General features: G+C 42.7%; 1 protein-coding gene and 1 long non-coding RNA gene across 2 annotated transcripts; both read left to right on the top strand.

The window, feature by feature from the left end:
- The first annotated feature begins 23,308 nt into the window (after nt 1-23,308).
- LOC127542358 (uncharacterized) lies at nt 23,309-27,931 on the top strand. Its single transcript, XR_007948639.1, has 2 exons — nt 23,309-23,573; nt 24,285-27,931. It is a non-coding gene; the product is annotated as an uncharacterized LOC127542358 (long non-coding RNA).
- Nucleotides 27,932-31,909: 3,978 nt separating this feature from the next.
- Nucleotides 31,910-120,935, top strand: LOC127542410 (transmembrane 9 superfamily member 2-like). Its single transcript, XM_051967978.1, has 17 exons — nt 31,910-32,326; nt 43,020-43,087; nt 44,548-44,641; nt 45,977-46,104; nt 46,307-46,436; nt 82,225-82,352; nt 84,776-84,887; nt 85,738-85,817; nt 88,227-88,335; nt 89,583-89,715; nt 91,253-91,372; nt 91,585-91,642; nt 103,861-104,020; nt 106,371-106,522; nt 112,593-112,704; nt 114,366-114,537; nt 120,322-120,935. The coding sequence occupies exons 1-17, from the start codon at nt 32,201-32,203 to the stop codon at nt 120,387-120,389; spliced, it is 1,950 nt and encodes a 649-aa protein (XP_051823938.1). The 5' UTR covers nt 31,910-32,200; the 3' UTR covers nt 120,390-120,935.
- Nucleotides 120,936-121,896: the final 961 nt, after the last annotated feature.

Below are 121,896 nucleotides of genomic sequence, written 5' to 3'. Positions count from 1 at the left end.
TTGACTTAGTTTTAAAAACTAATCTTTTATTATATTTATTATATTCTTATTCAGTTTTGTAAATCTGAATTTTGGCCTTTCCACTTCCAAGAGCTAGCAGTATGGCACGATGGACAAGGCACTGGACTTGGAATCGGGAAGATCCAGGTTAAATTCTGCCCCATTTATTAGTTCTGGGATTCTAGGCAAATTGCTAAAATCTCTCTCCCCGAGGGAGATATCAAAGACAGCATGGGACAAGAAGGGCAAACCATCCTCATTATCACTCTAGAGAAGTCAGGCCCATTTATTCAAGAACTCCATGCACAGCTTTGTACCCCAGACCATCAGGGTTCCAGTTACTTGCCCCAGGCCTCAATTTCTTCATCTGTCAAATAAAGGGATTGATTTTGGGGCCTCTGTGGTCCCTTCCACCTCTAGAGCTAGGGTCCTATAATCCTATACTTTCACTAAACTGTGTAAAGTTCTCATTGTGAAAACACTAGCTCAGCTGGTCCTTAGGAAAGAGACATCGTCTATCTCTGGGATTGGACGAGAAGCCTTTCTACCTACACATCGATTTCACATCCATTCATTAACATTTACTGAGAGTGTTTATAAATTTATAATGGAAAATTTTAGGGGAACAAATAGTATTTTATTTTTTCCAAATTCATGTAAAGATGATGACAGGAAAAGATAATGATAAATGTCCGAGGGGATGTGGGAAAACTGGGACAGTAATGCATTGTTGGTGGAATTGTGAAATAATCCAACCATTCTGGAGAGCAAAGAGCTATAAAACTGTGCATACCCTTTGATCCATCAGTGCCATTACTGGGTCTGTATCCCAAGGAAATCATAAAGGAGGGAAAAGGACCCACATGTGCAAATATGCTTGTAGCAGCTCTTTTTGTGGTAGCAAAGAATTGGAAAACGAGGAGATACTCATCAATTGGGGAATGGCTGAACAAGCTGTGATATATGAAGATGATGGAATATTATTGCTCTATAAAAATCATGAACAAGCTGATTTTAGAAAGACCTGGAAAGATTTATATGAACTTATGCTGAGTGAAATGAACAGAACCAGGAAAACATTGTACACAATAACAGCAAGAATGTGCGATGATCAACTGTGAAAGACTTGCTTCTTCTCAGTGGTTCAGTGAACCAAAGCGATCCCAATAGACTGTGGGCAGAAAATGCCATCTGCATCCAGAAAAAGATCTAAGGAGACTGGATGTAAATCAACACATGCTATGTTCACTTCTTTTTTGGTTTTTTATCTCTTCCATGGTTTTTCCCTTTTGCTCTGATTTTTCTCTCCCAACGTGTTTCACAAAGTAATCTGTATTAAAAATAAATAAATTTACTAGGAAAAAAAATCATGTAAAGATAATCTTGGTAACCAGACCACTCTCTTAACACTTGAAGTTGGAGAATAGGAGTTGATGTATATCTATAGAGAGAGTTTGTTATCAGGAGCTTAAATGAAATGATAGGCCCAATACCATCTCCATCCCTTCTCCCCCAACTCCAAAAATTGCTCCTACTAAGCAAATCTGAAGTTGGCTTGCAAGTTGACAGAATGTGTATTATTAGGGGACAAAGAGAGAAAAAGCACTGAGCAAAATAACCATAAACCAAAAGGCATCATAGGAAAGATGCTTGTAGTCCTCCAACTAGGAGGACGCCTTGATTTGCTGTGATACGCTCATTTGGACTTTTTGATGACCAGAGGCATTCCAACATTCTGGTTTGGAAACACTGATGTCAGTGGAACAAGATTTCAGAAATAGCATTGTACTAACCATTTCTGAGTGAGAAATGGAGCTTTGCTAGCTAGAAAGGAAGGGGAAATCTGTCATTTGCTTTTAAAACAAACAGAAAACCAACAATTCAAAGATGGTCTTTGAATCAAATCTCTCTTATTACTGTTCTTCAATGTGATCCTGATGCGTTTCCTGCTTTTGTAAGGAAATGTCCTTGTAAAACAATTTTCCTTTCCTCTTACATAATTGTAGTCTATGTCACATGTCTGAGAAATAGGACCAAATAATACCGTCTGTTTGGGTTTTACAAATATCCTCCGTTTAGACCTGCATTTTTACCAACTTCTTCCTAATATATTTGGGGATAATGATGATGTAGCTGGAATTTAACAGCTCCTAGAAATTCTATACCATAAAGGTTCCTCTCCTTTATTCCCAAATCACAGTTGTTCTAAGCAACATTTTCCAATAAAGTCATTAATACAGTGTGTTCACTGTAACAATATGGTAGCATCCCACCAAGCCTACAGTCATTAGAGACCTCAGTTGCCTCTACCCCATCTCCCCACATCCCACTCAGTGGTTTTGCCCTGTGCTAGCATTCCCTGTGCCCTGTTCCTCTGGCTACTGAGAGTTCCCGGCCTTCCCTGTCTTAAAAGCTTTTTCAGCCCTATGAAAAGAAAAGCATGATCTGAATTTTCTCTTAAATTCTCAGCACCTCACATACCCTGCGACCAGTAGCTGCTGAATGCCCGAGTCAAGGGACAAAGCTTTATCATAGTAACACTTTAACAAGTGGATAAAGTTTCTAATGAATTCAGAATTAACAATGGGAGAGTTAGGACCTTTTATGGAAAAGAACCCCAAGCAAGGGGTGCCATTTATGCTAATTGTGTGCCTCAGTAAATCCACTGGTGGGCCTGGTTGTCCTGTTTATGCAATTAACCTCCAAGACTGTATAAGGTAACAGTACAGGGTAGCTATCTGTACAAGATAACTCCACAGGATCCAGCCTGTTCCTCACAGGGGCCCATTCAGATACTAGCTTGTTGCCAGGGATGTGATTTTTTTGCTAGAGTCCATTCACCCCATCAGAAGGATCACCCGGCCTCTTGGATGCTCTTAAATTTCCAAGATTTCCTGGCAGTCAGTCTGTGTACCCCTGCAACCTAGGTTCCTGTAGCTCTTACAGCATGCACATGAAAGATATACTAAAGCCATTGTGACAATCTCGAGTGTTGGCTTTGAATACTGAAGTCCTTGATGGATATCCGGGAATGGTAAAGACTGGAGGAGCATAAAATATAATGGTTCTCTAGAAGCAGGTTTCTTGGGGGGCTTCTGGAAGCAGCCTTCCTTTCAGTTCAAAGTAATAATCACCTCAAATGCAGCTAGGAGTTAAAGTCCAAATGCTTTATTGTTTTCTTCAAAATAGCCCCATTAGCTTTCTTAGAGGCCTGTGTCTCTCCTTGGTTCCGAGAGCTCTTGTTGCTAGTCCGTTGTCTCTTCCAGCTTCAGCCCCTAGCTCCCTCCGAATCTCAAGCCAGAACAAAGGTGGAAAATGGAATGAATTGACTCCACCTCCGAGAGAGTGGGCTTGTGGGCTTCTGACTTGTGGATCTCCCGAAGTCAATTCTAGTTGAGGCTCTCTAAAGGTGTGAACTCTCTTAAAGGTGTGAACTCTAAAAGTGTGAACTAAGTACATAAGCATTGTCTCTATCAATTCCAGTGACTTAGCACCTTGTTTTAAGTTCTGGCCCGTAACAGAGCAGCTTTCACAAGGCCATTGATAGAACTTTTCTGAAGACTGAACTCTTTATTTCTTGAGAGGAACAACTTGTTGACCACAGGGTTAAAAGTTAGACCCCTTGGGTAGCATGAAGACATATGGGATGAACTGTCAATTTTGGGATAAGATACTACTTAAGATCAAAGCAGTATTGAAAGAAACTAGATCCAGCAAAAAATCAGGAAAGGCAGTCTCTTATTCCCAGAGTAGTATAAGCAGCTTGAGGGATGGGGGTGAAAAGAGTGTCAGGATAGAATCAATCATTGTACTCCCACTTAAAGTGACTGCCCCTAGGTGAGATGAAAGCAAATCTATTGAATCGATTGATCAAAGATATTTTAACTATGTGTTAAGAGATATCTTCAGAATATGGGGTTCATCTAAAACCAACAACCTAATTAACTTCTTTGTCTGGCTATACAGGGTTGGAAGCTGCCCCAGTCAAATCTCAAAGGGAAGTGCTGCAGGGTTGGGAGGATAGTACCTTTTTCTCCCCCTCCTTGATCTGAGGATGACCTTGTGAACTTTGGACAGTCATATGACTAGAACTTGGGACTTCTCACCTTGTCCTGTGGTAGGCCATCTTTTGACTCAACTCTTAGCTAGCCCTTAGACATTGAGTGGGTGTTGTCTCAGACACACTGAGACCTGGGAAAGACCTTAAAAAGATCAGAGTCACTCACTGCATCCCTAGCCATGGCCAGTTGTCTCAACTTTTGCCTTACCACTGGACTTTGATGACTCTGGAGGAGAGAGTAAAAGGCTGATGATTTGTACAGCTTTGCTCTACTTAGATCCAGTCTATACACAAGACAAGACCTCATACCATGATGTCACTGGTCCTCTTTGAGACCAAAGGATGAAAAGCAGCAGCAGCAGTGTCCTTGGAACAGCAATGACTTGGTGGCAATATCTTATTGGGAGCCAAATTAGAAACTGAGAAAAGGCAGTAGTTCCAATGATCTTGTGATGAAGAGAGTCATATATATCCAGAGAGAAGACTGTGGGAGCTGAGTATGATTCACAACATAGCATTTTCATTCTTTTTGTTGTTGTTTGCTTGCATTTAATTTTCTTTCTATCTTTTTCCTTTTTGATTTTTCTTGGTACAAGCAAGATAATTGTGTAAATATGCATGCATATATTGAATTTAACATATATTTTTACCATGTTTAACATATATTGGATTACTTGATATCTAGGGGAGGGGTGGGGGGAAAATTGAAACACAAGGTTTTGCAAGGGCCAATGTTAAAAAAAATTATCCATGCCTATGTTTTGAAAATTAAAAAGCTTTAATAAAAAAGAAAGAAAGAGCAAGAGATGGGGAGAAAAAGCAGCTTCAGGTCTCTCTATAGAAGGATCTCAGCAGAAAGTTACACTATACCTAAAGGTAGAAGACCTCTTGAGGACTCTAGCAAAAGAACTTCCATGAGCTGTATGTTAACAGCCTCTGGGCCACACGTGCTTTCAGCTTGAGCTCACTTCCCCTGGACTCTGTATGTACTGGTAGAGGATTTAAGGGGAGACTCAGCAGTCAATTGTGCTGTCTCTCTCTGTCTCTGTCTGTCTGTCTGTCTGTCTCTCCCTTTGTAATGCCAGAGAAACTGAGGCAAGAAAGAAATTAGAGAGTATTTAATAATTTAATTTCTATTACATATAAATTACATATAAAAATATATATAAATAATTTGATAAATCATTTAAAAGGGAGAGATGTACTGGTAGAGGATTTAAGGGGGTAACTTGTTTGTTACAAGTGTTCTTACTATATCACTTTAGTAAAAGACCCTTTAAGTGAGCTAATTAGGGCCGGCCAACTCATTGCTTATCAACTAAAAGACATGAGAGGAACCAGACTGCTGGGGACTTGTGAACTATTGGCAAACAGTTAAGGGAGTCAGGAAGTAGGTGAAAGCAGATTTGAACTCAGAAGGACGAGTCTTCCTGATTCTCAGGCCATGGATTTCTCCACTGCGCCACCTAGTTGTGCCAACTGAAAAGGCACCTCACCATCAGTCCCACGGTCTCCTAGAACCACAAGGGGAGAAGCAGGAGCAGCCTTCTGGGGATCTAGCCTCCCAGCGAGAGTAGGATCTCAGAGAATTAAGTCCAGAGCTTGTGGGGCACCAGATTCTGGCAGAACATCATGAACAAAAATATCTCTACAAGTGAAATCTTTCTTTCCCCCCAGCAGGAACTTATGACCCTTGAAAAAAAGATACTTAAAAAAAGAAAAAGAAAGACTACTGAATTCTTATGTTGTTAGTTCATGTGCACGAGTAAAAAGGACACGAATGCTTGCAAGGTTAGCCAAAATTGGAGTGGAGATAGGATGGCATAAAGTACTCTTCCAGTATGTTCTTACTGTGACACAGTAGGAGGTGCCAATATGTTTTACAGCTTGAAGAATACATGTAATGGAAGAGGAAGGTTTGGTTCTCTGGCCTCTTTTTTGCTGGCAGGAACTGGGTTTTCTTTTTGTGGGGTAGAAATGAGCTCAGCAGTCAATTGTGCTGTCTCTCTCTGTCTCTGTCTGTCTGTCTGTCTGTCTCTCCCTTTGTAATGCCAGAGAAACTGAGGCAAGAAAGAAATTAGAGAGTATTTAATAATTTAATTTCTATTACATATAAATTACATATATAAATATATATAAATAATTTGATAAATCATTTAAAAGGGAGAGATGTACTGGGACTAAATGGATCCACGGTTTGGTCCTAGGGCTGAATGAGACTATCATCTCCAAGAATCCAGCCAACAAAGTGAGTTCTCAATGACCTATATACACATGGCTCAGACTCAGCAGGTAGACTGAGGCAGAGGTGGAGTCAGGGTGCTGAGAGCAGGAACAGGACTCTGACAGGGTGGGGTGAGCCTCCGGAGAGGGGCATGACATAATCAGGGGGAGGCACCCAGAGATGGAGAGAGGCATCTTGATAAGACCGTATCTGATATTCTGATAACTTGAGATGGGGAGAGGCATTCTGATATTCTAAAACATAAGATCTTTTACCCTTATCAAGTATTCTGATTAAGAGGGAGGGGTGGTTTTGCAGGACTGAGAAGACAATTATAAACTGAAGCAGAACAATTAGGGAAATTGAGTCAGGACTGGGTCAGGATAATTAGGGAAACTGAGTCAGGACAATAAAAGAGAATTGTGGCATAACAGCTCTTTCTCTCTCTTCCTAAAGACCTTAGAAGGTAGACATGGGAGGGCTCCCACCCTCTGCCCTCCTCTTGAAGAACACATATTCTCTCTTTGAGTTCTCCCAGGGCTGAGAGGATCTGAAACTTTCTTGCTTTCTGTCAAAGTAGCAAAAACATGGAGGTGGAAGCCTGGAATAGGTATGCTGGTCAGGTCATGTCTCTGATAAATCCTTTTCCCTACTGATTGCAGCTTTCACTTCCATCCCTACTATTCACTACGCCTATATCCTATCTCGCTCAATACCCTTAGTCCAGTTCTTCTTTCTTCCACATGTATTTTTCTCTGATTTTGAAGAATTGTCATATGCTGGTAGAACTTACTTCCTTGTACAAAGTCATTATTTGAGCAAAATCCCATTTGAATGAATAAGTTTGCATACTTGTCTTTGAACTGAAATGTCCCTGATATAATCAACTTCTAATTTCCTCATGCATGTTTATTATATCCATGCTGTTATTTTCTTTTTTTAAATTTTTAATCATTTAATTTGTTCTTTTTTAAAATTTTTAATAGCTTTTTATTTACAAGTTATATGCGTGGATAATTTTTTAGCATTGACGACTGCCAAACCTTTTGTTCCAATTTTTCCCCTCCTTGCCCCCATCCCCTCCCCCAGATGGCAGGCTGACCAATACATGTTAAATCTATTAAAATATAAATTAAATACAAAATAAGGATACATGTCCAAACCATTATTTTGCTGTACAAAAAGAATCGGACTCTGAAATAGTATACAATTAGCCTGTGAAGGAAATCCAAAATGCAGGCAGGCAAAAATAGAGGGATTGGGAATTTGGTGTAATGGTTCTTAGTCATCTCCCAGAGTTCTTTCGCTGGGTGTACATGCTGTTATTTTCAAAGACAGGCCTGTGAGGTGTGGGTCTGGTACAATGTCAAGATGTACTCTTGGCAAAGTGAAAGGCTCTTAGTTCATTAGATTCTTGGAACACCTATCTATGGGAAAAGTACCTCTTCTAGTCTAGTAGAGAGCAATAGTGTCCTACTTAAAAAGAGGTGCTACATACATTTTGCCCCAATTTACCTTAGGCCCCAGTCCCAGATCCCTAGTACTACAGTACTCCACAGCTCTGTGCTTTCCTGGCTTGCTTTCTACATCTCTGATGGCTCCTTTTTTAAACTCCTTTTGCCTCTAGCTGTTCCCATTTCTCTTTTTCTCCAGTCTCTTGTCTTTCCTCTTGACCCATCTCAGTTGTCAATCTGATCTACACCCAGTACTCCACTTCTTTTTAAAAAAATATTATTAAAGCTTTTTAATTTTCAAAACACATGCATAGTTTTCAACATTCACTCTTTCAAAAACTTGTGTTCTGAGTTTTTTTTTCCATCCCTCTCCTCTCCCTCCTCCCCCAGATGGCCCAGTAATCCAATATATGTTAATCATATGCAGTTCTTCTATACATATTTCCACAATTATCCTGCTGCACAAGAAAAATCAGATCAATTGTACACAGCAACAACAAGATTATTCGATGATGGATTATGATGGATGTGGTTCCTTTCAACAGTGAGGTGTTCCAATGATCTTGTGATGGAAAGAGCCATCTACACCCAGGGAGAGGACTGTGGGAACTGAGTGTGGATCACAACATAACATTTTCAGTTTTTTTTGTTGTTGTTGTTCTTTCCTTGCATTTTATTTTCTTTTTCCCATTTGATTTGATTTTTCTTGTGCAAGATAATTGTGTAAATATGTATGCATATATTGGATTTAATATATTTCTACCATGTTTAACATATATTGGATCACTTGCCATCTAGGGGAGGGGCTAGGGGAAGGGGGCAAAAATCAGAACACAAAGTTTTGCAAGGGTTAATGTTGAAAAATTATCCATGCATATGTTTTGAAAACAAAAAGCTTTCATTTAAAAAAAAAAAAGGAAAATTCAGATCAAAAAGAAAAAAAAAAGAAAAAGAAAATGTAAGCATACAAGAACAACAGTGAAAAGACTATGTTGTGATCCACATTCAGTCCCCACAGTCCTCTCCCTGGGTGTAGATGGCTCTCTCCATCACAAGACCATCGGAACACCTCACTGTTGAAAGGAACCACATAAGGAACCACATCCATCATAATCCATCATTGAATAATCTTGTTGCTGTGTAGGGCTCTACTTCTCATCTCTATGCAGATGATTCTGGAACTGGTGTTCTCTTTGAGATCCAACCCCCTCATTTTCAACTGCCTACTGAAGGTTTCATCTCAAATTGATTTAATATGTTCCTCTGCAAACCTGTTCCTCCTTCAAATTTCCCTTTCCTCCTCTTTGAGTAAAACTTAAGATTTTATTGTGGTTGCATCAATCAATGAAGCTTCAATGATCATTGACCAACCAAAGATTTCATGAAAAAGCATATCTGTCCAAAAACAGATTGTAATGGCAGGGGAAGAAAGGAGGAATGAGACAAGGCCTCTTGAAGAAGGTATGGCTTGAGCCTGAGTTTTTAAAGGAGCTGGAAGTTCCAACAGGAAGGATAGCATTTTGTGAAGCAGTCTGTAGAAAGGCATAACGTGCATCTGAGGAATAGCAAGAAGTTCAGGTTTCTGTACGTGAGAGTTGTAGAGGGTTTAATCAATCCATAAACCAGGTTGCAGCCAGATTGGATTAGAGTTTTCAATGGTAAACTCCCTTCACTGTCATTCACTCCATAGATCCCGTGTGGTGCTAATTATTACCTCTCATCTGGTCTATTGCAATAGCCTGGTTTGATTCCTTGTCCCAGATTTTTCCCTCCTCCAATCCATCTTTCAGTAAGGGGCCAAGATGAGGCGGACTAAAAGCATAGATGTGACCATATTCCCACCCTCCCCTCACTTCAGCCAACTCCAGTGGCTATTTCCTCCAAGATCAAAAATATAGTCCTCTATTTGTCCCCTTCCTGCCTTCCCAGTCATTCTTACACTTTCCTCCCCTTTCCATGCTTTCCATGATCCAGCCACAGTGGCCAACTTCTTATTCCTTGCACATATCACCTTTTCTCTAGTCTGGGGGCCTTTCTTTGCATTAGCTGTCTTTCATGCCTGGAATGAGCTCCCTCCTTACTTCAGCCTCTTAGTTTTCCCGGCTTCCTCTTCTTCTTAATTGATATCACACATTGCTTGCCTTCTCAATGGGTAGAGGATGGGATGGATGGGTGGGAAGATAGGAGATAGAGAATTTAGAACTCAGCTTTTTAAATGAATGTCAAAAATAAAAGACATCCCAATTTCCCAAGCTGTTAGTGTATTCTCATTTGAGATTACCTTCCAGTTACTGTATCCATATCTTATATGTATCAAGTTATTTTTATGTTTCTCTCTTCCTTTAGAACAGGAGTTCCCGGAAGGCCTTACTTTGTATTCAAAGTAACTTTGCACATTGCACAGTAAATATCTAACAAATTCTTGTTGACTCATCAAATGCAAATCTGTATAAAGTGAACTTTTTTGAAAAGCCTAGGAAAAAGACATTTCTGGGTTTTTTCCTTAGTTCTAGGTGCTGAACTCCATACTATTAGCTGTGAAATTGCAGAATTATATTCCTTCCTTCTCTCCCAAAGTATTTAGGCTTAAATTGATATAAAGAAAAAATAGGCCAATTTGAGAAAGATCCCTCCTCTGCAGCATTAGTAGTTACTCTGCAGCTATAAAAGCTACTAACTTCTAACTTAAAAAAAATTCTCCTAGTCATCCAGACTTATAAATTCAGAGTGAAATGATAAAATAGACACAAGAACTGGTTTTGGGAGAGCCTAATTGTAAAAGAATATGATATAGGGGCAGCTAGAAGTCACTGTGGATTGAGGACTGGCCCTGGAGTCAAAAGGAACTGAGTTCAAATCAAGCCTCACACACTAATACTTACTAGTTGTATGACCCTGGGCAAATCATTTAACCCCAACTGCTTCATCTTCCCCCTCCCCCTCCCAAAACCAGAATATTAAATAAAAATAACATAATAGAGATTTAGTTCTTGGTATAAATAATTATGTCATTAGACATTCATCACAGGTTACAAGGGTTTTGCTATTTTATTATGTGAATAGCTCACAGGAATTATCAAGGAAAGGGTTAACAATTAACAAGAGGAAAGACAAGTTTCCTAGTAGAACTCACATTTAACTAGGAGGAAGAAGCCAATCATGGGAAGACACTATCAGGTAGGAGTAGGTTGGTGCTGGGCTAAATCCCATAGAGAAGTTTAGCAAACTAACCCCAAAAGGGGTTGATAGGGGAAGGGGATTCACCCACTGGCTGTTGGGCTAACTCTTAAATGGATTTAGCATCCTAAAAAAGTTAGCTATAACAAGGAAAAGTTATGAAGTTAGTTATAACAAGGAAAAAGACACCATGAGGCAGGAATATCCCATGATGGGCCAGCTCATGATTAACCAGAAGGAAGGATCCATGAAAGCGAAGAAGCTATAAGGTAGGAGAAGGTGGGAGAGAGTACCCCATAGTGGGCTATTCCTGAAAAGGAGTTAGCTAAGATCTACACCTGAGGGGGCAAGGGATTGACATCATAACTTGGCTTTCTGATTGGGTGAGTAAAGGTGGGGTTTCTAGAGAGCCCCACTTGGAATGGGACTGGAATAAAGGCTCACTTAAGACTGAGATGCTTCCATCTGTACTCTTCCCCGCTTGCCTGTGGAATAGAAAATTCTATTCTCAGTGTTTCAGTCTTTCTCTATTAATACTCACCTAATCCATCTGCAGAAGGGACCCCAAAACTCTAAAACTCCTTGAAGGAGAAATTTTCCTTGGACTCTGCCTCAGTGAGGGACCCCAGCTTCATTCTGTTATCTATGTGGGATTGGTTCAGTCCGGAGCTAAAAGAATTCCAACCCTATTCAATTAAAGATCTTCTATTCAATTCAACTCCACCCACCCGCTTCATTGGGAAGGGGAGCAGGCCTCGACTACAGCCAAAGACCTCCTTATAAACATGGCAATTAAAAACTCCTTTCCTTGCAGAGTTTCTAAACATGCCATGCTATGCCAAGGAAGCCTCTGCCCGCTGGAATAATATTCTTTTCCAGTGCCACACTTTCTTTATCCTCACCTATTTCCCTAACCAGACTTTATGCCTCTCTGTCAGGATTTCTATCCTTACTTCCCAATCCCTATAATTAAACCTCTTGTATCAATCTAGGGTTTCGAGTTTGTAAATTCCTTTACAGAGAATCTCTGCACCGCCAGAAGGGGGTTCCCCAAAACTCCCTACCCTTGCGCCAAATTGCAAGGGGGTGCAGGGGAGCCAAACCTCTCCATTTGGTTCCCTGAACCAGCCACTAGACCTTATCATTTAACTCCCTGACCACCAGAAACCCTAATCTCATTTTGGTTCCCTAAATCTAGACCTTATCATTTGGTTCCCTACTAAAGGGAACCCCCAAACCTAAACCTCATATTTTTGGCTCCCATACTGAGAGCCCTGAAAAACTAGACTTCACCCCCTCACATAGGTCCTCATCAAGAGCACTGTTTTAATCTCCCTTTTCCCTCAGTCCCCCGATCGAATCAGTTGCCATATTCTGTTGATTTTGTTCCTACAATATCTTCCTCACTGGAATTTTTCTTCCCACTCTCCCTATCATGATCCTAAGTCAGATTTCCATGGACTCTGGCCATGGAATATAATATATAATTGGAATATAATAGAGGCCTAATAGGTCTCCCTGCCTCCAGTCTCTCCCTTCCTTCAACCATCCTTCACACCAATGCCAGGGTGATTTTACTAGTGAATTCACTGGCCTAATTAACAAGATGATCCTCTCAGAAACTTTGAAGAGATTCCTCATTATTCATCAAATAAAAGAATTCAGTTAAAGAAACAAGAAGTCTGACTCTGTTCAAGGCATTCTAATAGACCCTAGAACAAAAGCCTGGGATTTAAGGTTCTTCTACAATCTTCTTCTAACCTAATTTTCCAGATTTATAGCATACTACCCCCTTCTTGTACTTTGCTTTCTGTACAAAGCAGAGTACTTGCTGTTCCCTTTCCTTATCCTGCCTTTTCCCTTAAAAAAAAAAAAAAGTATAGTCAGGAATGGTGGCAAATATCTGCAATCCCAGCTAAAAGGGATGGTTGATCTCTTAAGTTTAGAAGTTCTAAGCTGTAATGAGCTAAGTCAATTCAGTTTCTGTAGTGCCTGATATCAAAATGGTGAGCCCTCAGGAAAGGAAGAGGACCCAGGCTTAGCCCAGATAGATTCTGGGGACTAAACAGGTTGCCTAAGGAGTCCAGCTCAGAAACAGAAGTCAAAACACCTGTGCCAATCACTCTTTGACTTCCACCCTGGCAAAATGCAGAGGCCTAGTTTTTAAAAAGTTTGCTTTCTTGGTATTATATGATGCACAATTTCCATCAAAAAAAAATCAAACCTACAAAATAATGGGTAAAATCTTACATGAAACTTCTAAGATTTAATAAGATAGAATTAATGAAGTGAGTAAAAAAAAAATCTTCTTCTGAATGTCCTTTCAGATTTGTCAGAAGTCCCAGTGTCTCTGGCTTTGTTTTCTGTGTTTACATGTACGTATGAATATATACATCCATGTGGAGGACTTTTGACTTATTCAATCTAGTTATTCCACTTAAACTAGGTGTTAAAATGCTTACTCTATCAAATTCAATCACAGGCTTTAGATTCAATGTACAAAGTAGGGGAACTTGCACTGAAAGTACTTGTTTGTTGTACTATTGTTTATGGAAAGAAGGGGCCAAAGAAAATTTAATTATCAAGCTAGTTGAGAACCTGAGCCATTCCAGAAGTGGTCTAAGCAAGGAGACACTGTATGAGGTGGAAAAAGGGGCCTAGACTTTGGCTCTAGATTTTCTTGTCTCACTTCCTTTTGGGCAAAGGAGGATCTTATGAGGTTCAGAGCTTTTGGCCGATTTGGATCTTTCCATTTGTGTTCCCAGATGAGCTGATAGCAATGGCAATGGGAACTAATGTCAGATTATACTGGCTTCACAAGGAACCTAGCAAGGAAATGACACCATGCCTGGGTAGAACTTCCTGAATACCCCACAAATAAGAGGAATGGATTTCCAATAAGTTTATGAACTTGGAAAAGAATTTATGAAGAAGCATATTACAGACTTTTAGGGGATATATATCATAGACTTTTGGGGGATGTTTGTATCAATTGTTCTTATTATATCTTCTTAACAAATTTTTTTTGGGAGGCAATTGAGATTAAATTACTTGCCCATGATTAAACAGCTAATAAATATTAAGTGTCTGAGGACAGATTTGAATTCACGTCCTCCTGATTCTAGGCCCGGTGCTCTATTCACCATAATACCATCTGCTGCCCCCAAAATAGTCTTTCTAAAAGCTATTTAACACTAGATGACTAAAATTATTCTTAACTGATCATTTTAAGGGGGAAGCACACCAGTGGGGGCTCTAGCTAAGGCAGTAAAGAATCACCTCCAGGACAGTGCCGCTTGTCTTGTGATGGAGAGAGCCATCTGTATCCAGAGAGAGGACTGTGGGGACTGAGTGTGAATCTCAACATAGTATTTTCACCTTTTTTGTTGTTGTTTGCTTGCTTTTTGTTTTCTTTCTCATTTTTTTCTCTTTCTGATGTGATTTTCCTTGTGCAGCATGATTGTGGAAATATGTATAGAAGAATTGCACCCCTTCTAAGAGAGGAGGTGGAGGGAAGGGAAGGAGAAGAACATTTGGAATACAAAGTTTGGCAAGGGTGAATGTTGAAAACTATCTATGCTTTTTGTTTTCCTTCTCAGGTTTTTTTTTTTTTAAACCTTCTTTCTAGGTCTGATCTTTCTTGTGCAGCAAGATAACTGTATAAATATGTATGCATATATTGGATTTAACATATACTTTATTTTTTTATTATAGCTTTTTATATACAAAACAGATGCATGGGTCATTTTCCAACATTGACCCTTGCAAAAACTTCTGTTTCAACTTTTCCCCTCCTTCCCTCTGTCCCCTCCCCTAGCTGGCAGGTAGTCCAATACATGTTAAATATGACATATATTAAATATTATTAAATTAATAAATATTATTATATTATTAAATACATTTAATACAATCAATAGTATGTAATATATATAAAATGTAATATATTTAAGATGTTCCACAGAGCTCCTGTGGATGACAACAGTTGTAGCCAATGTGCATAAGATATCACTTTGTATCCCTTCCAGGAAGTCAATTTAGGCAAGCATTAATATCAGATACTTTATTAAGTATCTGATATGTAACAAGCCCTCTGTTGACCTTAGAGATCCTGGTCCTCACAAGGAGCTTCATTTTCCCCAATGAAAGAACACAAAAAGATAGCTGAAACTATCCCGCGATTCTGTGGGAGAGGGAGGGAGACAGAATCATGTGAAACTTAGGAGAGGCCTCTTGTAGCAAGTGGCATTTGACTGACCTAAGCCTTGATGGGAGGTGAGGGGGTAGCATATCTCCCTCCTGAGGGACAGTCTGTACAAGGACATGGAGGGAAGGAGATGGAAAATCACCTACAAACAACAGCCAGGAAGCCGGTTTGGCCGGAATTAAGAGTATACAGAGGGGAGTAACAGAGATAAGGCCCAGAAAGATCGATGGATACCAAAGTTGCAATGCTGGAGGAATTACATTTTATCCTGGAGGAGAGAAGGAGGCACTAGGGCTTTTTGAGAAGAGTAATGACACGATTAGCTCTCTTCTTGAGGAATCTGGGTTAGGGTTAAGCACAGCAACCATGGGAAGAATGGATTGCAGAAAGGAATAAAAGCAGGAGAGAAAAGAAGGATAATGGGAACAGAGAAAGGGAAATCTTGTTCTGATTTTTAAAAAAATGGAAAGAACAAAAGCTACACACTACACTAAAACTTCAGTTCTTAGGACCATTCTAGAACAGCTCAAAGAGACAGCGCCAAGAAACCAATGACTCAAGAACCGGTATGATTGTCTCAAGAACAGATCGTGCCTGAAATGCACTTTGATCTAAAGATCCCACTGCTAGGTTCCTACCCCAAGGAGATCCAATACAGTAAGAAAGATCCCATGCTTAACTTTCACAGCAGAATATTAAGAGCAGCCCTTCTTGTAGTAGCAGAGAACCAGAAACGATAGATTTGCCATTGATTATGGAATAGCTGAAGAAATTGTGGTACGTGAATATAATGGAACATTATTTATTGCACTGTATGAAATGATGAATGTGAAGAATTCAGAGAAGCCTAAGATGGCTTATGTAAACTTATAGAGTTATAGAAGGAGAGCCAGAAAAACAACACGCACAATGTAAATAAACAGTACAGAGCACCTCAGAATTAAGGCTATTGGATTATAATTACCAAGCATGAGTGCAGGAGGGATGAGAAAATGTATCTCCATCTTTTTTTTTTTTGTTGAGTTGGAAGAGAAGGGGATGGAACATTGCATATATACTGTCAGAGAGCTGATATGTTGGTTAGTTTTGCTGAATTGCTTTTTTCCCTCCTTTTATTATTTGTTACAAGGGACAGCTTGTTGGATAGGGGATGAATCTCTCTCTCTTTCTCCCTCTCCCTTTCCCTCTCTCTCTCCCTCTCTCCCTCTTCCTCTTCTTCTCTCTTTGTCTGTATATGAATAATCTATCTCTATATAAACGAAGGTGATATAAAAGCAAAAGATAGCACTAAACATTCAACGATCCAACACAAAAGGGGGCAGATGCCAGACTAACATTAATTCCTTTTTTGACAATGTTAGTGAACCAGGAGAGCAAGGGAAAGTTGTAGATGTGTGCTTCAATTTTTAGCAAAGCATCTGATAAATCCATCCCTTTCTCTTCAGTCACACAGCTACCACCTTAGTTTGAGAAAATATCTCATATATATTCTTATAGAAAAGATGAAAAGATATGGATGAAATCAGGGCTTCTTACAATTTTTCCAACCGTGACCCCTTTTTGCCCTAGAAATTTTTATATGACCCTGGGTATATAGGTACATAAAATAGAAACACAAATCAAACATTTACTGATAATAAATCACAATTTCACAGTCCTCACACTCAGTTATGTGGTTATGAACTACAGTTTAAGAAACTGGGGCCTAGATAGTATAATTAGATGGATTTAGAATTGGATGAAGAGGCCAAACCCAAAGATTAGTGATTAATGGTTAAAAGTTTGCTTGGTGAGAAGTCTCTGGTGGAGAATCTCAGGGATCCGTGCCAGACCATGTGCTGTTTAACACTTTCCATTTTGGGATAAACGTGAAGTCTTACTCGGCTTCAAAAACTCAACTTCACAAGTACAGGATATGGGAGGCATGATTACAGCAGTTTGGTTGAAAACAGTGTGGGAGTTATAAAGGGCTGCAATAGTTCCCAAAACAAATGCAGCCTTGTGTTCAGAGAAGCACTGTTTCTAGAAATGAAGAAGTAATGGTTCCTCTCTCCTTTGCCCTGGTCAGATCACGTCTGGATTACTGTTGTCAGTTTGAGGTCGATACGCTGGAAAGCATTTTTTAAAGGAGGGCAATAAGGTTCATCAAAGGCCTTGACTTCATATCATATAAGGACTGGTTGGAGGAAATGGCTATATTAGGTTGGAGAAGACTCAGGAGAGGTATGTATTGGAAGGAAGAGCCCTCCAGTGGTGCAGAAGAATTAGATTCATTCTGCTTTAACCCCAGAAGGGCAAAACAGAAATAACAAGAGGAAGTTCCAGAGGGGTAGATTTAAGTTTAACAGAGCTGACTTGGGAGGTGGTGGGCTTCCCCGTGTTGGAGGGAGAAGCTTCAAGAAGAAACTCTTTTCAGGTATTTCCCTTGGATGAGGTCCTGGGTAACTAGGTGGGGCTGGCAGAGAAGGCCTTGGAGTACTGATAAGATTATAATACTCCTGAGGCAAGCAGGGAAGGGCACTGATCAACTTAATTTTACAATTCCACCTCGTAAAGATCTTGGGAAATCCCACCTTACTGTATCCAACCAGAGAGCCAAGTTAGGACACTTTAAACCTCATGAGATTAAATTTCCCCTATAAATCTGGCCGTGGCCTATGCCATCTTTGCTAAGTCCTTATTAGAGCTAAGCTGCCATGTTGTTTTGCCTGGTGATGTTTTTCTCTTCCCCTCTCCCCCATGATGTCTTTCTTCTTATTATAGCTAACTAACTCTTTTAGGGTGCTAAACTCCTCTCTGGGTTTAGCCTGCCAGTTAATGGCATCCTCCCACCTCATGGAATATTTCCTTTCTCTCGTTGCCTTTTCCATTGTTAATTGCTAAAACCCTTTTCCTTGTTAACTATATGCTCCCCAAGATCTTTCTTATTTACCACTTTTGGTGTCTATTTTACCTCTTTATTTTATCTGTAACCTCTTTTTATAAAATAAAAATACCTTTTGAGAAAGCCATTGGGAAATTATTCACATGTGAATTACTGCCGAACCCCATGTAGTGCTTGTTCCTAACTTCATCACATTCTCAATCTGACATCCTTATGATTCAATGAGACAAACTTGAGGACTATTTAAGGCCATAGTTCAGGTGAAAGGTGAAGAGGACCTGAACTGAAGTGCTAACTGTGTGACTGAAGAGAAAGAGAAAGGGATGCATATTGGGAAGGGAAATTCAACAAGGCTTAGTGTGTGTGTGTGTGTGTGTGTGTGTGTGTGTGTGTAAATTTGGGAGCAGAGGGACAAACTGAGGATGACTCTGAAGTGAATTGATGTGATAAGATCAGTATCTGAGAAAAAAATAGAGAAGGTAAGTAGAAGAATGGCTTTTGGGGAAAAGAGAAACCCTTTCTAGGTGTTCTTGCATAGTTCATTGCAGGGATTGTTTTTGGATAGTACCTCAACATATCATTATACTTCACTTTGCTAAAAGGTACTACTACATTCTCCAATTGTTGGACATACATAGGTAGTTTCCAAATTTTTACTGTTAGAAGCTGTGTATATTCTTGTATAACTAGGTCCTCTTTCCTTTTTCATGTTTTTGGGATCAAAATTCAAGTCAGGAAAACATGGAATTAAAAAGTACAAGAAATTTTGTGACTCCTGTCCTACTGTTGAGTTGCTCCTGATTTGTGAGTTTCCTGTACAGTATCTAAGAGGGCCTGTTTCTCTGTACCTTTTATCAATACTGGATTTGCAAAAAATATATTTTTTTGCTATTTTTAGGGGGGGGCAGTTTCTTTTGTTTTCCTAGTAAATTTATTTACTTTTAATACACATTATTTTATGAATCATGTTGGGAGAGAAAAATCAAAGCAAAAGGGAAAAACCACAGGAGAGATCAAAATAAAAACCAGGAAAATAAAGTGAACATAGCATGTGTTAATTTATATTCAGTCTTTTTAGTTCTTTTTCTGGATGCAGATGGCATTTTCTATCCAAAGTCTATTGGGATCACCATGGATCACTGAGCCACTAAGAACCAAGTCTCTCATAGTTGATAATTACGCATTTTTGTTGTTACTGTGTGCAATGTGTTCCTGGTTCTGCTCGTTTCACTCAGTATCAGTTCATATAAACTGGCCTTTCTCAGATCAGCTTGTTCATTGTTTTTTATGGAACAATAATAGTTCATTATCTTCATATACCATCACTTGTTCAGCCATTCCCCAACTGATGGGCATCTACTCATTTTCCAATTCTTTTTTGCTACCACAAAAAGAGCTGCTATTGGGGGGGGGGCATTTTCAATGGTATTTTAAAACTGCTCTTTTGATGATGCTTTTTGTTTAAAAGAGGCTAGAAGATGTTAAGAGCCTTAATTTTCTTCCAGTCCCTGATAAATTCCAAATGCTGAATTTGTTTCGAACTCTATCTCAGGTATTTCTCTGGCTTTACATATTCTGTTTCCCAGGTCTGGAATGGTTTTCCTTACATCTCTGCCAGCTGAATTGATCAATATTTAGGAAGTACCTACAATGTGACCAAGGCACCAAGCAGTATTTTCAAGATACAAATAAAAGTGAAGACCCAGTACTTGTCTTCAAGGAGTTCCTACAGTTTTCATTGGAGAGAATGCAATGCGGACATGCGGACAGGTATAGACAAACAAAATGGATTCTTGATGAATTGGAGATAACCTTAGGGAAGGCACCTAGATATAGGAGGATCAAATGAGCCTGAGCCTTCTAGCCAAAGGTGAGATTCAAGCTGAGACTGGAAGGAAACTTTAGGTAGTTGGGAGTCAGAGGGGAGGAGAAAGAGCATTCCAGGCACGAGGGACAGCCAGTGAAAACACACCTAGGTGGTAAATTGAACAATGTTGTGTTCAAAGAATAGCAGGCAGCCCTGAGTCATCGATTCATAGAATGCATAGAAGGGAATAAGATATAAAAAGACTGGAATAGTAAGAAGGGGTCAGGATGTGAAGGGAGTTTTATTTTTTTTTTTTATTTTTTTATTTTATTTTTTTTTTTTTAAATTTTTTTTTAAATTTTTTATTTAATAATTACATTATATTGACACTCATTTCTGTTCCGATTTTTTTTCCCCTCCCTCCCTCCACCCCCTCCCCTAGATGGCAAGCAGTCCTTTATATGTTGGATATGTTGCAGTATATCCTAGATACAATATATGTTTGCAGAACCGAACAGTTCTCTTGTTGCGTAGGGAGAATTGGATTCAGAAGGTATAAATAATCCGGGAAGAAAAACAAAAATGCAGATAGTTCACATTCGTTTCCCAGTGTTCTTTCTTTGGGTGTAGCTGCTTTTGTCCGTCATTTATCAATTGAAACTCAGGTCTCTTTGTCAAAGAAATCCACTTCCATCAAAATATGTCGTGAAGGGAGTTTTAAAAGCCAAATAGGATTTTTCAATTTTGATCCTTGAAGTAATAGGGAGCCATTGGAGTTCATTGAAAGTGGGGATGGAGTGATATGGTCTGACCTGTGGTTTAGGAAGATCACATTGTGGCAAAGGAACTGGAAACAGAGTGGATGCCCATTAGTTGAGGAATGGCTGAATAAGTTATGGTATATGAAAATAATGAAATATTACTGTTCCATAAGAAATGATCAGCAAGATGATTTCAGAGAGACCTGGAGAGACTTACATAAACTGATGCTGCGTGAAGTGAGGAGAACCAAGAGAACATTATACACAGCTATAGCAAGATTATACGATGATCGATTCTGATGGACGTGGCTCTTTTCAACGATGAGGTAATTCATGTCAGTTTTGATGGTCTTGTGGTGAAGAGGGCCATCTGTACCCAGAGAGAGGACTGTGGGGACTGAGTGTGGATCACAACATAGTCTTTTCACTTTTATTGTTGTGGTTTGCTTGCATTTTGTTTTCTTTCTCTCTCTTTTTTTTTTTGGATCTGATTTTTCTTGTGCAGCATGCTCATTATGGAAATAGGTATAGAAGAATTGCATATGGTTAACATATATTGGATCACTTGCCATCTGGGGAAGTGGGGGGGGGGAGGAAGGACGGGGAAAAAATTTAGAACACAAGGTTTTGCAAGAATAAATGTTGAAAATTATCTGGGCATACATTTTGAAAATAAAAAGCTTTAATAAAAAAGGGAAAGGAAAGAAAATGAGCAAGAAAAAAAAAAGAATGATCACTTTAATAGTTGAATGCTTGCAACCTATCTAGGGGTCATCATCAACTACTAACCTCCTTGCCTCATCCTTCCATCTGTTGCCAAGGCCTGTTGATTTTACCTTCAGAACATCTCTTATATAGTGAAGTGATTATTAATAATTAGATTTTTTCCAATTTTTAAATATTTTCCTTTAAAGTTTTAAGTTCCAAATTCCATCCCTCCTCCCCTCTCCCTTTCCTAAGATGGTAAGCCATCAGATATAGGCTATACATGTGCAATTATGTAAAACATTTCCTCATTTTGTACAACACAACTAGAATAAAATAAAAGAATGGAAGAAAGGAAGTAGAAAATAGCATGCTTCAGTCTGTATTCAATTGATATTAGTTTTTTCTTTGGAGGCACATACTATACTTGAACATGGGTACTTTGGAATTGTCTTAGATTTTGTATTGCTGAGAACAGTTAATTCATTCACAATTCTTCATTGAACATTGCTGTTACTATGTACGACATTCTCCTTTCTCTGCTCATTTCATTATGCATCAGTTCATGTGAATTTTTTCCAGGTTTTTCTGAAATATTCCTTTGTGTCATTTCTTATACTACAATAATATTCCATTTTATAAAGTAAAATTTAAAAAAACTTTCCTTCTCATTGACCATCATTGGAGGAAACAAAACAAAACAAAACTCTTAAAAATACATAGCTAAGCATATCTCACCCTGCCATATCTGGAAAAACATGTCTTATTAATCTCAAATTGTCTATGTCTGAAAAAATGTCTTATTCTGCTCCTTGAATCCACTGTTTCATCATCAGTATGTGGTTAGCATGATTCATTGGTGGTGTTCTGGAACTGTGGTTTGTCTTTCTGTTGATTAGTTACTAAGTCTTTTAAAATTATTTGTCTCTACAATGTTATTGTTGTAAGCTAATAAATTATTCCCTTGGTTCTGTTAAAAAATAATAATATTCTATTTTAGTCATATACCACAGCTTGTTTAGCTATTCCCCAATTGATGGACAACCCTTTGATTTTCAATTACTTGCCACCACAAAAAGAGCTGCTGTAAATATTTTTGTACAAATAGGTTCTTTCCCTTTTTTCCCAATGTCTTTGGGATAGAGATCCAGCAGTGTTATTGCTGGATGAAAGGGTATTCACAGTATTATAGCCATTTTGGCAAAGTTCTAAATTTCTTTCCTGAATAATAATCAATGATTTGGGAGGATCTAGAGTTTCCCTTTTTCTTTTTCTTTTTTCTTTTCCTATTTTCTTTTTTCCCAATTACATATAAAAACGTTTTTAACATTTGTTTTTAAAATTTTTAACTTTTTAAAAGTTCCAAATTCTCTCCCTCCCTCCCTCCCTCCTTTCCTTCCCCTCTTCTTGACAAGGCAAGTAATTTGATATAGATTATACATGTTCAGTCATGCAAAACATATTTCCACATTACTCATGTTGTGAAAGAAAACAGAACAATAACAAAAAAGAATCCTAAAATATCAGCAAACCCCAAACTAAAACCAAATAAGAAAAATAAAGTTTAAAAAGTCTGCTTTAATCTGCATTCACACTCTGCCGGTTCTTTCTCTGGTAGCAGATAGCATTTTTTTTCATCCTAAATCCTCTGGACTTGTCTTGGATCTTTGTGCTGCTGATTTTAACTAGGTCATTCACAATTGATCTTTGTTACAATGTTGGTATTATTGTATACTCTGTTCTCCTGTCTCTACTCACTTTGTATCAGTTCATGCAAACTTTTCTAGGCTTTTCTGAAACCAGGCTCCTTGTCATTTTTTTTTTTTAGTGCAATAACATTCCATTACGATCATATACCACAACTTGTTCAGTCATTTCCCATTTATGGGCACTCCCTCAGTTTCCTTCAAAATCCTCTCAATTCTTTGCCACCACAAAAAGAACTACTGTAAATACTTGTCTATGTCCTTTTCCTTCTCTCTCTCTGTTTCTCTGACTTTCTCTCTCTCTCTCTCTCTCTCTTTAGAGAAAAGCAGATCAAAAAGGAAAAAAAAATGAGAAAAAAGCAAGCAAACAACAACAAAAAGAGTAAAAATGTTTTATTGTGATTCACAGTCAGTCCCCATAGTTCTCTTTCTGGATGTGGATGGCTCTCTCCATCACAAGTCTATTGAAATTGGATTGAATCGTCTCATGGTTGAAAAGAGCCAAGTTCATTAGAGTTGAGCATCACAATCTTGTTGTTGCTGTGTACAATGTTCTCTTGGTTCTACTCACTTCACTTAGCATCAGTTCATGTGAGTCTCTCCAGGCCTCTCTGAAATCATCCTCCAGTAAAGCTTTTTCAATAGCTCAGGGATGAGGAGATAGAAGTCTGCACCAGAGTGGTAGCAGTGGCAGTGGAGACAAGAGGGTGCATAGGAGAGATGTTGGGAAGGTAGAATTGGCAGGATTCAATAATGTGAGGAATTGAGGGTGATACTTGGGTCATGAGATTAGGGACTGAGAAAATGGTGACACCCTCAATAGGGATAATAAACTAGGCAGATGGCAGGGTTTGGGCAGAAAGATAATGGATTCAATTTTGGACATGTTGAGTCTTTTTTAAAAAAATATATATCTTTTTATTTACAAGATATATGCATGGGTAATTTTTCAGCATTGACCCTTGTAAAACCTTCTGTTCTAACTTTTCTCCTCTTTCCCCCCACCCCCTCCCCCAGATAGCAGGTAGTCCAATACATGTTAAATATGTTAAAGTATATGTTAAATACAATATATGTGTGCATACCCATAAAATTATTTTGCTGCACAAGAAAAATCAGACTTTGAAATAAGGTAAAATTAACCTGAGAAGGAAATAAAAAAATGCAAGTGGATAAAAACAGAGGGGTTGGAAATGCTATGTAGTAGTTCACACTCATTTCCTAGAGTTCTTTTGCTGAGTATAGCTGGTTCTATTCATTATTGAACAAATGGAACTGATTTGGTTCATCTCATTGCTGTAGAAAGCCACGTCCATCAGAATGGATCATCATACAGTATTGTTGTTGAAGTATATAATGATCTTCTGCTCCTGCTCATTTCATTCAGCATCAGTTCATGTAAGTTTCTCCAGGTCTTTCTGAAATCTTCCTGTTGGTCATTTCTTTCTTCCTTCCTTTCTTTCTTTCTTTCTTTCTTTCTTTCTTTCTTTCTTTCTTTCTTTCTTTCTTTCTTTCTTTCTTTCTTTCTTTCTTTCTTTCTTTCTTTCTTTCTTTCTTTCTTTCTTCTTTTTTATTATATAGCTTTTAATTTACAAGATATATGCATGGGTAATTTAACAGCATTGACAATTGCAAAACCTTTTGTTCCAACTTTTCCCCTCCTTCCCCCCACCCCCTCCTCTAGATGGCAGGTTGACCAATACATGTTAAATATGTTAAAGTAGAAGTTAAATACAATATATGTATACATGTCCATATAGTTATTTTGCTGTACAAAAAGAACCGGACTTTGAAATAGTGTACAATTAGCCCGTGAAGGAAATAAAACATGCAGGCGGACAAAAATAGTGGGATTGGGAATTCTATGTAGTGGTTCTTAGTTATCTCCCAGAGTTCTTTCGCTGAGTGTAACTGGTTCAGTTCATTACTGCTCTATTGGAACTGATTTGGTTCATCTCATTGTTGAAGAGGGCCAGGTCCATCAGAATTGATCATCATATAGTATTGTTGTTGAAGTATATAATGATGCTCTGGTCCTGTTCATTTCACTCAGCATCAGTTCATGTAAGTCATTCCAGGCCTCTCTGAAATCATCCTGCTGGTCATTTCTTACAGAACAATCATATTCTATAATATTTGTATGCCACAACTTATTCAGCCATTCTCCAATGGATGGGCATCCACTCATTTTCCAGTTTCTGGCCACTACAAAGAGGGCTGCCACAAAAATTCTTGCACATACAGGTCCCTTTCCCTTCTTTAAGATCTCTTTGGGATATAAGCCCAGTAGTAACACTGCTGGGTCAAAGAGTATGCATAGTTTGATAGCTTTTTGAGCAGAGTTCCAAATTGCTTTCCAGAATGGCTGGATGTGTTCACAATTCCACCAACAATGTATCGATGTCCCAGTTTTCCCACATCCCCTCCAACATTTGTCATTATTTTTTCCTGTCATCTTAGCCAATCTGACAGGTGTGTAGTGGTATCTCAGAGTTGTCTTAATTTGCATTTCTCTGATTAATAATGACTTGGAGCATCTTTTCATATGGCTAGAAATAGTTTCAATTTCTTCATCTGAGAATTGTCTGTTCATATCCTTTGACCATTTATCAATTGAAGAATGGGTTGATTTCTTATAAATTAGAGTTAATTCTCTATATATTTTGGAAATGAGGCCTTTATCAGAACCTTTGATTGTAAAAATGTTTTCCCAGTTTATTGTTTCCCTTCTAATGTAGATGTGTTGAGTTTTAAGAGGTTTCAGAACATTCACTTTAAGAAGGTCAACAGGCAAAGATGAACTCAAAGTAGAAAAAAGTTTAGGATTAGATAAAGAGATCTGAGAATCATCTGTAGAGAGATGACAATTGAATCTGTGGAAGCTGATCGCCAAACACAAAGAGTATGAAGGGAGAAGAGGAGGTCACAGAATATAATCCTGCGTAATACTTAGAGTTGGCAGATATCACTTGGATGAAGATCTATCAACAGATCATGAAAAGGAGCCATCAGACAGGTAGGAGGAAAACTTGGAGAGAACAATGTCTAGTAAACCAAGAGAGAGAAGCCTATTCAAGAGAAGAGAAGGATTAATAGTATCAAAAGCTGCAGAGAGATCAGGAAGAATGAGGCTTAAGAAAAGACCATTGAATCTCACCATTAGATCGTTGGTAACTTTGAAAAGAGAAATTTAAGTTGAATGATTAAGTCAGAAACTAGATTATAGACATTTTAAAAGGGGGAGGGGAAAGAAAATATGGGTACTGACTGTAGATGACCTCAAGGAATTGGCCTTGAAAGGGAAAAGATATAGAGGGTAGCTAGTGGGGATGGAAGGATCCAGTGAGGATTTATTTTTTACTCTTTTTTTTACCTCCTCTTAATAATATTTATTTTTCAATTACATGCAAAGACAGCCTTCGACCTTCATTTTAGTAAGATTTTGAGTTCCAAATTTTATTCCCTCCCTTGCTCTTCCCTCCCAAGACAGCAAGCAATCGGACATAGGTTATGTATATACAATCATGTCAAATACATCTCCACATTAGTCATCCTGAAAACGAATTTTTTAAAAAGTGAAAATAATATGCCTCCATCCCCACCCAGTTTCCATAGTTCTTTCTCTGGATGTCAATGGCATTTCCCCTAACAAGTCTTTTGGAATTTGAAGAGTCCTGAATGGTATGTTGGACAGAGAGAAACTGAAGAATCCATCCCTGAGGCAAGCAGGGAGAAGGCACTGATAATGAATAGTTTAGCTCCTTGGTTTCACCTACCCAAGTTATGTCAAACCTCTGAGGTCCATCCTCTATAGGGGTCTCAAGCAGCTTCACCTTGTCATGTCCTGTCAGAAATCCCAGTCATGTCCTTGAGGTTAAATTTTCCCTCTAAAATCTATTTAAAGCCATGCCATACTCACTGCCCTCCTTTGGGTCAGGCTGCCATAGCACTCTGCCTCGTGGTGTCTTTCTCCTTACCCCCATGCCATATGATCGCTCCTAACCCCACTGCTCCTCCTTATAGCTAACTAACTCTTTTGGGATACTACATCCCTTTCAGGATTTAGCCTGCCAGCTAAGGGCATGCCCCAATCTCATGGTGGGGGGTGTTCTCCTGGTCAATGGTAAGTCCTACTTGGGAACCTGTCCTTTCTACCATTAATTATTAAAACCCCTTCCTATGCTCTCCCAACTCTATTTCATATTTACCGCTCCCGGTTGTTGGAATCTTTACAAACTGCTAACTAATTAGAGTTGATCTAATCTTACAAGAAGATGTTTTGGGCAGAACCTGAAACAAGGTACTAAGTAGAACTGATTAGTACAATGCTTGTGTTTGCACCTTTACTCATTGGAGTTCACAAGTATGCCAGCTTCACAAAGTAAACTTTGTAACTTTGGGAGTTCACACCTCCCTTGAAGCTCTTTGGGCCAGAGAGCACTATGGGAGAAAACCCATAATCCCTCTCTCTCGTATCCCACAATTCCTCCCTCTTGTATAAAAGAAACAGACAGAGGCTCTCGGTGAGATTTCAGTGGAATTATGCCAGAAGTCCTCTCTCCGAGGAAAGGCAAGAGAGAATATATTCCACTTGGTTGGCTGGTCGCAGAAGAGAGTTCAGCTGGACTGGAGAGGAGCACTCTGGTGCAGACAGAGAGCACTTTGATAGATTTCACCGGAATGACATGAAGAGTGGAGCTGGCTGGAGGCTGAAGAAATCAGAGGCAGAGGCTGAAGGACAAAACCTTTGGATTTGGTGACATTCGGAGGGAGCTCTTGGAACCAAGCAGAAAGATAGGCCTCTAAGCTAACCGGGCTATATTGGAGATAATAAAAGATCTGAACTTTTATCACCTGGCTGTGTTTTGAGAAGAAAAAGCTCACCACACCCGGTATCTATTGTATCCCATCTATTCCTCTAACTAAATCTACCCTTTGCCCCAGAGAAAGGCCTTTGTGCATTCTTCACATGAACAAACTCCCAACTTTCGGGGTCTGCTATCATCTGGTGTCTACATCAGCCACATTGGAATTGTCTTGGATCACTGTATTGCTGAGGAGCCAAATCTATCATAGTTGACCATCACACAATGTTGCTGCATTGTGAGACGTTTGGGTTCTGCCCGGTGAGGATTTTTTGAGGGTGGGAGTGGCAAGGGAGGGAAGCGGTCAGTAGATGGGTAGATTAAATCTTAGTGAGAGAATGGGGATAATAGTGGGGGCAATCTGTTGGAAAAGACAGGATGGAATCGAGGTAGCAATTCCTAATTGGAAAAAGTGACAAATTCACAATGGCCATTCTCTTTGCCAAAAGGAAGATTTATTTAGGGGACTAATTTACAGACAAAATAACCGATAAAATAGGTACAATGAGTGACAAATATGAAAGTTGAGAGAGTGTACAGTTAGCAAGGGAAAAGATATATTTCCTAGGGGAACTTATAATTAACCACAAGAAAGGAAATGCTCGGTTAGGTGGGAGTAAGCCATGGACTGGCAGGTTAGACTAGCCAGAGTGAGTGAGAGCAAGGAGAAAGGCACTATTAAAGGGAAAGTACAATGAGGGAGAGAGAGAGAAGCAGATCTTTTTATGGGGGAAATGTAGCTTTGGGGGTTTGTCAGGGAGACCAGAGAGGTAAAGGTGGGAGATCGGAGGGAGGGTCAAAGAGAGAGGAAGGGCCAGGGAGCTCAAAAGTGGGGGAATCAAAGAGCCAGGTTGAATGTACCTGGCAGATCAGGTCCCCTGATATGCTAATCAGATTTGATGTGTTAATCAATATCTCAAAGGCTGTTTAAAGAGGCACTGAGATTGGAGGGATGGACAAAAGAGTTCCATCTTCACAATCACTCTATACCAACAGGATAGGCCTGAGAATTGGTTATATCTGATAACTTCTTCCTGACGGGGAAGAAAGTCAGTTCACATCAGTTCACGTCAGGATCATTTGTGCATGCGGATAGGTAAGGAGAAGGGCCAGGTCTTCATATGACCTTCATATGATCCAGGTGCTACCTCTTCTGATGTTTTATATGTGGAGCTCTTTTTCATATAGCCCATAGCTTTGTGATCTCCACAGTCTTCCCTTTCCCCTATGCTTACAGCTGCCCTGCTTCTCCCAGGCATTCACCCATGCTGGTCCCCGGGAACGTCCCATTTATCGCCTTCATCTTATGGCATTAGCTGCCTGCCCCTTGCAGTGTATCGCTGTGTTCTTCTGGAACCACTCAAAGATGATTAGTTGAGGATATATCTGAATCATTATCTCTAGCTATATGAGTCAGTCCATACTTTGGGTTCAAATGCCTTTATGGTATAATACTTGTTCATTGTGTTCTGGATTTTCTATAGTTTTTTGCTCCTTCTCCCTCCATCTATATGATCTTGTGGTTGGTTTATTTATCTGAGCTAAGCTTTTATTTCCCTTTGACCTTTTTGTCTTTCTCTGGAATTCCCAGTTGTTTGTCTGCTTCCCCTCCCTTCTCCCCTGGCCAGTGGAATTTCCCTTCCTTGATTTCCTACTTTATTTTGGCACTTTCCTTCCATCCACTTCGGTATAGACTCTCAAGGCTCCTCCTGTGAGGATGATTTTTACTGGAGTCTCTGGCCAGAGTAAACTTTCCTGGAGGGGAGGAAATGAACTGGGCTGAGTTTCCATCCTTTCTCTTGGGTAAGGAAATTCATTCTTCTAAACAATTCTATACTGCCTACATCTTCTGAATTCTCTCTTCCATTTGCATCCCTTTCCTTTCCAGTGGCTGAGCTGAATCAGTGTCTGATGACTCTTCTAGGAGGGCATAGGGTAGATGGGGGATGCTTTGTGTATTTTTAAATTATTTCTATTTTTATATATTTCTCAAGACAATAGTATCCCATCAAACCGTGACATGTGGCCCTGACAATTTTTTTTTTTAACAAGTGTCCTTTAAGCCTCTGATATCTTTTTCCTTTCTTAACTCTTCCCTCTCCCTGCTGGCTAGATCAGACACTCCTCCCTCTGGATTCCTCTACTGTTTCTGCAGTCTCAACGACATAAATCCTGAAATCAGCTTATTCTTTCCCCTTTTCAGGAAATGCTAGAATGCTTACCCTGGGAATTTAGTTTTCCAGACTTATTACCATAGTTAAGGCAACCATGATGTGGCTGGACCGTCTTCATTAAGATACCTAAGATGGGAACCCAGGCTTCTCCAGATTGCCTTTTGTTAATATCTTCAAGACAGTCTCAATATCTCAATATACATCTTTGTTATTTTTTTTTAAATTTCTTTTTTTAATTAAAGCTTTTTATTTACAAAACATATACATGGGTAATTTTTCCACATTGACCCTTGCAAAATCTTCTGTTTGACATTTTCCCCTCCTTCCCCCTAACTCCCTCTCCTAGCTGGCAGGTAATCCAATACATGTTAAATAGGTTAAAATATACGTTAAATCCAATATATGTATACATATTTATACAATTATCTTGCTGCGCAAGAAAAATCAGTACATCCTCGTTCTTGCCTTTATTTCCCCTCTTCTCTCCAGAAACTCCCAAGGTGATATTTCCCCTATAAAAGATGTCTGTGTGATGAAGATCTTTGCTAAGTGCTTTTCAGAACTAAGTCCTCTATGAGATACTCTCCCTCCTCATAGCATCTTCCCTTTAATGGCCTCTTTCTCGTATAGCTAACTTCGGGCAGTCTGCTAACCTCCCCTATGGATTTAACCTGCCAGTCAATGGTGTGTACTCAGGCCTCACGGCATATTCCTTCAACCACTCCTTCCCAACTCCTTTCCTTGGGAAAGCGATTGCTCTCGCCAATCTATTTCATCTCTACCACTCGGGCTCCCTCTTTTAGCTCATTTTGTCCATAACCTCTCCTCCTAAATCTATGTCCCTTTTGGCAAAGAGAATGGCATTTTGTATGTGTATTTGTAAACTGTGTATTTTGAGCCCTCCTCATCAGGGCTCCCGCCTCAGTTTGGTCCCCGAGGTCTGTCACGAGCTAACAAGCCTTTGTTCTTGTTTTAAGTGAGCCTGTCAAGCTAGGAGAAAGCTGCAGTAATCCCCCGGCCCCACCCCAGGGGCTGCTGCCCAGTCTTAAAGCACATCTGCTCACCTCTGTCCTTTCCTCTCCCAACTCCACCTGCTTTCGTTGTAACTTTCTCAAGTTTGCTCTCAAATGCAGTACACGTAGGGTATACCTGACGGGGGAGGCCGAAAGCACTCTAATGAACCTAATTGGCTTTTCTTACAATGGAGAGGACTAGTGCGGGAATACCCCCTCCCCTCCCCATCTCGGCCATCACCCTGGCTAGAACTCCCTACCTGGATGTTCTGGCCCGAGACCCACCCCCACCCCCACCCCCACACGTAGGTTTGTTCTATGGGAGACTATTATTGGCAAAAAGAGACCTTAAAACTGGGTCGGGGGTTATAGAGGCGGTGTGGATCCCCCTCCCTGAGGTCCCGGAGGGGTAAGAGAGAACTTAGTGGAAAGGAAAGGGCAGCGGGGGCAGAGAGGGGGGGGGGAAGGAAAGAAGTGGAAGGGATCCTTTGTGCCCCCTTCCCTCCTCTTTCTCCTCCCCAGTCGGCTATCACCCCTTCTCCGGTGCCCGAAATAAAGATGGCGCCACGTGCCAGGCGGAGGGCACGCTCAGGAGCGCGCGGGCCATTGTCATGTCGGGGCCCCGCCCCTCTTCTGACCTTCTGGGTTTCAGGGAGCTCCGAGGCGCGCGCCGGGGAGGCTCGAGCTCGCGGGCTCACGGGCGCGCGAGCACGCTCACTCTCTCGCATACCCGTCCCTCGGCACGCCCCCTCTCACCCCGCCCCGCCCCTCCGCGGGCACACATTCCATCCTTCTCCCTCTCTCTCCCTCTCTCTCCCTCTCACCCCCCCTTTCACCCCCCCCCCCCGCTTGTACACTTATACACACTTACACACGCACGCACCGTGCGCACCCGCCCCGCCTCTTTCCCCGGGCTCTCTTCAGCAGCCGGGGACCCATCCTTCCTCCCGCCTCCGGCTCCCCCAAAGCTGCCGCTTCCTCCTCCTATTAGTCCTCCTCGCCGGCCTCCTCCTATTTCCCGCGCGGTCCCAGCCCTCTGGCCCTCCCCCTCCGTCCCCCCAGCCCGTGATTATCTGGCGCTTCGCAGTTGCTGTAGCAGAGCCCCAACCCTGAATACGCTCGCTACCCACGGGCGCTTCCTCCGCCGCGTTTCCTCCGAGCTCGGGATGGGGTGCTTGCTGCTGCTGCTGCTGCTCGCCGGGGCGGCCCCCGGGGGCTCCTGGGCCTTCTACCTGCCCGGCTTGGCTCCGGTCAGCTTCTGCGAGGTGGGCAGAGAGATCTCCAACTGCAAGGTGAGCGCGACGGCTGCAGCCCAGACGGCAGAGAGGGCACGGGTGGGGAGCACACGGAACTGGACGGCCCCGCGCGGGATGGGATCGTAGGGGACGGGACGGGATGGCATGGGACGGGACCTCTCCACCCTGGACGGCGCTGCTGGTGATGGGATGGGACGGGATGTGAAGAGGTGTGACTGGACGGCAGCGTTATAGCTGAGCCCGGGACGGATGGGACCGCACTTCACGCAATGGGTGGGCCAAGATGAACAGGCACCGCGCGGGATGGGACCCGACGGGGCTGACCGGGACAGGGGCTCAGCGTCTGGCGATCCCGGCCCGGGAAAACCCGTCCCCTTGAACCTGTTGGGAGAAATCCCGAGGTGTACTTGGCCTCCCCAGTCTAGACCTTGGAGCGTATTCAGTGCTCATCCCTTCATCCTCCTTTTCTCGCCAGAGCCCTCTCCCTGTGCAAACACGCTGTGCCGCCCATGCCTGCCCCTCCTCCATCTGTCCCTCCCGGAATTGCCTGTGCAAACAGTGGCACTTCCCCCTGAGCCTCAGCTAGGAGATTTGTCCACCCAATTCCCTTTTTCTTGCGCCCCCCTCCCAGTAACTCTCCTGAACCCTCCGCTCTTCCCAGTGCTACTGCAGCCTAGTTCCCGGGACCACTCCAGCCTCTCCTAGACGACAGAGTGATCTCTCTTCGTTAGTCCCTTTGCAAACGAGAAAACAATGATGGAAACTCCGAGCTGGCTCTCTGTGTACTTCTAGAAGCATCGTCGATTATTTTTTGAGGGAATATCCCGAGGGGCCCATAGAGATAGCATGAAGGGACGGCTGAAATCAGGAGCGATTTTTCCCTTCGGTTTCATTATTCCTAACATCAAAGAAACCTCTCTATTTGGGAAACCAGCTTTTTGAGCCATCCCGCTGTGGTATCACAAGGGGCACCGCGGAGAAAGTTGACATCCCGAGACCTCCTAGTTACATGTGGGCACCCCCCTGACTGCTTACCCCTTTCCTCCCCCCCCCCCTTTTTTAGGCTTCAACCTGTAACCTTGGGAATCCTCTCCTGCCTGGAGACTGCTTAATGCAAGCTTGAGTTGTGATTGCTTTGGGCACCTGACTGCTAATTTCTCTGGCTAGATGGGCCACATTTAAATTCGAGTGCCCTCAGGAGGCAGTGCTGATTTCAGGTGGCCCATGTGGCAGAAGTCTGAAATTGTAGTCGAGAGGACTAGGCTTCCAGTGTCATTTCTGCCACTTACTGTTTGACTGACGTGGGCCAAATCCTTTACCTCCGGGCTTCAGATTGATGGAGTGAGGGCCATGTGGCAGGCACAGTCCTAGGCACTGGGGTTACAAAGACAGGTGGCAGGCTCTGCCACCAAGGAATTGACATTATATGTTGGAAAGGAGGGGGAGAGGTGGCTGTTTCAATATTTGTTGTCTCCTGAAGATACCTAGCACATACTCAGGTACGCAATCTAAATATACACATGCGTGTGTTTGTACTGGAGCACATGCACACACACACTGGAGAGGCAAAGACAATACTGAAACACCGTGGAGGGGTGATGTGTGTGTGTGTGTGTGTGTGTGTGTGTGTGTGTGTATGTGTGTGTGTGTGTATGTGTGTGTGAGTGAGTGACTTGGTTCTAGGAAATACTTTTTCTGGTTTCATCCTCCTGCCCCATTGGTGCTGGCCGGTGTCTAGATAGCTCCTACCACTTCCAGGGTTCTAATCAGGAGTAAGGCTGTGGATGGCTATCCTCTTAATATTAACTCACGGGTCCCTTAAAAATCACTTCTTAAATCACTTCAAAATCATTTCTTTAGGATTTAATCAGCTGTGGGAGGAAAGGGCAGCTAGGCAGTAAAATGGATAGAGGGCCTGGAGTTAGGAAAACCTGAGCTGAAGAAATCCAGCCCTAGACATTTACTAGCTGTGTGATCTGGGCAGCTCACCTCCCCCAGTTTGCCTCAGTGTTCTCCTCTGTAAAATGAGCTGGAGAAGAAAATGGCAAACCACTCCAGTTTCTCTGCCAAGAAAATTGCAAATGGAGTCCTCTTCACACTTGAACAGATAGCACAGCGAGAGCAACAGTTATACTCCTACAGCATGGAGTGAGGGGAAGGAAAGGAGACACTCAAGTCAACATTTATTAAGCACTTAGTTATGTGGGCACTATATTAAGCACTGGGAGGACAAATATAGGCAGAAAGGCTATGTTTGCCCGGAAGGAGGTTATATTGTGATGGGGGAAGACCACAGATGAAAGAGACCTGAAAAGCAGTTTTGGGGGTGTGTGTGTGTGGAGAAGTTGGGGAAGTTGAGTCCAGGGAAGAGGGAATGAATAAGCATTTAGTAAGGACCGAGTTGTGGGAGAAGCCCACCAGTTGGAATTGAGAGGGCCACCGGTGCTGGGAAATCTTCCCCAAGTGGGAGGGCCCTATGGCACATCCCCAACGCTGTGGAGGTGTGGGAGAGGGGGCCACCAGAGTGCTGGTGAAGCTGGGAGAGAAGTGAAGGAAATTAGCAGTATTAAAGAGGCATATGGGTAGGGAAACCATATGGCTGAGGCAGCTGCAGGGCTTCAGTGTCTCTTTTTTTCTCCAGAGAGTCCTTAAAAATTTTGTAGCATGGCGTGGGTGATGGCAGGCCACTCTGCTGTGGAGCTGGGCTAGCTCCTCATACAGCAGGGCTCTTATCTCAGTGGGTCATTCCACAGCCAGGCTGGGGCAGTGCTGGATGCTGCTGGTGGCCACCAACATCCCTGGGCTTCCTCTCTAATGAGCTATACTGGCTCTGCACTGGGAACATGAGAGTACTCCTGTGCTTTAATTTTTTTTTTGTTTATAATGTACATTAATTTTTAAAATTCCTTTTAAAAATTGTTTTCTTTTTTTCTGGTTATACTTGTACATTGTTTTTTTATTATTATTTTTTGAAATTTGGTTTTTTTCTGGTATACATGTACATTGATTTTTTTTTTATTTCTTTAAAAAAATTTTTTTTCTGGTTATACATTATATTAATTTTTTATTCTTTTTTCTGGTTATACATGTACATCCATTTAAAAATTCCTTTTTAAAAGCTGTTTTCTTTTTTCTGGTTATACATGGACATCCATTTTTAAAAATTCCTTTTTAAAAGCTGTTTTCTTTTTTTCTGGTTATACAGAAAATTTTTTCTACTCCTTTTTCAAAATTTTTTTTTCTGTTACATGGATATTAATTTTTTTATTCTTTTTTAAAATTAGTTTTCTTTTTTTTTCTGGTTATACATGTACATTGATTTTTTTAAATTCCTTTTTAAAAGCTGTTTTCTTTTTTCTGATTATACATGTACATTAATTTTTTCCTCCTTTTTCAAATTCTTGTTTTTTCTGTTACATGTACATTAACCTTTTATTTTTTAAAATTTGTTTTCTTTTTTCTGGTTATAAATGTACATTCTTTTTTTATTCCTTTTTAAAAATTGTTTTCTTTTTTCTGGTTAAACATGTACATTAAATTTTTTTTATTCCTTTTTCAAATTGTTTTCTTTTTTCCTGGTTATACATGTGCATTCATTTTTTTTTTTAAATACAGATTTCTTTATGAATCGTGTTGGGAGAGACTCCTTTGCTTTCTAAGTAAGATCCATGATCCTTTTCCTCAATTTAGGAGAAAACTTTATTCTTTGACCCCCTTCAAGGCTGGAGGTAGAAGGTGTCTAGCTCCTCCTGTTCCTCTATTTTTTTCCTAAATCCGAGCTAGATTCCTCGTTCAGGGGCTTCCCCTTGGCTTAATTTGCTCAATCCTGATGGAGTCAGTGAGATTTCTCTCGGGCTGCTTTTTGGATCCCGAGACAAAGGTAGCGATGAAGTCTGTACCTTAGAGGCAAGTTCATTGTCTTGCTGGCCACTTGTCTTTGATGGAGCTATTCGCGCCTCTGGGCCCTTTGTTAGCTGTGGAATACTTCCTTTGCTCTGGAAGCCCTTCCCCTTTATCTTACTATAGACTACCTCTCCCATACTCAAATTGGGCCCAAATCCGAATTGGGGTACAGCTTTGCATATAGAAAGAAACTTCTTGGGGTGTGGGGGGAGAGGGCTAGGAGGCAGTTTTGGGGACTAAGCCCAAAGATGGAGAGGTGATCCCCTTTCCTACTCATCAGCCAACATTTAGTGGATGCTTTCTAAAGGTTGCAGACATTATCTCCACGCTGATAAAAGTTGAAAGCAAAAGCCAGAGCTCTACTAGTGTGTCCTCTATCTCCTTACCTTTATTGGGAGCTGTCCCCGTGCCAGAAATGCACTCCACCCTCACCTCGGATTTAGAATCTTTCCACTGGGGTTGAGTGAAACATGTGAATTATAGTTGCCCGGATCTCAGATGAAAAGTAAGTGCTGGGAGTTCAGAAGCCGCCGGCGTCCCTCTCACCTCCTCCCAGATGCCGAGTACATTCCTCTGGGCCTGGAGAGTTTGTTTCTTGGCCAGAAATCAAAATAAAGCAGTTGTTGAATGATGGGGAAAAGACCACCTGGGGGGCGGCCATCAGAAAAAGCAATATTCGAGCCGAGCTTGGAAGGAAGCTAGGGATTCTGAGTTGGAGTGAAGAGGGAGGGCATTCTGGGCAAAGGGACGGTTTTGTTCAAAAGTAGAGAAATAAAGGGGGGATGTCATGTGAGGGACAGCAAGTAGGTTTGGATCCTAGAGTGCATGAAGGGAAGTAACATCTAATGAGTCTGAGGACAATAGGCTGGAGCCAGATTGTGAAGAGCTTTGGAGTTTGGCTCGGAGACTAAGCAATAGGGAGCCGAGGGAGATGTGTTAGTGGCCCACTTGGGACATTATAAGGGGATCAGACTTTTGAATGTTCTGCTTGTGAAAAGGTAAAAAAAAAAAGATTATCTGAGACCCTTTTGTTCACCCACTCCCAGGGCTCACAGGGGAGCCTGGCACAGAGTCCGGTGAGAAGATGAGAGTTTTGTCTGAAGCTAAAATCCAGGTTGGGGCGTTAAGATTCCCACTGGTCCTCCGTGTGGGCTCTTGGCCCTTTCTGAAAATGCACAGTCATTCCCTAGGTCAGGATGATGTTGTTATTGTTCAGCCATCCAGTAGGGTCCGTCTTGTCGTGGGTTATTTGGAAAAAGATACTGATTTGCCATTTCCTTCTGCAGTTCATTTTACAGATGAAGAAACTGAGGCAGGGCAGCTAAATGGCACCAGCCCCGAAGCCAGGAGGAACCGAATTCAAATTTGATCTCAGACACTTTACGTGTCCTAGCTGTGGGACCCCGGGCAAGTCACTTAACCCCAATTTCCTCACAAATCCCCAAAACATAACAGGAAATTGAGGCAAATATAAAGTGACTTGCTTGGGGTCCCAGAGTTCGTAATACCTGAGGTGGCATTTCAGTTCAGTTCTTCCTGATTCCAGGCCCGCACCTGGAGCAGCGACATGGGGGCAGCTATGTGGCCCCCACGGAGCCACTCCAGGCTAGAATGTAGCTGAGCCAGGGCCCCCATGGAGCTGCCCCAGGCCAGAATGTAACTAAGTTGGGGGGAAGCTGAGGAGGTACTGTGCCAGTTGAACAAACCCAGAGAACATAGTGTAGCAGCTTTCCCAGCAGGGAGCAGTGCATCTCAAGAAGCTCTGGTGAGGGGAATCGCCTTGGCCACATGTTCTTTGTGTGTGTGTTGGGGGGGGCATCTTTCAACGTTCGTTCTTCCCACTGTTTTTACTTATTTATTTTATTAATAATTTTTAATTTTCAAAATCTATGCAAAGGTAGTTTTTAACATTCACCCTTGCAAAACCTCCCACCGGGTTTTTGTAGCAGAATGGATTCTAGATTTATGGAGAGGACGGCTCGTCACTGCTATTAATGCCGTGCCATTTTAATAAATGCCTTTGCTTTGAGCTGAGTCAAACAGGTGCTTATTAAAAGTGAATCAACTGCTAGGGGCTCAGTGGCTATAGTTTGAGCACTAAGACCCCCCAGAGTCCTTGTGATTGAGTTTCAAAGTACTTCAGAAGGGACATTCCCCAAAGTTTTATCAGACTGAATGTTATCCAATATTTACCTCTTTTTTTTTTTTTTTTTTTTTGCTGAGGCAATGGGGGTTAAGTGACTTGCCCAGGATGACACAGCCAGGAAGTGTTAAGTATCTGAGGTCCAATTTGAACTCAGGTCCTCATGATTCAGGGCTGGTGTTCTATCCACTGCGCTACCTAGCTGCCCCCAATATTTACCTCTTTTCAGTCTGGCATATTTTTATATAAAACTCTGCTCGTGAGGATGTGCCATAGACTCCGACGTGGGCTACTGTGGCCTCCCATAGAACCCAACCATCACAGGCAGGCTGCAAAGTCTAACGAAGGAGGAACTTCCAGGAACAGCAGTTAAAGGTGCGGGGGAAAGGAGTGCAAAGAAGAGGCGGTAGGCTGATCTCAGGGGGACAGATGAGGATGGAGCTGGCCAGCCTCTCAGCGCCAAGAGAAAGGGAGAAAAGCCCCTAGAGTACTGAGTGGACCCTCTTGAGTAAGTCTGTGGGAGAATAGCGTGAGAGAAGCTGAGGCTGGGCAGCCATCCCCCCCCCCCCCCCATAGGTGTTTTATCTTTGTCATTACAGTATAGATGGGTTTTGTTCTGTTATCACAAGCTGCTCCCGGGCCATTTTCTTCATTTGTCACCTCCACGATACCTGTTACGAGACTGAGCGCCGGACTGCCACCGTGCAGTAACTCGCGGGAAGCCGGTGCCGAAGGGCAGCCCCTGCCTGCTCTCTGCCACCTAGCTGGGTACTGAAGAGAAGCTCTCCTCGGTTTACCTTTTTGGTTATATCATAGCTTGTTCAGCTCTAAAAAGAGTGATTTAGTCTAAATGGTCACCAGGATTCCTACTAGCTCTGCCATGTAGTGACTCTATATTGATGAAATGGAGAGGGAGCTGAGTGATATGCTGGGTACAGTGCTGGGCTTGGAGTCTCGCAGATATTTACTGGCTGTTTTAAACTGGGCAAGTCATTTTGCCTCTAGCTACCTTAGTTTCCTCATTTGTAAAATGGGGAAAATAATAGCACCTCCCTCCCAGAGTTTTTGTGAGGATCAGATGAGATCATTTTGAAGCCCTGAGCCCAGTGTCTGGCACATAGTAAGCCCTGCATACATGTTAGCCATTACCTATTATTATTATTATTATTATCATTATTAAATTCTTCCTCAGACACGCACTAGCTGTTTAATCCTGGGCAGGGCACTTGGCCTTTCTGAGACTGGGCTTCTTCGTCTGTAAGACGAGGGGGCCAGAGCACACGGCTCCGCATGTATGAGGCTGCAGTGTTCTGTGGTTCTTGGTAGCATACTCACGTACGTGAAGCCAGTGGGCCGGAGCCCCTCGCACGGTGACATTGCTTTGTTTTTGCCTCTCTCTCCCCTCGTCCCCGGTCGTACGTTAGATTGTGACTGCCCTCTTAGCTCGTGAGCCAGGTGAGTCCGGCCTGACCCCCTCCGTATGATATACCCCGAAGACTGGATTTTCAGTCTTTTTAGATTGTGGAGCAAGGAGGAGAAGGCTGCGAGGCAACCATTTCAGTGCTAACCAGAGGGATGCATCTGCTGTCTCTGCCGTTTATAAATCAGAGTTTGGCCGATTGCAATTCACAACGAAGTCCCTCATTGCTCATCTTTCCCTAAACTGTGTTTGATGGCTATAGCATGCTGTTTCTAATTTAATAAATCAATACATTTATTGTATTTTTTCTTTTTGAAAAATTTATTTTTTTTTATGAATCACATTGAGAGAGAAAAATCAGAGTAAAAGGGAGAAAACACGGGAGAGGAAAAACAACAGGGAAAAAAGAAGTGATCATAGCATGTGTTGATTTCCATTTCGACTGTATTTTTATTTAAAGACCCATAGCTCTTTTGCCTTCCTGTGGTATCCACGAGAAGGTTTCTCTGCAGTGAGTGAAGGTTTGTCTTGTTATTTTATCAGCGCAGATGTGTGCTGGGCTTTCCTTTCCGAAAGGCGTGTGCCACTGTGCAGATGCGTAAAGCCGGTGACTTAAGGGGCCATTTCTTTGGGTCAGAAGAAGCGCCCCGCTTTACAAAATAATTTCTCGCCACGTTCTTTTGCAAGTAGACAGCTTTCCAGGTGCGTGAAAAATAGAACGCCTTCTGCTTCAGTTTTGTAAGGGAAAGAGAGATCTGCTTTTTAGTCACCGTGCCCCTTCCCTCTTCACTTAGCCAAACATAGCTACCTGTTCCTTCGGTGCAGGGCTCTGAGAGGTTTTATGTTAAAATGATAGAAAGATTGTGGGGCAAGGGGAGGAGTGATGGGAGGCAGCCATTTCAGTGGTAACTAGGGGGATGCATCTGCTGTCTCTGCTGCTTATAAATTATAAATTAGTTTATAAATTAGCTTCTACTAGGCGAGGAGAGCATTTCTGTTATTTCACAGAATGAGCCGATCCCTCTGTTCTCTACCTTTCTGATGCTCTGTTCTGTAGGCTAAGAGCCTCCCCTAGTGCCTCATTGAGATGCGGAGGTGATCCGACTTCCTCGGCTCTTCCAACGGGGAGGATGAGATGTGGCCACGAGGGTCTCTGATACGATCAGAGTGCCCGGGTCTGGACCCCCGTACGGTTGGCGGCTGAGAACGAGGACGGCCGAGGACGGGAGCCCGTGGCTGGCGTGGCCGTAGCCGTTCTAGGAGACAGTCTGAAATTGTTCGGGAGCTCGTGTTCTGTGGTCAGGGAGGGAATCTATTCCCTTGCTCGGGAATCTATTGATTTTTACTTTAGACAGAGGCAAATTTATTTTTACTTTACTCAAGACCTCCAGAGCCATGGAATCTAATCCTCATCTGAATAGGATAATAATAATAATAATAATAATAATAATAATAATAATAATAATAATAATAATAATAGTATTTCTGTAGCAACTTAAGATTTAAAGTACAACGCTGTGGGATAGGTGCCTGTGTTATCCCCATTTTACAGATGGGGAAACTGAGGCTCAAGGACTAAGGGATTTGCCCAGTGTCACACAACTAATAAATGTTTGAATGGGGCTTAGAACGTGGGTCTCTCTGACCCTTAAGTCCAGCACTCTCTCCACTAGACCAGAGGGATCAGATCTCTGACCCTGGGGTCACATGCAGGTATGACGTTACCAAATCTGCCTTGGATGATGTGACGGGGAAATATTGAACAAAATAAAGAAAAAATATAGGAAGACATAGCTAATGTTACTTTTAAAAACTAAATCAGTATGCAGCCTATGGGGGATCCTTAGAACTTGTATATATACAGTTGTTGGGGTTTTTTGGGGGCATGGAGTGACTTGCCCAGGGTCACACTGCAAGTGTTGAGTGTCTCAGACCAGATTTGAACTTGGCTCTTCCTGACTCCAGGGCCAGTGCTCTAGCCATTCTTCCACCTCCCTGTCCCCTTCGGTACAGTTTAATAGCCTCCACTTGTGTTTGCCGTGGCCTCCACTTGTGTTTGCCGTGGACTCCATTGTTCTAAGCCATCCTGCCTCAGCAGAGCCCACCCTCCAACATCCCGGATGGGGCCTTCAGTTAGTCTCTGCTCAAAGACCCTTTGGGACAGTTTGAATCGGCAGAAAGTTTTCCTCATATCGGACTGAAATTCACCTCTTTGAAAACCTCTGCTTCCTGGTTTTGCCCTTACGAGCCAATGAATGCCTCTTCCCTGGGGCTGCCCTGCCAACACTTGAAGACAGCTTTTCTGTTCTTCCCTCCCCCCACCCCTCAAGCCTCAACATCCTCATCTGTAAAATGAGCCGGAGAGATTAGGACTTGACTGACATCACATGTAAATCGTGGTGTTGAGTGTCTAGCTCCTGGTTTTTTCTGGTGCACCGGCATCGTAGTCCTCAGTCACCATCCCGAGAGGCTTGGCTGGCTGGCTTCTTAACCCCCAGAGTAGGTTAGAAGGCACATAGGGAGTGGAAGGGGTAGGGTAGGGAGGGCAGGGGAAGGCTGGAATCAGTCACCATGACAGCAGCATGAAATTATGGCCAGCAGCAAGAGCAACTTGATAAGTGGCCATAGCTTACAGAAGGTATGGCTCTCAGGGGCTATTTAACGTAAGAACAAATAAGCCCACGGATCACACTGGCTTATGAAACAAACGTGTGTGTGCACACACAAGCCTTACTCCATGCTAATTGGGCTTCAGCAGGTTAATTTTGAGTCACAACGAAACTTCCAGGTTTTTTGTTCTGAAATAAATGCCAAGCAGAGGTGAAAGTGGAAAGATAGCCGTCTGAGAAAGGTAATGTGGACCGGTGGCTCACTAAGCAGAGAGGACAGAGATTTCAACCTGCACTCCTCCATCCTCCTGTCACTTAGCCTCCGAGGGTTCTTGGCGACTCTTTGTAAGATTTGGATGTTGCAGAGACATCCGATGATCTCCTTCGGTAGGGGAAGCTTCCTCATCCGGAGGACCCTTTATCAGTGAAATGCCAGGTCCGTTCCCGGCCCTACGAGTCCAGATGACTAAAATTGGGCCATGGTCTGTTGCTCCTTAAAGCCATACGCTGCAGTTCCCGGAGACGTTTACTTATCTCGAATACCTCTTTCCCCACAATGATGGATAAATGGTAGCAATAGGTCTGATTGTCCTGAAGTTAATTCAGGCTATTTTTCTACTTTCCATTATCAATAAACATCTTTTCATTTTTCAGCATTTAATAGAGCTCTTTGTGAACAGACTGGATTCGGTGGAATCAGTTTTGCCTTATGAATATGATGCGTAAGTATGGCGTAAATAATCAGTGTGGTACAGCTCAGCATGTGAAAATGTGCCTTATCTCTTATCGGGGCATCCAAATGACAGTGTTTCTTCATCTGAATGTAATGGTAACCTTGGAACAAAGGAAGTCGTGAGGGCAATCTCAAGAGCCTGTGCAAACACAAATGCTTGGCCGGGATTTCTAGAAAGTGACTCTCTGTATTTGCCCTTTCTCCAGAAGGTTAATTATAAAGTGATTTATAAACATTAGTCCAAGTTCTAAACAATTCTGGAAAATGTTGGGTTTCTTTCCAAAATGTCATCATTATCCTTAAACCTTTTTTAAAAGAGCACTTTCTCCCCTAGCACCTGATATGGGAGTATATTCAAAATACTTAGACTGTTGGTTATCAGCTTCGATTATATGTGATCAGGCATTTAAGAGTAGTAGCTGTTCACGTGAGCTATTCAGAATGCCGTAGTTGCATTTCATGGCACGTGGGTATGTCTGATTTACATTTTTCTTGGCTTTTTTGTGGTCTCTTTGGTAAGCTGGTTGATTGGAGGAGTGGGGAGCAGGGGGGACTTTGGAGTTCTTTTCCCTTATCGATGGGGACTGATAGTTATCTTTTCTAAGTTTCATCCCTAGAAATTAGTGTACATTTAAAACTTTCTTGGGATTTGTCATTTGGGTACTGATTTTCAAGCTTATCTTGGAAAAGAAAGAGGCCACCTGGAATTCTAGAGCCAGACCAGCTCAGTCTTGGTGTTAAAGAAATTTGGGTTCTAGTCCCACCCCTGGCACAACCCTGCTGTGTGACTCTGGACGATAGATACCCTTGATGTCTCGGTGCTCTGGGCAACTCGGAGAAGTTGGTGATCTGCACTGGTAAAAGGAATTTCCTCATGTTTTTCCCCAGTGAGATCACAGATCTAGACCAAAAAAGGGGGAAAAGTATTTAAATGTTTATTGTTTTATTAACTGGGAATAGGATGCTCATACTGCTGCTCCAGTGCCTTTAGATGACAGTGCAGTGTTTTTTTTTCTGCTCCAAAATACAGTTCATCCTGAAAAATAGGAACCCGTGCAGTTGTTCTAAAACTAGGTTTTAATCTTGTACCACATTTGTGGAGTTGTCAAACTCAGACATCAAGGATAAAGACCTACCTATTATATTAATGAGATCTTTATAGATCTTTGAAATTGGCAAACTGGTTTCTGCAGTCGTTTTAAATGAATGCTGTTATCCGGACTCTTAAAAGTCAATTTTATTATTGTCACAGAGTGCTTTGGTGTTTCTATATAAGATCATATTTTGGAGACTGGAGAAACAATCAATCAAGAGTCTTTAGGGTAGAAATTTCGAGTTAGTAAAGCAACTACTAAGTCTATTGGAGGGAATCTAGGTGAATTGAAAGTCTATGTATCTTAAAGATTTTCTTTCTTGATTTTATATCTTAGTGGAATTTCTCTTTTCCAGCTTTGACTTTTGCAAAGATTCAGAAGAAAAAAGGCCTTCGGAAAATCTTGGCCAAGTGCTGTTTGGAGAGAGAATAGCGTCATCGCCATACAAGGTTATCTACCCCATCCTTTGAATCTTTTTTGAAAGATGAAGCCTCTCAAAGCCTCCTGCTCCTGCCCGACAGCACAAAGTCTCTGTTCACTTTCAAAGGAGCTAGAAACCAATGTCGTTAATGTCATTTAAAGAAAGCCATTGAATTATTGGCCGGCCGCTTCTCCCCAGTACCATTAGCGATACAGCAATGCTGTTTTCTTTCTGAACTTTTAATCTTGTCGTGGGAGGGTTCTGCCTTGTACCTTTCTTCGACAAAACAGTACAGGAGAGCACGATTCGGTCCCTGCCTCCTTGCAAATGAGATGGGGAGGGAGATGGGTGCTGAATGGGTGTTTCCCTGGTCCCTTAGGGTTACTGCATGGTGGGAGGGAGGGGCTACTCTGTGACCTTGAAAGGCCCTTCAGATGCTGACATCCTTCAGTTTTAAAACTGTACAATCAGAGATGGTCAGATGATAACATCGTGCCAACGGCCAAGCGGGCCGTCCTCTCGGGGGCCCGGGGTTTGGTAGGACCGCTCAGCCGAGCCGTGCAAGAGAGCCAGTCCGAGGTAGCTGGACCGCAACCATCTCACACAAAGAGGATCTTTCTCGTTGTTGCAGTTGGTGCAATTTCAGAATGCAGGCCGCCTCTACCTAATGTGGTTCATTAGTTCCACGAGAATGCCATTTATGTCTGTGCAGTAAACAATATGGCACCAATAACCAAAGTGATGCTTGGCTCTCTTGCCGCTCTGGGGTCCAAGTACCCTCTCGGAGCGCTGCCACTTACTCACTTTGCAGCTGGGTAGCCGAGCAGGAACAGCATCGGGGCCGGCTTGTCGTGTGCTCACGCTCTTGCCAGGAGGTGAAGTTGATTGAGGCAACGTTTGGGGTGGCAGAAAAAGAGAGCGAAAAGCCCTACTGTACCGTCCCTTTAGCCTTGTTTGGCGTTCAGGTGGTTAAGACCCTGAGTTGGCTCTATGCCCCCAAAGTGCCACCCTTATCATCTCTCTTAGGTAGCCATATTCTACCCAGTTCTCCCCATGTTCTCCCCAAGGTCAGCATTATAAATGGCCTCAAGTGACTTTTGGAAAACTCACATAATTAAAGAACGTGAATTATTTGGTTTACTTCCTAGACCACGAGAGAGACTTAATGCATTTGATAAATATGGAGCAGATACGTCTCCATTTAGATTCTGCATTAAAATGGAAAGGAGAAATAGTTTGCTGGAAAATTGTCCCCCCTCCATAACAGAGTGTTTATTGTTTGATCTTTAGTTTATAAAATGTAAGAGGAAGATTTGATAAATCTCTCATACCTTTTCTTTTCTTTTCTTTTTTGGGGGAGAAGTTTACTTTTAACCATGAAGAAAAATGTGTGAAAGTGTGTGTAAAATCTTACGATCCCAAAAACGAGAGTGAAAAGAAGAAGCTGGCCTTTTTGAAGAAAGGAATACAGCTGAACTACCAGCACCACTGGTGGGTTGGCACCTAGGGGAAGGTGACGATGTTGCCCGGCTCCTTGGGCTTAAGGGTGCTTTTACAGATGACCTAATTTGGGAGATTGTGGCTATTTCTACAACTTTGATTTTCACGAGAGAAAATGAGAAATCCTTTCATTTCAGAGATATGCTTCAAAATGTTTGTTAACATTTTTTATTCCTTTCTTTCTTGCCCTCAGGATCATCGATAATATGCCAGTAACGTGGTGCTATGATGTGGAGGATGGACAAAAGTACTGTAATCCGGGATTTCCGATAGGATGCTTTGTCACCCCGAGCGGTAGAGTGAAAGATGCTTGTAACATTAACGTAAGTGTAGCAGGCGAGCTTCCTGCGAGGTTGAGGCCTCTCGCCCACTCAGCGCCGTTCCCGATAACAACCGACACTTTTTGAGCATTATATCTTTTAAACAAACTACTTAATAATTCCTTTTAAATAAGACTGAGATAGGAGCTGTGAGTGATGAGTAGGCCAAGAATTGTGAGTAATAACCGAATTAAAGGCAGAAACCCGGTTATCATCCCCTTCTCTCTTGGCAAGGTTATAATATTTTGTTCTGAAGATATTTCTTTGAGTTTAGCAACAAAATGTTATTAAGAACATTGTAGCAGGAGTCAGGAGACCTGGATTCTCATCCATTCAGTGCCCTGCCACTAAATTACCGTGTGCCCTTGGGGTGAATCACTTTGATGTATCTCTTTTCAAAAATTGTTATCCCTGTCCAAGGGCAGCGGATGTCTTATGCTTGATATTCACTCATTCATTCATTCAACAAAAGCTTAGTAGGCAGCTAGGTGGAACAGTGAGACGGCGGGATGGACTCGGGAGTCTGGGAGACCAGAATTTGAATCTCAGCTCCCATACTTATTATCTGTCAGCTTCCACACTCATTATCTCTGTGATCCCGGACAAGTCACTTTGACTCTTTTCAGCGGCAGGTTTCTCATTTGTAAAATGGAGCTGACGATAACCATCTGTGTTAACGTATGAGGGTCAAATGAAATAATCGGTGTGGCCTGTTTTGCAAACCTTTGTAGTGAGTGGCCCAGTGACTGCCATGTGAAAGGCATTATTTGAATGAGTGTAGTATGTCAAGCCAGGGTTAAGGGCTGGAATTATGACTTCATCTGAAAAAGAAACTCCCTTTACCAGTGCTGGGGAGTGCCTTCTCTGCAACTCAAAGCACTTGTCCAGGTTCATTATAGCCAGGATGTGTCGGCAGCGGGACTCGCACCTGGGTCTTACTGGTGCTTTTTGCAACACCATGCTTCAACTAGGCAGTTGGATGGTACGGTGAATAGAGCACTGGGCCTGGGGTCAGGAACATCTAAATTCAGATCCAATTTCACACGGGTATTAGCCGTGTGACCCTGGGTGGGTCGCCTAACCTCTCTGCCTCAGTTTCCTCATCTATAAAATGGAGATAATAACAGTGTCTATCTTGCAGGATTGTTGTGAGGATCAAATGAAACTACTTCTAAGGTGCTTAGCACAATGCCTGGCACGTAGTAGGCACTCTAGAAATGCTTATCCACTCTTTCCCTCCCTCTCATTTAATGCTAGCTTAAAGAAATTAAGCGAATAATCAGTTGCAGAGAACATAGTGGGAAAACAACAGTGAGGGGTATTAGAAGGCTTAGAAGGGGGCTCCTTCCCCCGAAGTCTGTGAACTGGTTTGCAAACCCTTTGGAAGGATGTTCTTGTCATCTGATGGGCTTCCTTGGGAATCCTCGGGATCTTGCCTTCTGCCTTCAAGATTCTGGTTCTCAGCAGGGGTCCAGAGGTGTCCCATGACACTAAGAAGATTCCGCATTCCTATGGTAGAGGAATTAAGGAAGTAATCGGGTCCACAGCTAGAGCTCAGTGTCTGGGGGCCATGGAGCTTTTAACTTTCTGCGGCACAAAGGAGAGTCCCTGTTTCACGGGGACGAGCTAGCTGCCGGTTTTTGTTCCGTTCCCTGGGTTCAGTGCCAGGTGTAGAGTTAGGGAAGACCCGAGTTTGAATCCTGACTCTGAAACTTTGTGGTCGGATGGCAAGTCACGTCACCTCTCAGAACCTTTGCCCACTTGGGGACAGTGAGACCTGTGTCACCTTCCAAGCCCTAGAGAAATGAGAGTTTGATTTGGGTGACTTTTGTCTGCCCCGCTCTGCTCTCTGCGCTGATATCCGTCACATGCAAAAACCTTATTGATTCTTCCTTCCTTGTTTTTGTTCTTTCTTGGCAGACCGTGAAGGCAAACATGAAAGGCTTCAGAGGGCAGTGTGGCAACTTAGGGCACAGGGCTTATTTTCTTCAATAAAAATATTACATTCTGTTGAATGTGTTCTGCACCTTGGCTCTTAATAAGGTTAAAGCTGGAAGTGATTTTAGACATAATTTAATTTATCTGCATGGTTTCTTCCCTCCCCCTTCTTCTTCTTCTTCTTCTTCTTCTTCTTCTTCTTCTTCTTCTTCTTCTTCTTTTTTTTTTTTTAATTTTTAGCAGACTCTATATCCATGGAATAGGCAATTCGAATAATTTGCCCTTGCTAACCAGTAGGGAACCCGAGGGGAGCTTAGGGCCATAGCCAGAAAGCTGTAAACTATGACCTCTGCCCCAGCCATTGAAACCAATGAAAGCCTGGGACAAATCCTTGAACAGAATGTCCCCAGGCCTGGAATGCCCCCCCCCCTCATTTCTGCCTCCTGGGCTGCCTTCTAGGCTCAGCTTACATGTGAGGAAGCCTTTCTTGGTCCCTCTACTGATCCACTCTCTCTTTTCTCTCTTTAAATTAACTTCTTTTTCTATCCCCTACTACAGTCCTTCTGAAGGGATGGGCCACTGACTCAGGGGGTCTGTGACATCAGAACTAGTCATCCTAAGATTTGCGATATTTTTGTTTTTTCACATGATCATTATCAATAGATATAATCCATGTAAACAAAAATTGCTGGGGGGCATCCTCAGTAATTTTTAAGACTATTCCGGGGGTCCTGAGACTAAAAAGCTTAAGCTTTGGGCTGCTAGGTGGCACTGTAGTGGATAGCTTGCTAGGTCTGCATTCGGGAAGACTTATTCATCTTTCTGAGGTCAAATCTGACTTCAGATAATTATTGGCTGGGTGACCCTGGTCAAGTCACTTCACCCTGTTTGACTCAGTTTCCTCATCCGTAAAGCGAGCTAGGAAATAGCAAACATTCCAATATCTCTGCCAAGAAAACCCTAAGCTAGAGAGTCAGACATGACGGAAAATGACTAAATCGTGAGGTTATTCAAGAAGAATGGAACCTCCTTGAAGGCGGCAGGATCTGGGTTTTTTTTTTTATTAGAATAGTGCCATTCACATAATAAGTGAGTAATATTCATTGATTTTTAGTTTCAGATAAAAGGGTCAGTTTGGTGACTTTGAAAATTTCAGCTCACTTTCTGTTGCTCTTGGCAACACATAAACCCCCTTGGGGGAAATAATGGGGAAGAAAAAGTAAGATGTGTTTCAGAGCAAGGGAAAATGAGCAAATGGAGAAAATTCATGAATAAATAAAATAAAATCCTTCCAAAATAAATAAAAATTCACAAAGCTTTATTAAGCACCTTTTGTGTGGGAGGCACCATGAGGGATGGTGGAGAGTACAAAGGCAAGACAAAATGAATCCCTGCCCTTAAGGATCTTGTGTTTCCCTGAAGAAGAACAACTTAGAAATAGGTAAACAGAAGAGCCCCAATTTGAGGAGGCGGGAGAGAATGGTTAGGCATAAGAGGGTCAGGAAAGATTTCCAAATAGGAAATTGCACATTAACTGAGGCTTTAAAGGGAACTTGAGATCCCAAATAGTAGAGATGAGAAGCAAAGGCACTACAGGACCAGGAGACAAAGGTGTGGTGATGGGAGATGGAATGCTAAGTTCAGGGAACGGCAGTGAAGCTAGTGTGGTTGGAGCATTGACATTCTGAATAATGTACACGGTAAGACCAGAGAGAGGTAACCTGGAACTCAATTATAAGGGGCTTTCAATGCTAGGGCAGCTGGTTGTATTTTCTTCTAGAGGGCATAGAGAGCCTCTGAAGGTCCTAGAATTGGAGAGGAGCATGGTCAGTCTTTTTTTAAAATTTAATTTATTTTAATATACATTGCTTTATGAATCATGTGGGGAGAGAAAAATCAGAACAAAAGGGAAAAACCACGGGAGAGAGAAAAAACAAAAAAGTGAAAATAGAGTGTGTTGATTTACATTCAATCTCCTCAGTTCTTTTTCTGGTTGCAGATGGCATTTTCTATCCAAAGTCTATTGGGATCACCATGGATCACTGAGCCACTGAAAAGAACCAAGTCTTTCATAGTCTGTCATTGGCAACATTCTTACTGTCATTGTGTACAATGTATTCCTGGTTCTGCTTGTTTCTTTCAGCAACAGTTTGTGTAAATCTTCCCAGGCCTTTCTATAATCAGCTTGTTCATCATTTTTAGAGAATAGTAGTATTCCATTACCTTCATGTACCACAATTTATTCAGCCATTCCCCAACTGGGGCATCTACTCAGTCTCTAGTTCCTTGTACAAACGAGCCGCTACAAACATTTTTGCACGTGTGGGTCCTTTTCCCTCCTTTATGATTTCCTTGGGATACAGATCCAATAATGGTACTGCTGGGTCAGAAGGTCTGCACAGTTTGATAGTCCTTTGGGCAGAGTTCCAAGTTGCTCTCCAGAATGGTTGGATCTGTTCACAGTTCCACCGACAATGTAGCAGTGTCCCAGTTTTCCCGCATCCCCTCCAACATTCGTCATTTCCTTTTCCTGTCATCTTAGCCAATCTGAGAAGTATAAAGTCATACCTCAGACTTTTTTTTACATTTGTATTTCTCTAATCAATAATGATTTAGAGCATTTTTATATGACTATAGATGACTTTCATGTCTTCATCTGAAAATTGTCTATTGATATCCTCATGGTCAGTCTTATGTTAATGGAAGATTGCCTTGGTGACTGGAAGGATGGTGGACAGAGAAGGGAGAAGCTAGAGGCCAGAAATCCCATTTGGAGAGTGTCACAAGACTCCAGGCAAGAGGGGATGAGTGGAGAGGAGGAGAGATTGTGGAAGGTAGCAAGACTTGGTGTCTGATGGGATATGTGGGAGTTGAGCATAATCATCCCTGTTAGAAACCTGAGTGACTGGAAGGGTGATGATGTGCCCAATGGAGCTAAGACTGTTTGGAGGAAGGGGTGGATGGGAAGTCCTGAGTTCTGCTTCAGACATTCTCAGCTTGACATGCCTTTGGGACATCTATGTGGAAATATCCAACGGATAGTTGGTGATGTGGGACAAGAGCTCGGGGAAGACACTAGATAGATATATAAGTCAGAGACTCATCTGCATAGAGGTAATAAAATGAGTTCTTGGCAGCTAATACAATGTCATTGCTGAGAGTGAGAGAAAAGCAGAGGGCCTAGCACAAATCCCTGCGTGAGAAGCACAGTTCTGGTCAAAGGAATGGGTAATGACCTAGCAAAGAAGACTTGGCAGTGGTAAAATAGAAAGGGAGGAGAGGAATAGAGGGAGGAGAAGGTGCTCAATAGCATTGAATGCCATAGAGAGGTCTGGAAAGCTGAATGGAGACTAGGAAGATATGATTGGATTTGGCCTCCCTGGAGAGAGCCGTTTCAGTAGGAGTGGGGAGGCTAGAAGCTAGGTTGCTAGGGGCTGAGAAGTGGGTGGAAGCCGAGAAAGTAGAGGCAATGGGTACATGGGGCCTTTTCTAAGAACCTGAACTGTCTGAAATGGGGCTTTCTGGTGCCGCAATAGGTGTTTGGAAGACTAAATCCAAGAAGGACAAACTCGGGGGGTGGCTCAGAGGTAAGAGTGCTACTCAATAGCTTTATTAAATGATTTCCTTACTTCAAAAGACCCCATAATTTCCTTGGTACAGGTATTCCCTACCTCAAACCCTGATGTTACCCTTCTTGATTTAGACATTCTTTGTTAGCTGTGGCCAGCCTTCTGGTAATGAGACTCCCATGCCTTGGCTGGTCCTTGGATGGGTGGGATGAGTTAGGACAGGACACGGTGCAGTCCCAGGAGTCTCTTTCGCTGGGGCGACTGTCTTGCAGAGTTTGTTTTTGTGTTGGCAGGTAGCCTTTAAGAGCCCAGGGTCACCTCTACGCTACATTGACACTTTAGAGTGGGACTCTGGTGGAGGAGCTGTAAATTGCTGACATGAAATGGCCATCATTAAAACCAGCCACGATTGGCAATTATCACCTCCTTCAAATGTCCATTGCTCACTTGTCCTCTCCCACAGGGAAAGGAGAGAGGGAGGAGATGAACAATATATCTGCTTAAATGAAAATGAAGGTTTGGGTTGGTTTTTTTTTTTTTTTTTTGGTCCAAGGCTGCTCATTTCTGTGAATTTGTTTTTAGTAGGAAAACCAGCACAATTTCGGCATAATGTCGGGATTTGCCCAGAGGCAAATCAGTGGTCGAATCGGAGAAGGCTTGTCATTGGGGAGACAGCCAGGTTTGGTCATGGTCCCTCACACACTGTATGAGTACATATAGGAGAAAGTGTTTAATATAGTAATTTAAGCTAAATTAAAATCTCTCTTTATACATCTGTCTTGTTTATGAGTCAATACCATTTCAAAGTTACAGCAATTTTCTTTCATGCACTTGTGGCTTTAATGTATTCCTATTGGCGCCTGCACGTTGTGTTGGCGCAGTAAGGAAGCCACGGTGGCAGAACTGTGGGGTCCATGAGCGATAGCTCTGAGGATCACATCAGCCCGCCTCACTCGGAACCCGCCTAGAGGCGGCGGATGAAAGCGGGCAGGGGGAGACCAACCCCTTGGGCAGGTGTTCTCGGCTGTCTCATCATCCCCTCGTTTCAGAGTCATCAAGTGAGACGTCTTTCAGACTGAGTGACGTAGTGGCAGAATGGTCCTTGTTTGTCTGGGTCCTATGTTGTACATTTGCCCATATCACCAAAATCTTGTGTCCAGGGACCACTGAAGGACTTGGGTGGTTATAACTGTCACTAACTCAGCATGTTGTGAACCCTGCCCCGCCCCCCCCCCCCCCGAACTTCCCTCTCCCCTTTCCATGTTCTCTTTGAAAGCTCTGTACCTGAGGTCGTAGGTCACAGCCTGGTCACTCTTTTTCAGAAATCAGTGGCCAGGAGATAGTTCCATGAGCAAAACTTGCATTGCTCCCTCCTTTACGGTTCTAAATGGCACTGCATTCCTTCATCCCTCCTCCTGTGCAGTTTAAAAATTACTTCTGTCTCTAGGGTAAAGGAACATATTTGCCTATAGCAAATATATGTTATTCCTCTGCAAACTGATTCTAATGAAAACCAAAAAAGGGAGAAGAAGGAAGGAAGCTGGGGGAAGATGTGGAGTTTCTCTTGATTGCTATATCAGTGAGGTTCCTCTATGTAATTTCTGAGCTGGTGCATAGGAGCTAACGCTTGATTTTTAGCTGCCCACCGTGGCCCAAGTTTACAAAGCCTGTAAATTAGAGCGTGTGCTGGGACAATAAGGGCGCGAGTCAGCAGGAGGAATAGGTATCTGCTAAAGTCTCAGATTTATCTGCCTCTCCTGGGAAGTCCTCACTTAAGGAAACACAATTTGGACTATACTGCCAAGGTGATTGACTTAGAGTGATTATTTATGATTTAGAAAAGGGCTTTAGGAAGCAGTGGAGAGGATTCCTTTGGGCTCTTGTGGTCCAAAAGATCAGTAAAATCTTACATGGCTAGATTTTGTTCTGGAGGGGACTCTAACCCTGGGGCGAGAGTGTAGAATCTGGGATTCCAAGCTAGGAAGGACCTTTGAGGCCCACCTTCCTGTTTGAACAGCTGAGGAAACTGTAGCACCCGAGGGTTCAATAATTCTCTTGGGGCCAACACATCGTAAGTATCTGAGAACCCAGGTTCTCTTGCCTCCTCCAAGTCTAGGGCTTTACCCACTACTATGCCAAACTAGGCCTCTGCTTCATCCCATTATTTATTTCTTTATTTTGATAATAGCCTTTTATTTTTCAAAATCCATGTAAAGATAGTTTTCAACCTTCACCCTTGCAAAACCTGGTATTCCAAACTTTTCTCCCTTCTCCCTCCCATCTTCCCCTAGACAGCAAGTAATCTAACACAGGTTAAACACGGGCAATTCTTCTAACCGTGTTTCCATATTTATCGTGCTGCACAAAAGGGGAAAAAATGAGAAAGAAAAAAACAAGCAATCTGCTTCATTCTTAAATGAAACCATACTTTGATCCACGGTGGAAATACTGCCCCTCAGAGGCCGAAGAAGGTCCACAGAGGACCTAAAAGTCACAAAATCTCAGAATGGGAACGGGCCTCAGAGGCCATTTAGCTCAGCCAGTCCCTGACAAGAATAGAATCCCCTCTGTAACAGACCCCCCAGGGGGGCGACGTGGGACTGCTGCTTGAAGATGCTGGGTCTCTGGGGCCAAGCAGAATAAGGCCAGACCCTCTTCCGCAGATTTGTGGTCACTAAGTCTTATTATTATATTTAATCCCTGATAATTGTCGTCTTCTTTTTGGCTTATTTTTTCTACCATGTCAAGATCTTTTTGAATCCTAACTGTGTCATTCTGGGAATCCTTAGGCCAAGCTTGGTGTCTTGTGCAAATTTCAGCTGTATGTTTTCTCTGCTTTTATCCGAGTTTGTTAATAAGGACATAGGAACAAGGACAGATCCCTGGGCGCTCCAGCAGCGATCTCTTTTCAAGCGGACATTAACTTAGTAATGGCTACTCCCTGGGTCTGGTCATTTAACCAGTTCTCGATCGTCTATTGTCTTTTCCACGTTTCTGTGCTATCGGGACTCCTCTCTTTCCCTTACCCCATATATTCGGTCAATTGCCAAATCTTGCTGTGCGTGTCTCAGTTGTGTCCGACTCTTTGTGGATTTTCTTGGTGGAGCTACTGGAACGGTTTGTCATTTCCTCCAGTTCATTTGACAGAGGAGGAGACTGAGGCAACCTGTGACTTATCCAGGGTTGCACAGCTACTAAGTGTCTGCAGCTAAATTGGAATTCAAGTCTTCCTGATGTCAAGCCTGGTACTCTATCAGCTGCAGCGCCACCTAGTGGTCCTTGCCATGTTTGCCGCCACAATATCTCTCCTGTCCAGCCCCTTCTCATTCTTTACATAGCCCACGTCTTAAGTCAGGCCCGTGGCCTTTCTTGCTTAGACTGTTGTGATAACCTTTTATTTGGTTCTTCTCCACATCATCTTCCACGCAGTCGCAGAAGTGATTCCCTTCAGCACGTGTCTGACTATGTCACTCCTTTACTAACAAAACCCCAGAGGTTCTGGGTCACCTCTGGAGCAATATGGAGGCTCCTTTTTTAGCTTTCAGGACTCTTTTCATTCTAGTCCCAAATGAGCTTTATGAACCTCTCTCTTATTTTCATCCCTCCACTCTGTGGCCCAGCCAACCTGACCTTCCTGCTCTTCCTAAACCTTGGTGCTTCCGAAACCTTGGGCACTGACTGCGCCCCATACCTGCAACTTGCTTGTTCCTTACTTCTGGCCTGAGCCCCCTCCTTGTCTCCTCTTAGGGATTTCATCAGTTCCTGTGGGCTCATTTCTCATCTCTGTGTGTGTGTGATTCCTCCATCTACGTGTCCATCTTTTTTTTCCCCTGAGGCGATTGGTGTTAAGTGATGTGCTTAGGGTCCCGCAGCTAGGAAGTGTTAAGTGACTGAGACCAGATTCGAACTCAGGTGCTCCTGACTTCAGGGCCGGTGCTCTCTCCACTGCGCCACCTAGCTCCCCTATGTGTCCATCTTAACCTCTCTCCTGAACTTGAGTTCTGCCTTCTGAACATCTTGAACTGGGTGTCTAAGAGGCATCTCAAATTCTACACGTCCAGAACAGAATTCATTATCCTTCCTCCCAAACCTTTCCCCCCTTCCACATTTCCTTATTATTGTCAAAAGTACTCCCATCCTTCAAGTCTCTCAGACTTGAAGGTCATCTGGTCTTCTCATTCTCTCTCACCTCCTCATATCCAGTCTGTTGCCACGGCCTGAACATTTGACCTCAAAATCTCTCTATTACGCCCCCTTCCCTTCTCTGACTCTGCCATCACCCAGGTGCATTCCCTCATCACCTGGAATATTCCAGTAGCCGCTGGTGGATCTGCCTGAATCAAGTCTTTCTCCATTCCCTTCCCCACTAAAGTGATTTTTCCTAAAGAGCTGTTCTCATCCTATCATCTCCCAACTCAATAAACTCCAGTGGCTCCCTACTGCCTCCGAGAGCAAACACAGAATGCTCTGTTTGGTGGGCCAAGCCCTTTCCCAACTCCCTGCTCTATATCCTAAAATCTGGTGGGACTGGCTTTCTTGGCTGTTTCCCCATCCAAGATATTCTATCTCCCGACTCCATAATTTCACCAGCTGTTGTCCGTGGCTGCAGAGTTCTCCCTCCTCTCCTCCTCCCCCTGCACCTTGTATTGCTGTGCCTTCTCTTGGCCATTACCTTCCATTTCCACAATATGTATCTTTAAGTACTCTTTTTTTGTGTGTCGTCTCCTCCATTAGATTGGAAGCTCCCTGAAGCCAGGAACCTGATTTTTACCTTTCTTTGTACCCTCAGTGTCTAGGACGGTGCATGGTACGTAGTGAGTGCCTGATGATCTTCCAGCTACTGGCATCCTCCCTTCCTAGCAACCTTGCTTCTATTCTCTCTATCTACATATGCCTGTGGAGAGGGAGTAAGACGGTCTCTCGGGTCTCTTCCAGAGAAGCCATCCTTGTTGGCCCAAACTATAGAATAGAAACTTCTCGATGGCGGAGACTGGTCTTGCCTTTGCCTCCCCCACGGCACCCAGCTTAGGTCCTGGCACACAGAAGACACTTAAGAAGAGCTTGCTGATTGCTCTCTGTGTTAGCCACAAAAATAACAGAAGAGAGAAGACTAGCTTTGGTCACAACAGTAGTGAGGAGGGGAAGTGCTCTCATTATCCCAGTTCTGCAGTTCCCCTCGCTTGGAAGCTCTTCTCTCTACCGTGCTAACCTTCTGGCAGAAGGCCTCCCTAGTTCTGTTCCCTTGCGACCTTGTCTCCGGCCAGAAGTCAGAGAACGGGGTTATCCCAGCAGACCCTGGACCGCAGCTTTCCTCCAGCCGCTCTTCCTAGTCCAGGCTGGATCCCCTTGGTGAAAGACTTCCTTCTATCTCATGGTGGCTACCCAGAAGTGGTCACCCGGGCAGGCGGGGTCATATGTCATCAGGCTGCGACCATTTGCCTAACAGTCTCCAAAGTGCTCAGGAATTCGGGCTCCCTCGGCTTCTTCCAGTTCAGTCTGACCTGGCAAATGGATGAGTGGGAAGTGTTCACAAGGCATTCTGAGCCGGGGGGCAAGGTTATGTTTGGGGCTCATCTTTCCTGGCTTTTCCATTTGCAGATGATGCACTCAAAGTTTCAGATTCATGATGGGGCCAGAAATGGTGCATGGAAAGTCTGGAAAGGGGAACGGTGCTTACTAGGGACAAATGTGACCATTGCAGATCTGACTGAGGGAGCATCCTTCCATAACCTTGTTTTTCTTACCTGCCCCTAACGTTCTGCAAATTTGTCTGCATCTGAAAGGGGCCCACCTTTGCATCCTCTCCTCACTTAGCAATTTGCATTCTCTGCAAATCACTGAAGGGACACTAGGATGTCTGTGGGTGTGCAAAACAACATACCGATATTAGCATTTCTCCTAGTTACACAGCCCAGTTAATCCAGATGTTGTCAAGTGCTTTGCTAAAATCTTTGTAGACTATTTCTACGTTCTCTCCCCCCAATCCATTAGTCTCATTACCTTGTCAAAAAAGGAAAATTATCCAGGAGGAATTTATGATGCACCTATTATGTGGTAGGCCCCGCGCTTACGTGCGGAGACTACACAAACAAAAAGAATTGTGGTATTCTCTGTGAATAGAGAAGTTAAGAATTGAAAGGCAAACATTTCAGGAGAAAGATAAAAGTTCTGTTTTGCATAAGTTGAATCGGAGATGTCTATACAGCAGGCTGCAGTGGCTGATACAGGGCTGGAGTTTACAAAAGAGCTTAGGACTGGATCTGTAGATCTGAGCCTTATCCATGTAGAGGGGAGAGCTAAATCGTTGGCCACTGATGAGATCTCCAAGAGATTGAATGGAGAGCGAAGAGAAAAGGGCCCAGGACGGAGCCACCCCTAAAGGTGGGGGTGGGTTAGGGATTGGGAGCCAGCAAAGGAGGCTGGGAAGTGGCCCTCAGACAGGGAGAGAACCACAGCAGGAAAAGGAGGCACAAGAAGTCAGTGGGGTCAAGCCCTGCAGAGGGTCGCAAAAGCGTGTGGCCTGAGAAACAGTCATCAGATTTGTCACTTTATTATATAAGTTTGGCGAGAACAATTTCAGCCAACAGATGCCAGATAGCTTTTCTCCCCCTAGGAGTTTGGGTCAGGATTTAATAGAACAATAATTTGAAGGGATGGGGCAGTCTGATTTAAGGATGAAGGCCATTTGGTCATCGGTGAATAAACCAGCAGATAGAGTTTTCAGATGATTCAAATGAAGTCAGACTGGTAAAACTTCTCAATGAAGCCATATTGGCTTTTTAGCTTCACTGCTTCTCTTTCTGAGTTCCCAGAATCCAGCCCCTTAATGATGTGGTTTTGTATCTTGTCAGGCATCAAAGTCAAGCTCACTGGTCTCCTTCAAGAGTTTTCTGAGAGATCTCTGATGGCTGCCCAGCATTGCCATCTGCCAGATCTTTCCATACTGGAGGATAGAGTTTTTCTGGCTCTCTCGATGTGAACTCATTGACAGGAGCTATTAGCTGTTGCCCACCCACCCTCCTCATTTCTCCTGGAATTCTTTTTGCCCCTAGCTATTTTTGTTTTATCCCTCTCCATCCACAACTCTTTCTCTTTGAAATAGAGAACAGACGCAGGATGTGTTGGTTAGTAATCCCTGCTCACCGTCAGCCACCGTCGTCATTCCGTCCCCCATGAGCAGTAGTGCCTTTGATTCTCCTCTTGCCTTCAAACTAGCTTTTAAAAGGCCCCCTTTTGGAGTGTGCTTAGCATTTGTCACCAGTATCAGCTCCTCCTTAGCTGTAGCACTTCTGCCATTCTTATACAGGAGCAAGCTACTCCAGTTGAACTTTTATCTTCTGTGTGTATGTGGGCGCGTTTCAGTGTGAGATTGTTATAACGCATTTCCTGTGCATCAGCATCGGTCACTTTGGTCTCCCCTTTTTCTCTTCCTCATTGCAATCATTTCTGCCTTTGTGGTCAGAATTCAATTCTAAAAGCATTTTCCACGCTTTTAAGTCTCATTTGCCTCCTAACTTGTCCTTTCCCTGAACCCTCGACATTCTGGGATGTGCATTTGAGGGTGCTTGATTTGCCATTTTGTCTCTAGCACAAATTCTAGGGGTCGCTTCCTTTCGAGGTTCTCAAGACTTCCATTTCGGCCCATAGTTCCATCTTGTTGACCGGAAACCTGTCCAGAATAGTGGTCCCTCTTGTTGCTTTCTCCACCTTTGAAAGGGTGAGATTATCATTAAGGCGAGTCAGAAACGTATCATCTGCCCTGCCTTTGGCAGAGTGAGCAAGCCAACAGATGCCTGGAGAGTTGAAGGTCCCCCCCATCATTACCACATTGTGTTTCTGTGCCAGATTTTTTAATTTATTTGCTAAGTGCCTCATCTAATTCCTTGTTTCATCCAGGTGGTCCATAGCGTGCACCTTGGAGAATGTTGTTTCCGATTCACCCCCAATCCTCAGCCAGATGTGCGCTGTCCTGTTGCTCTTCACAGGTTCCCGGGCTTCCTCGTGTGACGGTGTGTGTTCACGATACGCCCCGCTATGCTACTCCTGCTTTTTGAAGTCATTAAAGTCTGGTCATTATGGAGAAGCTGTGCCCTTTCTGAACAACATTCTCGCCCTGCATTCCGTCCCCCCGAGTCTCAGGGAATACTACTTGTGAGATTCGGTTTGTCTCAATGTGAAAATCTTTCTATCGCTCTTTTTAACCCCTAATTTGTCCATTTTCCAATACACACAGCCATGGGTTTTATTACTTGTTCTCTCCTTGGAGAAGGAGCCATTGCTCCGTCTTCTGCTATTCTTCTTCCTTTGTTTTTTCCAGGACACGCTGTGCTACTAGATTTGTCGGATCTGTGTGGGCACTTTTCTCCCTTCCTCCTCAACTATCTTGGTTTAAAGCTCTTTTGATCAGACTAACAAGACTGGGGAAAATGGATTCTGATACAGAGCTTCCAAAAGAGTCATCTCTGCCAGTTCACTTCCCAAACCCACCATTCTCTCTTCAGTGCTAATGGAGGTGGAAGGTTTTTGTCCAGTACTTCCTAATCCTTAGCATGATCTTTTTTTTTTTTTTAAGATTCCTTCTTGTGCTATACTCTGCCCCCACATGTATCTCCAGGGGTTGTCAGGTTTTAGAAGACTCCCTTTCCCATCCAGGATTCATGCCTTGATGTGTTTTTATATTTTTCCATTGTCCTCTTCTCCAGCCTTGTGGTAACCCATCCCCCCATCACACCGGACCGCTCTCTTTGTTTCCAGTTGATAAATGGCTGCCTCAGAACCTTGTCAGCAGAGTGTGCCCACTACGCTCCTCTTCATCCTACCCTTTGGCTGTTACTGGAGAAATGTGTACCCGAGGTCACCTATGCACTTGTGACATCATTTCCTCCAGAGAGGGGCCGGTGCCCTCCTCCACAGATAGAGCCTCCTCTTGAGGTTTGATAGTCTTTCTCCTTCTTCCTGTTTCTTGTTTGAAGTCTGTCTTGTCTATTTTTCAGGGGAGATTGCTTTCTCCCCGATAACCTGGAGAGTAGGAGCACATTCCTCCAGCCCTTAGATTTTTTTCTCTGGGACAGAGGCCCACTTTTGCTTTGTCATTCCTAGGCCTTATATAGTACTGATACAAACATGGTGCCTTCTGAAAGGTCACAGGGACAATTCTCCTTGCCCTTCAGCCTTGCTTAAAGAAAGTTGCACAGTACTGACTTCAGTTTGGCAGCTCTGTTGGCTAACTCTCAAAGCCATTACCAGCTTGGGACAAATAGGGTTTTGCCCCAGAGGGCAGGATATCCTTCCTCTCTCATCTCGACCCCTTGTTTCGAGGTCCCTCAGCAGTGCTGTAGGGCAGACTTCCTGCCTACCATGTCTGGGCTGATCTTTCACTTGAGTGAAAGGACTTCTGTCCTATCTCCCCACCCATGCCCTCCCCCCACCAAGCTGGCCCTAGACACAGTGATGGCTGCTTAGAGCTTATACCAACCCTTGTGGCCCACTACTCCGGGAGACTCTTTGTGAGACTTCTCATAAGGAGATTATATAAAGCAATTTGTAAACTTTCAAGCAATATTTGTAGCAGTATTATCTGTGTGTCTATAGCAAGTGCTATGTCAAAGTTATAATGATGGCGATCTGTGTATATTCACATATACATGTATATAATACGAATGTGCCAGCTGGATGGTACAGCGCATAGAGCACCAGGCTTGAAGTCAAGCAGACTTCCCTTCCTGTGCTCAATTCTGGCTTCAGATACTTACTAGTTCTGTGACTCTGGGCAAGGCGCCTTAATCCTATCTGCCTCAGTTCCCAAAAGGTAAAATGATCTGGGAAAGGAAATGGCAAACCACTCTAGTATCTTTGGCAAGAAAACCCCAAGTGGGGTCACCAAGAGTTCAGCTTGACTGAAAAACAACCAAATACACATATATGTGTATGAGATTATATATTATAAACTTTAAAGTGATCTATAAAGCTATTTTGATGTATTTGAAATATAAAACTGTACATACATCTATTGGGGTTTCTAAATCACTTTTCACAATTTCATATCATAGATATGTGTCCCACATGTACATAGATGTGTATTTATACATACATCTCTATCTTTCATCATCATAGCATATATTTAGCACTTAAAATGTGCCAGGCACTGTGCTAGGTGCTTTAAAATTATTTTTACAGGCTTTAAAAAATAATAGCTTTTTATTTTGCCAAATATATATATACAAAGACAGTTTTCAACATCCACATTTGCAATACCTTGTGTTCTAAATTTTTCCCTTCCATTTCCTCCTTCCCCCTTTTCCTAGAGAGCAAGCAATTTACTTTAGGGTTAAACATGTACAATTCTTATAAACATATTTCCATATTCATCATGCTGTGCAAGTAAAGTCAGATCAAAAGGAAAAAAAGAAAACACGAGAGAAAAAAATGAGCAAACAAACAACAAAAAAGATGAAAATGCTATCTATGCCTAGATCCACATTCAGTTTCTATAGTTCTCTCTCTGGATGCACATGGCTCGTTCCATTGCAAGACTATGGGAACTGTCATGAATCACCACATTGTTGAAAAGGGCCAAGTCCATCACAGTTGATCATCACATAATCTTGTTATTGCTGTGTACAATATTCTCTTGGTTCTGCTCATTTCTCTTAGCATCAGTTCGTGTAAATCTCTTCAGGCCTCTCTGAAATCATCCTGCTGGTTGTTTCTTACAGAACAATACTATTTCATAACATTAATATACCATAACTTATTCAGCCATTCTCCAATTGATGAGCACCCATTCCATTTTCAGTTTCTTGCCACTATAAAGAGGGCTGTCACAAACACTTTTGCACATGTGGGTCCCTTTCCCTCCTTTAAGACCTCTGGGATATAAGTCCAGTACAACAAACACTGCTGGGTCAAAGGGTATGCACTGTTTGATAACTTTTTGGGCATAGTTCCAAATAGCTCTCTAGAATGTTTGTATCTGTTCACAGTTCCACCAACAATGTATCAGTGTTCCAATTTTCCCACCTCCCCTCCAACATTTTATCTTTTCCTGTCATCTTAGCCAATCTGACTGGTGTGTAGCGGTATCTCAGAGTTATCTTAATTTCTCTGATCAATAGTGATTTGGAGCACCTTTTCATATGACTAGAAATAGTTTCAATTTCTTCATCTGGAAATTGTTCATATCCTTTGACCATTTATTAATTGGAAAATGGCTTGATTTCTTATACATTTGAGGTAATTCTCTATTTTAGAAATGAAGCCTTTATCAGATCCTTTGGATGTAAAAATGTTTTTCCAGTTTATTGCTTCCCTTGTAATCTCGTCTGCATTAGTTTTGTTGGTGCAAAAAGTTTTTAACTTGATATAATCAAAATTATCTATTTTATAATCAATAATGATCTCTAGTTCTTCTTTGGTCACAAATTCCTTCCTCCTCCACAGATCTGAGAGGTAAACTATACTATGTTCTTCTAATTTGTTTATAACATCATTCTTTATTTCTAGATCATGAACCCATTTTGACCTTATCTTGGTATAGTGTTAGGTGTGGGTCAATACCTTGTTTCTGCTATACTAGTTTCCAGTTTTCCTAGCAGTTTTTGTCAAATAGTGAGTTCTTATCCCCAAAACTGGGGTCTTTGGGTTTGTCAAACCCTAGATTACTTAGTCATCGACTGTTTTGTCCTGTGAACTTAACCGATTCCACTGATCTGTTTTTTAGCCCGTACCAAATGGTTTTGATGACTGCTGTTTTATAATATAGTTTTACATCTGGTACATCTAGGCCACCTTCATTTGCTTTTTGTTTTCATTGATTCCCTTGAAATTCTTGACCTTTTGTTCTTCCAGATGAATTTTGTTTTTATTTTTTCTAGGTTAGTTAAAGATAGTTTCTTGGGAGTTTGGTTGGTATAGCACTAAATAAATAGATTAGGGAATATTGTCATCTTTATTATATTTGTTTAACCTATGCAAGAACACTTGATATTTTTCCAATTGTTTATATCTGACTTTATTTGGGTGGAATGTGTTTTGTCATTTTGCTCATATAGTTCCTGACTTTCCCTTGGCAGATAGAGTCCCAAATAGTTTATACTATCAACAGCTATTTTAAATGGAATTTCTCTTTGTGTCTCTTGCTGTTGGATTTTGTTGGTGAGGTATAAAAATGCTGAAGATTTATGTGGATTTGTTTTGTGTCCTGCGACTTTGCTAAAGTTGTGGATTATTTCAAATAGTTTTTTGGTTGATTCTGTGAAGGTTCTCTAAGTATATCATCATATCATCTGCAAAGAGTGATCATTTGGTTTTCTCATTACCTACTCTAATTCCTTTAATCTCTTTTTCTTCTCTTATTGCCGAAGCTAGCATTTCTAACACAATATTGAATAGTAATTGTGATAGTGGGCAACTTTGTTTCACCCCTGATCTAATTGGGAAGAGTTCCAGTTTATCCCCATTACATATGATGTTTGCTGATGGTTTTAAATAGATGCAACTAACTATTTTAAGGAAAAGTCCGTTTATTCCTATACTCTCTGGTGTTTTTAATAGGAATGGATGTTGGATTTTATCAAATGCTTTTTCTGCATCTATTGAATCATGTTTTATGTTAATTTGGTTATTGATATAGTCAATTATGCTCATAGTTTCCCTAATATTAAACCAGCCTGGTGTTTCTGATATAAATCCTACTTGGTCATGGTGTATTATCCTGGGGATGATTTTCTATAATCCCTTTGCTAATATTTTATTTAAGATTTTTGCATCAATATTCATTAGGGATATTGGTCTATAGTTTTTTTCTCTGTTTTCACCCTACCCGACTTAGGTATCAGTACCATGTCTGTGTCATAAAAGGAATTAGGTAGGAATCCTTCATTCCGCATTTTTTCAAGTAGTTTGTATAGTATTGGAGTTAATTATTCTTTAAATGTTTGGTAGAATTCACATGTAAATCCATCTGGTCCTGGGGATTTTTATCTTAGGGAGTTGATTAATAGCTTGTTCCATATTTTTCTAAAATGGGATTATTTAAGTAATTTATTTCCTCTTCTGTTAATCTGGGCAATCTATATTTTTGTAGGTAGTCTTCCATTTCATTTAGGTTATCAATTATTGGCATAAAGCTGGGCAGAGTAATTCCTAATTATTGCTCTAATTTCTCTTCATTGGTGGAAAGTTCTCCCTTTTCATTTTTGAGACTTAACAATTTGATTTTCCTCTTTCCCTTTTCTAATCAAATTAACTAAAGGTTTATCTATTTTGTTGGTTTTTTTCCATAAAACCAACTTTTAGTTTTATTTATTAATTCAATAGTTTTTTACTTTCAACTTTATTAATCTCTCCTTTTTTTTTTTTTTTTTTTTTTTAAGAATTTCAAGTTTGGTATTTTATTGGGGGTTTTTAATTTGTTCTTTTTCTAGCTTTTTTTAATTGCATGCCCAATTCATTGATTTTCTTTTTCTCTATTTTATGCAAGTAAGCATCTATTGCTCATTGTTTCTTATGGAATAATAATGTTACTCCATTATATTCATATACCATAACTTATTCATCCATTCCCCAACATCTACCCCCTTTCCAATTCCTTGCCACTACAAAAAAGGGCTGCTACAAACATTTTTTACTAGTGGATCCTTTTCCCTCTTTTATGATCTCTTTGGCATTAGAGATACTGTTGGATCAAAGGGTATGCACGGTTTTATGGCCCTAGTTCATAATTGCTCTCCAGAATGATTGGATGAGTTCATAACTCCACCAATATTTTAGTGTCCCAGTTTTCTCACATCTGCTCCAAAATTTATCATTATCTTTTCCTGTCATCTTAGCCAATCTGAGAGGTGGGAAGTGATACCTCAGAGTTGTCTTAATTTGGATTTCTCTAATTAATAGTGATTGAGCATCTTTTCATATGACTATAGATGGCTTTAATTTCATCTAAAATTGTCTGTTCATATCCTTTGACCATTTATCACTGGGGGAATGATTTGTATTCTTATAATTTTCAATCACTTCTCTATATATTTTAGAAAGGAGGCCTTTATCACAAACACTGGATATAAAATTTTTTTCCCAGCTTTCTGCTTTTCTTTTAATCCTGGATGCATTGGCTTTGATTGTACAACCTCTTTTTAATTTACTATAATCAAAATTATCCATTTTGCATTTCATAATGTTCTCTAGTTCTTCTTTGGCCATAAATTTTCCCCTTCTCCACAGATCTGAGAGGTAGACTATTCCTTGTTCTCCTTATGAACTTATTTTGACCTTATCTTGGTGTAGAGTGTTACATTTTGGTTAATGCCTAGTGTCTGCCATGCTGTTTTCTAGTTTTCCCAGCAATTTTTGTTAAATAGTGAGTTCTTGTCTGGAGTCTTTGGGTTTATCAAACACTAGATTATTATAGTCATTGAGTCATTGAGTATTGTTTCTTGTGAACCTAACCTAGTCCCCTGATTGACTACTCTGTTTCTTAGCCAGTACCAAATGGTTTTGGTGACCACTGCTTCATAATATAGATTTAGGTCTGGTACATCTAGGCCACCTTCCTTTGAATTTTTGGTCATTAATCCCCTTGAAATTCTTAGTCATTGTTTGTCTTTATTTTTTCTAGGTCTCTAATTTCTTGACAGTTTGATTGGCGTGGCATTGAATATAGTAACTCAGCCTACCTATGAGCCCTTGATAGTCTTCTACTTGTTTAGGTGTGACTATTTATGTGAAGTGGTTTATAATCATGGTCATATAGTTCCTGGCTTTGTCTTGGCAGATAGACTCCAAATATTTTATATTATCCAGTTATTTTAAATGGGATTTCTCTTTCAGTCTTTTGCTACTGGACTTTGTTGGTGACACAGAAATGCCGTGATTTATGTGGGTTTATTTTATATCCTGTAACAGTGTTTTATAATTGTCATCTCATTTTATCCGCACTTTATAGATGATTAGAAATAGAGACAAGCAGGGTTAACTCATCTGCACAATGTCACACAGCTAGTAAGTAAGTCTGCATTTGAACTCAGCTTTTCTTGACTCTAGACCCTGGTGATCTATCCACTGAGCCCCTTAGCTGCCCCATTATTATACTTATTCTATTACTAATAATTTATATACCTAGATACCCAGGGTTGTGTAAAAAATTCTCAGGTGAAAAGGGGTTGTGAGTGGAGAAAGTTTAAGAAGCATGTGCTAGACTTGTTCACCTCATTGCCCCTGCCTGCTGCTTCCCAGTACCTTTCTTCCATCTCTCACAGATGTTGGATTACTAGTGATCCTTCAAAGGGATGGGTGAGTAGCCTGTTGTATGAGGGTAGAATAAAAACATTTGACCTCTTCAGTCTGGAGAGGTTTAGGATGAGAATGTTACTGGAGCTGATCTAATTTGAGCCCAGCATTTTAAGAACTCTGTCTCTCATTCAAGGTCCTTCTTAGCATGGTAGTTGCTTACCTTCTCTGCCCTTGTCTCCTGACTTCCAGGGCCAGTGCTCTATCTACAGTGTCATCTAGCTGCCCCCTTTTTTGGTGGGGCAATTGGAGTTGCCCAGAATCACACAAGTCATACTTGAGTATCTGAGGCCGTATTTGAACTCAGATACTCTTTGCCTTATACTGGCTTTGGCCAAAATGGGCTACTCTGGTCTCTGCCTGGAATGCCTTGTCCCCATTGGGGCAAATCTTCTCCTGATCCCTCTTCCACCCTGCTCCCTCATTTGTAATGACTTTGGCCCTCATAGAGTGTTGTCCAGCAGTTCTCTTGGCTCACTTAAGTAGTATGTTCCAAGACTTTCACTTGGCGTCTTATCCTCCTATTAGACTTTAGGTTCCGAAAGGGCAGGGATTATATATCATTTGTCGTAAACATTCCCTGGTGCCCAGCTTCGTGTTCTGTGTATATAGCAGATGCTGAAATCAATGTTGATTAACGATATGATAAATATGGAGTTGATTACATATCACTATATTAGATCTGAGATTTGCCTCTTGAAATTTAGATGAGAAAAATTTAGGGAGAATTAAAGCAAACACAATATTTACCCCAAGAGATAATGTAGGAGTAGGCATAGGGACTGGATCTTTGAGTTTATTGCTATAGAGAACTCCTAAATGAGGAAAAGTCACTCCATCAGTGGCAGATTAGCACTTTTTCTGTGGCTTATTTGCCTAGAGCATGGAGAAATGAGATGACTTGCCCAGAGTCAGGTAGACTATAAGGAGCAGAGGTGGGATAGCCTTGGAGTCAGGAAGACCTATCAGTTATACCGTATTGTCTTTCAGTAGGTTGAAGATAGAGACTTAGAAGAAGGTTAATGCTAGAATGGTGGATGATGTAGTCACAGTAGGTTCAGGAAAGCTTGACAGTTTGGACATCTTAGGGAGATCAGCCGCCCCTTTGTATAACACATGATACCGGGACCGTTTGAACCAACCTGGACTTATTCTGCAGTGGAACAGCTGTTTTGTTCTGTGACTACCCCATGATAAGGGGGACAAGAGAGGTGAGAATGACAATGACTGCTCAAATTTAGGTTGTTTGTAAGATGCTTTCCTGGCAGCAATAGTGTTTGGGAACCATTGCAAGTTGTACTATTCCCATTTTACAAATGAGAAAATTGAGGTTGTGACTTGCTTATTGTTATACAACTAGTAGATATTAGAGTCTGATATTAGAGCTTCCAGATGTTTTGATTCCAGGTCTAGGACCCTTTCTACTCTACCATAATAATAATAGGGAGTTTTACACACACACACACACACACACACACATAAACACAATGATTTATCATTTACTAAGGCAGTGTGGCCAGGCACTGTGCCAGGTACTTTACAAATATTATCTCATTTGATTCTCATAACAGTCTTGGTAGGTGCTATTATCCCCATTTTACATTTGAGGAAACTGATCATGTTAAATGATTTGCTTAGGGTCACCCAGTTAATAGATGTCTGAGGTTGGATTTGAACTCGGGCCTTCCTGACTCCCTCTAGCCACTATGCCACCTAGTCTTACCGGTTCATTTCTGTGGGGAGAAAGGCCCTGGGCTGCTCCAATCTCTTTTCTATGTTGGAGCGGCCGGCTCTCATCCTACAAGCGGGACACACAGGGCTCTTTCCAGCTGCTTGTCCAGACTGGCCCACTGGCCTGCCCTTACTGAGCTGATTGGATTAGAAAATGGGCAGAGCTCTTGAAACAGATGAAGTTCTCTGCCTTGAGTACCTGGCTGAGCTCTTGGGTACTGAGCCCACTTTACGGTTTGGTGATGACACGCTATGTGTCACATGTGACCTTGGATGTGTGTGTTTCACAGATCCCCGGACCAGCCACTTCCTTTAGATAGCCAATCATTGGGCATGATCTGAAAGGGAAAAAAGTTGGAGAAATGATTTTGTACTAGAAAACAGGATGTTTAAATAGTGACTACAAAGCTGCTTCGCAATAAAATTCAACAGTCACAGAATGCCTATGATGAACGACAAATTGTTCTGGTTTTCAAGGACCTCTTGGCGCCTCTCTTTAATTCGATTCAATTAATTTAATTGTTGAATTCAATTCAGTTCTTTAATTAATTTGCCTTTAATTTTATCTGCTTTGAGATTCTCCGTCTCTTTGTTCATTCTGTTTCCCAACATCTGTCTCATAGGGTTGTTGTGAGGAGCAAAGGGGATGGTAGAGCACGGGCTTGGAGTCGGCAAGACCCAAGTTTGCACTCAGCCTCAGGCACTTACTTGCTATGTGATCCTGGGCAAGTCACTGAATTTTCTAGGCTTGGTTTCCCCATTTTTAAGATGGGGATAATAATAGCCTGTATCTTGCAGCATTGCTAATATTTGGAAAGCACTCAAAAAACACTTTACAAATGTGAGATGTTATTGTTAAGTGTTAGGCCATAAAGAGCTGTAGAAATGAGAACTCAAATAATTTCTTTTATGGCAAGTACTCCTTTTCTGTCATAGGATCGTTCTTCTTCTTTTCCTTTTTGTATTCTCTTTTCCTTCTTTCCCCAGCTACCTCTTTCCTCTCTAACTGTCCATTCCCAAGCCCCTCTTGCACTCCCCTCTCATTGGGCCGCACTCGCTGCATCCACCTGGCTGCATTCTGGGACCGCGCACCCAGCGAATCGATCCGGGGCCCCTGAAGCCAGGCTGGCTGTGCTGATTTCCCTTAGGTCTGGGTCAGATCTCGGGTGGCATGTGTCTGCCTCTGGGTCCCACCTCCTTCCCATGGAGACGAGGGGGTACAGTTCCCATCCTACGGGAGGTACTGGGTGGCGTACTTGTGTACATCCTCTGCCGGATATTTCTTTCTCTTTTTAACTTATTATTTATACTTATATAGTTATATATAGTTGTATTTGTTTTTATATTATATATATTTAACATATTTCTCTTTCCGAACATATTTCTTGTTTCTATATACATCATACAAGACGTACACATGGACATCCTAACAAGAAAGGCCTCCAGGTGGCACAGTGGGCAGAGTTCAGGACCTAGAGTCCAGGAATCCTATGTTCTACATAGGACTCCTCCAACCTTCTACACTTACTAGCTGCATAAACCTGCAAGTCACCACATCTGTCTGCTTTAGTTTCCTCAACTGTAGAATGGGGGTAATAATGGCATCTGCCTCCCAGGATCAATTGAAATAATATTGGAAAAGTGCTTTTAGCACAGTGCCTGGAACATACCAAGCCCTTAGTAAATACTTCTTTTTCCCCCCTTCCCGTGGAATCCTGTGTCTGTTCCTTTTTGGCTGGGTGACTCTCTAGCTCATAGCACCTTAGAGACCAGTATTAGAAAAAGTGCTAACCCGAATGGGTAGAAGGAGTGCTTGCTCATTTGGGAGCTCATTCTATGTCTCCGATCCCAGGTCCAGTTCCTTTCCGTAGTCTCAACCTTCTCTATATTGAGATGAATCACTCAACAAGTATTTGGACCAGACAAGTACCTAGGTATTGGGGATGCAAGTACAAAGAATGAACCATTCCAGTTAGCAACGACCTTGCATTCTAGTGAGGGAGACAGCAAGTACATACACAAAGGAATATAGTTAAAGATGAGGTAATTTGGCAAGAACAGGGAAAGGATACCAAAATTGGGGGCAACAGGAGAGCCTTTGTGCAGAAAATGATTCCTGAGTTGTATTTATAAAGGAAAAGAAAGACTTAGGAGATGGAAGTAGGAGGGAAATGACCCATAATGTTATGCCACAGTTTTCTTTAACTGTCCTGACTCAGTTTCCCTGTCTCAGTTACCTTAACTGTTCTGTCTCTGACCCAGTAAAACTAAGGATTATTCGCTCTTGGGTTATAAATTAGCAAGATAAAAGAGTAGCTCTCCTGACTCTTTTATGGATTTACAATATTCCTTTAGAATATTCCAAGACCAACCCATGATATCTTTACTTTGTCTCTGGAATTTTTAGGTTTTATGGCTTCCCCTCCCTGATAAAAAAACTTTCCCTCCCTTTCTCTTCTTTGTCTCCAAAAAGGTATTTAAGAAGTTGTTGTTCTTCCATTCATTGCTGGAGAATGGCGTCTGGCAGCTGTATGCTGGACGCTGGATTCTTTGGGTCCTCCAGCCCTGGGACCAATATGGATTCCTTGGTCCCAGTATACTTATCTCTGTCTGACTGGATAATCTGAGACGAGAGTCCTGTCCAGTCAATCTTACTCTCCCATTAATAAAATATTAAAACTCTCTAATCTCTCTCCTGCCTCAGTTTCTCCGGCATTACAATTGCAAGGGGGTAGAGATGGGAGAGAGTATCATGTGTGAGGATTAGAGACCGGAGCAGTTTGACTATATCCCAGAGTGTAGGGGGGAGAGTATTACACGGTGAGATTGGAAAAACAAGTTAGGACCAGGGTGTTGGGCTTTAAAAGCTAAATAGAGAACTTTATGTTTTTGTCATGGGTAATAGGGAGCCACTGGAGTTGATTGAATAGGGTTGTCACATGTTCAGATTTCTGTTTAAGGAAATCTGCTTTGGCAGTGGGGTAGAGGATAGATCCCAGAGGAGAGACTTGAGGCAGAGAGCCCAGGGCGAAGGCCAGTGAGAGAAGGGCTGAGCTGTGAGAGATGTCATTAAGGTAGAAACAGCAAAATTTGAGCCCAGGTTGAGTCCATTCCACTATCTCTGGACACGGAGATGGTTTTGAGGAGGTTTTGGTTTTGCTTATTATGAGTAGTGATGTGGGGAATCTTTTTGCAGATGGGTTGCTCTTTTTGTTCGTTTTCTCCATCGTTCCCCACCCCTGTTATTCGTGAAGTACCATCTCCTCACATTCTTTTCCTCCCCTCCCGGAGCAGCCTTAGCTTCTCTGCCACTCTCTGTACCTGCCCATCTCTCTTCCCAGGTCATCTCTCATCTATTCCTTTGTTCCTAAGGCACTGTCCTCTGGGATGTCGTTTGCTTAAAGTTGTGTTTTTATGGAGCCATTTAAGGACAACTGCAGGTGGCTCATGCCTCTACTTTTAATATATTTACCCAGATAGGAATACTGGTGGCAGCAAAAGCTCTCATTATAGTTCATTCCTGGGCAGTGGCCTTTTAATCATTCTACACCGAGTCCTCAAAGATTTATAAAGAATTATTGTTCTTAATGTAACATTCCCCCGTCTCTAGATAATACTTTTGTGACTTTTGCTCCATATGCACATTTTATCTTCTCTTTCCATAAGCTCATTTCCGAAGTATATTGAAATTGATGAATCACACATTTAGCATAGATAAAAATGCCTTTTGATGCAGCAATTTCTCCTGAACAATTGAATGTCCTTGATTTGGGGATCTTTAGTAGTCACAGACATTTAGTAGCTGTTATCTTACATCGGTACTGTATTCATTTGGGTCATAAAGTATTCAGTAAGACTTGGGCAGTGCTCCAGGTCATCTTTTAGTAAGGGATCTAGTTCAGAAATGATGGTCTTAGAACTCTTCAAAAATATTACCTTGGCCTCATTGATTTACATGGTGGTTTTTCATTCATTTTTCAGTCTTGTCTGGCTCTTGGGGAGCCCATTGGGGGTTTTCTTGGCAGAGAATGCAGAGTGGGTCTCTATTTCCTTCTGCAGCACATTTTACAGATGAGGAACTTGGGCAGATAGGGTTAAATGACTCACCCATGGCCCCACAACTTATAAGGATCTGAGGCTGGACTTGAACTCAGGTCTTCCTGACTCCAGGACTGATACTTCATCAGCCAGCTGCTGCATTCCACGGTGGTACCTTTGTATGATCTTGGTATGTTAACCCTGTGTGTCTTGGCATGCTGGAATTCACTTCTGAGGTTGTGGCAGGATTATAGAATTGTAGATTTGGCTCTGGGGAGGACCTTAGAGACCAGTAAGTTCAACCACTTCATTTTCCAGCTGAGGTCTAAGGAAACTGAGGCATGGATTGGGGAAATAAGTAACTTGCCTAAGGATACACATCTAGTAACCATCTGAGGCAGGATTTGAACTCATCTTCCTAAGTCCAAGTCTACTAGCCACCTCATTCCATGTTTGAATGAACACGAAAATCATCACATGGGACCGCATAAGCCATTTTTAAGCTTTGTCAGATTGTGGTGCTCCAAACAGGTAGGCCGCAATGGGCAACCCTCAATGTATTGGTGATGTATTGAGAATGGGTGAGACAGAACTCAGAGAACATAGACATTCCTAGGTTGAAAAGTGTTCTCAGTGGGTAGAACCAAGGGAACATTGTACACGGCAACAACAAGATTTTACGATGATGATCAATTCTGATGGACGTGGCTCTTGTCAACAGTGACATGATTCAGGCCAAGTCTTGTGATGGAGAGAGCCAGCTAGGGACTGAGTGTGGATCATAACATAGTCTTTTCACTCTTTTTGTTGCTATTTGCTTGCTTTTTGTTTTCTTTCTCACTTTTTTTCTTTTTGATCTGATTTTTCTTGCGCAGCATGATTATTTTGGAAATAGGTATAGAAGAATTGCACATGTTTAACATATATTAGCTTATTTGCCATCTATGGGAGGGGGAGGGAAAAGAAAGGGGGAAGAGATGTGGAACATGGGGTTTTGCAAGGGTGAGTGTTGGAGAATAACTTTGTGTATATTTTAAAAATAAAAAGGGAAAAAAAATAAAAAAAGAATAAACAAAAGAAAAGTGGTCTCAGTTCTAACAGGAGGACCTCCAGGTAACAGATCAGAGTTTGGGCTAATGGTATTTTTTTTTCAGAGAAAAAGGAAGATGTGGTAGACTTTTCTACTTGGGCAGTCAGTCAACTCAAAAATTATTTTATCTTTGAAATTCAGCTCAGAGGGTCTAGCGGTTACAAGAGGGTCCCCAAGCTTTGAGGAGTTAATTTGTTTGTCCTTCAGGGATTGGAAGGAGAAAGGAAACTTTGGATTGTTTTGGAGAGCTTCTGTTTCTCAGAATTGAAGAGAAGGGACCTCCAACACCATCTATCTAATCTCCTTGTATACCTTCAATCTTATCTTTCACTTGGCTGGGAAGCCTGAATATTATTGAGAAAATCTGTATTTGCAATTCTCAAATGGGTAAACCTGTATGATAGGAAATATCAGAATGAGGTCTCCAGTTCAAGATTCTATCTATGTCCTGATTAGTGAAAACAATGGATTTTCCCCAGAAGTGGCCACATTACTCAAATTCCCACTTGTGAATTTCCATTGGGCTGGAACCAGAGACTCTATTTTACAGAATTATAACTTTGAATAGTGCTCGTTTGGGGATACAAACCACTTCAGGGGAGTCATTACTCGCGCTAATAGTACTGACTAGCTGTAGTATGCTCCATTAGCAAGTTTGTTTTTAAAATTCTATCTAGTCTTTGCCCTTTTTTTAATTATTCAAAACTGACAGGTTTTTTTTCCTGTAGAGGTTAATGATGTAGTGGTGAGAGACTTTCAGAACCGACATCAGTTCTAAATTTAGAGTGTAGTTCGTTAGACATGCACCTAACGGCCATCTCTGTATAGGTTTAGAACCATAAATATCCCAGCTGGAAAGGGACCTTAGAGATCATCCAGACTGATGGATTTCCTCATTTTCTTGAGAAAGAAAATGAGATTCCAAGAGGGGAGGTGATTAGCTGAAAGTCACATAGGTCGACTGATTCCCAGACCAGGGCTGTCTGGATAGTTTTTTCTTCTTCATCTAGTTTCCAGCAGTGGGAACTTTCAGCTTATCCATCCACAGGGACTCCTTGCTTCTACTCTCTGAGAAGTTCACATTCTGACACTTGAAAACCTCTTGTTTATAGCTCCAAGTTTTTACCTCAGGGGGCGTGATGGATATCTTTGTTGTGGAACACTCACCTTTTCCTGACTTTTATAGACCGAGTGCTCTGCCAGCCAGCGGTCAGTGCTTCAGCTTTATTGCTTGAGATTGCCTTTTGCTGGAGCTCCCCATGTTTCCTCTTCAGTCTGCTTCTGGGATTCTGCTAGCATCTGTTTCGTGGCTGTGTCTTGCTCAGTGGAGTCGGTCAGCTGGTGGCATTCTGGGATCATGTCGATAGTGACCTTGCCTTGCCATTTAATTTGAATGTAACTTGGGACCCTGACCTCTTTCAAGGTGCTTGGCAGGTTATGATATTAACAGCTATCAAGTTAGACCTCATTGCTGCTGTACAGACAGCTCACTCCAGAGCTACGGCCTTGTTGGCAACCAGACTCCAATTATTCTCCAAACCTTTTAAGCCTTGCTGTTTCGTGTTTATAGCATTCTCTCCTGGCTTCATACTTTACAGCCTTCTTTTTTCCCCTTCACATTGTTGCTGAGTGTCATGTTTTTGTCATTCACTTAAAAATCAAAATCACATTTGATTTCAGAGTTTCAAAATCTTATATGGTAACCCCTGAGATAATTGAAGCTAGTGCTGGGCTTTTGTCGGGATTGGTAATCATGGCCATCCTCTGCTAGTCTCCCGAAAGGCTTACTGGTACCTTCGTTGTATTTGAATGGTTTTCAGTTAACTTCACAGACAGCATATAGTCTAAGATAGGAGGGTTTGCTGTTTACTCTTAGGTGAATAGTGCAGGCGAGCATCTCCTGTTTGTTAAATATTTTTTTCCTGTTGTGATCTTATTATTGGGGACAGTTGTATTGTGTCAGTTTGGCAACAGAGGCTCCTCCGTGCTCTTCCTGTGTTGTTTTTGTATGCTTGAGGTCATCGGGGTAATACTGTGGACACTTGGCTACTCGGCAACTCTAGTCAGGCTCCATGGCTCGTTGGGTATCCTCTGTTGACTCATCAGTGGTCCAAGATCCAGTTCCTTAGAGCTTTTGAATCCTTGGTACTTAGTTCTTTCAGGGGTGATTAGTCTATGGGACGACTAGCTCGTGCTACTAAACTCATATGAGCCGAATGTCCATGAAAAAGCCAATTATTGACTCTGAGAAACAAATGTTAAGCTAACTGGAATGTTCTTGTCACCTGGCCAGTCCTTTTTTTTTTTTTCTCCTAATGCCTACTCAAAAGGTTATTTGGTCAGAAGCATTATGGTTTAATAGAAAGAATATTGTTACAGGCTTGGAGTTTACTGTTAATTTAATTCTGATTACCCTTGAGGCTGGTTTAATATCTTGAAAAACAGTTTAAACTTATTGGTAACATTTGAAGTCTCAATCCAGGTTGGGTTAACTAGGAAAGAAAGAGGCCTATTGATAGGCCATCCATAGCATAGACTATTACTAACATTCCACACAGAAAATGAGCTGCCTTCTTTTTTGACCTTATGGTCCACTTATCTCCCTGCTCCCCCCCACCCCCCGCCCCATATTTGGAAGTCCAAAGTTTACTTTTCCCATTTGACATCACCTAGAAAGTCCTAGTATGTCATTGAAGATACAGTTGAAAGTTTCTTGAGGGCTTGAAGCATATTAGCAGCCATTGCTTTATTAAGCATGGGAGTATAATGGGAGCAAGATTTTCTTCTCATCTTTATTTGCCTTAATACCATTCCTACTTCCTCGGGTAGCACAACCAAGACCAGATCTTAAGGGGAGTGACTCCACTGTTATTCGTGGAGAAAGTTTGTTAGAGAAATCTGGACAGCTCTTGTCTGTTTGTTGTCCTTCCAGCTTCATCTTTAAATGTCCCTCATGTGATCTAGCTCAGTGGTCTTCTAAATGGGGGTGGGTGCCTCTGAGGGGGCAGCGTATGTTCCGTCCATGCTTTTCCAGCCTGTGCATCTCTTCCCCATTTTTCCCGGTGAATGCTCTGTGGGTTTCACCATATGTACGAGGGGCTTTCCTCTCAATTTCTTGACATCGTGTAGATGTGTAGAGCATATGGGCTCCCCCTCACATATCCCTCACTTTTGCTGCATGACTGGCCTACCTTCTTTTCTGTTCATACGGCTGTCTAAAGAGACTCTCTTTGCTGCTTGTACTGTGCACATCTTCATTGGGAATGTGTCACGGCTTTCTCATATCCGCCATGCTTGTCAGGAGCACTGGGATCCGAGAAGACCAAACGTCTCATAAAATAATACTTCTTGTTGTTTTTGGATGCATGACAAAACCAACTCTGCCACCTCTTTTATTTGCTTCTCTCAGGAGACCCTGCGAGCCATTCGGCTGCTACTTCCTTTTGTCTTCGGCTTTTCTTTCTTTCGAGGTTGATAGGATTTAGTTTGTCCAGTAATGTGTTTATTGCTTAGTCACTGGTTAAGGCTCTCATGTTTGGAAGCCCAAAGCTAAAACCTGTGTAATTCTTAGTGCCCCATACCCCTTTTCTCCTACTTTGGCTCTGTTGCTGTCCAAGCTGAGCGGGGGCCATTTTGTAGTTTTTTTGGTTTCGTGGTTTCCCGTGCCATGGCCAGAAGATTCATTAGCAGGGGGCCAGTGGTGATGAGCATCTTTGTACTTAGCTAGGCTGCTCTTCCCAAGCCTTCGTAGTCTGTCACCAAGATTTGATTTGAAGCTGTTCGAGTGTGGTGAATCTTAGGGCCGCATCTGCTGTAACGGGGTGGGAGAGGAGACTTTTCTGGAGGCTGGTGTAGCAAGACCTGGGTGAGACTAGACCTCTTTAAACAATCACTTTTGCTCTAGTAGTGACTCGTAACTGAATCGGGATACCTTCATCTGGCTGTTACATATAGGGTAAGGAACTATGATATGAAAAGAGCAGCTCATTGGGAATCTGTAGGCCTGAGTTCGAGTTATGGTTCCACCACATATCAATTCTGTCACCTTGGGCAGATAGTTATAACATTGTCATCATCAAACAACGTTTATTAAGTGCTTACAGTGCATCAGGCCCGGTGCTGAGCCCTGGAGAGAGAGTGCGAGCACGAGCGAAGCAAAAACCTAGTCCCAGAAAATGGAAGGCAATCACTGAGGAAGGGCACAAACAGTTGGGGGAACAGAGAAGGGCCTCCTGCAGAAAGCAGGAAGCCAGGGGTAGTCAAAAAGGGGAAGTGGGAAGATCAAATGTGCCAGGCCAATTGTAAGGGACATCCGGTTTTAAATCACAGTCTAGAGATGTTGGGTCATGCCCGAGGAATGGCAGGAAGGCCAGAAACATTACATTTCAGAGGATTCGGAGGGTAGTGAAGTGTAAGAAAATTGGAAAAACAAGAAGGGGCCAGATTATAAAAGGTTTTAGAAGCCAAAGCGAGGACTTTATATTTGATCCTGGAGGTAATGGGGAACTAATGGAGTTTATTGACCGGGGGGATAAAATGGTCAGACCCATGCTTTAGGAAAATCACTTTGCCAGCTGAGTAGAACCCGGCTCATGTTGGGGACAGATTACTGAGACGCTCTTCTCTTCTCTGGGCCTTGGCTTCCCCTTTTGGATTATGAGGGTATTAGACTAGATTACTGTTAAGATCTTTTCCGGTGCCACATTTGAACTTCTTTGAGAACAGAAACTGACCTGGGGCATTCTGGAATGTTGTTAGGGGAAGTAGTCTTGACGTGGTTTTTTGTGCTTTTGCTCTATCTGGGGTAGTGTGCCTTTGGAACTTTGTTGGAAAGTTCAGAATTTCCTGTGACTCTTAATGCTGAGCAGCCTGCATTAAGAGAACGGCCAATTGGTATGTTAATGATGGAGAACTATTTAATAGCACTTGGGATTTGTGCCTTCTGTGGTTTGGTTTCCCTTTGGCCTAAAAAAGAACTCTTAGCATTTTTCTGATTTGCAGTTAAAAAAAAAAGACAAGGAAAAGAAGTGAAACTCCCAACCATTAGCATGGCCATGTTTTCTCCACACTAGAGGAGAAAGTTGAGTCTCTGGTGGCTGAGTGAGTGGGTGGGGAATAATCTGTGAATTTCATTTCTTTGGGTAATCCTCTTCTCTCTCTGTATGTGAAAACAAAAGTAAAGGGTTGCTTTTGAATCTTTGGGAGCTGAATATCTTAGAAGTCTTTGTGCTAGAGGTAGAGAGCTGAGATTTCTCCTTGCATATAAGCAGTCCATATTGGGATTTTGGGCGATGTGGCTGAAGCGTGGACTTTAGCAGGAAGATGGGCCTTCTACTGGATTGCCAGCTCAAGGTGCATCAGCAATGACATGACAGACAAAAATTGCCTAAAACACTTGGGCTGCATTAAGAGAGGTAGAAATCTTCCTGGCAGTGGTCATAGGTCAAAGGCTACCCAGGTAAGAGTTGGACTGGATGCTTTCCAACTCTGAACTTCTGAAAATGTCACTTGGAATAGGAAATAACCCTAGAGGGTCATTCCTTTTTTTTTTAATTTTAATATCTTTTTATTGATAGAACGCATGCCAGGGTAATTTTTTACAGCATTATCCCTTGCACTCACTTCTGTTCTGATTTTTCCCCTCCCTCCCTCCATCCTCTCCCCCAGATGGCAAGCAGTCCTTTACATGTTGAATAGGTTGCAGTATATCCTAGATACAATATATTTGTGGAGAACCGGACAGCTTTCTTGTTGTACAGGGAGAATTGAATTCAGAAGGTATAAATAACCCGGGAAGAAAAACAAAAATGCAAGCAGTTTATATTCATTTCCCAGTGTTCTTTCTCTGGGTGTAGCTGCTTCTGTCCATCTTTGATCAATTAAAGCTCTCTTTATCGAAGAGATCCACTTCCATCAGAATATATCCTCAAACAGTATCATTGTTGAGGTATATAATGATCTCCTGGTTCTGCTCATTTCACTCAGCATCAGTTCATGTAAGTCTCGCCAGTCCTCTCTGTATTCATCCTGCTGGTCATTCCTTACAGAACAATAATATTCCATAACGTTCATATACCACAATTTACTCAACCATTCTTCAGTTGATGGACATCCTTTCATTTTCCAGCTTCTAGCCACTACAAACAGGGCTGCCACAAACATTTTGGCACATACAGGTCCCTTTCCTTTCTTTAGTATCTCTTTGGGGTATAAGCCCAGTAGAAACACTGCTGGATCAAAGGGTATGCACAGTTTGATAAGTTTTTGAGCCTAGTTCCAAATTGCTCTCCAGAATGGCTGGATGTGTTCACAATTCCCCCAACAATGCACCAGTGTCCCTGTTTTCCCACATCCCCTCCAACATTTCCCATTATCTTTCCCTGTCATTCTAGCCAATTTGACAGGTGTGTAGTGGTATCTCAGAGTTGTCTTAATTTGCATTTCTCTGATTAATAATGATTTGGAGCATATTTTCATATGTCTATAAATAGTTTCAATTTCTTCGTCTGAGAATTGTCTGTTCATATCCTTTGACCATTTATCAATTGGAGAATGGTTTGATTTCTTATAGATTAGAGTCAATTCTCTATATATTTTGGAAATGAGGCCTTTATCAGAACCTTTGATTGTAAAAATGTTTTCCCAGTTTATTGTTTCCCTTCTAATCTTGTTTGCATTTGTTTTGTTTGTACAAAAACTTTTCAATTTGATATAATCAAAATTTTCTATGTTGTGGTCAATAGCGATCCTAGAGGGTCATTCCTAAAAGCTTTTATGTTTAGCATCCTGCACAAGGCCCTCACCTGAGTGATTAAAAATTTGGAGAAATCAAAGCTAGAGAGGACTCCCATTCTTTCTATGCATCCCCCAGCCCATGGTAACAAAGAAGTTTTCTTCTTTTCTCCAGAGGGGACTTTCCAGGGCCCAGTGGAGCTAGAATGACAGAATTGGGTAATAGTCTTATGATTCCGAGGGACCCGATCAGGTTAAACCTGTGTGTGGAGCTGAGGCTCCAAAGGTAGATATCTAGAAACACACCAGAGTCTTGGATGGGTATTTACAGGCTGATGAGAACTTTACTCACTTTTACGCATAGATATGTGACCTACCTTGTTTACTTTCAGTGATTTATCAGTTCTGTTAAGTACAAAGATAAAGTCTATAGATTTCACAAGCTTGTTTGAAATAGTCTTTCCTTTTTGTTAAATATTTGATTTACCTACAGGGCAATCTCATCATAGTAGAATTAGTTAGCATCTCATTGTTGATAGAACTGTGTAGTAGTCAAACATTTCTGAATATTAATTAAGAGTGAATTAAAGGCAAGAAAAAGGAGCCATCAGCCATACCTTGATCTGCCCCAGTAGGCCCCCAGGAAGTCTGAGGTAATGATCCAGTACATACCAGAAGACTCCCCTCTTGGTGAGACGAAAGAGCTGGAATCACTGGGGGTGGTGGGGTGGTGGTGGTCTATCCACTTGGGAACAATTGAAAAAAAACGATGGGTATGTGAAGGTCATGATATTATTATCTGGGAAGAAACGACAAATATCAGGAATTTGGAGAAACATGGCAAGATTTGTATTAACCGATGCAGAACCAAGAGAACAGTATTCATAATGACTGCAGTGATAGAAAGTGAAAAGATCACTAACAGGAAGTCAAACTCTGAGTAATTGAAAAACCAGTGAAGGTCTTGGAGAACTGATAATTGAACATCCATTCCTCCCCGAAGGCAGAGAGGCTGGGGACCGCTAGGACAGAATGTGGTATATATTGTCAGATGCAGCCACTGTGTCCGATGTTTTAGCTTAATTGTTTTTCTTTGTCACAAGGGAGGATGCAGTCTGGACCAGGCAGTGGGCGGGTTGAATTGACTATGTTGTAAAGACAGAAGGCATCAATAAAATGCATTTTTTTCTCAAGACTTTAGCTAGCAGCTTAATTTATAGGTCAGTTGCGCATGATTGCTTATAGATTTAGAGCTGGAAGGGCCCTTAGATATCATAAAACTCAGTTCTCTCAGTAGCTTTGGATAATGTAGCTAATCTTATTTCTTATTATACTTAGACCTTTTGCTTGTAGGGGAAAACTGAAAAAGGTCTTTAAACATTCTTTTTTTCCTTTCTTTTTTTGGCAGTCTGAATTTAACAAAAAAAACACTTTTTACCTCTTCAATCATATTGACATCACCATCACATATCACAGTGCAAAGGATGAAAATTGGCCCGGAGCACGGCTGGTTACTGCTAGGCTTGAGCCGAAAAGGTAATTTTAAGTGTGGGGTTTTTTTAATTAAATTAGTTTTAAAAAGTACAATAGAAACACCGTAGGAGTTTTTTTTTAATGTAGCCTTTTAAATAAATGCAAAAAATAAAGTAGAGTGAAAAAATGATTAATGACCCCACTTGCATTTAAGAATCAAATTTCTACCTTCTCCGGGAAGCTGTCCTTAAATCACCCCGATTAGCCATGGCCTTCACCCCTTTAACCCTTTCCTAGCAATTTCCTTTTACCTCTCATTGATTAATCACCTGTTGTTTTATGTTATGGTTATTTGTATGTCATATTTCCCTGGAATCTACCGAAGTTTCTTAAGGGTAGAGAGCATGTATGACATTAACTTTTTAAATTAAAGCTCATTAATTTTCAAAAGCTATGCATAGATAATTTTTCAACATTGACCCTTGCAAAACCTTGTGTTCCAAATTTTATCCCCCTTCCCCTCACCCCCTTCCCTAGATGGCAAGTGACCCAATACATGTTAAATATGGTAAAAATATTTGTTAAATCCAATATATGGATACACATAGATACAGTTATCTTTCTGTACAAGAAGAATCAACTCAAAAAGGAAAAAAAAATGAGAAAGAAAATAAAATGCAAGCAAACAACAACAAAAAGAGTGAGAATGTTATGTTGTGATTCCCACTCAGTCCCCACAGTCCTCTCCCTGAGTGTAGATGGCTCTCTTCATCACAAGATCATTGGAACTGGTCTGAATCGTCTCATTTTTGAAAAGAGCCATGTCCATCAGAATCGATCATTATATAATCTTGTTGTTACCGTGTACCATGATCTGGTTCTGCTCATTTCACTCAGCATCAGTTCAATACGTGACATTTTGTAATGCTGGTGTTTCCCAACCCCAACTCCCAGTACCTATCATGAGTTAAAATCTGTTGAACTAAACTGGGTCTATTCAGACTTGAAAAGCGAATGCCTGTGTGATGGTGATTATATGCATATGTGATTATATGTATGCTGTTGTTGCTGCTGTGCAGTCATTCTTTAGTTGTGTCTAACTCTGTGAAGCTTTTTTTTGGGCAAGGATATGGGGGTGAGTGTCCAGCTCAGATGACAGATGAGAAAACTGAGGCAGTCATCGGACTTGCCCAAGGTCACATAGCTAGTCAGTGTCTGAGGCCAGAGGAAGATGAATTTTCCTGACTCTAAGGCTTGGCACTCCTTCCACTGAACATATCCATAAATGCATTTGCATATGCCGTACATATACACATACGCATACATGGACAGTAGAGTGCCCGCCCTGGGGTCAAGAAAACTCATCTTCCTCTAGCCTCAGATACTTCCTATTTGTGTGAGCCCAGGCATATTACTTAACCAATTTTGCCTCAGTTTACCTCCCCCCCAAACACATCTGGAGCACTATGAATGCATAAAGTAAGCATAGATTTGGTTAGGAAAGGCAAGGGATACTCTCTGAAGGTTGACTGAGTTGACATATCCCAAGAACACTGGCTTGGGAGTTGGAACTCTGGGGTTCTCATCCCTGCTGAGCTTTGGAGTCTTTTGCTTCACTTACCTCATCTCTAACACAGAAAGCCTTGATGAGGTGAGCTCCAGAACCATAAAACAAATGTTAGTTGCTGAGCCTGAGGAGAGAGTAGGACCCACGACTTGGGCAAAGCCAGGCAGCCGGTTGGGGCAGAGCTGGACCTTTCAGTCTACCTCTTCTGTGGCTGCTCCTACCCCTGGCAGCACCCCGGTTCCCTCCGGATGTATTTTGATGTCTAGCTTATCATCAACATTCACCTTGAAGCTGGTTCTCACCATGGGACTCCTGCTTTTTCTGCTTAGTGCTCCAGCCCTCTGAAGAGCTTACAAGGGAAGACTTTTAAGGTACTGAAGGGCACATCAAAGATGAAGAGCAAAGCCTTTTCCTGGGAAAATATCTTCCACAACTGTCTGTTGAAAAGGATGTGGATTTGTTCTAGGCAGCAGGAGATAGAAATCGAACTTTAGAGTTCACTGGTGACTTTCTTGTGAGCAGTGAATATGTTTAGAACCTCTGCTATTTATGATAGTCAAATATTCTATTCTGTCATTCGGAGTTTCTTTAAAACTATCGGAGCATATTTCTATGTATGTATGTATATTTTAAAAAGTTCAGTCTGCTTTCGACACTTCCTAGCTGCATGACATTGGACAGATCACTTTACCTCTGTGTCAGTTTCCTCATCTGTCAGAAAGGAGATAATAATCTCCCAGGGCTGTTGAGATACTAAATGAGATCATATTTATAAAGTGTTTTATAACGCTCAAAGCATTATAAAGTTAAAGTGCTCAAAGCACTTTATAACAAAGTTATTATTATTGTAGTAACTATATAGCAGAAATGTCAGAATCTGGTCTTTTACAAAATCCTTATATTTCTCCTCCTTTCTTAGCTATAAACATACAGATGAAGATCATCTAACTTGTGAAGGCCCCCCTATGGAAATACCTGGGGAATTTACTCAGAAGCAGAAGCTGATCTACACTTACTCTGTGAAATTTGAAGTAAGCGTGCTATGCCGATGATAGCCAGGTTATCTTGTCAAAGATTATTTGATCTTTGTCACATCATGTGACAGCACAGCTGAGGAATCCAATGTAAAAGGAACGTATTGGATGTGACATTTTGGACGGGACAGCTAAAAGGTGGCGAGTCCGGGGGTAGGGGCGGCGTGAAGCACCTCACGGGAAACGATCGGTACCCGTGTGGCTGTCGTAAAGCCGAATGATATATGTTTGGGGTCGAAACTGTATGTGTGATTTTGGCTTGAGTGTTTGACCTGTCAAGATTATTCTTGCTAATGTTTTGCGTGATTTCTTAATGGGGGCTGGGAATGAAGATAAGGGAGAGAATTGGGAACTCAGAAGTTTTCAAAACAAATGTAAAAAATTGTTCCCGGGGAGAATAGTAGATAAATAATTTAAAAAGATGATTCTTCCTACTTCTAGCACCTTTTATCGGTTTCTCAATAGCCCAGTGCTGGCTAATCTCATAACCCAAGACCAGTTGGGTTAATAATAGGAGCCTATGCTCCAGCTTCTTCAACCGAGGGTAGCAATCCCATATGGGGTCTTTATCACTGAATGTAGGGGCCTTTAAATAACTGTTTGATTTGCATACCTATTTTATATACCTCCATACCCGGGGGTCACGTAAAAATTTCTTGGCTGACAAGGTATTGCGAGTGGAAAAAGTTTAAGATGCCCTGACCTATACAATGCCCAAATTTGTAGCTCAAAAGGCTGGACCCATAGAACGTAACATGGGCCAAAGGCGTGCCCAGTTTTTGCAAGTTGCATCTGATCGTCGTAACTAACAGAAGGTTGGTCATCTGGCTTTCTGTGTTTGTTTTAGGAGAACAATAGCATCAAATGGGCGTCTCGATGGGATTATATTTTGGAGTCTATGCCTCATACCAACATCCAGTGGTTTAGGTAAGTTTTCCGTGACATAGAGAAAACATCATTTCAGAGTGGAAAGTTTCAATGTAGATTTCCCATTAAGATGAGTATTTTTTTAACCTTTGTTGTACCGTGGACTCCTTGGCACTCTACATAAGCCCATGGACCCTTTCTTAGAATAATATTTTTAAATGCATAAAAGGAAGCACAGGATTACAAGAGAAACCAATTATATTTGAAATAAGGTATCAAAATGTTTTTTTAAAAAACAAGTTCACAGGCTCCAGGTTAAGAACCATTCCTTTAGGGAGTTCAGATCTGGAGGGAAAGCAGAACAAACTCCATAACCTGATAGAAATTTCAGCTTTTCATGGAGGACTGGAAAACTGGCCAACAAAAGAAGGGGAAAGAATGAGTTGGGGAGGGCAGAGAGACTGTCATCTGTTTTGCCAGGGGAGTTCAGGGCTGAGCTGGGATCCACAGTGGAGAAAGTAGTTCAGGAAGATTGATGTGAATGGAGGCCTATGGTATATTCTGCAAAATGTTGTGGCCTAAACTTGGGGGTGAAGCCTGAAGACTTCTAGTTACATGGGACCTGGGAGTCCAATCTGGGGAGCAAATCAGCAAACCTAGGGCTCTGGGGCTTTGGGATGTGTGTGTGTATATTTAAGGTCCATATGCTTCTATGCATATTTTTCTATATCCATACAGATCCTCCCCTTTTGGTAGGAATAGTCTCAGACAGGTGAATAGGTCCCATTGAGCTCAAGACGTAGTGTTATCGTAGGATAATTTGCCTGGGATTCGGGAGCCTCAGCTTTACATCCAGGATTGGAGAGGAGGGAGGGCAGGAGGACCTGTGGGGAGAGGGGAGTGTGCTCTACCGGATACCTTTTCACAAAGGTCGATGGGCCAGCAAAGCACATTATATTGGCCCAGAGAGAAGCGGCCATGAGTGCTGTGCTGCCTCGGGGAGTCCTAGCCCTCTTCCCCCTTTCTCCTTGTCAGTAGAAGTAGGGCCCAAGCTCATACACAGGTACAACTGAATCCTCTAGTTCACTTAAATATATACACTGACTGCCCACTGCCTGGACATGTGGCAGAAATGCCATTGTTCTCTCCCGGCACAAAGAGGGCACCTGTTTTTCCCCCTCTCCCTGGCCTAGTTGTATTGCCTCTTGGGTAGCTCTGTCATTAAGGAGCCTCGTTCTCTGGGGCTGGCCTTTGAGAGGAGAGAGCCATTCCCCCACTTTATTTCCTCCCCTTCCCTTGGTAAGTGGTGACCCAACCTTGGAAGCTTTGTGCTTGGTGTGTCCTAGAGCTCTTTTGCCATACCCTCTGAAGAACTGTTGGGAGATAAAACCAGCCGTCCGTAGTGGTTCTCAAAGGGAAGTACTTCCAGCTGGTCTGTGGGCTGCCCGTGTTAATGCCCACGTTAAAGCCAAGCTTCAAGCTCGGGCTCATTGATGGATGTCTCTATTTGCCGACAGCTCTTGTTCCCAGGATCCTTATGTTTGGGTGTCTCATAAAGAGCAGTGCCAGACTTTCAACTGTTTCTGCTCAAGTTTTTTCATAAACTAGCCAATAGAAGTTGATAGGGAAAATAGGCCACGGGGCCCTGGCCCTGCCAAACGAGGTTGTGGACTGAGCAAATCTGAGAACTCTAGGAGTAGAGAGAGTGGCCATTTCCTGGCTAGCACCTTGAACCCTCACTGCTAGATCCATCAGCAAGTTTGATATTGAGTGAATCCAGTTAACCTCTTTTTATCACAGGACTTTTTTGGGAAACATCATTCATACTTTTTTTAAAAAAGGTTTTTCTCCACATTAAAATAACCAGAGATGGGGCATCTAGGTGGCTCAGTGGATAGAGCATCAGCCCTGAAGTCCTCCTGAGTTCAAATCTGGCCTCAGACACTTAACGCTTCCTAACTATGGGATCCTAGGCAAGTCACTGAACCCCAATTGCCTCAGCAAAAAAAAAAAAAATAACCAGAGATGCAGAGCTGCTTAAAAAAAAGGAGGTGGTGGTTTTTGTTCCCCTTAGTGGCCAGTTTCATACATTCAGGTATCTCATTTCATATAATCTTTTGTGAGAAACCTTGAAATTGTGTGTATATCAACAGATAGCAAACTGAGGTTTAACTGTAACAAAGGCTGGAGGTCTGACCTTAATCAGGAAGAAGAAGCCTGGGCTTGAGTCTCCCCTGACACAGACACAATCACTCCATCTCTCAACTGCCAGACAATTGTTGATCTGCCTTTGGCAAGGAAATGTCTTTACCCATGCTTCCTACGGGTCTGTGGAAAAAAGGTGCCCCCAAACCCCCCAGCAGGCTGACTCATTCATTGTCTTTCCTTTACACAAACTTGTGTTGGTTGGGGTTTTGTTTTTAACATAGCAAATAAGAAATTAAAATGAGATTTTTTTTTCACCTCTAGTATAATGAACTCCCTCGTTATTGTTCTTTTCTTATCTGGAATGGTGGCCATGATTTTACTAAGAACTCTCCATAAAGATATTGCAAGATACAATCAGATTGATTCCGCTGTAAGTAAAGCCTGCACGCATGTTATTGAACGAGATTCTGCCGGGTCGATTTTCCTAGGAATGGGGAAACCATGTGATCTTTGTCTTTAGAGTAGAATGCCTTCGCTACTACCCAGCATGCACTAGTTATACAGGAAATTTTAAATGACATTCATGATCTATGTTTACCTTGGGGGCAATGAGTAAATTGTGAGTTTCAGACGCCTTGGAGCTGAATAGATAAAAACATCCAGGTTGAAGCGAATCCATGGAGATTTGATTATATATAAGCAACTCCATGGTGGTGTTATTTGGTTTTCATAGGGTCGTAGGTCATGGGCAGATGAAAGAATATTGCTCTACAGAAATAGCACAATTGAGCCTGCTAGGTTAATTTGTGCAGATGCGGAGAGACGCAGAGCACTAGGTATTCGATTCAATTAAAATGAGCTTCTGTTTTCACTTTTTGACTCTTGTAATTACCTGTAGAGTTTCTAGTTTTCATTTGTCTGAGAGAACAGCAGGGATGGGCAGAAGCGTGCTCCCCACCTCTGGACTGCAGATGCAGACGGAGGCATAGATTTTTTGGACACGGCCGGTGTGGGGATTTGTTTTACTTAATTATGCACATCTGTTACAAGGGTTTTCTTTTTCTTTTTCTTTTTGTTCAATTAGGGCAGGGGGTTGCAGAGTGGAAAGATAGGAGTGAGGGAAAATAGATTCTTGCTAATTGAAAAAATCTCTAAATTTAATTTAAAAAAAAAAGATCAGTGAGGGGAACAGATGTGTTGTTACCTTTAATTCCTTTAGCATGTCATTATAGCACACGGTGCATTGTGATTCATCGGAAAAACAAAATTGTTATTCTAGGCTTTGTTTAGTTAATGTGCCCTACCTAGCATTTACCCGACGGATGCCAAGTTCTGTTTGGAAGGACGTAGTGACAGCATGTCACAGTGGAAGTCTGGGAATTGGGAGCCCAGGGTTCTAGTCTCAGCTCAGCCATTTAAGAACTGTAAAACCTTGAGCAGGTCACCCCTCTCTCGGCACCCAAGGGCCTCAGTTTCTTTATCTGTAAAATTAGGGAAATTACTCACTTTTGGTCCCTTTCCATCATTAATTTTCTAGCTGATGATCATTTATTTCCAGTTTATCTGTCTTTGGAGAAAGATTTAGTTTCCCATAATTTTCAGAAGCCAACGCGTGCCAAATTTCGGAGGCAGCAACTTGTATATTTATTTATCAGACATTTTCTCTCACATCTGTAGGAAGATGCTCAAGAGGAATTTGGCTGGAAGTTGGTTCACGGGGATGTCTTTAGACCTCCAAAGAAGGGAATGCTGCTGTCTGTGTTCCTGGGTCAGGGAACACAGATTTTCATTATGACCTTTATTACATTATGTGAGTAGCATTTTGAAATTAATTTTCTTAGAAATAGTATCGGAAGTAGGAGATTTTGTCACAGCTCCTGAATCTTCGGGGGACAATAATCTTCTTCTTCCTCCCTCCCTCCCTTGTTTTCTCTCTCTTTCTTTTTCTTCCTCCTTTCTTCCTTTCCTTCCTTCTTCGTAGTAGTGTTAGACTCTGGGGAGAGGAGATATTTTAACATTTTTTTTCCCTTGAATTTAACAAACATTCCCCCCCCCCCCCAAAAGGAGACCATTTCCTTATACAAAGTGAAATGGAAAAAAAAATTCTGTGTGTTAAATCATACATTTCAATTTTGTGGTTTGCCTTTTAAGTGTTATGATAAATTCAACATGTTACTTTCCAGATTGCCATACTTATATATGTTTCCTTCTGCCCTTCCTTCCCTTCTCTGCATTAAAAAATGGTTTAACGATCCTCTTTTTTATGGGAAATACTAAAAATATGAAACAAATGAAATAAAATGCTATCATTGGACATTAAAAGTGCCACATAAGATGTTTAAAAACACAGTTATTAAATGAGGCTTTTAAAATATTTTTTATTTCTTTTTTTTAACATATACTTTCAGCCTTTCTTCAACCCCTCCCCACTTACTGAGAAGGCAAGTGATATGATAAGCGAGTCTTTGTTTAAAAAGTGAAACCCATATGACTTGGACACAATTAGAATACATGTAGTGTTGTCAAAACCGATGAACCATTTCTTGCGATAGATTTGTGTTTACATATTTATCACAGAACTAAAACTGTTGACTGTTAGGCTTTGCTAAATGTGGCTGTATACTTCTTAGCTTAACTCTTTTAATTCTTTTAACTAGCAGTGGAATGTCCTTTGTAATGGGCTTGTGATTGCTACAAGAATTCCCTGAATTCAGAAGCCCAAGGAGAAGCTTGCCATTTTTTGTGGAGGGCTACGGTAGAGCCCGATGCAAGAAAAGGGGGAAAATGCCCCCACCCTCTTCTACCATCCTTTTTTTTTTGTTTCCTTTTGTCTTATCTTCCCTCCATCCTGGGTTTTCAGACACCGGTTCGGATTTTTGTATCGTTGCCTAGCTTGTACAGCCTTTGGATCCCGAGAGGATCGGTCTTCTTGCCATTGTTATTCCTACACTGCCTTTTGTCCTCCTCCTCCTCACGTCTCCATTTTTCTTTTAACTATCCCTGGGGTTTATGATATTAGGCGGGAATGACACCGGGAAAGTATTTTTATATACATTTGAACCCTGAAAATAAAAATTTGGAACTCATTCGACTTCCAAACTTACCTCGCCCACTTTTCTTTCAAAATCTTACTTTTCCTTACCAAAAAAAAAAATGGTGAGACGTGAGTTAAATTATTATAATTTGTTTGAAGTACCACTCACTTATCAGCCCCCTGAGAATATCCTTTGTCGCTGCCGCTTGTAACGTGAAATCCTAATCGAGTTACACTTAATTTACTATAAAGCACTGTGTAATTGCAAAGTGATTATTTTCACTGGTTGAATATTCCTTTTTCATGCCTTCAGTTTTAGCTTGCCTTGGGTTCCTTTCACCTGCCAATCGAGGTGCATTAATGACCTGTGCAGTCGTACTGTGGGTCCTGCTGGGAACTCCCGCCGGCTACGTGTCTGCTAAGATGTATAAGAGTGAGTATAGCCAGGGTTCTTATTCCACTTACTTGGCGTGTTCAATGTCAGGATTAAAGGGCCTTAAAATAGCATTTTTCAAATTATCAGTCAATAGGGGAATTGTGGCAGAGCTATGGGAAGGAAATGGTACCTTTGTCGCTATAAAATATTTGGAAAATAGCTTAATCAGGTTTCTTGAGTAATGGTGACTTTTTCCATTTCTTCCTCAGCATTTCGAGGTGAAAGGTGGAAGACGAATGTTTTGCTGACAGCACTCTTATGCCCCGGGTTAGTAGCTGAGGTGCCATCTTTTGGAATTGATCCTTTTTGGGGGTATTTTGCCTTGGAGAAATCATTATAGATAATAATGAGGAAGCAGTGAAGTGATTAATTGCCACCATGTTCTCTGAGTAGCTCTTTCTCTTATTTCCATGTCCTCTTCATTTTTCTATGCATTGAACATCTTGCCTCTAGTAATAAGAGTTATTGGCTACAGTGCTCGGTCTTCATCTGGAAAGTTTCGCCAACTCTTCAGATGCCTTCTGTGTCACATTGGAAGGACAAATCGCGGACCACTGGAAAACTAGTGCTCTTGTGGCTCTTCCAGTGCCTGCCCCTCCTTAGTTACTGTGGAGTTGGGGTACAGTTTGTGTCCATCTTTGCTAAGTCCTGGAGCTTCATGGAAAAATTACTTTAGTGGCAGAAAATGACATTCTCAAAGAAAGGGCCCTCGGAGGCCTTTGCATTTTACAGAGGAAGAAACTGGGTCACAGGGAGATGACTTCCAGGGTCAAACATAGCATTCTAGACCTACGCCCCTAGAAGGGATCTCAGCGGCCTTTGAGTCCAACCCTTTTATTTTACAGTTGCGGGGAGGAAGAAAAGGAGAGCAGGGAGGGGAAGGAACTTATCTAAAGTTGCAAGACAGCCAAGTGGCAAAGGCCTAAAATCCCAGTCTCCTTACTCCGGTAATAAATTGGTGATCCCTTAAAGGCCAAATTCTTCAGGGTTTTGGAAAGTGAGGTCTTACCTTTCTGAAAACAACTCTTCTCGGGTCATTCTTCAATTTCTATTAAAGCAAATTCTCCATCAATGAGAGGAGCTTGTTGTGAGGAGGTTCCATGCCGGTTGGTGACTCGGCTTTGACATACGAAGCTGAGAGGCTGACTTGCCACAAGGGAGGTGGAAAACATTGGCTCTTGTAACTTCGTGACCCCCTTTCCCTCTGACTTTATCTAGGGGCCGGGGGCAGGATTTGAGTAGTGGCCATTTCATTTCAGCAGGATGATGGGCCCCTTGGCAAGAAAGATGGGTTTTTTGGAGGGGGGAGGGATTCTGAGGCACTCATACAGGCCGGTACCATCTGTTCCCACTCCCTAACTTTTCAAGTAAAACAGAATGAACATGTGTCCTGACCTGTTTAATTCTGGAGAGTCTTTGCTGGCCTTCCAGAGTTCAGTTGCCTTCAGTATGTGCCTTTTTTCACCCTTAACCAAAAGTTGATCACAAGTTCAGGGAGAGGGGGGGGAAATTGTTTTCCTTTTTTCTTTCTTTCTTTCCTTTTTTTTCTTTTTGTGAAATAATTGGGATTAAGTGACTTGCCCAGGGTCACACAGCTAGGAAGTGTTTGTTAAGTGTCTTTCCCATAGGAAGATTTGAACTCTGGACCTCCCGATTCCCAGGACTGTGTTCTATCCACGACAGCGCCACCTAGCCGCCCCTAAGACATGTTTTTGATTTCATGGGCTTTTTTTTTTTTTTTTTTTTTTTGCAAGGCAATTGGGATGAAGCGACTTGTCCGGTGTCACACAGCCAGGAAGGGTCAGAGGCTGGATTTGAACTCTGATCCTCCTGACTCCAGGGCTGGTGCTCTATCCACTAGCTGTCCCAAGGAGGGAAGAATCTTCAGCTCGTTAAGACAAGAAGCATTTTTGTAGTACCTCCTTATGTGCTAGACACTGTGCTAAATGCTGGAGGGAGACAAAGCCAAATACCCTCCACCTTGGAAGGCTAGTCCACTGAGGGTGAGGGTGGGCCCTGTACATACAGAGGGATTTTGGCGGAATGGGGAGGAGAGAGCAACAGATCAAACTCCAAAGAGTTGTTTGTCAGCCATGAAATTCAGGGTTTCCAAAGGCTAAATTCAAGGAAAAGAAGAATAACACTTAATGTTTAATTTTTTTTATGTTTGTAAAACAAACATATCTCATTTCAACCTCGCAACAGTCCTGAAAAGCGAGTGTTATTGCCTTCATTTTTCAGATGGGGAAATTGAGGTAGACAGCGGTTATGTGATTTGCCCAAGGTCATGTAGCTAGTAAATGTCTGAGGTGGGATTTGCACTCAGGCCTTCCTTACTCCCACATCCTTCACTTTTATCTGCTGTGCCACTTGGCTACCTCTGTAAATCACATTTGGGACAAGGGATGGGGCTGATAGCGATAGGGATGAGGAATAGGGATTGGGAGCCAAAAAAGGGAAATTCAGCCTTGGCAGCCCCTGACCCAGAATCTTTGGGCTCCTAAGAGGAGCCAGAGGGCAGTTGGTTGTCCTACCCTTCACAGCAGCAAAGGGAAAGTTACTCACTTTTTTTTTCATCGCTGATGAGGCAATTGGGTTAAGTGACTTGCCCAGCCAGGACGTGTTAGGTGTCTGAGGTCAGATTTGAACTCGGGTCCACCTGACTTCAGGGCCGGTGGTGCTGCATCTGCTATAGTGCCACCTAGCTGTCCCGCTGCTCACTTCTAAGAGGCGGATAGTGAGTATCTAATCCCATTCACTTATCAAAACAGGTCAGTGGGGGACTGGAGCCTTGCTGGCTCTGCAGGAGTAAGGGGTGTTTGTGGGACTTTTCATTCCTTGTTCTGTAGGAAAGTGGGCTGGAAAGGTGGGTCAGAGGCATCCTGTGCTGGGAAGTTTCAGTTGTATCCCAGAGGCAGTGAGGAAGGAACCAGCCAGGTTTCTCCAAGGCTTTGGAGCAGGGGAGATGACACGTCAGAGGACAATTGCTTTGGCAGTTGTGTGGAGGAGAGACCCTGGAAGTTGTTAGAATGGCTCAGGCAAGAGGTGCAAAGACCCCGAGAGGAGGTAGAGGCGCTGGTGGGAGCACGCAAAGTTGGTGGCCGATTGATTGTGGAAAAATTGGAAGAGTTCCAAGTGACTGATTTGGTGAGGTTGGGCACCGGGACAGAGATCAGGAATCGGGTAGGAGGGATGGGCTCAGAAGGACCAACGAGTTTTACTTTGGACATGTTGTACTTGAAACGGCAAGGTGATACTGAGGTGTTTTGGAGCAGGCCTTTATTTGGCAATCAGGGAGGCCTGTGGTATACAGATCAGGAACTCGTCTGTATGTGGATGACCCTAGAGACCGGGGTGGTAGCTGTCACTCGGAGGAGGAGATAGAAGAGAGGAAAGGAGGTCCCGGGCAGAGCCTTCACAGAGAGGGCTGGAAGTACAGCCCAAACTAGTTGAGAAGTGGTCAGAGACAACGGTGTCATGGCGGCCAAAAGGGGAATGAGCAGCCAATCAGCAAGTGCTTCTGTGCTACTTTGTGCCAAGTACCATACTGGGCCTCATGGATGCCAACACAGGACTTTTTCTTGACTCCCTGGACATTTCAAGCTGATGTCCTGCAGCAATTTTGAATGCCCCATGTCTAAAAGAGAGCTCACTATTTCTTCTCTCAAGCCTGCTTCTTTCAAACCATCTTTGAGTGGGCTTTTGTGGGCTTTGGGGAGGGCAGTCAGGGTAAAGTGACTCACCCAGGGTGACACAGCTACTTAGTGTCTGAGGCTGGATTTGAAATCGGGTCCTCCCCGCTCCCGGGCCTTCAGTGCCAGCTAGCCTCCCTTCTCCAACGTTATCACTGAGCGAATCGCCACCATCCTCCCAGTCACCTCAGTTTGCGGCACTGACATCATCCCGGATTTCTCGCTCTCACCCCTCACGTCCAATCTGTGGCCACATGCGGTTTCTCCCTTCACGGTGTCCTTCCTCTGTGTGCCCCCTTTTGTGATGCAGGTCCCCATGACCCTCTCACCTGGACGGTCATAATAGCCACTGATTAGCACGCTGCCCACCACATCCTGGGCACTTAATAAAGGCTGACCGACTCCCTGCTTTGAAGCCTTTCCCCAGCTCTAATCCTCCTTTTACTCTAGCTGCCAAAGGGATTTTTCTAAAGCACCCTCCCTACCAAATAAACTGTTACAAACAAAAGCCCCTGGCACTTAACAGCCTTCACAACCTGGCCTCTCAAGCCTCTCCTTCAGACTCCTGGGGCACGGCCCCTACCCCCACCCCTCAGGCCGATGGCCTTACCTCATTCTTCCCTGCAGTCCTGAGGCCCTTGGCCTAGACTGCCCTCTTGTGCCCCGATCTGGGTTTCACATCACTCAGATGTACACCCCCCAACCCCCAATCTCTCTCCAGTTCTTGATGAAGGGGTCACTCGTTTGCTTGCCAAGCCGCCTCCTCGATGCTTACCTTTGATCCCATCCTTCTTATCATTTGCAGCACATTGCTCACCCTGAGTCTAGACTGTAATCTCCCATCTCACTTTCTATCAGCTAGCATCCTCTAGCTCTACTTCCCTCCCACAATCCTCCTGGCCAACCAGACTCACGACCTCTGTGTCATGCTTTGTGAGCAGAGCTCAGGAGTTGGATGCAAGAGAGTTTATGGAGCTCAGTATGGCACGATTTGGTATGAGTGAGAATGAAACGCTTTCAAAACTGGGTAATTGGGAGGATGGGGGGGCAGCTGATTGGCCCAAGAAATAGAGCACTCTGAAGTCAGGAGGGCTGGTCCTGAATTCAAATGCAACCTTAAATACTTAATGCTTATTAGCTGTATGATACTAGACAAGTCACTTAACTCGCAACTGTCTCTCCCCCCAAACCCCCCCACCAAAAAAAAAAAAAAAAAAAGAGCTAGAGGTCAGGAAGCAGAAGGCCCAAAATCATTGTGAAGAGATAGTGATGCTTGTTTTTGTTTTTGTTTTTTTCTTTCCCCTTTGGTCTGATTTTTCTTTTCTTTTTTTTTTAAGTTTTTTATTTTCAAAAGATATGCATGAATAATTTTTCAACACTGAGTCTTGCAAAACTTTGTGTTCCAATTCCCCCTCTTCCACCCCTCCACTAGATGGCAAGTGATCCAATATATGTTAAACATGTTAAAAATATATGTTAAATCCATTATATGTATACATATTTCCACATTTATTGTGCTGCACAAGAAAAACCAAATCAAACAGGAAAAAAATGAGAAAGAAAACAAAATGGAAGCAAATGACAACAAGAGTGGAAATGCTATGTTGTGATCCACACTCATTTCCCAGTGGTCTCTCTCTGGGTGTCAATGGATCTCTTCATTACTGAACTAGTGGAACTGATTTGGTTCATCTCTTTGTTGAAGAGGGCCACGTCCATCAGAATTGATCATTGTATAGTCTTGTTGTTGCTTTGTTTAAATGATCTCCTGGTTCTGCTCACTTCTCTCAGCATCAGCTCATGTAAGTCTCTCCAGGCCTCTCTGAAACCGTCCTGCTCATCTTTTTTTTTTTTTTCTTTTTCTTTTTTTATTATAGTTTTTTTTTATTTACAAGATATATGCATGGGTAATTTTTCAGCATTGACAATTGCCAAAGCTTTTGTTCTAACTTTTCCCCTCCTTCCCCCCACCCCTTCCCCCAGATGGCAGGTTGACCAATACATGTTAAATATGTTAAAGCATAAGTTAAATCCAATATATGTATACATGTCCAAACAGTGATTTTGCTATACAAAAAGAGTCGGACTTTGAAATAGTGTACAATTAGCCTGTGAGGGAAATCAAAAATGCAAATGGACAAAAAGAGAAGGATTGGGAATTCTATGTAGTGGTTCCTAATCATCTCCCAGAGTTCTTTCCCTGGGTGTATGTAGCTGGTTCAGTTCATTCCTGCTCTATTGGAACTGATTTGGTTCATCTCATTCTGCTCATCTTTTCTTACAGAACAATAACACTCCATCACATTCATATACCACAACTTATTCAGCCATTCCCCAACTCATGTGCAGCCACTCAGTTTCCAGTTCCTTGTTTGGTCTGATTTTTCTTGCACAACGTGACAGATATGGAAATATGTTTAAGAGAATGACACATATTCAACCTATATCAGATTGCTTGCTGTCTTGGGGAAGGGGAAGGAGGGAGAAAAGTTTGGAAAACAACAGTCTTACAAAAACGAATTCTCTTTACATGAATCTGGAAAAATAAAATTAAAAAAAAAGAGAGATGGTGATGGTAATAGCTAACACTTATGTATATGCAGTGTAGGGTTTGCCAAATTTGCTTTCCTCATTGGATTGCTTGTTAACCCGAGACAATAGTTTTTTTTTTTAATTTTATTTTATTTAATAATAACTTTGTATTGACAGAATCCATGCCAGGATAATTTTTTTAACTCCGAGACGATAGTTGAGTAGATAGTGGTGTGGGAACCTAGAAATACGCAAATGCAATAAGATAATCACCTCCGTGATATCTGCACTTATCTCCCATCAAAAGATGGGTCCTGCGGTCTAGATCGCAACCTAGCTGTTACCCAGCTGTCCTGTTACTGTGGCCCCTGTCCTTCCTCCCACGTGTTAACAGCACCTTGGAAAAATGTTTTGGCATTTCTTATTTCATTTGAAGCTGTTTATATGTCTCTGAAGCAGTCAGGGGAATTTTCCCCTCCATTTCACAGATAGACTGAGGTTCGGTGACGGTAGGTGGTTGGTGTGAGGTCACATGGCTGCTACCTGTTCTGTCCAGGGCTAGAATCCAGGCTTTCTGACTTATAGCCCCGCACTCTTGCCGCACTGCCTGATGCCATCTCTAAGGAAAAGCTTGAGAGCAAAGAAATCCTTTTTTATCGACTGGCAGACTTCACTTTGAAACTCATTCACACTCAACTGTTAAGTCAATCAGCCTTTGCCTCCTAATTAGGGAACAGAAGGCTCTTTCTTCCACAAGGGTCTCAGAAGCATTAGCACACAGGTGAAGAATTTCTGAGGAGACAAGGGTTCTTCTTTAGAAATCCCATTTGGCCTACTAGGCCCTCTCTGACCATCGACCCAATTCAATTCCGTCTTTTTTGGTTTCCACAGGTGAATTGAGGCTGTGATGGTGTTCCCAAGGACTAGTCTACTTTTTCCCTTTCCAGTTCAGTCCCTAGGGAACACAAACAGGGTAGCCCAGGTGAGGCTGCCCTTGTCTCAGTGCCTGTGTTTGCCTGTGTTCCTTTGTCCCCAGCTTCTTTCAGGGTTCTTGTCAGTTGGCAGATCATCTCTTTTCACACCTCCCCTTCCCCATGTGCCCCTTTCCTGCTCAGGCAGACATTTAGCCTTCTCTTTCAGCTCCTGAGCTTAATTCAACTTCCCTAGCTTCCCTCTGATCCCCAGGTCAGCCTCTTGGGCTTCCACACAGCGCACTGACTCCAGATCCCTTCTCGGATGTTTTGAGCCACATCCATATGCTTGTAGTTGCCGTGCACCCATTGTCTGCCGCACAGTATGGCCCATTTTAAGGCTGAGAAATTAGGGGGAACTTCAGCTGGTACAGTTCAGACAGGCATCTAGGTTGGACTTGACCATAACTTTTTGATGGTCACTTATTCGCTCAGTGTCGTGGAGTCCATGTGGACTCTGGAGTAGTCACGAAAACAAGGATTGCGCCTCATTGCCTCCAGGGAAAGGTGGTGGGACCCAGAGACGGACACGTGCCACCCGAGATCTGACCCAGACCTAAGGGAAATCAGCACAGCCAGCCTGGCTTCAAGGGCCCCAGATCTATTCGCTGGGTGCGCGGTCCCAGAATGCAGCCAGGTGGATGCAGCGAGTGCGGCCCAATGAGAGGGGAGTGCAAGAGGGGCTTGGGAATGGACAGCTAGAGAGGGAAGAGGTAGCTGGGGAAAGAAGGAAAAGAGAATACAAAAAGGAAAAAAGAAAAGGAAAAGCCCAGCAAGAAGTTGACTGTAGTCTCAGAAAAAACTTTTGTGTGAGGTAGCGAGGAAGGAAGCGGGAACCTCGAAGGATGTTAATGAAGGGCAAGGGGAATAGGCAGAGTACAGATGAAACTCACAACTCAGAAGAAGACATATATATGGCGCACGCTGGGGAGGTGCGACAGTGATTTCAGCTCCTGAAACAAAGGAAAGGGGACGAGGGATTTGGAAGAAAGCTTTAGGAGCTGAAAGCGCATTTGCCGCCTCTGGATTTGCCTTCTGCATAGGAAGGGACTCTAGACACCAGGTAGATGCTAGACATCTGAAAAAGCATTTGGTAAAATTTGGTAGTGGTTAACTGGTGAACTTTTGGGACTCCCTAGGCTGGGGCTGTGTACTTTGCAAGCCTCTGACTTCTGGCTGGACCCCTCAATATCGGTTCTCAGTCCCGACCTCCAGGACATCCCACCACCTTAGCCAGGGCCAGGAGCTCCCATTTAAATCCAGCCTCGTTGCTGGATTCGTCTCCTTAAGAATTCAGTGAGTGCTTTTGATGGTGGACCCTCCCGGAAACTCTGCTTTAGATGGGCTGGATGGTTTTGGGGCTTTTTTATTAAACCAATGGCTGAGAAGCTTTTTAGTGACTTTGCTGAGTACATAAGGTTGTGAGGCTTGGAACCAGAAAGAGTTCAGGGCTTGAATCCAGCTCCAGACATTTATTAGTTCTGTGATCTTGGGCCAGTCACGTCCGCATCTTGCACCTAGGTCTCGACGACCTAGAACCCTTCCAGTTCCAATTCCATGATCCTTTGTTCCTTCAGTAAAAGACAGAGCTGAAACCTGAATCTTGGATTTGAATCTTGTTTTTTCGTCCCTAGTCTGCTCTCTCTATTATATTATGGTTTTTGGTCCAAAACCTCTGGGGGATTCTCCATTACCTAGCAGATAAATGGCAAATTTCTTAGTCTTGGCATTCAAAGTCCCCATCATTTGGTCTTACTTGGATTTTTCCAGTCTTATTTCCCAAAATTTCAGTCCCTAAGCCCTTCACATCTGCTAGGCTGGTCTTATCAAGTCGAAGAACAAGGGCATGCGTACTTCCATCTTGGTGGTCTCAGAGAAAAGCTTCCCAGGACCACTTCTCCCTGATTGGTCCCTCCTCTGCCTTCCTTATCACTAATGCTACTTGTAGCTTGGCATAGTGGAAAGGATCTGACTCTGGGTTCAAATGCTCCTCTTTTTGCATGATACTTATGCGACTTTGGACAAACTTCATTTCCCTGTGCCTCAGTTTCCTCCTCTTTTAAGTGGGGAGGGCGTAGGCCCAATGGCCTTTGACATCCCTGCTCTAGATCCAGAGTCTTCTGTATGACCTCGAGCAAGTCCTTTTCCTTGATGGTGTCTCATCTGTTGAATGAGAGGATGGACCTAGCTGGCCTTGGAGGGGCCTTTATTCTGGCCTAGCTCTGGGCTCCCGGGTTCCTCTCTCCCAAACTAGATGGGAAGGTCAGTAAGTCTGAGCTGTACCCAGGAGGATTGTTCTCTAAATGTTTCTCAGTGATGATAAAATGAACATGAGAATTGGAGGCAGTGTTCCCTTCGCTTTAAGACTGGTGAGCAAGGATTGTTCTTATGAAAAGATAGCAAAAAATGGAAAGAGTTGGCCTGTGATAAGAATGGAAAAAATGGGGGGCAGCTAGGGGGCGCAGTGGATAGACCACCAGCCCTGAAGTCAGGAGGACCTGAGTTCATATCTGGCCTCAGACACTTAACACTTCCTAGGGTGACCCTAGGCAAGTCACTTAACCCTAATTGCCTCAGAAAAAAAAAAGAATGGAAAACATGTAAATAAAATCTGAAGGTCTGACACAAAAAAAGAGCAAAGTTGTATTATAGAAGTGGTGGAACTGGGGCGCCGAGTGGGACGGCGAAGGAGTTGCTTGTGTGTCCTGTGTGCCAGGCCCTGTGTTAATTGCTCAAGTTACAAAGAGAGGCAAAAGCAGTCCTTGTTCTCATGGAGGAGACAACATGTAAATAACAAGGCCCAGACAAGAAGTATACAGAATGACTGGAAGCTCATCTCACGTGAGAGAAGGTATTAGTGGATGGGGAGACCCAGAAAGTCTCCTGCAGGGTCCGGAATTTGAACTGAGTTTGGAAGGAAGCAGCCCGTAGGAGAGGAGGGAGAGCATTCCAGGCATCAGGGACAGCCAATGCAAAGGTGCAGAGGTGGGAGATGGGGTGTCCATTTTGTGGGACAACTGGATTGTAGAGGGTAGTGAATGGTGTAACAAGACTGGAAGAGTAGCAAGGGACTAAACAGCAGATTGCTTATTGAATCCTGCAGGTAATTGAGAGCCATTTGAGTTTATTGAGGAGAGTTTATGACAGACAGATTTAGGAAAATCTCTTTGGCAGCTGAGTGGAGGATGTCCTGGAGAGGGGGAACACTTGAGGCAGGGAAATCGATGAATTGTGAGGCTCCTACAGTAGTGAGGGGTGAGGTGATGGGAGCCTGAAGAGTCAGTTGGTACGAGAGCGATAGAAGGTGACGTTTATGAAGGATGACGTGAAGGTGTGCTTACAAAATCTGCGCCTGGTTGGGTTTTGTGAGGAGCTGGGGATGATGCTAAGGCCTGAGTCTGGAGGGCCAGGAGGATGATGGGAGGGAAGTTGAGATGCAGGATGATAACTGCTGGGGAAGACGAGAAGATCCCAGAATCCCAGAGGGGTGACAAGAAGGGGATGGGGCAAGGGTTCATGTAGCAGGGTGGGCTTTGGCAAGCAGAAGGTCCCGTCTCTAAAGAGAATATAGTGAGAGAGATTTGGGAGAGATATAGTGGAAGGATGTGAGATGATGAATAGAAGGGAAGAACTGAGGCACAGAAAGTACTTGCCCAAGAGCACACACAGGTTCATAGATGTAGAGCTCGATTGAATCTTAGAGGCCATCTATTATTTTTTTTTATTTTATTGTTTTCTTTTTTTTTTTTGATTATGTATATAATTTTTTAAAATACAGATTTCTTTATGAATCATGCTGGGAGAGAAAAATCAGAACAAAAGAGAAAAACCATGAGGGAAAAAAACAGAAGGGAAAAAAAGTGACCATAGCATGTGTTGATAATCTCCAGGCGGTCTATTCTAACGATCTCGTTTTACAGAGGAAGAAACTTAGGCCTGAGATCTGAACACCTTAAGCACTTTTCCCCTCTGTACCATACATTATCTCTGGAGAATCCCCATCCCCCTGGCCAAAGCCCCCCACAAAAAAACAAACAAACCAAAACAGACATGTTAAGGGGGAAAAGAGAACCGGGGACACTTCCTGACTGTAACTCTGTTTATTCGATGCTTAGTGTTGACAAAGTACTCTACGCAACAGCCCTATGTTAGAGCCAGTGGCGAGGTTGGAAACCGAGGCCCAGGCTGTATAACTTGGCTGTGGTCACAGATCATTAAGTGTCATTGCACTGATTTCAACTCAGCTCTCTGAACTCCAATTTTAGTAGTAATTACTCCTATATTTTACTCATTCTTTCTTAACCTGAAGAAGTCTTTTAGGGTCAGTTGCACCATGGCCTGTGGTTTGGCTTAAAGATCATATTAAAAGGAAGAAAGAGTTGACTCTTAGTCATAAAAATAGCCTGTTAGTCAGCAGTAGTATTAAGTATATAAATATATCTATATATAGTTCATATATAAAATAAATAAGTATACAACTATAAATAAACTTTATAAATAAATCTTTTTATACTTAATATGTGCATTCTAAGTAGATGGAGCCTTGAGGTCATTTAGTATGGTAAGGAGCAAGCTGGGCCATAAGAAAAACCATAGGAAATCTGAGTTTCTTCAGGATCAATGAGGTAGAAATTGGTATTTATGGCGAGGAACATCACTGGCTTTTTGGAGGAAACGTCCACACCGTAAAGGCCCTTTCACTGGATGTACCTATGTCCCTAAAATAAAGCTGCATTCTCCCCACCTGAAGATGAGACTCTGGGATGCTCTGTTCTGTATGGTTGGTGACATGTGGTTCTCAGCCATCGAGGGGGCACAGACTCCGGTCCTTCGGTACTAGCAATACCCATGAGCTTTGCAAAGCGAGCTTGCGTGGCAGCTGCCGCCCTTTCACCTTTCCAGGCCGCTCTGCCCGACCGGCCCATTGTTCCCAACTGACTCTCCCTACTCTAAGAACTCTGAGCTGCCTGGAGGCTGGGGACTAGAGAGAGGGCATTTGGGGGTTCTCCCCCTTTATTTCCCCTTTTGGTATCTCTCCTCTGTTTTTTTTCTTTGTCTTCATTTAAATTAAAAAGCCCCTGGACGCTGCCGGCTCTGAGTGTAAACGGACAGAATTTAAATTTCCACCATGTGGTTAATTGGCAGGGTTTGATTTAATACCGGTTGAAAGCCTGACCTTGTTACCACTCCTTACCTCCTTCCTACCAAAAGCAGCTTTAACATTTGTCTCTAACATCTCTGACCTTTTTCTGAAACTACTTTCTTGGTGATCTTTAATTTCCCCCCCCAGCATCGTCTTTGCTGACTTCTTCATCATGAATCTGATTCTTTGGGTGAAGGGATCATCGGCCGCGATCCCTTTCGGTACCCTGGTAGCCATCCTTGCCATGTGGTTCGGCATCTCGGTCCCCCTAACGTTCCTCGGCGCCTATTTTGGATTCAAGGAAAAGGTAAACTTTAGCAATATTCATTTGACCGTTAAATAGCATCCGAAAACCTCCATCTTTATTGATGTACTGCGGCTGGCGCGCTCCTGCCTTCCGGCATCCGGGCCTCCACTGCGGTGCCAGGTGCTCCCTGGGGCTGTGCTGCTGACGCAGATCCCCGCCTCTCTCCACTTTAGGCGACAGTCTTCTTGAGTGGCTGTGGCTGAACAAATTCATCATCATTCCACTGATGAGCCTCTCTCAGTTTAGCTAGGCTGGTTCTCTGATGAAAGACATATGGTCCATTGCCCAGCTTATAGGCAGAGCTCTCCTTGCCAGGCTTGCGCTCTGATGGCCTGATGTTTTTGAGCACAGGGTCACCTCCACACTGTGAAAAGGCATTGCGGGACTTCCGGGGAAACGTTGGCTATGGGGACCTTTCGGGGGTCTCCAGATGCCCCTTTCCTCACTATAGGGACTCCCAATGAGGAAGCTTCACTGCTGTAGCTCAGCATTCCCTTCTGTAGCTGAAAGAGTCTTAGATTTACAAAGAACCACACTCTCCAAAGTGGGGAATGACGGAATAGCTCCAAGGGGGTTGGTGGTTTGACCTCCAAGGAATGGATGGTTAACCAGTGGGTGGATGAGCAGAAAGATCACATCCTCCCACCCTTCTCCATCCTCCCTCTACTCCCCCATAGTCAACTGTGGCCTTGCCTCCAACATGACCACCTTACCGGTAAATGAGTACGTAGGAACCTGCCAGGGCCAGCCACGTGAGGGCCGGTGTAGGGGCCCCTCTGTGAGTAGTCCCACGCTGCTCTTTGACCTGCCTTGTTGGATTTGTTTCCTTTTGTTTTGGCACTCGTTGCTTGATTTTTTTTTTGGGGGGGGGGCGGAAATGAGTAGTTGGGTATGGCTTATGATTTTCCCTTCTCCCCCCATCAGATTCCCTATTTCTGGTGAGAACACCACCATACTCCCATTGACATAACTTGACAACATCAATGTCATCCTCGTGTCCTCACCTGGCCTCAGTCCACATGACCAGTCCACTGCCAAATAGTGTTGCTTTTGCCTTCACGGTGTTTTGCACCACGTCCCCTTTCCTCTACTCTCATAGCTACCACCCTAGTTCTGTCCCTCCCCATCTCTAGTCTGGAGGACCTTCTAAATAACTGGTCTCTGTCTCAAGCCTCTCCCCACTCCGCTCCATCTTCCACCTGAGGGATTTTGCTCCATCAAAGATCTGACCTTGTCACTGCCCTCTATCAATTTAAGTGTCTCCCTATTGACTCTGTGATCAAAAATCATTTCATCTTAATCTCATCCTTTTTAAAGATCTACTTTTGCCCAAAGTGGTATAATGTCTGTAATCATTCCTCTAGTAGGATATGTAAGCCATTTATCAATAATTCCCTCTAGCTCTGAGGGTGCGTGCCCCCAAAGTTTGTACTGCTAGGGATTAAATGAGCAGTGATTTACCAGTGCTTACAAAGCAAATACGTGACAGACGGAAGACTTGACCAGGTCTTGTTGACTCCAAGTCTGGCCCTCAATCTGCAGTACCACATAGTTTTTCTGTCTATACCGATAGTAGAAAAATTGCTGTCCTCGGTAGCCCTGGACAGCAAATCATTTGGAAAGGTCTTTAAGAAATGCTTTTATTTCATCAGAGATAGTTGTCAACATTTACATGTTTCCAAATACGTTAATGTGTTTCCCAAACTACGGAATTTTAGAATCTTCTTTCTGATGTGGCAAAACTAAGAAAACATATCATAGGAAAGCTGACTCCTACCAGCCCAGGAACATGATAGATGTATACACTGGGCAAATGGGCCAATGGAAGGGAGCCAGAGAGAAGAGGCCATCCGTATGGTTTATGGGCTTGAGGTTAGCCGATCCCACAGATGGGAGAGGAGAAGGGGAGACTAAAAGGATAAGTCTGGTCAGGTCATGAAAGAATTAGAGAAGGAAATAGGTGGAAGCTGCTGGGAAAAACTCTGCAAAGTCAAGGACCTTCAAGTTGGACTGTAACCCTGCTGGAGGACAGAAAAGAACAGGTTGCGTCTTGTACCATCTGGATATCAAGTGGATTTTACTTTTGGAGCAAAACTCATCGGCAGTATGGACCGTCATAGGTTACTTCTGCCCAAACTTGGGTGATCAGTCCTATGAAATCCAAGTAAGGGTGGGCAGATTCGATGATTGTTGGCCCGATCTAGACCTTGCTTCTCAGAACAGAAGTGGAAATAGCTGAGTGCTTGATGTCTGGGGGGGGGGAGGGGTTTGTGGGTTCTAGAGTTTTCTGTGCTGATTCTGTCTGGACCATTATTTTAATTTCATCCCTTGCCAATTTTCTCTCTTTAAGCCAATTGAGCACCCGGTTCGTACGAACCAGATCCCCCGGCAGATCCCCGCGCAGTCCTTCTTTACAAAGCCCTTACCTGGTATCATCATGGGCGGCATCTTACCCTTTGGCTGTATTTTCATCCAACTCTTTTTCATCTTGAACAGTATTTGGTGAGTATCGATTCTTCTTCAACGACGACCTTTTTTAAAGTTGTTTCTCATTATTTGCAGTTTGCTATTCTTGTATTTTGATGAATTTATCAATTCAGGTACGGCAACCACCTCATTCCCCCACTCTCTAGAAAGAAGGTATTGCCCAAGAGTTTATTTCCCAGATAATCAAAGGTCACCCCTCAAAATGCTAAGACTTTTTTCAGGAGTTGCTATTATTTCATATTCTTTTAAAAATCTATTTTTAGTTTTCACTTAATAGTATTTTATTTTTTTCCACTTACATGGAAAGATAGTTTTCAGCATTCAGTTTTGAGTTGCACATTTTTTTCTCCCTCACCTCCCTCCTCCCCAAGACAGCAAGTAATCTGATATAGATTATTCCAATTGTATTGGAATTTTTGAAACATTTGAAACATATTTCCTAAAAGCATTTTAAATGTAATTTTTCTTTCACTGAACAAAACTCCATCTTCTCTCTCTTCCTCTCACACACTCTCTACCCTGTCCCCACTGAGAAAGAAAGAAAAAACCAAATCTTTGTAACAAATGCAGATCCCAGCAATAACCATCCCCTTTTACAAATATCTTTTTGGATTGAAATCTTTGAAAAATGCAGAGGACTAGGAATATAGTTTAACCTTTGCTTTGTAATGCAAGGCCATTGGTAGGAATATAGTTTAACCTTTGCTTTGTAATGCAAGGCTATTTATTTGGATATTCCAACTTTGGGGCGCTTTCTGGGTTTTGTTTTGTGTTTTTTGAAGGGCTACCACAATAAAATGTCAGGTGTCACTCCAGGTGTCTGGACTGGGTGGGCCTGCTTCCCTCTCTCCTTTCTTATAAGCTACTTTTAATCTGCCATGGCCTAAAAGAATCTCTTCCCTGAGGTTGTTAGAATTACATGTAAATTTAGAGTCAGTAGCTCTGAATAAAGGCGTGAGGGTCTCTCCCGTGGAGTAGAGTGAAAGGGCTTTAGTTCCCTGGCTTTGAGTTATGGCCCAAGCTCCAGGGCCTTTTTGTTTACTTCCTGGTTCTTGGCTGAGTTTAGGCCAAGGTTGCCAGGAACTGGCTAAGTGGGGGGTTTCTCCTGTAGCTGGATTTGTGAAGATTGGGGAAAAGGTGCCCCCCTGTGGAGTGCTGGTGTGTGTGTGTGTGTGTGTGTGTGTGTGTGTGTGTGTGTGTGTGTGTGAAGGTGCTCTGTGTGTATGGCTGCCTCATGCCTTTGGTCCAAATCATTCTATCAAGCTGATTCCATGTGCTCTGAAAAACTGGGCCTAATCATGCTCATTAAGAGCTCACCTTAGCCGAGCAGCTTGTAGGAGGTACAGGAGGTGCAGAAGGTAGATTGTTTACAGCCACAAAACCTTTAACGTGGCTGCAAAACAGATGATAGGAATGGTATTTTCCAGATGTTTTTGATGGAACAATCATTTTTGAAGCCAAAATTGAGAAATTCCTTAGAATTTCGTTTTTCTTGCCAATAAAAAATATGTGCTTTGGTTATACTTGCCATGTAAAGAAATTCTGCTTATTCCCCAGAATGAGACTATAAACTTTAAAAGTGATTTTTTAAAAAATGAGGTGTACATTTAATGGTTTTTCCCTCATCCCCAGAAGACTTTTTAAAATTTATATTTCATATCCTGATTTAGTTAGTTCTGCAGTAATGAAAGGGACTAGCAGTAAATATCAGCTGGAAAAGGGGAGGAAGGGGGTGAGAACGGGGCCCAGAGTGTTCAGATTGCTCATTGGCTTCTAGAACTCTTATTTGCGAGGAGACCTGAATCGGCAATCGGAGCCTCTTTCCCTCCCTGTCCAAATGACTGCACAACAGTGGCTCCCCGGCAGAAGTTTCAGCCCTCAGAAGATTTTTTTTAGGCCAAAGGTCTTTAGAAGGTCTTCAGAAGACCTATTTTAGGTCCCAGGGGATCCTAGTACTTTACAGATCTGGCCTGGGAGGCCCAAAGGGCTCTCTAACTGCATACCCTTTGATCTAGCAGTGCTACTACTGGGTCTGTATTCCAAAGACTTCACAAAAGAGGGGAAAAGGAAGGACCCTCGTGTGCAAAAATATTTTTGGTGGTGGCAAGGAATTGAAAACTGAGTAGATGCCCATCAGTTGGGGAATGGCTGAATAAATTGTGTACAGTTTATGAGTGGAATGGAATATTGTTATTCTCTAAGAAATGATGAACAGACAGATTTCAGAAAAATCTATAAAGACTTACGTGCACTGATGCAGAGCAAAGGGAGCAGACCAGAATAACACTGTACACAGTGACGTGGAAAAAGCCATCTGTATCTAGAGAGAGAGCTATGGAGAATGAACGTCTCCTTTTATTTTCACCTTTGTTTGTCTGCTTTTTCTTTTTCACGGTTTTTTCCCCTTTTGGTCTGATTTTTCTTACACAATATGAGAAATAGGGAAATATCTTTAAAAGGATTGCACATGTTTAACCTAAATCAGATTGCTTGCTCTCTTGGGGAGGGAGGGAAGGGAGAGAAAAAGAGTTTGGAACTCAATATCTTACAAAAATGAATGCTGAAAACTATTTTGACATGTAATTGGGAAAAAATACTATTGAGGAAAAAAAGAAACTGGCCTAGAATTGAACATCAGGCATAAATCATCCATGTACAGGGTGTGTGTGTGTGTGTGTGTGTGTGTGTGTGTGTGTGTGTCCCAACTCACCTCTTTTCCAAAATTCCATGTGTCTGCTGAAGACTCTACCATGCTTGCAATTGTGCAGACCCACCACCTCAGAATCACTCTGTACTCCTCATCCTTCCACATCCCATGTGGCCAATCAGCTGGCAGCTCTTGCCATGGTCCCCATCACAATGTCTCTTGCATCTAGACCATTCTCCGTACTCCTGTGGCCTAGATGATTGCAGTAGCCTCCACATTGGTCTCCCCACCTCTAGTCTCCCGGTTCTCACAGAATCCCTCTGCCTTCATTGGGATCTCCAAGCACCCACCACCTTCTTCCTTTACTTAACTTTGCCCAATTCCTTCTTACTTGGAGGGCCAGGCTGCCCTCCCCAGACTGCCTTATAGATATTTAGATCTATTCCTTTTATACTGGTGCTGTATATATTTTTATATGTGCTTGTCTCTCCCATTCAGGGAAGGGATTGTTTTGTTCTTTGTCTTTGTATTCCCAGCCCCTAGTTCAGTGTATGCACACAGCACATAGTAAGCGCTTAATGAATGCTTGTTGATTGACTGATCTGTAAAGGGAAAGAGACAGGATAAAGCGGGGGGAGGGGGGGACTTACAGCATGACATTGCATAGAGAATGTTGGGCTTCCTGCTGGTCAGGGAGCCCGGGGTTCTAGGGTTTCAGGTTTATCTCTGATGGTAGCTTCCACGAGCCCAACAGAGATCTCTCCAAGGCCCATTTTGAGATGGGGCATTCTCAGTGGAGAGAGTCTCAGTGGAGGGACTGAAGTCATAGGCCCGTGTGTGTGTGTGTGTGTGTGTGTGTGTGTGTGTGTGTGTGTGTGTGTGTGAGTCTAATTCTTTCCATCTCTAATTTGCATATAAAAATATAAATTATGTATTCCAATTTGTTTTGTGCCAAATGTATATTTGTAAATACTTGTAATTAGAGTATATGTCTATTTTAGTTTTCACATTTTTCAGTTAAGATTTTAATTATTTCCCATCTATCACTAGAGCTCCAATACTTGGCATTTTGAATGGCTGTAGACTAGTATTCCATCATGTTAATGTACCCAAGTTTGCCCGACCATTTTATTCGGCACATTTGCCTCATTTCTAGTTTCCTCCCATGAACAGAGGCTCGGAGGGTCATTAGAACTGAGCCCAGAGCTCGGTCATCGAATCCAACCCATTCATTTTACAGATGAGCAAAACCAAGGCCCAGCAGAGACCGGGGCTGGTAGAAGCTCATCGAGGAGGCAGTGGCTCGGGGCCGAATGTCTTGTGCATCTTTCCTTTGCTGTTATTACTGCCGAGAGATGAATGGCAGGATCAGGGCCTGAGCTTCTCCCGATCATACCACTCTCCTTCTCAGACTCCCTTCCACGGCTCCCTGTTCCCCTCCCGGCTCCTCGGTCCGGCTCCTTCGTGCCCTTCTGCCCTTATCTCGGCCTCAGTATCTCCGATTGTGGCCGAATCAGATGAAGGGCTCCGCTTGAGCCTTCTGGGGCTTCTCCATGGAGAGTCTCCACCGTCCCTCAGGGCCTTGATGTTAATTGTTCCTCAGCTTGTCTCTTATTTAGCATGAATCACCTCTAGGAAGCCCTCCTCCCCTCCCCCATTCTGGTTGTTAGTATTTTATGATGCTCTAGTCTTTATCCTTTCTTACTCATCTGGATACATATTCTATCTCCTCTCCCAATACAGTCCGAGCCCCTGGAAGGCAAGTATCATTTCGTTTTGGGATCCCCCCACTGTGCCTAGCACAGTGCCTTGTACTTGGAGTAGGTGTTTGGTGTTGGTTGAATGCTTGTGTGTGTGTGTGTATATACATATATATATATATATATATGTATATATATATATACACATATATATATGTATGTGTATAACATAGATGTGTGTGTATAAATATATTTCTATATACGTATGGTGTCATTATACAAACATAAAGAAAGAGCTGGATTGCTCTCTAGAAAGACTGAACCATTTTCAGCACTTCCCTTAATTGGCCAGCATCCCTGTTTCTTCACAGCTCCAGCAGTATTGGATTGTGTCATTTTTTTTTTATTGAGAATTCAGGAGATGGAAGTAGGGTACCATGGTGGTGTTTTAATTTCCATTTCCAAAGTTGCTAGCAACCTGCGTGTCTTGAAAATGTAAGTCCGCGATCGCACAGTTGTGTCTGAATCACTCCTAGCACACTGGCAAGACCCCCGCTGCCACCAACTCGCCTGTGACATGTCTGCCTTCCCGTGGTCCCCAGGATGTCACCCACTGACTTTCTATTGCATCTCTCGCCTGCCAGGGGTTAGCATCTGCAATTTTCCACTTTGAAAAATCCCTGGGTCTCTTTCAATAAGCACAGGCCGAATGCTGCTGACCGTGATGGGCTTCAGGCGAGGGTGTGTCGGGGACTGGAAGCGTGGGAGAGAGAGGAGCATCAAGTCAATGGGACAAGCACTTAACTGCATATTGACTGTGTGTGCCGCTCCCGGGCTAGGCCCCGAGATCTTGGGGCTGTAAAGATGTAAATTATAGGCCCGCCCTTAAAGTTCTAAACTTTCGGGGGGAGGGGGGGGGGGGCTAAAATGGGAATAGAGATCAATTTATGTCCCATTTTAAGGTTTGCAAAGCATCTGGGAGACATCACCTTTTAGGTTCTCGGGTAGGAGCTACCATTAGCCCCATTTTACAGATATGGAAAGCGGGGATAGCAGAAATGAAGTGACTTGCCTAGGGTCTCACACCGCTGAATTGGAACCCAGGCCTTCTTGAGTCCAAGTCCAAGCAATTTAAGTAAAACTAAGAGTTGTGGGAAGAGAGAAATAAAGCACAAACCCCTGGGGGAATCAGAAATAGCCCCATGGAAGAGCTCCTATTTAAGCTGAACCTTGAAGGGAACTCAGGGTTCAGCTTTCAAGAGATGGAAGTGAAGAAGGAGAGCCTGGGCAACAAGGTGGGGCATTGGGATGTTGTAGACGGTTTGGCTGCTGTAGAAAGTCCACAAGAGAGGAAGAATGGGAAATGAGGCTAGAAAGGGAGCCAGGCTCTAATGAACTTTCAGTGCCATACTTCTGTTGGTGTTTGTATTTGATCCTAGAGGCGATAGGGAGTCAGCGAGGCTTCTTGAGCAGGAACGTGCCATAGCTAGACATGCTTAGGACTCTCTACTTATCTGGAGGCAAGGAGGCCAACGAGAAGGTCATTGTGGTAGCTCTAAGAAAAACAGCCAGCAAAACGAGCTGCAGAATGGGAGAGTCAGTTAGCAGTAGCAGAGATGGGAAACTGTTCTTACCGGGATTACTGGTTAATTTCTGTTTTGCGGATGACACTGGTGTGTGTGTGTATTTCTCAAGGTTAGAGATGGGTTTTCAAGTTTATATTGTTTTTGTTTTTCAGGTCTCATCAGATGTACTACATGTTCGGCTTTCTCTTCCTAGTTTTTATCATTCTTCTCATCACTTGCTCAGAAGCTACGGTTTTGCTTTGCTATTTTCATTTATGTGCAGAGGTAAAGACCGAATCTCCTTCGGTTTAGATATGCATGCAGGGAACGTTCAGCAGATGACAGTTTGGTGCTGAAAGTTTTTGCTCCGAAAGGGATCGGTGCACTCCAGATTGCGGGGGGAGAGCTACTCCGGGAGGGATGAGCTGGCTGGCGAAGGGGGAGGGGGGGACACTGCATAGCGGGCAACCGGGGTCCTTAGGCGCCAGCTTGATATATTTTCTTAATGATATCTTTTGACTCTAATGCAGTTATGCAGTCAAAGCTAGGCGTGCCGAATAGAAACAGAATGTTGTTCTCTCTGGCTCTTGCTGCCGCCTCCTATTAATCCTCTAACATGAGAAGATAAGGGCTTGTCTGATATTTCAGGTATAAAGAATTGCACCTCATCACCAGAGGCTGAGCTGTGAGGCCATGGGGGCGGGGAGGCCGCAGCAGTCTAACCGGGCCTATAACACGCAGAGGGCTGGCAACCTGCATCCGGAGAGGGGATAGTCATATTGATGGATTGGTGTTCATTCTTAAAGCCCACAGAGTCCCCCTTGCTCCGGCCTCCCAATTAGCTACCGAAGGCTCTTTGTGGCCCAGAATACTCTCCAAAGCTTTGCCCACAAGCCCCTGGCCCCTCCGTCTTTGGGTTTGTTTCTTTTACCTTTACTGGTCGGCGTAGGCCAGAGTCAACAACAAATTAATGATGATAATATTAGCAATGTAAATGAGGCACGAAAAGTATGTTTTCCAGATGAATTTTGGATCTGCTCTCCCCCAGATGCATGCACGTTCACTCGTTAAGGGTGGACCTTTGTGGAGGTCACGGGTAGCTAGGTCACCTCTGTGATGGGAAGTCTAGACAGTGAATGTGTGTATATGTACCGAGGGACCGTTCCTGCCCCTGATGGGGCATATGCCCATGGCGTTGCTGTGCCCTGCCCCGAGCCGATGCCCATCATCCCTTTCTCCCCGGTCAGTAACCCTTTCGGTTCTGCTGCCCGTCCCCTTGTGAGTGCTGTCCTCCAGGCCCGGAAGAGGCAGCTCCTAGTCCTTTCAGGCCTTTCAGCTTGCTGCCTCTGCCCGATACCTTTGTCAGCTGCTCGGCCCTGTGGGTCCTCCCCGGCTGAGGCTAGGAACTCATTCCTCCCATCTCTTCTTCTCAGAAATCCCATGATATAGTTGGGGACAAAAAGCAAACACAAAGCAGAAATTGCCTCGGCAGCCTTGGCCCAGGTTGGAGGAGCTACTTTCTCACTGTCTTGCTTCTGTGCTACTTGGAAGTTGACTGGGGCCTGAGGGTTCTAGCCACTTTTTTTCACATTAAATATTCCTTTGTGGCAATAACTTAGGATCTCAGAATTTTAGAGATGAGAAGGATAAAGAAGAGTTGAGATGTAATTGTTTCACATGAGTTTCTAAAGCATTTTCCTGTCATGCCCCATCCTTTAAGCACTGGCCAAACCCAGGTCCTTACTATATTTAGCACCATCCTATTTCTGCAGAACTCAAAGTACCTGAGGCCATTATGAAACGGTAAGCTTCCATACGTCAGCCAGGACACGCGAGAGGGTTCTTCTTGCAAATTGTGAAGCCTTTCCCACGGCAAGTAGATTGGACAGTTAGGGCAATGGTCCTCCCGCCGACCCCTCTCCATCCTCTGTTCTCCTGTGTTTCAGGACTACCATTGGTGGTGGAGGGCATTCCTCACCAGCAGTTTCACATCCATTTACCTCCTCATCTATGCAGTCCACTACTTCTTCTCGAAACTCCAAATCACAGGAGCCGCCAGTACCATTTTGTACTTCGGGTACACGATGATCATGGTCTTAATTTTTTTCCTTTTCACAGGTAAGTGGAGATGTAAAATATGTAAATATGTAAAAATATGTAAAATAACTCAGAATAGCCCCCAAGAGCAATTAATCTGTGGAAGGCGATAGTGCCTCCTTTCTGTAGTTCTGTAACAGTGGGGAAAGTTCCAGAAAAAGTTGTGCTTGGAAATTTGGTCTGCTTTGCATGCGAGGGCCACCCTGTCTCCTCGTAACCGTGGGGAAACATTCTAGGGCACAAAGACTTGTCCGTGTTCTCTTTTGTTCTCGTATCCTACGCCAAAATTCACCTTTGAATAGAGGCCAAGTATGATAATGAAGTGAAACACCTTTAAATAGAGTAAAAATTCTTTTCATTCACCCAGATTGAGAACATAAATAGCAATGTTGACATGTTGGGGCAATTTGGATTTGGACTCGATTCCCCTCTTTCCTCTCTCCAAACAACCATATACGAAACTTCACTTTATATAACCAAATTCTTAGCGATCGATATTCAAACCTATTTACAATAAAGAACGCCCACAAACATAAATGTCAGTGTAATTTTATCAGCAGCTCCCTTGAAATGCCTTCCAAACTTATTGTGTATTCAGAAAAATGGAAAAACATCTCCATTGTTTTTATTATATAGTTATAGCCAACTGTTCTGCTCGGGCGTTTTGTTTTGCATGCTCTCAGAGAGGTTTTCCATATTTCTTTTGAGTCCTCCTATTTGTCATTCTTAATGCCGATTCTAGTACTCAATTGCATTCTGCCAAACAGTGGTTTGTTCAGCCATTCACCAACTGTTGGGCTTTTAAGGTTTTGTCTCGCTTTTCACTATTATAGAGAATGTAGCCATAACCGTATTTTCCCAGAGATAATTCTTGAAATTTATTTCCTCATGGAAAATGATTTCCAACGGTAGAATGACTGGATCAAAGGGTCTGCCGAGGTTTATGACTTGTTTTGGACGGCAGAATCGCTCTTCAGCAAGTCTGGGTACCTGTTCCCTGCTGCCTCGCCAACGCCACTGTCATTTTTATATTTGCCAGTTTGACGAGGATCAGGGGATACCTCCGAGTGGTGCGAGTTTATGTTTCTTGGATTATTAGTGAGGTTGAACATTTTGCCAAAGGTTATTTTTGGGTTGGGTTGGGTTTTTTTTTTTTTTAATATATATGCAATCTATTTTTCCTCTTTTGTAAATTGCCTGTTTATATTAACTGACCATTTTTTCTATTTGAAAGTAGATATTTTTTGCTTTGTTAGATTTGTATTCATTCTCCATAAATTCTGAATGTTAGACCTTGATCTTATCCTCACTGTGAACATTTTTTTCCTAATTTTTTTTTTTTACTCAGTTAAACTGTTTTTCAGAGTACAACCTCATCATATTTTATATGCTCATTTGTTCCCTGTGAAGTCATTCCTTTCCCAAATGCAGATCACAATCCTTCCACTCCTTCTCCTGCCGTGATTTTCTTATAGCAACCCCTCCATCTCGGAGTTTGGGAGGCTACCGATGGCTGATTTTCCTCCCTTTGGGTTATCTGCAGTGCTAGGGGCCGGCGCTTTTGTATCCTTTGTTCTTGCTACGTGACCGGCCCCTGCCTGTCTCTTCCTTTCTTTTGCAAAGCCATCCCTGATATATTGATGTCGCTCAATACAATTCTCGGACACGAGTCGCCGACGGTGATGTGCTGCGGCCGAACTCACGCCAGCCACACGTAGTGAATACGGGTGCCCTCTCCCCGGCCCCTCCGAGTCTAGCTCGTACAAAACCTGACTGCGGCCGAAATTTGTATTCTCAATAAAGGGAAATGATAACAAAAGAGATACGGTAAAGCAGTCATTCATTCATTCATTTTGTGAATGGAAAGGAATGTGTTTTTTTTTTTTTTTTGTCATAGCATATTCATTTATTAAGTTGCATAATTATTTGTCAGTGAATCCATACAATAGGGATTTTTTTTCCTTTAGAAGAGCTTTCATTTTAGGGACCTTATGTTTGGACCACCGTGGTAATCATACCCTTCTAACTAGTCCCATTATTTTCTTTGTTATGTTTGGTTGATAAAGGTTTATTTCCTGCCTGTATTTGGGATAAGTAGACTAGTGTAATTTCTGCTCATTTTTTCAAGAAAATATTTTTTTAAAACCCTCATTGAACTTGCTGGGATTTCTTGTGATATGAAGTAAAGGTCCACTTATTTTTTTCTCACCTTCTTGCCATCCAGATCTCCCAATAACATTTTATTAAATTACGATTCCTTTCCCTGGTGTTTGCTATCAAAAAGTTAATCAAACACTCACCTTTCCTATGTATTTGATTCTATTTCTGGGCTCTCCCCCACGCGTTTCAAGTCGAGGCCGCGTGTGTACCGAAGCAGCATTTCCCCAGGCTTGTCATTCTCAGGGGCATTGGAGATTATCAGGGATCTGTCAGAAAAGGGCATTGGGCACCGGGAATGGGGAGCGTGGGTACCGCTGGAAAGAAGATTAACAAGTCCTAACCTCCACGTAGCCTTGAAATACATGGAGAGCCGAAGGAAGGTTCCTTCAGCCTCACCTGGTTTATCCCTCTCACTTCACGGAGCAAGAATTTAGGGCTAGGGAAGCTCAGAGAGGGAAGGTGGCTTGCCCAGAGTCAAAGAGCACGTTCATGGCCGAGTTAGTACCGGACCTGAGTCCAGAAAGATACTTCTCCTTGGAGTTGGGCAGACCTCAATTTCGGATTCTGCCTCTTTAATGAGGCAGTGCCACACTTGGATTCATTTTATAAAGATTCTCTAATTTTTCCATTTTCTCTCTTAATTTTTAACATCTTGTTTTTAAAGTAAATTTTATTGACATTTTTAAAAATTGCACTAAACATTCTTTCTGGTATCTTTCTGCTTCCCCCTCCTAAATATTAAAAATGAAAAAAAGAAGAGAAACCCCCACCCCAACAAATTCAATGACTGAAATTAAAATAGACTGAAAAAATATGCAGTGTGGCAGCCCATGACTCTCCCACCTCTACAAAGGAGGGAGAGGGTGGGGGCGGCTTCTCAGGGCTATTCTTTGACTCACTGTAATTTTCAAAGAAAAATAGTGACCATGGGGAGCAAACCAGTTGAAAATCTTTAGCTAAAACCCAGCTATTATACAAACCCCCCTCCTAGCATTGTCATTGATTTTTCATTCCTCAGTCATTTTAAAATGAAAAGTCAGCTTGATTCAGTTTTAAATTATTAGAAAGTTAAAATGGAATTGTACTCAAAAGCCTACTTCAAACTGGGCAAATGAGAGCAATTCCAGGGGGGAAAAACCCTATAGATTAGTTAGAAATGCATTAATTATATTTCAAACTAAAAAAAAAAAAAAAAACCATGGCCATGTACCACCTTCACTTTACAAGATGAAAACGGATATATTTAAAAATAGAAGCATAAACTTTTGTAAATGATCTTCATGATTTTAAGTGGTTCGACCTTTTATAATGATATTGTAGTTGTATTTGGAGATAAAAAATAAAATCCGGTCGACCTTTATTTTTCTAGTTAAGAATTGGTCTTTTTAAAAATATATATAAGGTATTGAAATTCTAATTGGGTAACAACACATTCGGCATTGAAATTCCAACAATGGATCCGGCTCTTGTAGTAAGTCAAACACGTGCCTTTGTTTCACTGTGATAACCTGTATAATTTGATGAGAATTCTGCTCTGAGTGGGCTCCCCATGAAACATTTGTGGTTTAACACCTAGACTTGACTCACATGGCTGTGATTTGTGGTGGTCATAAGATTTTATTTGCGACTCATTGAAGCCTTGCGTTTTAAGAAAAGACATCAAAATAATTTGTCCCCTCGTGCTGTCTCACGGCCGGAAGAAATCAGAGGACACTTGCAGAAGCTGCTGTCAAGGATTTACTCCAATTTGAGGCACCTTAGGTTCTGCGGGCCGGTACATAATGATTGTAAATCGGCGACTTTGGCCTAATGGCCAACTCGCTCTCTCTGGTTGAATAGTAAATTCAGGGTTTGTTATGTGCCCACATGACTCATTAGGTATGCACAGTGACAATCCCTCCGTAATGCCTTTCTGTCAGTCATTTTCAGAATGGCGTTTGGTGCTTCTGCTGAACTTGGTGGAGGGCTGGGGAAATCAAGCTAATCTACCCCTGAACCTTGTTCTTGCCCTCATAGAGAAGGCATGACATGTCGGGAAGAGGAGTGGGGATGGAACCAGAAGGCCTTAGTCCAAATTCTAGCTCTGCTAGAATCGTGATGTTGAACAAGTTTTTTTTTTTCTTTTTTGTTGTTGAGGCAATTAAGGTTAAATGACTTGCCCAGGGTCACACGGCTAGGAAGTATTGCGTGTCCGAGGCCGAATTTGAACTCGCGTCCTCCTGACTTTAGGATCAGGAGCAAGTTTTTTTTAATAAAATCCCTGGGCCTCAGGTTTCCTCCTCTCTAAAATGGGGTGATCCATCTCCTAACTTTCGGAGCCATGTATTACTAAGCCTCAAATGCCATTACCTATGGGCTTAAATTTGTGAACCGATGGGAATGTAAGTGTTTGTCTGGTGTCTCGTTCCTTATCTTGAGATCTCTTTAAAAAAAAAACTGCAATGTTGAAGGGAAGTTGATATTTGAAATGAAAACGGGCTCTCTTTCCAGACCTGCTTTGCTCCCACTTATCCATGGTATCTCTCCCCTCGCTGGCTTCTTATCTGCCCTCCTCTGGCCCTGCCCACTCAAGCTCCATTTGCTCCCTTGGAGGCCTTCCAGGTTTCTGCAGGGGAAGGAGCCTATACTCTCCACTTAGACCCAAGCTCTGCTCACTTCCTATCGAGCTGCCCGGGGTACCCGACTGGGGCATTTTGTAGGCGCATCTCCTTTCTATCCATACCAGATGGGGTAGTCGTTCTTGAAGGCAGAGCGTGACTTAGGTTTTTCTCTTCCCATAATACCCAGCAGAGGATGAGCACCGACTGCTTATTGAAAGACTGGAGTGGGAAGTTATTAAGGGCCCAGACCCCTTGATCTGAGCCACCTTTCCCACTCTCGGGGGGGTTATAAATGGGAGCTGCTGAAATGAGTATTTTGACTTTTTCAGTAAGATAGAGATCTTTCTTTGATGAAAGGCAGCTGAACTTTAGTGAAGTGAAACCATGCTTCTGCAATGGGCTAGCTGGGAGACCCTGAAAGTCACTTCCTTCTCACTCTTGAGAGCTGGGTTACTTCTGGATCCTGTGTTAAGGAGGTCTGTCTCCATGGACAGCGCCTGGGAGATATGGAGCAGGAGTACTTCAGAGGAGTGCCGTGGTTGATCTGTTGTAGTTGACGACCCAGGATTTTGCTATCTTCTAGAATAATAATAATAAGAATAATAGCAGCTATCATGTATATAGCACCGAAGGTTTGAAAAGCCCTTAAGTCCTAACTTGGTGTGTATGGTGTATACCATGTACCAGCACTGTGCTGAGCACTTTATAATTATTGGCCCATGTGACCCTCACAATCACCCTGGGAGACGGATGCTATTATCAAGCCCATTTTATAGATGAGGAAACCGGTGAAGTGGCTCGCCCAAGGTCACACAGCAAATAAGTGTCTGAGATTGGATTTCAATTCAAGTCTCCCTGATTCTCAACCCAGAGCTCTAGCCATCATACCACTCGTGGGATTTCCCGAAACTGTCAGAGTGCCTAGGTCAGGAGCTTTGGGGCATCAGTGGCCCTCTGAGAAATCACCATGCTTTATGTTTTCAAGAAAACAATCGTGATGTATAAGACGTGCTAGTTAACCAAGATATTTTTCATCTCATTTCAGGGACCATTGGATTTTTTGCCTGCTTCTGGTTTGTTAGCAAGATTTATAGTGTCCTGAAGGTGGATTGAGAAGTCACTGAGAGATCGTCCTTGCTGTTGGGTTCTTAAAGAAATGTTAACTGTGAGCGAGGAAACTTTATTTGGAGACATCAGAGCCGAATAGTTTATGTGACATAAAACATCACTGTTATAGGGAAAAAAGGCCTGGGGGGTGGGGGGGAGTCACGGGTTCATATTTGTTGTTTGTTGTTTTCTTGCAACATTTTTCTTCCAAAAGGATTTAATTTGAAACAGTACAAGTGACTGAAAGTCAGTTTCTTTTCAAAGCAACGTGAGACCATTGATATTCTAGTTTCACTGTTCTCCCCTGCTTCCTGCTGACCCCGACCCCCTCCCCCACTCCTCCCCGGTTTTTGTTCAGCACCAGTGACCACGCCATCAGAATGTAGAGGGAAAATCCTTATGTGAAATGTGAATTTTTCTAACTCAGAAAATGTCGGAGCCTTTTTCCCCACCTTGTCCAGCTTGGCGATCTCATTTGTTTAGCAAGACGTTAGAACTGATGAAATAGCAAACACTGCTGTCTTTGTCATTCAATAAAACCGCATACCTCTAGCCTCGGGGTCTGGCCCGTGTTTGTTTTGGGTTACTCGACGTTCTTCTTGTAGCTTGGGGAAGCTCCAGGTTTAACCCCTGTAAGCAAGCTGGAGTCAGTGGACTTGCTTATATTGTTGGACTTAATCGGGACACTTGGGTGTCAGGTACTCCCCCTCCTCCCCCCGGAAAAAAATATGGAGTCACCGTTTTCAAGACAATCTGCAACTTGCCTTTCATTGTGGTTCAAAACAAATAATATTTTGACTTTTCTGAGTAATCCTGTTATTAGATCTTGATTTATTTTTAAATTTTGGAGGAATTCGCATAGGTACATATGCATCCCTTTAAAGGTAGAATCCTAAATATCTAAGGAAACGGAATGGCCTTATTTCTCAAGGTGTAGTGAGTTCCCCGTGACCAAAGGCCTTTACTTGGAGGATGAAGATCCTTTTCAGGAATGTGGCAAGGATTTCATGCTTCTGGTTAACCTGTTATAGATTATAGGTTAGCCCATATAATGCCCAACATCCTCTGCAACTCTTCTAAGAGTACAAATCTTAGAGCCGCCAACCTAATCCAGAGAATCCATTTTACAGGTAGAGCAGAAATCTGATTGAGGATCTCTCAATCCCATGCTTGTCTTTCGGAATGACTCCTGTCCTCACAGGGGACTTCAGGGCCCACTGACTATTATCTACTTTAGGAGAAGCATGTCCCTTGGTATCACATCATTCCCATCCCATTTTCCCATCTTCAGCTCATGTGGCTTCCCTTTCTCAGCCCCCATCCCATTTTCCCCCCTTTGGCTCTTGTGCCTTCCCTTTGTCAACCCCCATCCCATTTTCCCCCTTGGGCTCACGTGCCTTCCGTTTCTCAGCCCTCTGAAACCCAAGAAGATGTGAGTGGGAAGAGGGAGTTTTGGGGTGAGGTGGATTGGGTAGAGCTGATAGGGCCCATGATGTTGGACACTGGCCTGATT

This window comes from Antechinus flavipes, chromosome X (assembly GCF_016432865.1).
Source record: "Antechinus flavipes isolate AdamAnt ecotype Samford, QLD, Australia chromosome X, AdamAnt_v2, whole genome shotgun sequence".
NCBI classification, from domain to species: domain Eukaryota; kingdom Metazoa; phylum Chordata; class Mammalia; order Dasyuromorphia; family Dasyuridae; genus Antechinus; species Antechinus flavipes.
This window is presented reverse-complemented; position numbering and strand designations above follow the sequence as displayed.

Excerpts from the sequence above, each read along its gene's own strand:
- LOC127542410 (XM_051967978.1), top strand. The coding sequence starts at position 32,201 with ATGGGGTGCTTGCTGCTGCTGCTGCTGCTCGCCGGGGCGGCCCCCGGG. Across the intron at positions 32,327-43,019 it reads GAGAGATCTCCAACTGCAAG|CATTTAATAGAGCTCTTTGT; the intron begins GTGAGCGCGACG and ends TTCATTTTTCAG. Across the intron at positions 112,705-114,365 it reads ATTTTCATTTATGTGCAGAG|GACTACCATTGGTGGTGGAG; the intron begins GTAAAGACCGAA and ends CCTGTGTTTCAG.